Source organism: Rattus norvegicus, chromosome 14 (genome assembly GCF_021556685.1).
Source record: "Rattus norvegicus strain SHRSP/BbbUtx chromosome 14, alternate assembly SHRSP_T2T, whole genome shotgun sequence".
NCBI lineage: Eukaryota > Metazoa > Chordata > Mammalia > Rodentia > Muridae > Rattus > Rattus norvegicus.
Window position 1 is genome coordinate 85,654,828 of NC_141547.1, and position 130,421 is coordinate 85,785,248.

A 130,421-nucleotide genomic window follows, 5' to 3' on the forward strand; every position below is an offset into this window, starting at 1 on the left:
CTCTGTCCTGGACTTGCTTTGTAGATCAGGCTGGCCTCAAACTCAGAGAACTGCCACCTCTGCCTCCGAGTGCTAGAACTAAAAGTGTGCACCATCACACCATGTCTGACTCCTGTCAAGGCTTTTAACCACGGAGCCATCTCTCCAGCCCATAGATCACAGTGATTTCAACACAGAGGTGAAGGAGGCAGCACTCCAGGAAGGGACTATTTGACTGTGTAGAAGGCTACGTGGGCAGGTGTATGCTGTTTCCACTTTCAATGATGGGCTTCTTAGTCCCTGTCTCCAAAGACGCGCCGTCCGCCATGAAAGACTCGAAGGTTCCAGAGGGTTCTAGTCAGTGTTCAGTCACGAACCGCCTAGTCTACCAGGCTGTGTGGTCAGGCCCAGGCCCAGGCCCAAGCCCTGCCTGCCCTGTCGTGGCTCCGCCCCGCCATAGCCCCGCCCCCGTTCGGCCCCTCCCCGGTGGACAGCAGCAGGAAGCGCGCGGGGCTCCTCCGACGCCGCGGTCGCAAAGGTGCGGAGGGGACGCAGGGTGCAGGCCGGGCGCACTGAACTTCCTGCACGGCAGCCAGTCGCCGCCCGGGCCCAGCCCCGGCCCATCCTGGCCATGCAGGCCCGCACTCGCCCCTGCCCGAGCCTCCGGAGCACCGCTCGGGGCTCCGCTGCTCTGGCCTGGGGGGCGGGGCCGGCGGCGCGGCGTCATGCATATGCATGAGCAGCGCGGCGGCGGCTCCATTGTGCCCTCCGAGCGGCGGCGGCGCGATGGCGCGGGCGGCGGCGGCCCGGGGGCGGCGGGCGGCGCCGAGGGCGGGCTGAGCGCATGGAGCGGCGCGGGCCGGGGGCCGCGGCGACGGGCCGGGCCGGGCCGGGCGGAGGTGAGCGGCTAGGAGGCGCGGGGCACCGCAGGCGAGCGCGGGCGGCGGGGCGCGCAGGTGCGGCAGGTGCGGTGGCAGGTGCGGCCGGTCCCGGAGCCCCGGACGGTTTTGGCTTGGCCTGGCTCTACCGCCCACCTTCGGGTACCTGTCCCCTGTGCCGTGCTATCCGGCTTTCTCACCCCGCCGCTGAGCCTTTGTTGGGGTTGGCCCAGGGGTGCAAGTGGCCTTCGGGGGCCTCCTGAGCCGAGGAGGCTGATGGGCCCTCACCCAAGCCTGTCGTTCCAGCTCTGGAGCGGGGCATGCTCACCTTCCGGAGCACCCCTCGGGTTCCCACTTATGTGCTCACCATCTGGGTGATTCGAGGGCGGGGGTTGTGGGGTGGGAGCCGTTACTGGCCCTAGAAGGAGCCGCTCTGCCCCTAGGCTGAGGACGCTGACCTGTCAGTCCCTGGCCGGGTTTTTGACAGGAACACCGTTTTCCAAACTGAAGCTCAGGCACGAAAGTGCCCCACTCTCCCTAAATTTTTTGTTTTCCTTGGTACCCTTAACACCACTCCTAGGTGCCCAGTCCCCCCCCTTCCCGCCCCCCAAAGTATCCCGTTCCTTCAAGGTATCATTTTCCCAGCACCCAGTGCCTTTCTTACTCCGTCACCTTTCCTCCTTGCTTCCCCTATCCTGCCCTCATCCTTCTAGTGTTCCTTCTCTTAGTAGTTAGAGACAGTCTTTGGGTGATGTCTTTAACTCATTTGTGCAGAAAATTTGATAGGGATGCAAATAGCACATGTGACCTGATCTATGTGAGTAGGATGAACACCACCAAGTCCTGGCAAAGCCAGTACCAAGGGCATCCCTTGGCACTTGAGAATGGTAACTAGGGAGGGAAGCTTAACCTTACTCACCAGAACTGACCTCAAGGCCCTTGATGTGCTCCCAGGGTGTGGAAGCAGGCTGAGGTATAATGGGAATAAGCAGGTAAGAGACAGGCCCAGCATGTTTAGGGAGCATCCTGATTACTAGGGTTGATCTCTGAGGGCTGATGCTGAGGACTTAAAAGTGCCACATAGCCTAGAGTGGCCTCCAGATTCCCATTTCAAACGTTGGAGATTGAAGTCAGGTTTGGTTGGGCTATTGGCAGATGCTCATTCCTGGAGTCCTTCATGAACAGTTGTTTGTCTGTACACTGAGGCTAGGAAGGGGGTAGTACTGTTGCCTCACAGGCAGGCAGGACCTCTAGCCTTCTGGGCACCTGACTACCCTTCCTTTGATACTAGGGACTCTGTTTCTGTCTGCCATACTTCAAACCTGTCAAATCCTCATCCTCCCCCTACCATCATGTGATTTTACTGTGTTGCCTTGAACTTGTAGGTTTAAATGATCTTCCTGCCCCCTAGCTCCTGCGAAGCTAAGACTACATACAGGTTTAGGCCACCTCACCCGTTCCTGGAACTGTCATTTCTCTGGAGCCTTTTAGTCCCAGTTTGTTTGTTTGTTTGTTTCTTTTTTTTTTTTCTTTTTTGGAGACAAGGTTTCTCTGTGTAGCCCTGGCTATCCTGGAACTCACCTTGTAGACCAGGCTGTCTTGAACTCACAGAGATCCACCTGCTTCTACCTCTGGAGTACAGAGATTAAAGGTGTATGCCACCACTGCCCAACTGATCCCACTTTCTTAAGTTGAAGCCTAACCCTGGAACTTTGGCGGAATGAACCCTGTTTTGTGAGCTGTTGAGCAGGGCTGGCCTAGCGTAGGAGTGTTGGCTGAGAGTGGTACCCATTACTGGGTCTGTTCTTAGCTGCTCAGACAGGTAGAAATGGATGGAGCCAGGAGATTTGGGGTGAATTTGCTCTGGGACACCTGGAAAGCAAGTTTTCTGGAGCTCTGTGCCTGAGGGAAGACATGACTTGACCCCCAGAAAGCAGCCTCGTACTCCAGGATGGACTCGAGGTCAGAGTCAGAGCAGATCTGTTAGGGAACCTGGTTTCTAGCTGCAGTTGGCACACTGAGAACCAGGCCTCCTCCCCAGCTCTGCCTTGGAAGTGGGAGGTAGGTCTGTACTCCGTAGAATGCCTCCCCGTAATCAGGAGCAGGAGGCCCACCGGATATCAGATCTGGGGGCTTGGGGCCTTCCCAGCAGACCTACATGTTGAGGTGTGAACTTAGGAGTTCAGTTTAGCAGGAAGTCCTCCCAGCAAAGAGAGGCATGCTGAGGGGGAACTGGAAATGTCTGTGGTCTCTGTCCACAGCAGAGAAGCATTGTGGGTGGAATTCCCCAGGCCCATGTGATGTAGAAGGCCCCTGTGGGTGCCTCCCCCCGCCCCCCCTACACCTGCCCTGTTCTCTTCTCCCTAACTCTGCATTTCCTAGATCAGAGGCTCTCAAACTGTGGTCAGGTGTGTTAAACATGCAAGGCTTAGGACCCGGCCTGTCCTGATGACCCTGGGTGGGGCCAGCAGCCTGTCTCACCAGCTGACTGGAACGCTTTGACATTGAGTGTTGCCGCCTTAGGTGACTTGAAATGAAGCAAGAGCTTACTGGCTGCCTCTCAGCCAGCCTGGTTCCCTCCCTGCTTGGGACAGCAGAATGATCCTGGCCAACCAAAAAGCCCACTGGTTTTTCTCGCTGGGAAGGGTGTTTGCTACTGGTGATGTGGTTTTGTAATTATGTAGTTAATTTTGTTTTGAGAAAGGGGCTCACTATGTAACCTAGGCAGGCCTTGAACTCATGACCCTTTTGCCTTTGTTTCCCAGTTGCTGTGATTTCTTGTAGGCACCACCACACTAGGCTAGTCTAAAACTCATCATCTAGTCAAAGCTGCCCTTGAACTCCTGATCCTCATGTCTCTACGTCCCCAGTGATAGAGTTAGAGGTGTGGGCCACATACCCTGGTTTGGCTAAATGTTTTATTGTGAGATAATTGTAGCTATATCTCGTTGTAAGAGACATCACAGAAAGATTCCTTGTATCTCTACTCAGTTTCCTCCGAATGGTAACATTTTGCAAAACTGTAGTAAAAACATCACTCTGGGACCAGCACATTGCTACAGTAAGGAGCAGCCTTTCAGTTGTGGATTTATATTCACACCCATCTTCATTCTGCTGAAGTTACAGACACAGAAAGATCATCCTTCCCACCCTTCATTTAATCCCCGGCCACCGTTAACCTGTTTATAGTTTTCATAATTTTGGCATCTGGGCTGTGGGTATCCTGCACTGATGTAAGTATCCTTTCACTGAAGGACACCTGGGCAGCTTCCAATCCATGGCTGTGACAAACATTCATTTATACGTTGGTCTCTAAACATAAGTTGACGTCTCTGAGCTACACGCCCCAGAGTACAGTTGCTGGGTTGTACTGTGGTAGCTACAAGCTCAGATTTATAAGAAATGGCCAGACTTTTCCAGAGTAGCTGTCCTTTCATTTTACATTCTCATGGAGAATGCATGTGAGGTCTAGTTTCTCCTTGCCAGCGTTTTATGATGTCACTTTTTATCTTAGCTTTTCTTCTTTAATCTGTTTTCCTGACAAGATGCTAAACACTTTTCCTTGGGTTATTTTACCATTTATGTTTTCTTTTAAAGAAGTCTATTCATGTGTTTTGCTGATTTTCTATTTGGATTTTGTTTTAATAATTTAAGCCAGGCAGTTGTGGCATATAACTTCAATCTCAGCACTGCAGAGTCAGATGGATCTTTGTGAATTTGAGCCCAGCTTGGTCTACAGAGCAAGTTCCAGGGCAGCTAGGGCCACACAGAGAAACCCTGTCACAAAAACAATAATACTAATAATCATTTGATAGTATGCTATATATTTTAGGTGCTACCTCTTTTGGAGCAGGTATAAACATTTTTTTCCAGCTTATATCATATCTTATAATCCTTTTAGCAAATCTTTTACAGAAAAGTTTTTAATTTTATTTTATGGATCAAATTTAGATCCTTTTCCAGTTTTGTATTTTACATTTAAACCTAGAGCCTGGTTCACTTTGGTATATGGTGTGAATCGGTTGTCGTCGTTGTTGCAGCAGTGAGAATCAAACCCAGAACATGACATGTGTAAACGCCAAACAGGTGCTCTGCCGTTGAGCTACATCTGTAGATGTTCCCGCCCCATCATATTTTGTGTCTGAAGTGTTTTGTTTATTGATAGAACTCTAGCTGCCCCTGCACCACTTGTTGGAGATGGCCTTTTCCCGCTGAGCATTTGTGTACTGCTTCCCATGCTTCTCTCTTCCATTAAGTCATGCTTGACTTCGGTTACCTATTTCCTGACATGCACATGGTTGTCCCAGACCCACATGTCAGGTCTTGGGAGCAGTTCTTCCCACCAGATCACCCTCCCAAGATCCAGCAGTAACAACATAGATGCCAGCCTCTGCTGCCAAGCTGGCACATTCTGTCTCCAGCTACCTAGGCAAGACTTCTCGTGAGCTAGAATCAAGTCTAGTTGCCTCTGAAGGCTGGGGGACAGATGCCTGTGGATGCAGTTTCTGTGCCCCTGATTAGGTCTCTTCCCTGGTAGCCTGGTGGTGCTGGGTGTGGGAAGGACCCTTGGGAGCCTAAGGCTGCCCAGGCAGGGCCCAGTCACAGTCTCCTTTTCTCTCTTTCTCTCACCTGTTCTGGGGCTTTGTGTATAGACGTGCCCTGCAGAGCCTCCAGGTCTGTACTGAGCCTTGAGTGGTCAGCACAAAGAAATATTTGTTCCAGAGCTGAGTGGGTGCTGGCTTACCCTCGCTCTCCTAGACAGAGGCTTGTGAGTACTGAGTGGCAAGATGGAAATCACCAGATCTGAGCATGTTTCAAAAGACACATGTGGCAATCACACAGCCCCTACCAAGAGAGGGTTTCAGATAGGAGCACCAAGGCCTTCCCAAGCTTCCCCTGAGAAGTGCCCAAGACATGGCTCCTGTGCCATTCTGGTAAGACCAAGCAGAGGTGGGCACGATGTGGTCCAGGGTATATTAGGACCTGAGCAGATGAGGCACTTAGAAGGGCAGTGAGCGGTAGTCTTCCGGTGCCAGCCACTGGTCTTACCTGCTGTAGCCTCCTGTCCACCAGCCACTGCTTTGGTTTTCTAAGAATGAAGCCCAGTTGGTCCCATCTTGTAGGTGTGCTTTAGCATGCTCTCACTTTGTGGATACCCCATACACACCTGTTGTGCTGTGTGTGTTACCACCATGTTAGGAACTCACAAGTGTCACAGATGGGTCTGTGGGAGTCAAGATACCCACTTGACCCTCAGGCTAGGCAAATCCTGAAAGCTAATAGCCTTCCAAAAGCAATTCTAGTTTAATACCTAATTTGATTTGCATCATAGAATGCTGGAAGACAGAGATGAGAAAAGTAGAGGTCCTTGGTAGCTTGGAAAGTTGTGCACACAGACAACTAGTCAGTCATGGCAGGTATATGTATGGCCATATTTGTCTCACACACACATACATACACGCACGCACGCCTGCTCCCCTCAAGTCGCCTGGATCAGCTTGAAGGTCCTGTGGCCTGAAGCCCTTCTGCCACCCTCTTGATAGGAAAGAGCTGCCAGCCAGGGGCTGGGTTGGCGCCTGTGTCCTGTGTCAGCCGAGTCGGTACAGCCGCCCTAAGGCCAAGCTGGTGGATGGACTGCTGTTGTACATCTGCTTCCTGACTTTCCCAGCCTCCGCCTCAAAGAACACTTAGGCTCTGCTCCTTCTCAGGTCTCTGGGCTCTCCGGGGTGGGTGCTACCCCTATTGGCTACCCCTCTGACCTTCTCCAGGGCCTGCTGAGGGTCCCTGGCCTTATATGCTGATAGTGTGGGAAAGGGTATGTGGGAAGTATTTGGTATCAGAAAGCCCTTTTCCATGGTTGGTCCAATGGCTTAAGATGACAGGCCCCTGTTGGAGTTGCTTCGCACTGCATTCTGGGATGATATCTGCTAACACTACTGCCCTGGCTTTGCCCATGCTACCATGGGCATCTAAGTTCCTGCCCTCTCCCTCCTGTCCAGCAGCCGGAGCAGCAACTCCCAGATAAATTCCAGCGCATTGGGCCTGTAGGCTGCTCCATCACCAATGAACCCCATGAACCCCATGAAACCTGCCCTGCCCCCTGCACCACATGGGTGAGTGTGGGCTTCTGTGGCCTGCCTCCAACAAGCCCTGGGCCTTCTGACCCTGCCTTACCAGCTGCTCTCTCTCTAGTGATGGTTCATTTGCATATGAGTCTGTGCCTTGGCAACAAAGTGCCACTCAGCCAGCTGGGTCACTGTCCGTGGTCACTACTGTGTGGGGAGTTGGCAACGCAACACAGAGCCAGGTGAGTGTGTCCCGGGCCGTCCTCCCCCAGTTGAGGACCCAGAGCTTTGGTGTGCCTCTGCCGTCTTAGGGCTCCAAGAACAAGGGACCAAGAGGACTGCTGAATCACAAGGACGGGGCTTCCTGAGGGTCTCAAGTCACTAGGTGCCTTCCTCCTGTACTGTCATGGGATGTCTGCCCCTGGCTCCATAGTCCCTCCAGTCAGCACTGTAGACAACCATCCTCCCACCCCAGGCCCTCCCCCTCTTGCTGGGCATCTCTTGAGATCTAGCACTTCAGAGCTGTGTCTTGAAGACAGTGGTTTGGCTGGTTCTCTTTGGTGACTCCCACTTCCTTGTAGGTTTTGGGGAACCCCATGGGCCCTGCAGGAAGCCCCCCTGGTGGCTCCATGATGCCTGGTGTGGCAGGTGGCAGCTCTGCCTTGACCTCCCCGCAGTGCCTGGGACAGCAGGCGTTTGCCGAAGGCGGTGCTAGCAAGGGCTACGTACAGCAAGGCGTGTATGGCCGAGGGGGCTACCCTGGGGGATCCAGTTTCACTCCTGGGTAAGCAGGGCCCCTCACCTGGCCAGTGACTTGAAGCCATCAGCCTGGCAGTCCTGCAGAAGGGTTGGATGTTGCTTGCTCCTCCCCCACTGTCCAGTAGCTGCAGTGGAGTTCTATTAAGAGTGGAAGAATGGGCTTCTCCTGAGTGCTGTGTGTCGTCCCAGGGCAAGCCTTTGTAGACAGTAAGGCAGTCCTGTTCACCTACAGGTATGCAGGAGGCCCTGGAGGCCTGGGGCTCCCCACACATGCAGCACGGCCCTCAACTGACTTCACACAAGCAGCAGCTGCAGCTGCCATGGCTGCTGCTGCAGCTACGGCCACAGCCACAGCCACAGCTACTGTGGCTGCCCTGCAAGAGAAGCAGAGCCAGGAGCTAAGCCAATATGGAGCGGTAAGGCTCCCTCAAGCTCCTTCCATGTGGTGGCAATAATGGGCAGGCTTGGTGGGTTTGGCTAGGCAGCAGGTTCTGGGGACAAGTGTGGACTGTGCTGGGATTTCATGAGGCCAGTGGAAGGGAGAGGACCGTGGCAGCAGCTGAGAGTGAAATCTGACCATTCCTCTGTTTTTTTCTTCTCAGATGGGGACTGGGCAATCTTTTAACAGCCAGTTTCTGCAGCATGGAGGTCCTCGAGGGCCCAGTGTACCCCCTGGCATGAACCCTTCAGGCATGGGAGGAATGATGGGCCCCTCAGGCCTTTCCTCCATGGCCATGAATCCTACACGGGCAGCAGGCATGACACCCTTGTATGCAGGACAGCGACTGCCTCAGCATGGCTACCCTGGGCCTCCCCAGGGGCAGCCGCTGCCTCGACAGGGGGTCAAGAGAGCCTACTCAGAGGTGAGTGTCTTGTAGGCTCAGGCTGGATCCTAGATGTTATTTCAACTACCTAAACACCCTCCAAGTTATGACACGGGTGGCGTCTGGAGTGAGAGACTGCCTGTGCCTAGCAGGACTACACTTACCGCACTCACATATCTACACGTACATACGTGTGTGCGCACTGCTTCCCTGACACCTCTCTTCCCCTGGGCATCTACTTCTCAGGTGTATCCTGGGCAGCAATATCTGCAAGGAGGCCAGTATGCAGCCAGCACTGCCCAGTATGCTCCTGGTCCCGGGCAGCCCCCTGGCCCTGCCTCCTCCTACGCAGGACACAGACTCCCCCTGCAGCAGGGCATGGCCCAGTCCCTGTCTGCCCCTGGCCCCACAGGACTGCATTACAAGGTAGGACTTGCTCCCATGGGCCAGTGCTGGGGCTGGGCTGAGTGCAACAGCACTCAGGGGGCCTTTAGACAGCTTAGCCAGGGGATCCTAGTCAGTGCAAGAATAGCTCTCAGATGACTGGTCTGCTTCTGTGGCCATACATACATACATACATACATGTCCATAGTGATCGGTGTAGGGAACAGCAGATAGGCTTCCGAGCCATTCTGACGACCTTTGTGAAACTGCATTTCACTCCCTCACTCCTCCCCTGCATCCTGACCTCTGTCTAAAGGACAGGCCTTTGCTGGCAGTGCACCCTATCTGGGCGTGTGGAGGATGAGCGTGCCTCCCTTGGAGCCTGAGTAGGCAGGATGATGAGGCTGAGGAAGGGAGGCAGGAGCATTGTGCACACTTATCTTTCAGCCCTTCCAACTTGGAAGGCCACTCCTGTTTGGAGTGTTAACTCTTTGCATTATGACATCAGCAATGTTTCCTCTGGGTTATGTGGGGGTAGAGAAAGCACAGATCAGCACTTCTCTGCTACAGGGTCTAGGATTGGACCTAGGGATCAGTGCAGGGTAGGCTAGAGCCCTAAGCACACTCAGTTTTCTCTCCCACAGCCCACAGAGCAGTTCAACGGGCAGGGCGCCAGCTTCAACGGGGGCAGCATCAGCTACAGCCAGCCTGGCTTGAGTGGGGTACGGGGCGTGGCAGGGTGGATGGGCTGGGAGGCTCATAGGGTGGGCACATGGACAGAGGGCACCCAGGCAGGAGGACATATAGGCGCCCTGCCTAGTCCTCCAGGGCTGCCTCCTGCCCACCTCACGTGCGTTCTGTTGGTTTGCACGGGGGCTCCGTGAACAAGCCCCTCCCACCTGCTGTTCTGCTTTGACTGTTTGTGCTCAACCTCCACAGCCTTCCCGCTCCATCCCTGCTTACCCCAGCTCCCCACTGCCGGGGAATCCCACACCACCCATGACGCCTAGCAGCAGTGCTCCCTACATGTCCCCAAGCCAGGAGGTCAAGTCTCCTTTCCTGCCTGACCTCAAGCCAGGCCTCAGCTCCTTGCACCCATCACCCTCTGGTGAGTGTTTATTTTTAGGACAACACCCACCTGAGGTTTCAGTAGCTTGAGTAATCAGGACTCAACAGCGTCTTACAGGGAGCTTGGAAAACCAGGGACAGTTGCTAGACCAAGAAAAGCCCAATGCCCCAGCTTCGTAAGAACCAGAAGGGTTAGATGCGATCCTCTCCTGTTTCGCATGGCAGCCCTGTCACAATGTGTCTGTAAACCCAAAATGGACGCTCATCAGCTCAGCCCTACTAGGAACCTTTACTGCAGCGAGACTTCTGTCGGAGAAGCTAGCACCCCACAAGCCTCGGGTGAACAGCAGGGTGGTCCAGTCTGAATGCGCTTTCCAGGTTGGAACCGTGTCCTGTGCCTGTTGACAATGTGATTCAGGCAGGGCTTGATAGCCAAGACAGGACAGGACGTGCAGACTGCGAGCCCGGGTTCTAAGAGGAAACACTAATGGAGCCCCCTTTGTAGGGGTTTCTCATCCTCTACAGTTTCTGGCTGGGGTTGAGTTAGGATTTGTGGCTCTGGCAAGGTACCAGACTCATGGCCTGCATACCTCTGCCCTCAGGAAGCGTCCCCTGTGACGAGCTGCGCCTGACCTTCCCAGTTCGGGATGGGGTGGTCCTGGAGCCCTTCCGCCTGCAGCACAACCTGGCTGTGAGCAACCATGTCTTCCAGCTCCGAGACTCTGTGTATAAAACCCTGATGCTGAGGTCAGTCTCACTACCGTCCTGCCCCTGGGCCGTGGCTGCACAGTGCGGGCTGCCATCGTCTTCTTCCCTCCTAGACCTGACTTAGAGCTGCAGTTCAAGTGCTACCACCACGAGGACCGGCAGATGAACACCAACTGGCCGGCCTCGGTGCAGGTCAGCGTCAATGCCACACCCCTCAGCATCGAGCGTGGAGACAACAAGACCTCGCACAAGCCCCTCTACCTGAAGCATGTGTGCCAGCCGGGTCGCAACACCATCCAGATCACCGTCACCGCCTGCTGCTGCGTGAGTGGCCTGTGACGCTGTGGGCAGGGGTCTGGCAGGGGCCAGCTGACACCCCCGGATTATCATCTCCTATGGGGTTGGGAGCCTGTGGGTGACGGTCTTTATCCGTGAGAAACAAGATATTGCTTTTCTTCCTACTTTACTTAAGAAAAGGGAAAATGTACCCTCTGTTACATTAAAAAGATTAATGCTTCTGTTAATTGTATCAAAGAAACCAAGAAAGCTCATGGAAGATGTTCCGCCTGCACTGGTCTGGGCCTCACCAGGTTCCAGTGGGCAGGATCCCAAGTAGACCTTGAGCTACCAGGAGCCATGCTGGTTGAGGGGGCATGGAGAGAGGGGGGCTCAGAGCCACATCATGCCAGGAGTTCCAGGAACTTGAGGTGATTGTGCTTTGACAGAAAACTAGCAGTGGTTGAGGAATATTAGAGTGCTCTGTGGAGACTGAGATAGTGTGGTGACAAAATAGAAAAGCCTTGCCCGTGTGTCAACACTCAGGAGGGCCTGGCCGCCAGGAAGGTGGCTGGCTTGGCTTTCTTCCACACCACACTCCTCCCTCTGTGCCTGGCACCCCTTGAATGAACTCCTAGACATGTCCTCTGAAGCATGCCCACTCACTCTTCATGTAACATTCCTTATTTTCTTGCAGTCCCACCTCTTCGTGCTGCAGCTGGTGCACCGTCCGTCTGTCCGCTCTGTGCTGCAGGGTCTCCTCAAGAAGCGCCTCTTGCCAGCTGAGCACTGCATCACCAAGAGTGAGTGCTGCTTTCTATTCCTCAGCCTCCTGTGCTGTGCCCAGGCTGAACCCTGCTCTGTGGCCCAGAGGCCATTTCCGCTCAGACTGGTGGTTCTTCCCCAGGGGCACTGGGTACCTCCAGGCTACTCCTAGGAGCCTTTGAGCAGTGACTGGGTCCCTGGTTAGCTCACGGTGCTGGGGACCTTTACTCAAGTGCTTTCCCTGTCAATGTCAGTAAAGCGGAACTTCAGTAGCGGCACCATCCCTGGCACCCCTGGGCCCAATGGAGAGGATGGGGTGGAGCAGACGGCTATCAAGGTGTCCCTGAAGTGCCCCATCACCTTCCGCAGGATCCAGCTCCCAGCTCGTGGTCACGACTGTCGCCACATACAGGTATGTGGTCCCTATAAACATTTGTTGAAATTTGTTGTCCTTAAGATATCTTGAGCTTGTGGAGAAACCAGAAAGGTGCTTCCGTATTTACTGGAATCTAGGTGCAAACTGAGAAAACTGCTTAGTAATATTAAGAAGAAAGAACAGTGGGGGAAGGGCATTTGGAGGGATAACCAGGGAGGGGATAGCATTTGAAATGTAAACGAATAAAATAACACAGGATCCCTGGGAGAGGAATACTTCCAGCATTCACCCAGCTGAGACGCACACTAGTACCGGCAGCTGCAGAGCCTGTAAAAGCTTCAGATAAAGGCACATTTACCTGCGGTTCACAGACAGACTCAGCCTGGTGTGGATCTGCACCTGTAATCCCAGGTCTCAGGGCCTGAGGCACTGGGATCTTAGGTGGAAAGCCAGTCTGGGATACATAATGACAATCTGTCTCAGGTGTCTTTTTCCCCTTGAGATGGGACCTCAGGTATCCCAGGCTGACCTCAGGCTCACCATGTAGCTGGGATGAACCTGAATTCCTTCCTAATCATCTTGCCTCAGGCTCCCACACTCTGAGATGGCAGGCAGACACTCAATTCTCAACCTCATCCTCTTTGTCGGGTGGGACACCAGTATCTCAGCTGGCAGAGATAACCTAAAAGACAGACCCACCATAGGGGCCTGGCCTCCTTGCTCACTCCCCAGCCCCCGAGATGCGTTTTGCTCCTTTGAAACATAATCACAGTTTCCCCTACATATGTGCATCTGTCTGTTTGTCTGTTTGTTTGTTTGTGACATGTAGCTCCAGCTGTCCTGGAATAATCCTTTGTAGACCAGGCTGGCCTCAAACACAGAGGTCTACCTGCCTATGCCTCCCGAACACTGGGATTAAAGGCGTGTAACACCCAGCCTGTCCTGGGTGAAGAGGTTCCTTATGGATAGTGCTTTGGTTCTAGGGCAACACAGTGCTGGGGAAGGTTGCTTGGGGTATCCCAAGCTGGGTCTGTTAAAGGCAATGCTGTGGTAGAAACCCCATACCTTAAATACCAACCTAAAGAAGTCATACTTTTCTGAAGACTGTCTAACAACCCTGTCCACTGAGGTGGTGAGAATGGCCTCTCTCCCTGTCTCTGCAGTGCTTTGACCTGGAGTCATACTTACAGCTTAACTGTGAGCGGGGGACCTGGAGGTGTCCGGTGTGCAAGTAAGTCAGTCTGGTTAGACCTGTGGCTTCCTCAGAGGGTGAAACACAAAATAGCATCAAGAAGGGCTCCCTAAGCCTGAGCAGACCATCTCAGGGCAGAAAGTGCCTACTAGGTGGCCTTGCACAGCACCTCTCACACTGAACTACCATAGTGGTTTATCCAGGGTCACCTCGCATAGGGGCCGGTCACCTGACACATGCCATGAACAGTTGCACACAGGGGCCCTTACAGAGTCACCTCACAGAGGTAATAGAGCTGGAAAAGTGATAGGGTCTACACCCCACTAGGCTCGGCTCCCTAAACAGTGTCCTTTGCTTTCTACAGCAAGACGGCATTGCTGGAGGGCCTGGAGGTGGATCAGTATATGCTAGGCATCCTGATTTATATTCAGAAGTAAGTGTCTTCCTCCTGCTACCCCTCATCTGTGGCCACCAGAGGGCAGTCCTGGAGTAAGTGCAATCTTCGGAGCCTCTTCCAAGGTGAAGCAGCTCCACTCGGCCAGTGCCTGCTGCACATCTGCCAAGTGCCCTGCAGGCTTCTGGGTGCAAGAGTGAGCAGAAGGCCTGGTTGAAACCTCCTGACAGCTGAGTAGGGCAGCAGGTGCTAGGCGTGTGGCAAATGACCAGTACCCATCTGTCCCTGCTTAGCTCAGACTACGAGGAGATCACCATCGACCCCACATGCAGCTGGAAACCAGTGCCTGTGAAGCCTGACCTACACATCAAGGAGGAGCCGGACGGGCCAGTGCTGAAGCGCTGCCGTACTGTGAGCCCTGCCCACGTGCTCATGCCCAGTGTGATGGAGATGATTGCGGCCCTGGGCCCTGGCGCTGCCCCCTTTGCCCCATTGCAGCCCCCTTCGGCCCCTACCCCCAGCGACTACCCCAGCCAGGGTGAGTATGGCACACCCAGGCTAGACCTTAGGTGACCCTGGGCAAATGACTCACTCTCTCCAGATCAGCCTCCTTGCCTGTGACAGTGTCACAGCCACACAGTTACAAGTGCCATGCTGAGGATGCCTCCCTGCATACCCCATCTCTGGCATGGTGGGGAAGTCATGGTGGACCATGCATGACTGTAGGAATTGGGGTAGCAAGGCTTCCACCTTCTCTGGTTGGAGTAAGGCTTTTCACTGAAATACTTGCATTTGGGGTGTCCCTCACACTTGGTTGTGGTGGGTCACTTTCCATCATTTGAGGTCTTCCTCCTACGACTACCCCAGGTTCGGCCCCCTTGCAGTGATGGGAAGACATGTAGAGTTATTTCCTGTGTGGTCGCATCCCTCTGTGTGGTAGCCACCTCTCCACCTCGCACGTCCACCTACCTGAGCTTTCTGACTGACTTTCCTTTTGTAGGTTCCAACTTCCTGGGGCCTGGAACCTTCCCAGAATCTTTCCCATCTGCTACACCCGCCACCCCAAACCTTGCTGAGTTCACCCAGGGGCCACCCCCAATCTCCTACCAGTCTGACATTCCCAGCAGCCTCCTGACTCCAGACAAGTCTGCTCCTTGCCTCCCAGGCCAGGTTGGTGCTGTGTACAGAGGCCCATGGGTGGGAGTCCTCAAGGTGTCCATGAACTATTTTAACAAGTTCTTTCTCCATCCTCAGATGGCACCAGCAGGTCACCTGGACCCAGCCCATAATCCTGGACCACCAGGACTGCACACTCCCAACCTCGGGCCCACCCCAGGCACCCAGCTACACCATCCAAACCCTTCCCCTGCATCCAGGCAGCCCCTGGGCCAACCAAACACAGGGCCCATCAGTGAACTGGCTTTCAATCCTGCCACGGGCATGATGGGGCCTCCCAGCATGACTGGGGCAGGGGAGGCCTCAGAACCAGCTCTGGATGTAAGTAATCAGTCCCGTGGTGGTGGGGAAGCCATTGGTCCCTGGGTCTACACACCTGGCTTCATAGAAGGGATGACAGCGAACCTTCAGGAGGGACTGTCTCGCAAGGGCAGCTGTTCCACACAGGTTGGATACTTGGAATAGCTATAGGGTACCAGGTACCCGTGTGTGGTTAATGAGTGACCTGCCCTTAGAGGCTGCCTTTGGAGCCTGGGTGTGTGAAGCTCACAGCACTGTTCCCACAGCCCAACTTGAACTAGGCACTTACTCAGTTCTTCATCTTGACAACATAGGCAGTTTGTGAGCAGAGGCATGAGTATGTGTGTTCAATGTCCTTGGACCATAATAGAAACTCTCTGAAGTTCCACATGAGGAAGATGAGGAGCTGGCCAGAGCAAAAAGCCCCAGAGGCATGGGATCTTACCACCTGCTGTGGGCCCTGGGAATTACACTGGGGATCCCTTCTCAGGCCTGTGCATCTCCAGTGCCACCTCATGTTGCACTCACTGGCTCCTGGGGACCATGTCTTGAGCTACTCCTGTAGCAACCTTCTATGGGGAGATACAGGCAGCTTCACACAACCAGATGGCTTCACTCAGGCACCCAGCATTTGGCAGGGGAAGGGCGGTTTAGCATTCCCACTGGGCCTGAGGCCAGGACAGCATGGCCACTAAACATAAAGGGTCTGAGACCAAAGCCACTAATGTGTTTGCTTTGTCCTCAGCTGCTCCCAGAACTGACCAATCCTGATGAACTACTCTCCTACCTGGGTCCACCTGACCTCCCCACAAACAGCAGTGATGATCTGCTCTCACTCTTTGAGAACAACTGATCCTGTGTTAACCCCTGGCCCGGCCAAGACACACTCAAAGATACCACCACAGCCTTCCCTCCTCACCCAGCCCCACAGGCTGCCTGCCGGTTCTCCCTGAATCTCCCAATGCACACGCCCCGAGCTGGGGCCTGCCACTGCCAGCCCCTGATGAACTGGAAGCAGCTCTGTGCTCCAAGGGGCCCCAGGCCAGTGGTCCTCACACCCTTCCTCCGTCAAGCTCTGCTACAGAATGGTTCTGTCTCGTGAGGTGCCCTGCAGGCCCCCACAGCCCCATGTGCACAACCCTCTGCCCCAGACTCATGGCCTTGCACTCGTCCTTCCACCCTGCCTGCTCCTACCCAGCCTGCATCTTGTCCAGCACTGATCCTTCTGTTTCTGCTGCTCCTCAGAAGAGCTGGCTGGTCGGCTGGCTCTGTACCCTTGGTCTGCAGCTCCAGTGGCCTGAGCCTGGCAGCCTCAGAACCTTACAGAGCACCAGCCATTGGGGGCTTGGTGCTCCCACCCAGCTGAATCTGGTTCAGGTGTTCCTCCCTCCACCCTGGGCTTCAGGCAGAGGCTGGGGTGGGAGCAATAAAGCACAACAATGTACATAGTGTAGAAATGCTAACAGCTGGGAAGGGAGGACAGCTGTTTAAGTCAGCGCTCCTCTGTGGACTGGCCTGCGCCCTCCATGTGCTGTCTGCCCCCTGCTGAGCACAGACAGCTCAGGGGGAGGTTCAACTTCTCTAGGGGTGGACATTCAGACTCAGCTCTATGTAAATTCTCCTGTGAGCTGCTCCCCCAAGTTTCTCTTTTCTGTGAAAGTGAAGAATTAGTACAGCTGTGTTTTTTAAACCACCTCATCTCCACCCTGCGGCCCACACCCAGGTGGGGGAGGCCATTGCATCTGCTGGCAAAGCGCCTGGGCCTGCAAGCAGGGTGCTGGCCTGTTGTGTCTGTCTGTGCAATCTATTAAAGGACTCCCTCTTGGTGGGCCTGGCTGAGTCCTTCCTTTGTGCTGAGGGGCTGTGGCCTTCCTGACCTTAGCACCCCAAATAAGAATCTAGATGTTTTCATCCAAGCTCAGGCTACCCCTGAGCCGTGGTAAATTTCCTTTGCCCTGGAAATTTCCAAGTTGGCTTCAGCTGCAGAGCTATTTTGTAAATTGTCTCAGGCTTGCCCTGGAGACATTTGCCACCATGTCACCTTCCCTGGGTGTGTCCTAGGGCCAGGAGCCAGCTATCTGTCAAGTGACTGCAGCACTGCCAGGGACCTTAGCAGCAATGGGGTGTGAGCCTGTGCTCACTGCCCCTCTTGGCCTGGGCCCTGCCCAGACAGCATTTCCTGTGCAACAGGAAAGGTGAGAGCCAGAGAGGGGTGAGGGGAATCCTCGGCTGGCAGCTAAAGCCTTCCCTGCCTCCTGGAGGAGGAGGCTGCCGGGGGAAGAGGGAGGAGCGGCCTGCATAGGCTCAGTCGCTGTCTGACATTTGAGAGCGCACCGGTGGCCCTCTCCTTACGCTAAGGAGCCTGTTTCCAGCTTTTCTGTCCTCTTGCTGAGTGGGGGAGGGAACAGAAGTGGAGAAAACAGCAGTGGGCCAGGGCCACAGGAATGTAAGTACACCGCAGCAATACTGGCTGCAGCCAGTGCCGCGGAAGGGGAGGAAGAGCTGGAGGAATTTAGGGCAGGGGGCAGGGTTAGAGCCAGGACACAGTATAGACTCGGTAACAGGTGCTTGCAATGCTGGGAGAGCCTAGAGACCAGCAGCACCTTAGCCGTTTGTCCTGAATTTCTTTTGGACCTGATAACAGCCATCCAGAAAGGAGATGGACAAGTGGCTGAGGAGTAGCTGCCAGAGTCCCTGTGCACCATCATGAATGAGTGTCAGAAACAGTTGTAGAAACTCAGTTTTTATGAAGCTCAAGGCTAAGGCGTCGCACAGGACTTTTACATGTATTCTAACAAAGCAGGGGCATGGACTTGTTTCCTGTGGAGACCCACTGAGGGCTGCTGGCTTCAGGGCTTCCCACCTCATCACACTTCCTTTGTCACTATAACCTTATGTATGTGTCAGGCTAGGCCTGACATACAGAATACATGTTCTCAATGCAACATGCCCCAAGATATAGCATGTCTCAGGTAGTTAGACTGGAACCTGCTGTCTTTGCAGTGGAGGAAATCACATCTGGTTTTAAGGTGGGCTCCCCATGAAGCCCAGGCTACCCTCATCATTCTGCTGTGCCTGGGTGCTAGAATTACATGTGTACCATCACAATTGATGGGTTAAAAAGTGCAGGTAAGTGAAGACAGCAAGAGCAGAGCTCTTATAAAGAGGGAGTGGATAACCTTGTGAGGCAGGATCTCACTCAATCTGGCTGTCCAGGAACTCCAGGATGTAGAACAGGCTAGCCTTGAACTCAGAGCAACCTACCTCTGCCTCCTGAATGCTTGGATTCAAGGCATGCACCCCCAACCAGCCAATAGCTTACTTTTAAAAGGTGGAATTCTTAGGGGTGGAGAGAGAGCTCAGCACTTAAGAGCACTTGGCTGTTTCTCTAGAGGGCTTGTGTTTGATTCCCAAAATTCATAGGGGAGCTCACAACCATTTATAATTCCAGTTCCAGGGACCCATTCAAAGCCCTCCCTCTTTTGGCCTCCTTGGCCACCAGGTATACATGTGGAGTATAGACAAGCAAAACATACAAAGAGGCAGAGGTCATCCTGGCCCACATACAGGACAGTTAGGGAAAGACACAAAGACCCTGTCTCAGTAAGTAGAGCTTTCAAGTCCTTACTAGCTTTATACCTAAAGGTATACCTAAAGAAATATGCCGTGCAAGGCCCTGGGTTCGGTCCCCAGCTCCAGAAAAAAAAAGAAAAAAAAAAAAAAAGAAATATGCCAGGTTCAAAGAGAGCTCAAAGATTAAGGCAGAGAAGGTGGGGGCTGGGGGGTGGTAAGGGAGCTGGAGAGACGGCTAAGGAGTTCAGTGAGCCTACAGCTCTGCATGGGACCCAAGTTTGGTTCCCAGCAACCACATTAAGTAGTTCACTTGGGTTTATTTGTTTCAGTTTTTTCTGAAACAGGTTTCTCTGTGTAGCCCTGGCTGTCCTGGAATTTGCTCTGTAGACCAGGCTGGCCTCAAACTCAAGAGCTCTGCCTCCTGAGTGCTGGAATCTAAAGCACGCACGACCGCCCAGCTATAACCAGGTGTTCACTCCAAGGGCTCCCATGCCACCTTCTGCCTTTTGCAGGCACTGCACACAGGTGCCCGCACACAATGCACATAAACAAATCCTTAAAGTTTCTTGGCCAGCAAATGTAATAAGTCTTTAGGTAAACTGACTAGGAAAACAAGTGGGACGTGAGGAGCAAGGTGTGTAGCTCAGATACCCCAGGCTCTCTCCCCAGCACCACAGACAGGCAGGAGAGAAGGGAGAGGGAAAAGAAGAAGGGAGAAAGAAAATGCTCATGCCAATCACATGGGAATAAGATTCTAGCAATAGGAATAATTGTTAACGAATCAGGTGACAAAGTGGACCAATTGCCACGTAGAAACACAGATGACCAAGCCTATAGGACCTAAACCCTCAGCAGCCCACAGGAAAGCGGTGGACTTAGTCATCAGAAGCCTTCCCTTGCTTCCAGAAAAGTCCAGTGTCAGATGTTGAATTTATGAGAAGAAAGAGGGGCCGCTGGGTCTCCTGAGACTTCAGACCCTTACAGAGGGGTGTAATGGTGCTGGGCTTTTCTACACCCGCCCTTTCTCTGAATGACAAGGAGACCTGGTATATTTATAAGCTTCTGGGCACTGTAGCTCTGCTGACCCTGAGCTATTCTAACCTGACAATGCTGGCCTGGCCTACCTCCCAGCCACCTCTCAGCCACATGGCCTTACCTATCATCTTGGTTTCTTTCTGGCCTTCTTAATTCCTGTCTCGATGGCAGCTCCCCTCCTCTTTCTACCTGAGACCCTTTCTCTCTTAAGGCACAGAAAGATCACCATATCCTCTCAGCTTATGCCCAATTACTGGGTGACCAGCTCTGCATTGACCAATCAGAAGATGGAGAACAATGTCCTACAAACTACTGAGCCAGCAGAGGCTTCATGATATGGCAATACCAAGTCCAGACGGCACCCACATTTCCGGGTACAGAAATCAACATTTAAATGCACAGTGCACAAAAACATTCCCCAACAAGAGGGACCTCTTCAGTGAGCATGGTGGGCTGGATACCTTTCCCACTGCCACCATTCCTCCCAGATGCAGCCCTCTCTGTCCCCAAACTCTCTAGGTCTTCTTGGTTCTAAGAAGTCAAGACATCAGCACCATGTTTGTTAGAACCATTTCACATTCTGTCTTCCCCTGAACCCTGCTGCCAATTTACCTTTTGTCTCAAAGGTTACTGGTCACTTGCCCTGTGGTTTGCTTTTGTTTTAACTGTCATAAAGAACACACAAGGGGCTGGAGAGATGGCTCAGAGGTTAAGAGCACTGGCTGCTCTTCCAGAGGTCCTCAGTTCAATTCCCAGCAGTCATATGGTGGCTCACAACCATCTGTAATGAGATCTGGTGCCCTCTACTGGTGTGTCTGAAGACAGCGACAGTGTACTCATATATAAAAACAAAAAACAAAACAAATAAATCTTTTTTTTTTTTTTTTGGTTCTTTTTTTCGGAGCTGGGGACCGAACCCAGGGCCTTGCGCTTCCTAGGTAAGCGCTCTACCACTGAGCTAAATCCCCAGCCCCAAAACAAATAAATCTTTAAAAAAATAATGAAGAACACACAGAAGTGATATGCTGTTAAGGTTTGATGGGTGCTCTTTGGTGTGCCTGCTGGCCCAGACCGCAGAGGTGCCCGTGACCCCTACATCTGTCCAGCTTTGAACTTTATGTAAGTGAATCTTAGGGTTTCCACCTCTTTGTTAACTGATTTTGTTTTGAGACAGGTTCTCTCTGTGTAACCGTGGCTGTCCTGGAATTCACTCTGTAGACAAAACTGACCTCGAACTCACAGATCCTCTGGCCTCTGCCTCCCAAGTTGCTGGGACTAAAGGCGAGAGGCCTAAGAGAATGAGCCCCCTTCCCCTACCCCTTCCACACCTCACTTCTACCCTGACTGGGCATTCCCCTGCTGAAAGTTTTCATTGCGTATTAGCTCGAACTTTTTGGGGAACAATTTGAACCAGCTTAGGAAGGGAAGAACCCAAAATAGTATATTCCAAGATCAGCCAGGCCTCAGACACAGCTGGGTGGGGGTGGGGAGGCTCACGTCTCCCTGCAAGCTCTCAGCCAGCTGCTTCTGTGCAGCTGTGCCTGCCGTGCCTCAGCCCAGTTCTCAGCCACCCCACACAAAGGGCCTAATAATGGCTGTGCCTTCTGAGGCCAGCGATGACTCCAGTTGGTTCCCATGTGGGCCCACCTACAACTAGGCTGAGGTAGAGAACCGCTTTTCCCAGATTCTAGCCTCCTTTGGCTTCATCTAACCCACAGTCCTGAGGGGAAGCTTCTAGCCCTACAACACATGGGACCGTCTGCAGCCTGGACTCACTCTGTGAAGGGCCTTTACTAGTCCTGATCACAGGCGACCAAGTAAATGTTTTGTTTTGTTTTGTTTTGTTTTTTGTTCTTTTTTTTTCGGAGCTGGGGACCGAACCCAGGACCTTGCGCTTCCTAGGTAAGCGCTCTACCACTGAGCTAAATCCCCAGCCCCGCGACCAAGTAAATGTAAGGTCAGTTTTTTTTTTTTCTTTTCTTTACCTCCCACCCCCTTTTCTTTCTTTAGGCCAGGGTCTCACTATGTAGCCCTGCCTCCCGGGGAACTTGCTATAAAGACCATGCTGGTGGTGAACTCAGAGATTGGTCTCTTTTTGCCTCTTGAATGATGAGATGCCACCATGCCCAGCCCCAAAGGCTTTATTTTAAAAAGGCACCACTTTTACAAAACTAAAAAAAAAAAAAGTACAGGTACCTATATGACCTTGAGACTTGGCAACAGTCACCATTTCACCTTGTGACTGTGTATCTCAGCTCTTTCAGTGTATCTGTATTTTCCTGCTTTACCTGTTACCAACCTAGGAATGTTGGTTGCAGATGTCTTTACATACTTTAGAAAGCATCCTAGAAAATACAAATGTTCTCATGTGGGTCAGACAGATGGCTCATCGAGTAAAAGGGCTCACTCACAATCTTGACAGCCTGACTTTGACCTCAGAATCTGCAGAGAAAGGAGAGAACCAGTTCACAAAGTTGCCCTCTGACCTCTACAAGTGTGCTCCAAATGTGTAGCACTTATGCCTCATACATCATCCCCACAACTCATACACCCAACATGTTCTTTTACATGCAATGCTCTTTTAGAAAAGGTTCTCATGTAGTCACAGAGCTCATTTGCCAGAAGAAATTACCGATAGTTCTCCATCAGCGTTGACTCATGCAATGTAACTTCCCATTCCAGCCCGCCATCCAATCAAGGCTCAGATTTTACATCTAATTGTCAGATACAATCTGACTTTTTGTCTTTTTTTAACGTACAGTAATCTTGTTAAAAATTATTTACTACAGCTTTCCCGCTGCTTCAGCGTGTTTCTGTGTAGGCCACCCCCTGAGTGTCTCACTGAGAATCTTCTCTTTATCACCTCTCTCCTGGTCTGCCTGGAGGAGGCCTAGAGGGTAATCAAACAGCCTTAAGGTAAGTATGGGGGGAGGGTACCCATCCGCGTTGGTGTGTCCTGCTGTCCAGCCTAGGATACTCCTGGATGTGAATATTTGCAAATTCAGAGGAGGAAGTGTTTGCTAGTCTGCTGTACTAGGATTGGTGACTTACCAGACTCAGCAGGGAGTCTGGGGGTGTTGCCCTGATCAAATTAACCTGGTGGCCATGTCTACATGGAATTCTCTTAATGCTGGTGTGGGAGGGCCCACTGTGGGCTGTACCATCTCTGGGCAATAGGTCTTGAGCTATAGAAGAAGGCTATTTGACCATGGGCCAGTAAGCTGTATCCTCCAGTGATTCCTGCCTAAGCTCCTGCCCTGTCTTTCCTCAATCATGGATGTGGTGGTTTGAATACACTTGGCCCAGGGAGTGGTAGGAGGTGTGGCCAGGTTGGAGGAAATGTGTCACTGTGGGGATGGGCTTTAAGATCCTCATCCTAGTGTCAGGAAGCCAGACTTGTCCTAGCAGCCTTGAGGTGAAGATGTAGAACTCTCAGCTTTCCCTACATCATGCCTTCCTGGTTGCCGCCATGTTCCCACCTTGATGATAATGGACTGAACCTCTGAACCTGTAAGCCAGCACCAATTAAATGTTCTCCTGACAGAGTTGTTGGGGATTTAGCTCAGTGGTAGAGCACTTGCCTAGCAAGCACAAGGCCCTGGGTTCAGTCCTCAGCTCCGGGGGGGAAAAGTTGCCTTGGTCATGGTATCTGTTTACAGCAGTAAAACCTAAGACAATGAACCCTTTCCCTCCTTCAAGTTGTTTTTGGTCACAGTGTTTTATCACAGTAACAGAAAGCAAACTAGAAAACCCAGTGTTGAGGACTGGGGCTCAGTGTTCTTGTGCCACTAGCAAGCATACAAGGTTGGGCTTGGACACTGTGGGTATGTCCAAGGCTGGAGGTTGCATTCCCAGTAGGTATATGGTGATGTCAAATTCTGGTTGTGCCCTGGCTGTGAGGCCTCTAGTCCTTGTTCTCTAAGCTTATGTCTCTTGTTCTTCCAATGCATCATGAGTTATTAGCAAGCTTTCCAATAAATCCATTGATCCATTTACCTAGAGTTGGTTCTATTGATTGTAATGGGCAGAGAAACCTCACTTTGAAAATGGACATTTGGGGCTGGAGAGATGGCTCAGCGGTTAAGAGCACTGACTGCTCTTCCAGAGGTCCTGAGTTCAGTTCCCAGCAACCACATGGTGGCTCACAACCATCTGTAATGGGATCTGATGCCCTCTTCTGGTGTGTCTGAAGACAGTGACAGTGTACTCATATTCATAAAATAAATAAATACATATTTTTTTCTTTTTTCTTTTTTTCGGAGCTGGGGACCGAACCCAGGGCAAGCTCTCTACCACTGAGCTAAATCCCCCCCAAATAAATCTTTAAAAAAACAAAAAACAAAGAAAAAAAAAAGAAAGAAAGAAAATGGACATTTGGCTGGGTGTTGTGATCCATGCCTTTGATCACAGCACTTGGGAGACAGAGGCAGGCCAGCCTGGTCTACAGAGCAAGTTCCAGGATGGCCAGTGATACACAGGGAAACCCTATTGGGGTTTGGGGGGAGGTGGAGAAAAGAAAGCGGATATGTGTATTTTAGTATCGGCCATCCCATAATAGTTGGTATGAAATTTGCCTCCTGTTAACCCTTGTACATTAGCCACATAACTTTTAGCCATGGTCAGGACAGCTATGCTTTCTGGAAGAAGTGAGGTTCCAGGTCTACCCCAACATTTCTTCTGGAATCAGTTATGTAGTGTGGGCAGAATCTAGAGGGTGCAGGCCTCAGACACAGGACAGCTACATCAGGGGCGTTCTTGGAGGACAAGATGCCAAAGAACAGCGGTAAGTGCTGTGCTTGGGTGCTGCCCCCTAGGGGGCCTAAGCAACATTGCAAGCTACACAGATGGCACAGCCAGCGGCAACCTGCCCTTGGAACAGCCACATCCAGGTAGACGCTTTGCTGTCCCTGTCCTGAAACAGCGGCTGGAGGCAAAGGACTGAGCTAAGGCTTCTGAAGCAGTGCTGTCCAGGGCTGGAAGCCATTCCAACCGACCCAATGCTTTGTGAAAGCATTAGAGAGAGCCTATGTCCCAATCACTCCAGAAGAGAGAGCATCTCCTTCCCAGTATGTTATATGCCAGACCCCCAATCCTGAGGTTGGGAGTGAGACCAGTTCCACCTGGAACTCATCTGTTGCAGGAACTCCCAGGGAACGAACTATGATGCTATGTTGTTGTCCACTAGAAACTGGCTAAGATCCCTTGGGAAGAGGTGGTAGCGCTTACCAGTAATCCCAGCTCCCAGAAAGCTCAGGATTACCATGACCTGAAGGCCAGCCTGGGCTACATAGGGAGATCTAATCCAGCCACTATATAGCAAGACCCTGCCCTCCTTCACCCCAAAAAGTAGAGGCTAGAGACTGAAAGGTAGCCCTGTCTGGACAACTGTGTACCATTTCATCTGGCAAGCTGCTCGTACATGGGGTCAAGTCCATCCAGTGTGCACGGATGGACATCTGGGCCAGGCTATGAAAGCTAGCTTTCAGTTATTTAAGGCTGACTTCTCTCTGGCTTGCCTTTCTCCCCTCCTCGTGGTAATAGCTGATCTGGAGCAATCAGCGTAGCCCCTGGGAGAATCCCATGACAGTTCTCCCAGGTCCTCTTGCTCTCACAACACATACACCCTAGTGCCTATGCCCTTGGGAAAAGGTTCAAATCCCCTGCTAGAGGCTTTTGTGAGCCTGTGCAGGGTTAGACATGTTGGCCAGTTCCCAGTAGTACTCACTGCTCTGCCTGGCTGGGTGTGGTTCAAGCTCCTCCCTTTCGAAGCTGGGCAAGTACTGAACAACTGAGAATACTCTGACTTCCATAAGCTTTCAAGAGAGAATAATGAGTATTGCTCAAGGCATGGAAAAATCAGAACCCTTATGAATTGGTGGGAGCCTGTTTTGATGTCAGTAGACGGTTTGCCTAGTATACCTGGAGTCCTGGGTTCCAGTCCCAGCACTGTATAAACTGGGTATGGTGGTTCCTACCTGTAATCCTAGCAAACAGATTTATCCATTTGTGTGGGCGGTACGTTTACTTGTCTGTGTTCCCATTTATGTCTTTACATTTAGTTACTCATGTCTTTACATTTAGTTACTTGTGTATATATGTGTGAGTCTGGGCACATTGTATATAGCTTAAAGAAAACTTCTTTGCGAGTTGGATTTTTTTTTAAACTTTTTTTAAAAATTTATTTACTTTATGTATATGAGTACACTGTAGCTGTCCTCAGACACACCAGAAGAGGGCGTCAGATCCCATTACAGATGGTTGTGAGCCACCACGTGGTTGCTGGGAATTGAACTCAGGTCCTCTGGAAGAACAGTCAGTGCTCTTTTTTTTTTTTTTTTAAAGATTTATTTATGGGGTTGGGGATTTAGCTCAGTGGTAGAGCGCTTGCCTAGCAAGCACAAGGCCCTGGGTTCGGTCCCCAGCTCCGGAAAAAAAAAAAAAAGAAAAGAAAAAGAAAGATTTATTCATTTATTATATGTAAGTATGCTGTAGCTGTCTTCAGACACCAGAAGAGGGCATCAGACATCATCATAGATGGTTGTGAGCCACCATGTGGTTGCTGGGATTTGAACTCAGGACCTCTGGAAGAGCAGTCAGTGCTCTTAATCGCTGAGCCATCTCTCCAGCCTGCAAGTTGGATTTTTAAAAAATATTTAGTGTGGGGGTTAGTTGTGTATGTGTGCCTGTGTATGTGTGTGCATGTGTGTGTGTCTGTGTGTGTGTGCGTGTGTGCATGTGGAGGTCAGAGGACAACTTGTGGGAGACTGCCCTCTCCTTCTACCTTGTGGGTCCCAGTGGTTAAACTCGTCATCAGACTTGTCCCCTCTGAAGGTCTCTCTCATGTGCATCTTGCTTTGAGGCAATGACTCTCTAGTGACTTCTGTCAGTCTCCCATTTCTGATTCCCAACCGTTAGAGTGCCGGGATCACAGATGTGACTCACTTCATCTGGCCTTTTACCCGGTTCCAGGGACTCGGACTGCAAGCACTCTTACCTGCTAAGCCATCTTGCTGACTCAATGGGGGGATAGGAGAACACATCAGCAATTATGTGTCTGATAAGAAATTAAACCAGAATACGTGAAGAACTCCTAAAACTCAACTATAACCCAAACAACCAGTTAATTAAAAAATGAAGGCAAGTGCTCTTAGCCAACCCTGTCTCACCCTTATCCACTAGACTGACTCAGCTTTGCCTAGACTGAGCCCCAGGCCTGGGCTCAGACTCCTCCCACAGGCCTGGCTTTTACATAGGTGCTGGGGATCCAAATGCAGGTCCTTAAGTTTGTACTGCAAGCACTTAATGTCTGAGACTGTTTTTCAGAAAAGCAGTTTTACAGGATGCTATATGAATAAAAGCTGCCCTGGTACACAATTTCCCAGTTTGGCAGATCTAGACTCTGTAGTTGAACCGAACGGGCTTTTGGTCTGGTCCATCCAAATAAGGCATGGCCAGACCCACATTCCTGAGGTCCTGTGCCTAAGGTCTTACAGTTTGGAGCCAACTCCCACAGACGCTATGGTGAAGGATCTTCCACAGACAGCACTGACTTTCCCATTCTCGGACTCTGTCTTTTTTTGAGGAAGGGCCTCACTTACAGCCCAGGCTGTGTGGAACTCACAGTCTTCCGGTCTCAGTCTATCTGGGGTGGGATTTACAGGCGTGTGTCACCATGCTGGGAAGCATTTGTTTTGAGAGTACTTCTTAGGCCTCATGATGAAACGAGAAGACCTTGGGGGATTGGGTGGTGAGAAAAGAAAAATTACAGGTAGACTCTGTAAACCAGGATTATGTTTAAATAGGTTCCTCCTGGAGAAAACACAAGATATATTTGGAAAGTAGGACATTTAAAAAGTATTTCATAATCTTTAAAATGAGGGGGCTGCTTGTGCCCGGTCCCCAGAGTTTAAGAAAACGGAGGCGCTCAAATGGACCTATCAGGAAGCGGTTGCCACTGCACAAAGCCGGTGTGGTTCCTGGATCTTGGCCCAGGGATGCCTGTTCGAGTTTCCGCAGCAAAGGCCGCGCCGCAGGACCCCGCCCGACCTTGAAGGGCCGCTCGACCTTGAGGTCCATGTTTGCCTCAGTTACTCCCTCTGTGCAATGGGAAGATACACAGTATCACTGGGTAAGGCCGGAGGCCCGGATGCGTACCTAAGGACAGCCAGATGGCGTGGCCACCCTCCATAACTGTCCTCGGACTCTTCCCACACGGACAGCGAAGCAACCATCCCTTAGGAGCCCGCGGGCGGGAACCTGCCTCTGCGCGCTACGGCGCACGCGCGCCTCGCTCCCCGCCCCACCTGCGTCTGCGCGCGCCCATAGGCCTGTCGCACCGTCACTCCGTCTGGGAAGCAGTTGTGATTGATCCAGGTCCAGGCGCGCGACTTGGTAGTGGGCGGGACCCGAACTGGGTATAAAAGAAGCCGCGGCGAGGCTCGTGCCGCTTTGCAGACGCCGCTGTCTCTTTTCGCCGCTTGCTGCAGACATGGTCAACCCCACCGTGTTCTTCGACATCACGGCTGATGGCGAGCCCTTGGGTCGCGTCTGCTTCGAGGTCGGGTGGGCAGGGATGCTCCAGGGAGGGGTCCTGGGAGCGGTGGAGGGGGAGGCTCCCTCGGTCGCGGGCCGACCCTCCGGAGGAGCGAGCGCGGGCGGCGGCGCCATTTCCTGACGAGGGGCCATTTTGGGAGGCCGGCGAGGCGCGGGGAGGCTGGGCGGGCGGCGGACAAAGCCGGGCGGGGCGCGGCCGTTGGGGGGAGGGGGCTGCCCCCGCCCGCCTCGGCCTACCCGCAGGCGCACGTGGCTGCGTCCTGTGGGGCCCTGCGAGGCCGGGCGCACGTGCTCCGCGCCTCTCCCATCTCGGAGCCGTTGGGCCCCGCCCTGTTAAGCTGCGGCGCTGCAGCCCTGCGGGCCTCTTCCCCACTACCTTCCCCGAGCCGCTGCCTTTTAATCGGGGCTGGGTAGGAACTCTGCCTAAGGTCCAAGGACGAAGGTTCGGTGAAGCCGGTACGTGCTCGTTCGTCCGGTTAAATCCAATGGTTCCTACTAAGAATATAGTTTGGTAGCGGACTGGAGTGTAAATTGAGCATTTGGCCATTTGTTCTGAAGCAGCAACATTTGTTTAGGGAGGCCCCAAAATAACCCCGCGTCCCCCACCCCCGAGCGGAAACGAGAAAGGCCTGGCTTTTGCTGGTGCCCAAGGACCGCCTCCTGTCGCAGTGATGGCGCAGCGGGGGAGGCGCTTTGGAACCCCTCCCTATTACCCTCTGTGAAACAGGCATGTTATGACTGGCCACGCTGCAGTTTTGTATTGACCAAGCTGGATTGGGAGTCCAGTGGTTAACTACTTAATTAGTTCTGGAGGTGTTTAGTGGCTGCTTAAAGATCAGTTAGTAATTGAGTGTCCTAAGCAATTGTGTTTCTTTTACAAAATTAAATATCCTCGTTAACCTGACTATTAGCCCTTAGGCCATAGTGAAATGTTACTTAGTGTCTATCCTGTCTAAATTGTTTCTCTAGAAGCTATCATTGAGTGAGTTTGATGCTCTTAACTCCAAAGCTAGATCGCCCATTGCCCACCGACCACAGTGCTGGGTACATAGTAGATAGGCACCTAAAGAGAGCGCTAGGTTCTAATTAGCCAGCGTGTGTCTGTATTCAGAGCTAACAATTGACAAGGACTCTTGTGGAAACTTGGCCTAAGTTCAGTGCTGGGTAGGAGGTTAGTATCAGGTTAGCCAGAGCTTAATGGGAATGAGACAAGACCTACAGGTCCATCGGTGAGAATATAGGTGGAGCTGCCAAGAAAGGCTTTTAAGTCATACTTGCAATAAAAATGTAGGCTTGGAACGCTGTGAGGAAGGGAGTTTAAAGTGTTCAAATCTTCTATGATTAGGTTAGGAACCACTCACCTGATGCTTAACGCAGTGTTGACAGGTTGAAGGTGGTAGCATTTTCATTGCTAGTGACTAACAGTTTATTTACCTAGTCATGCATTGTATGCAGTGTTTTGAGAATTTTGATTTTGGGTTTCAACATGAAGTTGAGGCGGTTGTATACTTAGGAGAAGCCCAAAGTATTTGGAATTAGCTGTGGTATATTTAAAAAGGTCTTGAGTCATGCTTAAGAAGTATGTCACTATTTATGACTAGTTACTTATTCTTATTTATTGGTTCTCATGTTTCTCAACCCTGTAGGACCTTAAAGCTTATAGGAGTGATTCTTAATAGGAATTGAAAGTTATTTACCAAAGTAGTGCTCTGAGAATGAATTTATGACTTACAAATCCCTAAAGCAAAGGGCATTTAAGCATGAGACTATTCACTTATATATTATTAATATATAATAATATATATTGCTAATTAGCTTTTTTTTTGTTACAGCTGTTTGCAGACAAAGTTCCAAAGACAGCAGGTTGGTTTCATCATTTTCTAGATTTAACAAGTTTCATGGGTAAAGCTATTGTAAAGAGAAAATATGTGAGTGTACTTCTTTTTTTGTTTGTTTTTAACAGAAAACTTTCGTGCTCTGAGCACTGGGGAGAAAGGATTTGGCTATAAGGGTTCCTCCTTTCACAGAATTATTCCAGGATTCATGTGCCAGGTATGAAATTGAAATTTTTAGTTCCTTTAATTAAGCCAGAAGGTTACAATTAAACTTGACTTGAGCTAAGTGTAGCATTTATTTCCAGTTGCCTTTTTTTTTTCTATGTATGAACATAGCAGTACATGTCAGTTCCTCTGAGCCTGGTGGCTGACCCTTACATTGTACAGGCCCCGGCACAGGTTAAGTTTGTTTGTTTGTTTCTTTCTTTCTCTCTTTCTTTCTTTCTTTCTCTCTTTCTCTCTTTCTTTCTTTTTTTTTTTTCCGGGGCTGGGGACCGACCCCAGGACCTTGTGCTTCCTAGGCAAGCACTCTACCACTGAGCCAAATCCCCAACCCCTAAGTTTCTTATTCACTTGCCTCTTCGTCCCATGGGTCCAAATGTGTTTAACATACCAGCTTCCTAAAATCTGTACCTTGGATTGGGTGTGAGCCCTGTGAAACACATAAGGATCCCAAAACTGAGGACGTGAGTCCTAGGGCACCTCTAAAACATTTGAGTGTGGTGACAACATGCTGTCAACCAGCCTTAGCTAAAGCTTTGAGATTTGGAACAAAAGGTGGGTGTAAAAAAATTGCAGAATAATGTTGATATCCTGTGGCATATGTATACACACAACAAAATTAGAAATGGCATACTTGGGGTTGGGGATTTAGCTCAGTGGTAGAGCGCTTGCCTAGGAAGCGCAAGGCCCTGGGTTCAGTCCCCAGCTCCGAAAAAAAGAACCAAAAAAAAAAAGAAAAAAAAGAAATGGCATACTTGCAGACTTTTCAGTTAGATTGTCAGTGACATTACTGTCTGATTTCTACAGGGTGGTGACTTCACACGCCATAATGGCACTGGTGGCAAGTCCATCTACGGAGAGAAATTTGAGGATGAGAACTTCATCCTGAAGCATACAGGTCCTGGCATCTTGTCCATGGCAAATGCTGGACCAAACACAAATGGTTCCCAGTTTTTTATCTGCACTGCCAAGACTGAGTGGTAAGAAAAAATGAATGGATCAGTTGAAAGAGTACAGTCCTGATGAGGAGGGACACTTGATGTTTCTTCAGTGTTCCTTTCATTCCATCCCTTAAGATAGTAGAAGTTGACCAGGAATAAGCATGCTGATTATATCTGTGTTGGGTAACTTTTTATCTTTAGTGCGTGATCTGCTGATATTAGTGATGTTCTTCTACAGGCTGGATGGCAAGCATGTGGTCTTTGGGAAGGTGAAAGAAGGCATGAGCATTGTGGAAGCCATGGAGCGTTTTGGGTCCAGGAATGGCAAGACCAGCAAGAAGATCACCATCTCCGACTGTGGACAACTCTAATTTCTTTGACTTGCGGGCATTTTACCCATCAAACCATTCCTTCTGTAGCTCAGGAGAGCACCCCCACCCCATCTGCTCGCAATACCCTGTAATCTCTGCTCTCACTGAAGTTCTTTGGGTTCCATATTTTCCTCATTCCCCTTCAAGTCTAGCAGGATTGCAAAGTTAAGTTTATGATTATGAATAAAAACTAAATGAGAAGTGTTTGTCCTTGTTTGTATTGGAGTTGATAGAGGTCTCTAAGCAACTGGTTAGGTTCCTTGGCTAGGACTACAGCACAACTCTAAGGTTTTTGTCTTCTCTAACCCAAGAGGTCTTAACTGCCACTGAGTATTTTGGAGAGGGGGTGGAAGGAAGATCAGGAGATCATTGCAGAGAGAGACTGGATAGATGAAATATGTAGGGATTCCTATAAATTTAAGTTTTTGTGGGGACTGCCACAAACCCATCAGGATAAACCAGGTAACCATTTATGAGCCTCAGATTTGATTCTCCCAGAAGTGGCTGAAGGAGCAAAGTAGAATGGGAGACAATTAGTTTATTGTGTGTTGGTAATGCATGCCTTTAATCCTAGCACCGAGGCAGGGGCAAGCAGATCTCTGACATGGAGGCCAGCCTGGTCAACAAAGCAAATTGCAGGATAGCCAGAGCTACACAGAACTTGGTCTCTTCACACCAGAAGAGGGCATCAGATCTCATTACAGATGGATGTGAGACCATGTGGTTGCTGGGAATTGAACCTGAGTTCCTATGAGCCATCTCTCCAGCCCCCAAAACAGCCAGGGATGCTTGTTCTAATACAATCAGAAACAACTTCCTGAAGATGGAAACAGCCTCAAGCCAGATTGGGTAAAGGGCTTATTTTTCACCTCTAGGAAATACAAAGCATCAGGAGTTTCAGCTATGTGAGTTTCATACCTGCTTAACCTAATTGAGACTTAAATATAACCCAGAGCCTCACAAGGTCAATGTTCTACCTCTGAGCTATGGCCCCAGCCCCTCCAGAGGACCCCCAACCACCAGGTTCCACTCACAGAACATTAATTGCCTTAATGTGGGACCCGGCCCCTGAAATTTTTCTCACATAACAAGTCACAATCAAAAGCTGACTCAGTACGAGACTAGACTCAAATGTGAGGTTAAAGTGTTTGGCAGATCACTCACTAGAAGTGACAAACAGGGTCAGGGGCAGGCTCTCACTTTCTAGCTCAGCCTGGCTTGGAACTCACTAGGTGATACGGGCTGGCCTTAAGCTGGCAGCATCTCTGACTCAGCCATTCTCTAAAATGCTGGGATTACCAGTGTAAGCCTGGCTTGGAGAGGTTACCATTCTTTCCGTGGAGCATGCAGTCTGAGGGGTAAAAACTATATAAAAAAAAATCTTCCACCTGATGGTTTTGACATGTTAAAAATGTTGGCCTGAATCAGTAACTTCCTCTTTATAATGGCAAAAACCCTTCCTCCTATCATTGTGACTTAGGATTCCTTCGTCCTTGTGTGTGTATATATGTTTTTTTTTTAAATTGGTTTTATTTTGTAAATATAAGTTTAAAAATTTAAGAGGCTGTGACAGGAAGAGTGCTACCAGCATAGCCTGAGTTGCAGAGGGAGACCCAACCTCAACAAAACAAAGCTGGGCGGATTATGCCTACAGTCTCAACACTCTGGAGGCAGAGGCAAGAGATCACAAATTTGAGGCGAGCCAGGTCTACATAGTAAATTCTAAGCTAGTCAGAACCATCAGGAGACCCTGTCTCAAAACAAATAGCCCAGACCAAATGAGACATTTGCAACATTTAAATGTTGCATAGTTTGTGCCCTAAAATTGTGTTGAAAAAAATTTTTTTTTTAATTTATTTATTATGTATACATCATACAGCTTTCTGCCTGCATGTATGCAACTACAGGCCAGAAGAGGGCACCAGACCTGATTATAGATGGTTGTGAGCCACCATGTGGTTGCTGGGAATTGAACTCAGGACCTCTGGAAGAGCAGTCAGTGTTCTTAACCTCTGAGCCATCTCTCCAGCCCCGAAAAAAAATTTTTTTAAATTATTACTTAAAATTCTGTTTGCAGTATCATACATGACCACCAAACTGCCACTAAGATGTTCACACCTGTTAACTGCAAAAATTTTTTTTTATTAACTTGAGTATTTCTTATTTACATTTCGAATGTTATTCCCTTTCCCGGTTTCCCGGCAAACATCCCCCTAATCCCTCCCCCTCCCCTTCTTTATGGGTGTTCCCTCCCCATCCTCCCCCCATTGCCGCCCTCCCCCCAACAATCACGTTCACTGGGGGTTCAGTCTGTTAACTGCAAATTTTAACCCCAGGGAGGATGCTTCTCTGCGAATTTACTTTAGGTCAAGGTCGAGCTAAAGGTACAGGGCTGCACCACATCGGGTGGGGTCAACCACACAAGGAGCCTTTCCCCAGACCATTTGTGTTGAAATTTAATCCCCATTGTGAAGTACTAAGAGGGCAGAAAAAAAATACCCGGCTCTGGTTTTAAAGGTATGATTCTTTTGGTCTTCCTTTTTTGTAGTCTTCACTGACCTGGAACTTACTCACTTTGAACCCATAGCCTACTTCTCCTCCCAAGTACTGAGTGCTGGTGTCAAAGGGAGGCACAACCACTAAGGGTCCAATCTTAAGAGCTGATGAATGTTGAGTAACAAGTTGGTAAGTGGATGAATAGCTGAGTCCTGGGGGCTGTATACCAAGGAGAGAGAACACCAGTCACCTGTACACAAGCATGTTCCTGATTTGTACCCCTTTGATCTTTTGCCAGCAAGGAGGCTACTGCCACTTGTGACCCTTGACCTTGGACCAGAACCCTGAGCTAATAAGCCTGTGTGTAGTCTTCCATACTTTTACCGTGAGTTTATTGTGCCGTAGGTTTTGTTTCTTCTGGGATTTTTTTTTCCTGTAAGGCCTCCTCTTCTGGTTTTCAAGGATGTGCAGCAAAACACACACACACACACACACACACACACACACACACACACACACACACACAAACCAAACAAACAAAAAAACCCAGCACTTGTTTTGGACCACAGACCTGTGTCCAGCCCAACAGTAGGCCTAGGCACATCTACCGACTCCAGCATTGGAACCCCTGAATGACACACACTGCTTCTGTAAAGACCATCTTTCAGATAGTTGATGCTTTTCAGACATGCGTATCAGAGGATGATTGTGGGAAGGAGAAAGGGTCACAGAAGCATTCATTCCAGGGGCTGGAAGGATGGCTAGGCATTTTCACGGGTGTTCGTAAAGTGAACACAGTGATTTGCTTGGCTTTGTAGCATTTTTGGGTTGAGAGGATAGCATATCACTTTCACAGGTTACCTCAGGCCACTTACAGAGTTTTCTTTTTTTCCCCCAGAGCTGAGGACCGAACCCAGGGCCCTGAGATTGCTAGTCAAATGCTCTACCACTGAGCTAAATCCCCAACCCCCAGATTTTTCTTTTTAAATGTATACTGAATGTACTAGCCTGAGAAGGGCAGAAGAGAACATCAGATCCCTCCCTCATGGAGCTGGAGTTACTCGAAATTGTGAGCCGCCATGTGAGGCCTGGGACCTATCTCCGCTCCTCTATAAAAGCAGCGAGAGCTCTTGACTGCTGAGCCATGTTTCTAGCCCCTGGAATGCTTCTGTGCACCTCTCTCCTCCCCACACCTTTTTGAGGGTGAAAGCCAGTGAGAGAACCAGTCTTTGTAGAGAACAACCCTTGTGCACAGCATACGGCAGAATCTCAATACATGGAATTAAGAGAAAGACACAGGAAGGAAACCATCCCCACCAATGGAGGAAGCCAAGCCTGTTCACAGAGGATCCAGCAGAGGAAGAAAATTCATACACAGTCAGCTACAGACACACGAGGCTCCCTATCCTGGGCGGGTAGGCCACTGTCACGGGTTGGAAGCACCAGCGCAGGCTCTGACAAACATTTCAGTGAGAGTCTCCACAATTCACATCAAGAAAGTTGGAACTGGGGGCTGGGGATTTAGCTCAGTGGTAGAGCGCTTGCCTAGCAAGTGCAAGGCCCAGCTCCTAAAAAAAAAAAAAAAAAGTTGGAACTGGGACACTGACTTTGAGAATGGTCAGAGCTGAGAACATGCTGTGTAGACTGTGAATGCCCTTCTGGGTTCTCCTGAAAATACCCACAACTATGTATCTGTGCTCACAACCCAAGGTGGCCTGAAGATAGAGGGAGAACATGTTGTGACTGAGAAACTGATACCAGTCACTCAAGAGAAATGAGACACTGAGTTGGGTTGGAAGAGCAAATATGTCTATTAGAGTAAAGACAGGATCCCAAGGTGATGTTGCTGAATTCCACACAATGGATGTGGCTAAGGCACTTCGTGAGCTGTATCTATGGCCAGGCTTACCTGGGTAATCTAGTCTCTGTGTGGTTTGCAGTGGGCTGCTTTCCCACTGACCATTCTTAGGAATGCTGGGGTAATGCAGCCCACTGTGCCCAGTTCTGTATAGCACAGTTCACTGGATTCTCCATGAAAGCCAGACATTTTTGGCTCCATACCAAGAATAAAGTCTCAGTCTCTTTGTCTCTAGGAAATATATCTAATAGACAAGCCTCTTCTATGAACTGTTGGCAAAACCTGAGGATAAAACACACACACACACACACACACACACACACACACACACACACACACACACACACACACACACAATCACTAAAGCCCGGAACATTTGTTTCTCCACATGACTAGAATAAGAGCTTTGTAATTCTTCTTCCTACAGCTTCAGGAAAACCAGAAAACTCTGACGGCATGCCCACAGCCATGGCTGACCCCTTGTATAGTCAAGCTCTTTGCACTAACAGACCCTATATTTGAGGTCAGATTGATCTGGATGTATGAGCTTAGCAATATTTTTGAATCTGACTTTTGTCTGTGAAATGAGGCTGCCTGAGACTGGAGGGACAGCTCGGCAGTTAAGAGCACTTGCTTTTCAAAGTACTGGGGTTTGATTCCCGGACCCACAATCATCCAGAACTCCAGTTCTGAGGGATTCTGACCTCCATGGGCAGCAGAGATGTACATGGTGCACAGACATACACACTCATATGCAAAACACTCATACACACAAAATGTAAAAAATAAATCTTAGGAGGCTAGCTGGTTTATTTATGGGATTAAATAGATAAATCCAGCAGGGACTCACTACATAGTTCTCAACTCCTAGAACTCACCCTGTAGACCAGGCTGGCCTCTAATTCAGAGATCAACCTGCCTCTGCCTCCTGAGTGCTAGGATTAAAGTCATGAGCCACCATGCTTGGCTGCTGGTTGGTTTTCAAAGAAAAAGCTGAGGAGCCTTCCCTATCTGTAGAAAAAAATTCAGGGCTGGGATGTAGCTCAGTGGCAAAAAGCTGAGTCCAGTCGCCAGATGAGAAACACTGGAAAACCAAGTCTGAGTCAACAGACGGAGTCTCGTGTGTCTCACCTCAGCCAGGCTGCTCTGCTGTGTGTGACATGGAGCCATCGCCTCCACAATCACCACTGTAGCAGTAGGAACTCATGAAAGGATCAGGTCCCCTGAATGCCATGGGCCTCAGTGGCCAGGGCTGGTTATGCTGGCCTTCCTTCTCCCAATGCTGCCAATGACCAGGGTAGCCATACAGACTGCTTCACCCCTTTTTACATAGAATATATTTAATTCCATCATGTAAACGAGGACCAACTTTGTCAACAGAAAAGTGACAACCTTCAGACAATGTGACATCAAATCAAGCAGAAGATCCATGGAAAACTCATGCCAACCAAACTATTTTTTTCCTTTTTACTAAAAAGGCTTATTTAATATTTATTATAATGAGGACACCAGATCTCATTACAGATGGTTGTGAGCCACCATGTGGTTGCTGGGAATTGAACTCAGGACCTCTGGAAGAGCAGTCGGGTGCTCTTAACCGCTGAGCCACCTCTCCAGCCCTGTCTATTTTCCTTTTTGAGACTGGGCTTCTGTATATCCCTGACCGTCCTGTAACTCACTCTTGAAGACCAGGCTGGCTCAGAGAAATAACTGCCTCTGCCTCCCAAATGCTGGTACAGAGTATAGGTATTTTCCAGGCCAGGGAACCTTCATCTCATTGTCTATATAAAGAAATGTTGTTATATGCAAATGTAGACATTTGAAATTAGAAAGGAATACAAATCAAATGGCCAAAAGCTTTTTTTTTTATAAAGGTAGGTCCTTGACAGGCCTTGAACTCACGTAGTTCAAGTATAACCCAAGTATTGGGATTACAGGCGTGTACTGTACTGTCTATACTGTCTGGCTGAAGAAGTCTGTCTTATTTTTTTCCCTTTTTGAGATAGGATTTCTCTGTGTAGCTTTGGCTGGAATTTGCTAACATCAAATCCACTGCCTCTGCCTTCCATGTGCTGTGATGAAAGGGGTGTACCACCATCACTGCTAAATGATGTTACTTATATTCACAGGACTGCAGGGTGATTCTGTGGGTAAGAGCATTTACTGCTTTTCCAGAGCTGGTTCAGTTCAAGCACTCATATCAGCCAGGAACACACATATACATGTAAATAAGAACATAACTTGAAAAGTTCGTCCATAGTCTACCAGATTCAACGTAGCATATGGTCCAGTAGTCTTCTCAATAGACCGTTAGGGCCTACTAAATGTGACACCCAAACACACCTCCTCTCCTCTAACAGCAAGTAAAGGACAGAGAACAAAACCAGAAATCAAATAAAAGCTGAGCTATGTGAGGTTTCAAGTAAAATGTTACTGTATAATCTAGGTGATAGACTAAAGAATTGGTTATTATAGGCTGGAGAGATGGCTCAGTGGTTAAGAGCACCAACTGCTCTTCCAGAGGTCCTGAGTTCAATTCCCAGCAACCACATGGTGGCTCACAACCATCTGTAATGGGATCTGATGCCCTCTTCTGGTGTGTCTGAAGACAGGGATAGTGTACTCATGTATAATAAATAAATAAATCTTTTTTTAAAAAAAGGGAACTGGCTATTACATGCATTTTTGTTTGAAATACATGTATTGTCTGGAATCTGTCTTAACAGAAGGTTGTTTAAAACACACACACACACACACACACACACACACACACACACACAAGCCACAGGCCTCTCTGGCTCCACTGTTTCTTAAGACACTCATCACTCATCTTGACCTCTCTGGCCTACAGCACTGTCCACTCCCAATCTGGTTCACATCACTCCCTACTGGGCAGTTTCCAAACGCAGTTCACTCTGATAGGTAACTCCAATTACAGTGCTTTAAAAACAACAAGCTCAGCCAGCAGTGATATCACACGCCTTGGATCTCAACATTCAGGAGGGAGAGGCAGGTGGACCTATGCCACTTCTACATTGGGAGTTCCAGGACAGCCAGGAATATATAGAATAGGCCCTGTGACACAAAACAAACCAAAACACACACATCCATGCACATACCAATAACCCTTCCTTCTGTTAAAGCATTCGGTACCTATGTAGTACAGCTAAATTACAGGTCCACAATCTCGTTCAAACCTTAGATGTTACAGGCAGACTGGCCTTTTGTTGTTCTGCTTTTGAGCTGGAGACTGGACTCAGTAAGGACCCTGTACATGCTGCCAGGCAGGAATTCTTCCATCCCCACTTGTCTTGTTTACCTTCAGAAAACAAAACTCTCCTGTAGACGCAGTAGACAAATCACTACAGAAGTTAGTAGTGAGAAATCCCCAGTTTCTGTGTGTGTGCACGTCAGTGTGCAGGTGTCTATGTGTGGGTACATATGTCAGATTTCAGGGCCTGAGGTCGATCTTGGGTGGTGTTCAAGAGAGTCGTCCATGTTGTACTTGGACTTGGGGACTGCCCATTAGGCTAGGCTGGCTGATCTCAGGGGTCTCCAGTCTCAGCCTCCCCATACAGGGCGTGCATACATTCACCATCAAACCCAGATTTTCACTGGGGTTCTGAAGATCTAACTCGGGAACTGCTTGATAAAACTTTATGGGCTAAGAAGCTGTGTAGCCAGACCTGCTTTGTAAACTGATAAACAAAAAATTATGCCAGAGCATTCAAATCATCACACACAAAGGTTAACAGGATAGTACTGTTGCCAACTTTGTTTGAGACATGATTTCTCTGTAGCTCTGGCTGGCCTTGAACTTAGAGATCCACCTGCCTCTGCCTCCAGAGTGCTGGGATTAAAGGTGTTCACCACCACATCCAGCTGGTTGTCAACTGTTCATCTGGGCACGTCAGTAACAGTAGCTAAAACCTTCAGGGTAAAGGATGATGGGAGCTGGAGTGGGCTGGTGCATTCCAAACCACTACCTTTATTTTCATTTTTGAGACAGGACCATACTGTGCAGCGCAGGCCAGTGTGACGTGTGCCTTCATTACCCCGCCCACTGCTGAGATTATACGCATGGACCACCACATCTAGCACTGTCCTGTCTTCTGTTTTTAAAATAGTGTCCTTGTCTGACCTCGAACTCACTGTGTAGACCAGGCTGGCATCAAACACAGAGGTCTGCCTGTGTCTGCCTCTTGAGTGTTGGGATTAAAGGCATTTGCTACCACTCCCAGCCATCAATCTTTTTCTTTCAAATTTTAAACAAAATTTGTTTGCCTGCCATGTGTGTGCAGGTACCCATGGAGGGGTTGGCACTCCTGGAGTACCACAGGTAGTCACAGGCTGCACAATGTGAGTGCTGAGTGTGAAACTTGAATCCTTCAAGAGCAGCAAGAGGTTTTTAAAGTTGTTGTTTTGAGACAAGATCTTTCTGTATAGCCCCTGGTTATCTTCAAACTTGGTATGTAGACCAGGCTAGCCTAGAACTCACTAGAGATTTGCCTGCTGGGATCAAAGAAGTATGCTACCACTCCTGGCCACATATATATATATTCCTCCTTTACTCCCTCCCCCTGGTCATATCTTTGGTACGCGGGTGCTATGCCTGCATGTATGTATGCTCGGTAATTGTGTGCCTGTGCCCAAAGAGGCCAGAAGCAGGTGTCAGTGCTGAGGGGCTAGAGTTAGTGACCACGAGCTTCCATATGGGTGCTGGGAGTTAAGTCTAGGTTCTCTGGGAGGGCAGCCAGAGCTCTTAACTGCAGAGCCATCTCTCCAGCCCCAGCATCGATCTTAACAGAACAAAACAATACCTTCTCGATCTGACAGTTTAAAATAAGAACATGGGTCCAGAGAGATGGCTTTGCTGGGAAGTGCCTGCTATGCTGGCATGAGGATTTGAGTCTGGGGGCCCAGTACTCATGCAGAAAGTGCAGTATGGGGACTGTGTGATGGCTCGGAGGGGAAGCATGCCTTGTAAGTCTAATGCCCTGAGTTTGTTCCAAGAACCCACATGAGGGTAGAGAGCACTCACTGAAGGTTATCCTATAACCTGCACACATGTACTATGGCAGGCATGCACAAATACACTCACATTTTAAAGTACTAAAACAGAAACGCACATTGGTACACATCTGTAGTAACCCATAAAGATGAAACCAGGTAGATTTCCAGAGTTCCTTAGCTAGCCAGTCTATAGGCAAGTTCCAGGTTCATTGGGATCCTGCCTCAAAGGTAAGAGAGAGTGTGACTGGGAAAGCACCTGATGCTGAACTCTGGCCTCTTTGCACACACACTAGAGTGTATCCAGTAACAAATGCATAGAACTCAGTTTCCTCAAAAGTTGAGGATACAAGAAAAATAAATCTATAGGTTTATAGTAACCTATAGTTACCAAACAAGTGAACTTAAGTACTAAGAAAATGTGGGCTAGAAAGATGGCTCAGAGGTTAAGAGCACCAGTAGCTCTTTCAGAGGTCCTGAGTTCAATTCTCAGTACCCGCGTGGCGGCTCACAACTGTCATAACTTGTAGTCTTCTGGGGTCAGATGACCTGTCCTGGTATACAGATAGATGCACATGCAGGTAAACATCCACACACATAACATAAATCTTTGAAAAAAGTACTAAGAAGATGCACAAGGACCAGGAGTTTAAAGAACGCCCTCAGCCCAACAGTGATCTCGGACAGACTGGGCTATACAAGGTCCTATCTCAACCAAAACCAGATGCAAAACCAAGACAGAACTTGTTTAGATCTTTTCTATAAAGATTTACTCATTTATTATGTATACAGTGTTCTGCCTACATGTATGCCTGCAGACCAGAAGAGGGCATGTGATCCCACTACAGATGGCTGTGAGCCACCATGTGGTTGCTGGGAATTGAACTCAGGACCTCTGGAAGAGCAGCCAGTGCTCTTTAATTCTGAGCCATTTCTCCAGCCCAAACTTGTCTAGATCTTAATTCTAACAAATTGTAAAAAACTTGACTGGTATTTGGTAACAATAAAACTGTCAGCTGTCTTTGACACACCCCTTGTTTAGCAGATGTCGAGTAAGTCTATATAATACACAGATGTGAAGACTGTCAGGGGACTTAGAGCAATCCACCGGTGGGGACACAGCTAAAACTGACCACAAAAACTAAATTTGGAGGACCAGAACACATGGCTTTGTCACGCTAGTGCTATTCTCTTTATTTCTGTGCACTTGTCAGAATTCCCATAATAAAATATTTCTTCAAAAATGAACTGTTTTGATACTGTTATGTTATAAAATATCAATTTCTCACAAAGACATTGATGAAAAATAAAATTTTGGCTGTCACATTTACTAGTGAATTAACTTACATCTTGCAGTCACGTAGACATCATCTTTATACAGTTACTGCAGGTTAGTGGGATCAGTGAGTGACCACAAAGTTAGAATTCCAGGACCCAATCAGAAAAGTCTAACTCAGTAGTATCATTTCTAGGTCAGGGGGCACTCTGAAGCCAGAAAGACCCAGGTTTGTGTCCTGACTCCACTGTCGTTTCTGCCAGCTCGACTGTCTTCTCAGCAGATCATTAATTCCTGTGGACAATGGGCGCACATGCCCATAAAGTGGGGTAGTAACACTCCTTGATGAGGACCGGAGAGATGGCTCAGCAGTTAAGAGCACTGACTGCTCTTCCAGAGGTCCTGAGTTCAATTCCCAGCAACCACATGGTGGCTCACAACCATCTGTTAAGAGACCTTGTTCCTTCTTATGGCCTGCAGGCACACATGGAGGCAGAACACTGTATACATTAATAAATACATATTTCTAAAAATTGATTATATCCGAGATTCAAACAAAAACTATACCAATCAAGGTACATTACATCCTAATTTTTGCCTCAAGATAATTCTGAATAACTAATTTGCAACTTAAAATGTCAATGTCTGAACAAACAATGTTTTTTCTTTTGAGACAGAGTCTCTTGTAGTCTAGGTTGTCAAAGAACTTAGAGTGTAGGCAAAGATCAGCACCAACTCTGAAGGTCCTGCCCACTCCTCCCAAATGCTGGGGTCGCAAGCAACACGGCCATGCCCAGGTAAAACAAAGTATTTCTAACACACGGGAGCATAGGGTACTGCCCGATGATGTACAGTCCCTTTCCACAACGTTGGAGATGAAGCGGGGCTTCGAGTCTGCGCCTGCATATTCCTACGACTTCTCAGAGTCCTGTGGACCGTGACTGAGGAGACAAACCATGCAGGAAACAGTCTTAAATCGCAATCTGGGGGTGGGTCTGCGTACTTTAAGCGTTTAATTTACTGACGGAGTGTCAAAAAAAAAAAAAAAGTATTTCTAACACATCATGAAGAAATACTGAGACAAATTCCTTTTGTAAAAAATGTTTATCAATTCTATTTTTGTATAAAACACAAGGGAGAGACCTGGCCAGTCAACACATGACTGACCACAGGGAAAGGAGTTTATCAAACTTCGAGAGTCTAAAAACATACAAATGTGTCTTCTGTCTACAGCAATTGTCTATGCTTTCCCACACACCGACTGGTACCCTCTGCCCAGTCACACACAGTGAGGACAGCAGGTCAGTGACTCACGTCCTAAGCAGTTTTCTGCTGCCCCTTCTTTCCGATCAGAGACTTGTGGATGTGCGGAATCACACCTACAACACAAGGTGTATGAGTTGTTATTTTTAATAACGTTCTTTAAATCTTAATGCCTTAATGCTAAAGTAAAAAGGCAATTAAACCAAGGACAGAACTTATTTAAGACTTTTCCCACTGGGATCCTACTGAACCTACAGGAACAGTAAGCGAGGCTACCTAGAGCCATTGTGTCTGTAAGGTATGTTCAAACAGCTGAGAACTACCAACGCACTCGCACCTTACAGACTCCCAGTACAGAACCAGGTCGCTCCTGCCACGTCTATCGCATTGAGCAATTGCTCAGGACCATGTTATTTCTCTAGCACAGTTCAAAATGTATGGGGAGATATTTTAAACCTTAGGTTTGAAGTATCGCATCATTTAAAGAGTGAGCTAAAATAAAAATAGTGCTACACATGACAAGAGAACAAGTATTTACTCTGATCGCTATGACAAGAAGCATAGAGGGCCCAGAACTGTAACTTAATTAGTGTTTAGCTGTAGCATTTATGAGGACCTAGGTTCACCCCATCACCACCAACAGAACTGTAGTACACTTAACACTTGTGGAGTTAAAATCCATATGGTTTCTAGTTAACCATTCTTTTTTTTTTTTTTTTCCGGAGCTGGGGACTGAACCCAGGGCCTTGCGCTTCCTAGGCAAGCGCTCTACCACTGAGCTAAATCCCCAACCCCCTTGTTAACCATTCAAATACAGAGGACCACTGCCCTGAATATTAGTTAGAAATAATCTAGTTAATAATACGTACCGCCCCCGGCTATGGTAGCCTTGATCAGTGAATCCAACTCTTCGTCACCTCGGATTGCAAGCTGTAAGTGACGTGGGGTGATGCGCTTTACTTTGAGATCTTTAGAAGCATTACCTGCCAACTCCAACACCTACAATTCATCCACAGAACAACACAATTAGGGAAATAGTTCTTTCCAAATGTAGAATGACTCCTCTAGTATCTGTACGTAACTCGGGTTTTCTCTATCACTGTATGTGTCCTTGACACTAAAAATCTCCCACTGACTCCCCTCATACGCATTCCCTGCACAAACACAGAGAAACGTGCAAAAATCTGCTTCTTTAAAAAAGTTTCGTTTTGGTTTTTTAAAAAGTCAGGGCCTGGCTGGAGAGATGGCTCAGTGGTTAATTGCTCTGACTGCCCTTCCAGAGGTCCTGAGTTCAATTCCCAGCAACCACATGGTGGCTCACGACCATCTGTAGTGGGATCCAATGCCCTCTCCTGCTGTGTCTGAAGAGAGTGACAGTGTACTCACATATGTAAAATAAATAAATCTTTAAAAAAAAAAAAAAAAACAGTCAGAGCCATGCTGTGCAACACAGCCCGTCCTTGAACTCAGTGATCTTTCTCTCTCAGCCTCCTGGGTGCTAAGATTAAAGATATGTGCCCACCATTATGCCTGGTACACAAAAATAAAAGGACTAGCCAAGAGTCTAAGTGTGAGCATTTAGAAGTCATATATTCTGATTTATTCTTTTTTTTTTTTTTTTTTTGGAGCTGGGGACTGAACCCAGGGCCTTGCGCTTGCTAGGCAAGCGCTCTACCACTGAGCCAAATCCCCAACCCCATATTCTGATTTATTAATGCAGTCCATTTTTGCTACTACATAGATACTTAGTTAGCTTGTTTTCCTTAATAGTTGGAACTTCTTTAACATTGAGAAAGACAAAACAAACAGAAGTTCCTTTGGAGAAGGAAGGGGCTGTGCATTGCAGGCGGGCTGAGAACTTCTGGTCCTCCAGGTCCCAGCTCCCAAGTTTAGGGACTATCATTGTGTGCTATCACACCAACCTGCATAGAAATCTCTTCAAATGTGAGCCCTACAGAGCTAAAAGCAATAAGCTAGAGGCCTTTTTTTCTGCAGTAGAAATTTTCTTTTCTTTTTTCTTTTGTTTTCCCAGGCTGGCCTTGAATTTGCTATGTAGCCCAGGATGACACAGAACTTCTTCCTAACCATTCCGGTCTCCATCTCCAAGAGCAAGAATTACAGGTGTCCACCAGCACTCCAAGTTCAGGTGGTAGCTGGGGCTGAACATAGGTGGGGCTCCGTGTATGCTAGGTCAGTACTCTCCCAAGCTGTCCCACTCATTTTTCAAGAAACTTCCACGCTCTAGTCAGCCACAACAGTGACCGCTGTTTTGTTTTAGACACAGGGTCACTCTTCGGAGCTGGGCTGGCATTTCTCCTGCTCTAGTCTCTGTAATCTTAGGATTACAGTTTCCTGGTCTAGTGAACACTGAATTTGTCATGTGTCTTTATATGTGTCAGTTCTATTGGCACTGTCACATGTTTTATAGAAACAACAAAAATAACTCTACAGAGAATGCTCATTTAAGCAGAACACAGTATCATACATCTGAATCAAGAACTGGGCGAGCTTCCAAACCCCAGTCCCTTACCTTGGTCTAGCTGCTGTAAGGTGAGCCAACCATACCTGATGCCACCCTACAACAAGTGTCCTCTGAAAGCTCTCCAAAGGCTTTAGTGGAAGCCAAGACTGACAAATGATCCCTCTAACATACACTTTTGGGTTAGCATTTGCCATTTTACCTCTACTAAATAACAAAACTCCATTTTTTTTTTTGTTTTGTTTTTCTTTTTCAGACACGGTTTCTCCATGTAGCCCTAGCTGCCCTAGAAGTCAATCTGTAGACTACTAGGCTGGTCTCCAGCTCAGAGGTCCATCTCTCTCCAAGTGCTGGGATTAAAGGTGTGAGCTACCATCACCAGGTCAAAATTTCAAATTTAAATACCTCGATCACATTGACTTTAAAACAAACAAACAAACAAACAAACAAACAAACAAACAAACAAACAAACAAACAAACAAAAAACAGGGCTGGAGAGATGGCTCAGCGGTTAAGAGCACTGACTGCTCTCCCAGAGGTCCTGAGTTCAAATCCCAGCAACCACATGGTGGCTTGTAACCATCTATAATGGGATCTGATGCCCTCTTCTGGTGTGTCTGAAGACAGCTACAGTGTACTTACATAAAATAAATAAATAAATCTTTAAAAAAAACCCAAAAACCAAACAAACAAAACCCCAACTATTTGTAGAGTACCTGAGTTTTTTATGGACTGGTGGAAAGACATAAAGACAAGCGTAAAACCAAATCCCTTCTGCAATCCAGAAGTCATGGCTTATTCTCAGTGTTGATAGGTGTAAGACATGATACCATGAGGTTGGGTCTAAGAATAAAAGGTGATGATACTTTGAAAGAATAAAACTAAAAACGCAGGCCCTCACACAGCTATCTTGTATCTATCTTTACTGAGCTGTATTTAAAGGAAGTCTAATGCTACTCTAAAAGCTTTAGCCCACCGCAAGTGAAACAACATGTCATCTCAGTCACCTGGGGACTGACTGAGACAGGACTACAACGCTAACGCTGGCCGGGGCAACCTACAAGACTGCCTCAAAGAAACAAAGGATGGTCCCACCTTTGGCAAGGTGGCTCAGTAGTTACAAGCACTGGCTGCTCTTCCAAAGGGTCCTGGTTCAATTTCCAGAACCCACATGTGGATCATTAACTATCCTTAGCTCCAGAACCAAAGTATCTGACAGTATCTTCTGGTTTCTGTAGGCACTGAATGCAAATTGTACTGACATACAAGAGGCTAAAACACAACAAAAAAAACCCTCAAAAGACTTGAGATGTAGATCTGTGTGGATGGTTCTCTAACTCATAAGGTCTTGAGTTCAATCCCAAGTACCACAAAGAAAATGTAACTGAAAACAAGAGCGTAGAAAGGGCTCAAATGGTGTCATAGCACTAGTGAATGAGACTGCAGGGAATGAAAATCTGGGAAAGGGTCAAAGAAAGCGTATCAACTGGCATCAAAATGCTCCCATAAAACCTTTGGTTTGTAACGTTGCAAAGCTCAAACTCCCCATAAGCAGCAAAATGGACTGAAGGCAAGGATAGCTGATGTACCCTGCACCCGCACTGTTCTGCTTTGTCCCCATCACATCTTCCCCAACTAAGAGTCTTCTCTGCCTGCCTGCCTGCCTGCCTGCCTGGCTGTCTCTACTGCCTGACTTACTTGCTTGCTACTCAACTACTGCCCTGGTTTGGAATGTAGCTATCAACACTTCATGCCTTTTTACTCATTTTCCACAGGAGGGAGAAAGAAAGTGGTGGGATAGGACCCACATATATTAAGAAGTCTTGCCAGCCAGTCAGTGGTAGCACATGGCTTTAATCCCAGCAGTCAGGAGGCAAAGGCAGAGGCAAGTGGATCTCTAAGTTGGAGGCCAGCCTGGTCTACAGGTCAGGTTCTAAGACAGCCAGGACTACACAGAGACCTTGTCTTGAAAAAAGAAAAGAAAAGAAAAAGTAACTCAGCTAAGTGAAATGTGAAGCTAATTTGTAACCACGAGAGGACTGCTACCTCTTCTGCCTGTTATATCAGAATGTACTTGATTTTTACAGTCTATCTGTCTATTGTTTTTGGAACTGGGTCTCTCTAGATAGCCCAGGCCTCAAACTCATGATCTGATCTCAGCCACCCGAGTGCTAAGACTACAAGCATGTGCCACCCATGCCTGGCAATATCATTCCAGTTATAACTCTACAATCTAAGAAGCTGTGCTGTACCCAGGATTTTGGGGTATTTTTTGTTTTTTGTTTTCTTGAGAAAGGGTCTCATGTACCCTAGGGTGGCTCTGAACTCACTATGTAGCCCAAATGACTTGAGTTACTGATCTTCCTACCTCACCTTAGAAGTGATGGGATTAGGGGTTGGGGATTTAGCTCAGTGGTAAAGTGCTTGCCTAGCAAGCGCAAGGCCCTGGGTTCGGTCCCCAGCTCCAAAGGAAAAAAAAAAGAAGTGTTGGGATTACACTATCCCCAGTCTACATGGGATTGGGAAATAAACCCAGGGCTTTATGCACGCTAAGCAAGGGGCCTGGAACACGACCACCTGACAAACATATACCTCACAACTTAGTTAGAACAATACTTATTTATCATATTACTTAAAAATATCGTTTGCTGGCCCACATTTAAATGTAAACAAACAAAAAACCCCAAATAAACAAAAACCAACTACACCAAGACTCTTTAAAATGATGAAGATGGTATGGACTTCCAATTAGCCAGAGTCACCTTGTCTCTACCAAACCAAATCAACAAACGGAAACTCTCCAAATTAAGCAGAACACAGAGCAAATTCCAAGCCAGCATACGCTGTCGTCTCAAAAAAACAAAGAGAAAGAAAAGAAGGAGCAGCCAGCATGGAGGTCTATTTCTGCAATCCCAGCACTGGGGAGGACAATCTGAACTTCAAGGTCGTCTTCTGGTATGATGGAGTCTGGTATGATGGACTGCATAATATGAGGCTCAAAATGAATAAAAGTGGCCAGAGGGTGGTGGTGCGCACCTTTAATCCCAGCACTGGGGAGGACAATCTGAACTTCAAGGTCGTCCTCTGGTATGATGGAGTCTGGTATGATGGACTGCATAATATGAGGCTCAAAATGAATAAAAGTGGCCAGAGGGTGGTGGTGCGCACCTTTAATCCCAGCACTGGGGAGATAGAGGCCAGTCCAGTCTACAGAGTAAGTTCTAGAACGGCCAGGGCTACACAGAGACCGTCTCAATAAAGCAAAAGAAACAAAAACAAAAGTACATCAGTCTCTTTAGAAGTGCTCTCTTTCCATGGCAGTCTAAGCCACTGAGTTTAGAGCAACCTTTTGGACCCCCGGACAGGAAGTTCTCCACAAACCTCAGCTGTGAGGTACTCCAGAATTGCAGCACTGTACACAGCAGCAGTGGCGCCCACCCGTCCATGGCTTGTGGTGCGAGTCTTCAAGTGTCTGTGGATGCGGCCCACAGGAAACTGAAAAAGAGATGTCTTGTTGGGAAGTGCTGCAGAGTTTTAACATTACAGAGTTGAATGTAACTAAAGGGTTAGCCATATCACAGGCCAAATTTACTCGGCAATCATCAATTCTAGGGTCTATATATGCTGTAATCGGTCCCATATTAGAATTTTTGGACAACAGAGTTTCACTGTGAAATCACAATTACACCACGCTGTTATCAACTGCATGTTCAACACGGCCTAGTAATCACAACCGTACCCAGTGAATTCTTCCACCTAAAGCCACGTGGCTGAGCCTCCACTGTTCTCTGACCCTAACTATTCTTTCCTCAATTCCAAAAGTTAAGGAAAATCAATCCATGCCTTCACTGTGATGCTTTCCTTCTAAGAAAGCAATTTCTACTTCTAGAGTAATCTAATCCTCCTGACGTCCTTGTACTGCCCAGTTTGTTTAGTTTTGGGTGTCGGCAACACAGCCCAGGGCTTTGCACACGCTGATCAGCTCGGCTACAGAGCTACTCGTAAGCCACTCTCCCGGCCACTTCACTGCCTCATTACTTCAGAAACTCCAATCGCTTCCCTCTGGCAGCGCTCTAGGTACCTCTCTCCTGTCTTTTAAAGGCAAAACTCACTAACAAATCTTGTTTATTCTATGTTTTTATTTTTTTGTCTGTTTTTTATTTCTCATCGGTTGTCCTGGATTTCACTCTACAGACCAGGCTGGTGTCCAACTAGAGATCTGCTTGTCTCTGCCTCTGCTGAAATTAAAGGCGTGTGCCACCACTGTCTGGCTTATGTGTGTTTATTTACTAGTCTAAAATAGGGCTGATCTCAAGGCTGGCTTCGAAGCCTCATCTTTGAGCCATAGCATCTGTAGCACTGGTTTATATTATATAAACTATGCGCTATAATATAATGCCTAGCTACCTGCAATTCAGTTTTCTGTTATCACTTCCCCAGTCCAACTTGGCTTCTGATAAACAGTTTTTGATGTCCATATTTTAGTTATGAAATTTAACAGTCACTTGTAGATGTCATTCTCAAGGGGAAAGAGCACCTCCAGAATTAGTTATAATTTTCTTAAAAGTACAATCAATGCTTTACTCCTGGTTTTGCTTTTTTAGTAAGATATGCTGTTTGCTACATTACAAGACCCCAAACCACCTCTCCTAGGTTTTGGAGACTACAAAGAAATTTATTTTAAATTCATCCACCCATCCATCCATTCATTCATGTGCATGGATACACAACCTGTGAGCTTAGCTCCTGCAGAGGGCGATGGGTCTCCTAAAGCTAGAGTACAGCTATAACTCGCACACAGGTGCTGGAAATCCAGGATCTTCTGGAAGAATAGCCATTTCTCTCCACAGCGGAGTCTCTTCTCTGCCCTACCACAAGGGCTTTAACTCAAGAGTCACGCGAGCTGGCTGGTGACAGAGCACTTTTAATCTCAGTAGTCAGGAGGCAGAGGCAGAGGCAGAGGCAGAGGCAGAGGCAGAGGCAGAGGCAGAGGCAGAGGCAGAGGCAGAGGCAGATCTCTGAGTTCAAGGCCAACCTGGTCTACAATGCAAGTTCCAGCACAGACAGAGTTACAAAGAGGAAAGAAACCCTTCTTGAAACAAAAAACAAAGAAGCAAACAAACAAAGACAGGGTTTTGCTAAGTTCACAGGCTGCCCTGGACCTTGATTGTGTTGCCTGGGACTCCTGAGGCCTGTGCTTTGCTTTGCTTTAGTCACACACACAAGTCTACATCCCTGTTACAGCAGACTGGTGGCCTGTAATGGGGGTCTAGCACTGTGGGGGAGAGAAGGCATTAGAATCCAAGCTTGAGGACAGGCTGGGTCGCGAGGCCCTGTCTATAAACACTGGCCCTCAAAAAATAAATAAATAAAAATAAATAAATAAATAAGGTATTTTGAAAGGGATCGTTAATGTTCTTATATTTCTTACTAATTCCTTTAGATTAAAAAACTCATCCACAATGTACTAATTTTACATAAGCAAACTCAAACTGGTTAATTCTGTGTAGCACCACCTTTAGAAAGCTGGAGGCCTTTCCACTTCTGCGCAGATATTTTAACATGCGTTCAGTGAGCTTCTCAGTAACCAGCATTCTTTTTTTTTTTGGTTCTTTTTTCCGGAGCTGGGGACCGAACCCAGGGCCCTGCGCTTGCTAGGCAATAACCAGCATTCTTAGTGCACACGTGCTACAGTTGCTAGCTGGGTGTGGCGCATCTCTGAAGTTCTAAGTCTTAGAGAAACTTGAAGGAGGGAGCAGGAGCTTCCCTTCAATTCTATGCCTCCATCTCCTGCTGCTGCTACTCCTGTTTTGCAGAGCCAGGGACTAAACCTACGTGAGGGTCTCACGCATGTTGGGTGTGCTTTACAGCTATGTGAGTTCCCTGTCTCCATCTTCTCCTTGGACCTTCTATGCAGTATGTATGGGCTGACCTCCAACTTGCAGAGCTCGTCCTGCCTGTGTCCTGAGTGCTGAGAGTATAGGCCTGAACTAAATGACAGACTTGCTTTCTACTTTTTGAGACAGAGTAGCTAAGCTGCCCAGGCTAGTCTTGAACACACTATGTAGGCCATGTTGGCCTTTAATTTGTGACCCTACTGCCTCAGCCTCTTACCACTCCCTCAGTTACATGATTTAAAAAACAAACAAACAAACAAACAAACAAACAAAAAACCCACAAAGCCAGGCTCATTTAATTTTTTACATTGTATGTATATGGGTATTTTGTCTATATGTATGTCTACATACCACTTGAACGCCTGATACCCTGGAATCAGAGTCACACACAAAGTTGTAGCTGCCATTTGGGTGCCAAGACTTAAACTCATGCCCTCTGGAAGAAACATCAATGCTCTTAACAGCTGAGTTATCTCTCCAGACTCTACATGAATCGTTTATGTTTTGCTCTGTTTTTTTGTTTTTTTGTTTTTTTTTTTGTTTCTTGAGACAAGGTTTAGCCCTTGCTGTTCTCAAATTTGTTCTATAGACCAGGCTGGCTTTGAGCTCAGAGATCTGCCTGCTTCTGCTTCCCGCCCCCCAAGTGTGAGAATTAAAAGCCACCTCAGTCAAGCTCCAGGACGGATCCGTCGATGTGAATGTGTGTTCAGGGAGGATGAAGAGGGCACTGAATCCCCAAGAGCTGCAGCTACAGTCTGCTAAGAGAGAACCACACTGCAGGGTAGCGGCGGGGGTAGTGGTGGTGCCAGGACAGGAGTGGTGTTGGCTGGAGCATGCCTTTAATTCTAATACTCAGGAGGCAGAAGTGGAGGGATCTCTGAGTTTGAAGCTAGCCTGGTTTTTTACTCAAGTTCTAGGACAGCCAAGGCTACACAGAGAAACTGGCTTGAAAACTGCCCCCCACCTGAAAAAAAAAAAAAGAAAAAAGAGAAAGGGGGATGGCCACCTGAGTGTGGGGAACCCTTCTAGTCATCTAGAAGAGCGAGCTATGAGTGCTCTAACTGCTGAGCCATCTCTCTATGCCCCCACTTATTTGTGTCGGTCAGAATCTGCAGAAGTTGAAGCTCCTTCCACCACCGGGGCCCTGGGTACTACGTCATTTGGAGAGAAAGCTTTTACACGCTAGTTCCTCTCAATAGCCCTTCTTTTCCTTCTTGTTTATTTCTTAAACCAAGACAACAATCTCCACTTGACACAGTGTAAGTAAATACACTTGAAATAAATTCTGAGAATTTAAATAGTGCCCTACTGTATCTAATACCTGCTTTTACACTAAGCCCCAGACTACGGACAAGGACTCAGTGGTTCGGAGCACAGAGTGCCCTCGCAGAGGACCTGGGTTTGTGTTCCACCCCAGACACGGCAGCTCACGATACTTCCTGGGGTGCATCTGCACATAGTGTATATACACGGAGGCAAACACTCATACACATAAAATTAAAGCAAAAAAGAAAAAAAAGAACGTAAGTTCCTATCTCTTTTCCCTTCGAGTCACACGGATAATGTCATCCACTTACTGAAATTTTCCCACTGCCATAAGAAACCTGGCTTTGGGGCTGGGGACTTAGCTCAGTGGTAGAGCGCTTACCTAGGAAGCGCAAGGCCCTGGGTTCGGTCCCAGCTCCGAAAAAAAGAACCAAAAAAAAAAAAAAAAAAAAAAAAAAAAAGAAACCTGGCTTTGCTGTGGTGGTGGTGCATACCTGAGGCAGGAGGCTAACATGGGCTCAAAGGGAAGCACTGTGCGCGCGCACACACACACACACACACACACACACACACACACACTCTCACTCTCTTTATGTGTGTGGACACGCTTGACATAACACACACATGATGGTCAGAGGATAACTTGTTGGAGCTGGTTCCCCCTTTCCACTCTGTGTCCTGATAACTGAACGCAGGTCAGATCGTCAGGCTCGATGGCAAGTGCTCTTCCCATGGAGCAATGCTAACTTCCTGTGTGAAGTGCTTCATGGGGCTGGAGGAATGGTTCATGGTTAAGAGGACTTGATGCTCTTGCAGAGGACCTGGGTCCAGTTCCAGGATATCTGACCCCCTCCTCTGGCCATGTATGTACATGCTGCACAGACATGCATGCAGGGCAAAAGTCCACACACATAAAATAAAAATAAGGAAATCTTTATAAAACCTGTCTCAAAAGAAGAAAAAAAAGGAAAGAAAAGATTTTTTAATTTTACATGTTTTGGCTACATTTATATCTGTTCACCAAAGAGAAAGAGGTCAGAAGAGTGTGTCAAATCCCCTGGAAATAGAGCTACAGACAGTTGTGAACTGCCGTGTGGGTGCTGGGAATCAAACCCAGGTCCTCTAGCAAGTGTTCTTAACCACTGAGCCAACTCTCCAGCCCCTTTTAAATATTCCTTCTGTGTAGGGAATAATTTAATTTTTACTCACCTGGAAAATCTTTTTTTTTTTTTTTTTTTTTTTTTTTTTTTTTTTTTTTCGGAGCTGGGGACCGAACCCAGGGCCTTGCGCTTCCTAGGTAAGCGCTCTACCACTGAGCTAAATCCCCAGCCCTGGAAAATCTTGAGTCTGTAGGTTAAAGCTGTAATAATTTACACATAAGAAATTTGAAAATACTTAGGAGTCTAGAGCACACTTCTCAGTGTACAATGTACATTGTACACTCCGTGTACAATGGAAGCCACTTGAGAAATATTCAGAGAACAGTGTAACAACCCAAGATTAGACTTTTTGTAGCCTATCCTGAAAGTCAATGAACCACTGTCAACAGTCTTGAAGGAAGACCAGAGCACACTCACTTCAGGTCATAAGAATGAAGAATATAGTTACCATCTTGAAAGAACAAGTAGGGGTTGGGGATTCGGCTCAGTGGTAGAGCGCTTGCCTAGCAAGAACAAGGCCCTGGGTTCAGTCCTCAGCTCCTCCCCCCCAGCCCCCGCCAAAAAAAAAAGAAAGAACACGTATTTCTAAAAAGATTTAAAGGATTTATGTGTGAGATTTGTCAAATTCATCTGGAGCAGAAATTATAAGTGGTTGCGACCCTTCCGATATGGTGCTGGGAACCCAACCCAGGTGTTCTACAAGAGCAGTACACACTTTTTAAATCTTTGTGTGTGTGTGGGGGGGGGGGGGAGGTTGAGACAGGGTTTCTCTGTGTAGCCCTGGCTCTTCTGGAACTTGTTCTGTGGACCAAGGCTAGCCTTGAATTCACAGAGATCTGCCTGCCTCTGCTTCCCAAGTAGTGTACCACCACTGCCAGGCTACAAGAGCAGCACATATTCTTGGATGCTAATTCAGCATTTGAGGCCAAGAACAGACACTAATAGGGGAAAAAAGCAATCACCAAATTCGGGGTTGGGGATTTAGCTCAGTGGTAGAGCGCTTGCCTAGCAAGCGCAAGGCCCTGGGTTCGGGCTCCAGCTCTGAAAAAAAGAAAGAGGAAAAAAAAAAAAAAAGAAAGAAAAAAAAAATCACCAAATTCATTAAGACATCCTGTTCAGGGCTGGAGAGATGGCTCAGTGGTTAAGAACACGGACTGATCGTCCAGCGGTCCTGAGTTCAAATCCCTGCAACCACATGATGGCTCACAGCCATCTGTAATGGGATCTGATGCCTTCCTCTGGTGTGTCTGAGGACAGCTACAGTGTACTTATATATAATAAATAAAATAAATCTTATCAAAAACAAAAGAAAACAAAACATTCTGTTCACTTCTAAAATACATATTAATGGCTTTTACCAGTTAAATCTTAACTGGTTATTCTCAAACTCAAGGTCTGTCATAATAAACGGCATTTCTTTTTTTTTTTTTTTTTTTTTTGTTCTTTTTTTCGGAGCTGGGGACCGAACCCAGGGCCTTGCGCTTCCTAGGTAAGCGCTCTACCACTGAGCTAAATCCCCAGCCCCAATAAACGGCATTTCTATAATTAATGAACCATCTCTGGGTCACAAATTACAAAGCTAAAGAAAATGATGGGGCTGGAGAGATGGCTCAGAGGTTAAGAGCACTGACTGCTTTTCCAGAGGTCCTGAGTTCAATTCCCAGCAACCACATGGTGGCTCACAACCATCTGTAATGAGGTCTGGTGTACAGGCTTACATGCAGGCAGGATATTCTATACATGATAAATAATCTTTTTTAGAAAAGAAAGGAAGAAAGCAAATGATGACGTGTGACAGGGTGGGTCATGTGTTACCTGGAGCCCAGCTCTCTGTGAGCGAGACACTGCCTTAGCCTTGGCCTTCCCGCTGTCTTTTCCAGCTTTGCCTCCAGCCTGGATGAAAACAATTTGGAGTTGAAAATGTTACCTCAAAGAACTGTCATGAAACAAACTCTAGCTTTACTTTGGGTAAAAATATCTAGTAAAAGATCAAAAACCTAAGATATCTAAGTCATCTCCTAACTCACTGTAAGTACATATATTTTCTTTTATTAACATTAAAACTCAAACATTAAACACTTATTCAAAATTTAGGTATCTATAAATGTAGACATATCTTGCAAATTTCTGACTTGTCATGTAAGTTGGGTCTTTTTTTTTTTTTTGGTTCTTTTTTTCGGAGCTAGGGACCGAACCCAGGGCCTTGCGCTTCCTAGGTAAGCGCTCTACCACTGAGCTAAATCCCCAGCCCCAAGTTGGGTCTTTTTAAGATTTATTTATTTCGGGGCTGGAGAGATGGCTCAGAGGTTAAGAGCACTGACTGCTCTTCCAGAGGTCCTGAGTTCAATTCCCAGCAACCACATAGTGGCTCACAACCATCTGTAATGGGATACAATGCCCTTTTTTGTGTCTGAAGACAGCTACAGTGTACTCATATAAATAAATAAATAAATCTTAAAAAAATTTATTTATTTCATGTATATAAGTAGACAAAGTTTGTCTTCAAAGAGGGCATCAGATCCTATTACAGATGGTTGTGAGGCACTATGTGGTTGCTGGGATTTGAACTCAGGACCTCTGGAAGAGGGGTCAGTGCTGTTAACCACTGAGCCATCTCTCCAGCCTCATAAGTTGGTTTTTTGAAACAGGGTTTCTCTGTGTAGCTCTGGCTGTCCTCAAACTCACTCTGTAGACCAGGCTGGCCTTGAACTCGGAGATATGCCCACCTCTGCCTCCTGAGTGCTGGGATTAAATGTGAGTGTCATCATGACCTGCCTAACATTTAACTTTTTATAAAGTCATCATAACACTTCCCAGAAATTTGAGAATTTGGCTCTCCTGAGAGGAAAGACAAGCATATCATCAAAAAATTAGGTTAACCAAAATCAATACTAAAAAAAGTGAATGATGTGCCTCAGGACCCAGAAACTCCATTTCTAGCGACTATCCCCATATCTAGTTAGTATCCTCTGCTGGGTAGTTGTACAGCTGTGTTCACAATGGTGTTGCTTACAACAGCCCCAGAAACATGATCAGTACATGTAATAAACTGAACGGAAGCCTTGCTTTCTAAATGTTAGCACTCTTTAGGTGGTGAGACAGAAATGAAAGATGTTGATGTTGGTCACTGGAGTATGTCCTTATAGAGTATATTATCCTTGGTAGCTTCCTGGTCAGTCATGAAGTAAACACACTCTTGCTACAATAATGCTTTGCCCAAGAATATGAGGCCAAATGAGAACAGACTGAATCATCTGACACTATAGCCAAAGCCATTCTTTTTCTTAACCTTTCTGTCAAGTACTTGGCCATGGTGATGAGAAAATTAAGTAACAGAGAAATTTGGTACCAGGAGTGGGGTTGTTGCCATGACCAAACTTGATTTGTGGCTCTTAGATTTGTGGAACTGATTAACAGGAAGAACGTGAAAGAGTTTGGAGATGTGGGCTATAGAAGCCCTGGAATAATAAAAGTAGAACTGAACCAACAATTTTGGTAGGGGCTCAAAAGAATAGACCACATTTAGAAATACAAACAAAACAAAGATGATACAGGGATTCAGTTGGGAACAAAGATTTTATTGGAAAACACAGTAAGGTATTACATACCATAAACATACTCAATGTCCTATTCCTATTATAACTGTTTACATTTTATATATGTCCTGAAACTTTATGGGAAGCGGAATTTAAAGGTGTCATATTTGTGATTTTAGGGAGGGAATTTCAGGATTGCATATCACCCAGGCTTTGGGGTATTGCTGTTTTTTGCTACTATGAACAAAGATCAGGACCAAAAAGCTCAACAATTTTTTAAATAAAAATTTTAAAAATATTAATTTTTATCCTTTTATGTGCGTGTTATGCTTGCATGTATGTCTGTGTACCATGTGTATGCCTGGCATCTACAGACATCAGAAGAGAGCCGTGGATTCTTCACTCTGGTTGTGAACTGCCATGTGAGTACTGGGAATTGAACCTGGATCCTGTGAATAGCAGTGCTCTTTTCTTTTTTTTTTTTTTTTTTTTTTTAATTTTTTTTTTTCGGAGCTGGGGACCAAACCCAGGGCCTTGCGCTTGCTAGGCAAGTGCTCTGCCACTGAGCTAAATCCCCAACCCCAGCAGTGCTCTTAACTATCGAGCTCCCTGTCCAATTAAATGGGATTATAAAAACCACCACTGTTGGCTACAAAAAGAAATGAGTTAAATTGTTGGCAAGGAGAATGTGCTTGATTAAGAGACATTAAAGAGGGCTGGAGAGATGGCTCAGCGGTTAAGAGCACTGACTTCTCTTCCAGAGGTCCTGAGTTCAAATCCCAGCAACCACATGGTGGCTCACGACCATCCGATGCCTTCTTCTGGTGTGTCTGAAGACAGCTACAGTGTTCTTATATAGAATAAATAAATCTTTAAAAAAAAAAAAAAAAGAGACATTAAAGATATGCCAACACTCATGTGGGTGGCACAGCCTGTGTTCCTACCATTCTAGAATGTAAGACAGGACTTTTATGAGTAAGGACCAGCCTGGGCTGTACAGTTAAGTTAGGCCCCTGTGATGGTGGTGGTGGGGGAGGCGGGGAGCACAACATGTTAAATGACTACTTGCAATAGACTGATTCTAAAAGGACTATTCTAAAATAGACTGATTTTAAAAAGGACAACCTTTTTAAAATACATCAACAGGGTTGGGGATTTAGCTCAGTGGTAGAGCGCTTGCCTAGGAAGCGCAAGGCCCTGGGTTCGGTCCCCAGCTCCGAAAAAAAAAAAAAAAAGAACCAAAAAAAGAACTAAAATACATCAACAAAAGCAAACCTTACAAAAACAAACAATAAATTGCTACTTAACCTAACATCCCAAACCAAATATGATTCTTTTAACTTTACATTTAAAATAGTTGATGACTGAGAAATAGAAACAGAAAATGGAGAAGGCTCAGCCCATGGAAGTGATTGGCACTAACCTAACCATCTCAGCTCCACCCCTGAGACTCATGGGTGGGAAAACAGAAGAGACTCTGGCAAGCTGTCCTCCAACCTCCATAAGTCCACCCATACACATGCACGATAAATACATACTTACAATAGCGAAACAATACAAGATTTCTTGTCCTAAAAATTGTGTTAGACTGGGCTAAGCTTCTTGGTTAAAAAAAAAAATTTATACAAGAGAAAAGGACACTGAACTATACTGTCACTCCTAAAAAAACCTGAAAACCTTCTTTTGCTATCATTCTAATAGATACACTTTTACTTATCAATTTTAAACATCTTTACCAAGGACAACCAATGCATGATGGATTTTTATTTTTACATTAATGTTTATGTACTTTTAAATGAATATTAAAAACCTATCACTAGGATTTTTGAGGAAGAAAAAACAAGGATCATGAAAACTACTGCTTGAACAAATTAACTTACAAAAATGCTGCTTGTCAGAGCACTTCCCTATAATCACCTCAGAACAACTACACACAACACAACTTTTCTAGTTCAAAGTTTGAGGATTTTACAGTCCAAACTTGGAGACTTTCCATTAGCCAATCTGTTTATAGTTGATCTATTAAATGTCTCATACATCATTATCTTTTTTTTTTTTTCGGAGCTGGGGACCGAACCCAGGGCCTTGCGCTTGCTAGGCAAGCACTCTAACACTGAGCTAAATCCCCAACCGCCATACATCATTATCAACACAAGACACACTATTATTATCTGCAGTATAAGAAACTATAGCCTGGGGTTGACTTTTAACTTTTAAGCAAGAAGCACCCGTTGAAAGTACCTGCCTTATGGTAATGTAGATAAAACTCAAAAGTAATAAAACTGATGTTACAAAGGATTTACTATTAGATTTACTCAGGAAACATAGGCACAGGAAAATTTAGCTAAAAGAGAACTGCCCAATTCCTCCAAAGATAAGTAGTATGCTAACCAGGCCAGTTAAACTAAATAAGTGAAATTTAGGATGCTAGGAGTTAACGGTTCACCAGGATGGACCACTCAGACTCCATTCCCGTGACAAAGGAGACAGAACTGTCTGTGTGAGCAGCAGTTAGGCCCAGATTGCCATACCAAAAGACAAACCCAATGGGCAGCTTGTAATTCTGCAAGGTGGGTAGTAACTTCGAAAAAGAACAGTGGCATACATTAAAAAATACTCCTGGCCGTATTATTAATTGTGTAAATCGATTCACCCAAGTGGCCAGACTTGCAATCTCCTGTCTCTGCTTAAATTGCTTGAAGTGTAACCTGGGACCCGAAAAGAGATATGAGGAGAAGAGTGCCTGTGGAATGCGCACACCGAAAATGTACATAAATTAGTAAGATCTTCAGTCGGAAGCAGGCTCTTGCTTAGGTCTCAGCCCAGCCAGACAAGCGTCATTTAAGAGCTTTTCCTTAACTAATCTCTAAGTGCGTGGAGAGATCCTCATTGGGAAAGCATATTATTTCTATAACAGTAAAAGCATATTTCAAACAGGATACCGACACGAACATACTTCCAAAATGAGAGCGTCATTCCCCTTAACAATCTTGATGAAACACATTGATCTCTGTTGCTTGTAGCACTTTCTCCTTCCCTTGAATTTCAGAAAGGGGCTGAAGTTTTGTTCACTTTCTTTCTTTAGAAGCCGCTTTCAACTAGATCTAAACTACCGAATACAAAGACACTAAGATGAAGCCAGGAAAAGAAACTTCTATTGCAAAGAATAACCGGCAAACCGCGGACGGACCGAGCGGTTCTGGTGGCTAGGATCAGAACTCCTCCGATCCTCAGTAGGGGCATTACGTAACCCCTGAGCCGAAGACAGGGAACTCGCACAGCAGCAGCCCGACCTCCTCGGTGCAGAGCAGAACCCGCCTCCCTGCTTTTGCCTCCCGCGTCCGGTGCGGCCCCCCCAGGCGGAGTCCGGAACAGCGGGCACTCCCGCTCGGCCGCACGAGACCGCCCACTCCCGGCTCCTCAAGTGGAGGCGCCGTCCCGGGCTTCCGCGCGCCCACTCCACGCGCGACCCCGCACTCACCATGGTCTCGGCCGCGCGACGCCCACTGCAGCCCCGCGCCGCCGCCGCTGCTCTCGCAGTCGGACCGCCGCAGCTAGAGCCGGACAATGCCCGGGGCCCGCCTCGCGTCGCCGCAACCAATAGCCGCCCACGTTGTTCGTTTGAACCTCGGCGGCGGGCCAATTGTACGCCTCCTTCTAGCCATAACTCCGCCCTCCTGGTGCCACCTCCCTAACGGCTGTTTGTTTTTTGCACACGGCCCCCGGAGGCGGGGCCTCCGACCCCAACTTTGACACGCTCTCCGCCTCTCTCCTTGCGCGGAGTTCTGATGAACAGAAGAACGAACCAATGAGAGAGGAGGAAAGCCAATGAAAACATTGCGGACCTCACCGAAGGCGGGAGGCTGGGAACAACAGTTCAGTGAACCAATGGACTGGAGCGATTCGGCACAGCTGTGCCTTTCCCGCCCATTTAAGAACTTGCCAGGCCTTCTTTGCTTTGTTTTTCTTCAATTGCTAAGAGTTTAAGGGAAACAAGCTAGCACAGAGTCAAAGGTCTAGAGTGGAATTACCTTCGTGCGGAAGCTACTGTGAAAATTTAGGATTAGGAATATGTGTACATCGTAGTGGACACGTAGTAAAATCGTCTAGCTACTAAAATCGCCGACCGGTTCACACAACCTTTAAAGGCTTTATTATTTTTGTGATCATCATTGAACCGGGAAGATTTGGGAGAATCACGTCCACTTCTCAGTTGAAGAAGCGAACTTAGGCGAACGTAGTCATTTGTATACGACCCATCAGAAGTCTTAGACTTTGTTCTGGTTCCAGCTTTAAACGGTTTATTCTTTTTTTTTTTTTTTTTTTTGTTCTTTTTTTTTTTTTTCCGAGCTGGGGACCGAACCCAGGGCCTTGCGCTTCCTAGGTAAGCGCTCTACCACTGAGCTAAATCCCCAGCTAAACGGTTTATTCTTTTCCCAGTGGGAAGCATAGACTGATTCTAGGAGTTGTGAGCAAAGTCGTTTTCTGCTTTTTTTTTTTTTTTCCTGTTTTGAGACTTTGTTCTTGTGGTAGGACTTCCCCAAGCCAATGTTTTAGAAATTTACCTCCAGATAGACAATATCTGTCTCAAATTTGAATTGTTTCTTTTGACAGGAACTATTGCTCTGAAATCAACTAACCTAGAGGAATTGAGTCTTTATGAAAAAATAATTTGAATTCTAGACGAGGAAGGGATGAGCTTCTAAATGAATTTGGGAAAGCCCAAATGAAGATATACTTTGGGGCACACGTCTTTGATCTTAGCACTTTGGAGGCAGAGACAGATGAATCTCTGCATTACAGGCTAGCCTGGTTTTCAACAAAGCAAGTTCCAGGACAGCCCGGACTACACAGAGAAACCCTTTCTCGAAAACAAACAAACAAACAAACAAACAAAAGAGATGGACAAGTGTGAGTGGAGGAGGGAACAAGGAAATGAATGGAACAATGTGTTCAAGTTTGGAATTAGATCACTAGTCAATAATACTTGGATTTCTACTCCTTTGGGTTCCATACAGTAATCGAATAATACTGGTCTATCAGGGACTGCTTTTACCAGTGTACCAATCTTCATTATAGTTCTAAGACAGAAATCAAATCATTAGCACAGTGTTGAAGGTCCTACATTTTCTGACCCCTGCTTGCTTTGTCTTTTATCACTTCCCCCTAACACCCTAAACTCCACCCTCCCTTTGTGCACTTTTTTGCCTTACAACAATCCTCTGCCCTCCTCCCTTAAGCGTCTTTTAATAGTAAACACAGCCAGGTATCGTGGAACACACCTGTAATAACCTCAAAGGCTAAGGTGAATTTCACAAGTTCAAGGCCAGCCTGGGCTACAAATAAAGACTCTGTCTCCAGGAAAAAAGAAAAAGCTTACTACAGACATTTTTCAGGACATCTTCCATTGACATCCCGGTTTGAGATAAGTGCCCTTCTATTTGCCTATAGAACACATTTTATACTGTAAAGGTTTCCCCAGTGTATAGAATTCCTTCTTAGGTTAATTTTTGCCTCGTGTTCTAGAAATATCAGTTGACAAATTAAAAAAAAAACTTTTTTTTTTTTTGGTTCTTTTTTTCGGAGCTGGGGACCGAACCCAGGGCCTTGCGCTTCCTAGGTAAGCGCTCTACCACTGAGCTAAATCCCCAGCCCCAAAAAATAACTTTTTAAAACACCAAGATAGTGTTACCTATGGAAAGACCTGACTGGACCCAGACTCTTATTGTTTTTTTTTTAAGATTTATTTATTTATTATTTATATGAATACACTGTGACTGTCTTCACACACACCAGAAGAGGTCTCATTGCAGATGGTTGTGAACCACCATGTGGTTGCTAGGAACTGAACTCAGGATCTCTAGGAAGAGCAGTCAGTGCTCTTTTTTTTTTTTTTTTCTTTTTTCTTTTTTTTCCGGAGCTGGGGACTGAACCCAGGGCCTTGCGCTCGATAGGCAAGCGCTAGTCAGTGCTCTTAACGGCTGAGCCATCTCTCCAGCCCCCAGACTCTTATTGTTTAACAAAGCTGAAAACAGAACTACCTATTCTAAAAGGTGTGTGTGTGTGTGTGTGTGTGTGTGTGTGTGTGTGTGTGTGTGTGTGTATCTGTGCACACATGTGCAAGCGTGGAGGTCAGATGAAGGTGTTAGGTATATTCCTAGCTCTTTTTGCACTTCCCTCCCCTGAACAGGATCTCTCACCAAACCTAACTCTACTGATTTTGGCCAGGCTGGCTAGCCAGCAAACTCCCAGGACTCATCTACAAATGTATCCAATTCCAGGGTTACAGGCATGTGTGAACATTGTTATAGTTCTTGGCTTCCTTACTGAAATCCTTGGGCCTAAAGACTTGCCTCCCTGAGCTCTCCAGATGCAAAGGGCTTGCAGTTTCTGTTCTGCGGGCTCCTGACAGCCATTTCTACCCTTTTCAGGCTCTGTTCTCTGCCCTCTCTCCTCTGTCCTTCCTGCCCTGACCACTCTGAGCTGTTTGGTTGCCTCTTCAGCTGACAAGCAGCTGTCAGCCTTGGTCCTTGTTTAGAGTCAAGGCCTCTCCCTGCTGCACTGCTCTGCTCCCCTCCCCTTAAGGTCTTTCAAGCTGTAGCTCAGGCTGGCCAGGAGCTCACTGTATCGCCCTACTTGACCGCAAAGTTATAGAAATCATACAAACTGTGGGAGGAAAATTAGTAAGGTAAACATCAAAACCATCACTTTATTGAAGCGACTGGCAAGGAAATCTTAAGACTCATACACAAATGCAAGAGAATTAGAATAGCCAAAATTATCTTGAGGAAGGGGCCAAAGTAGACTGCAAAGCTATTCTAAAGTAATGAAGACAGAGTGTGTTCTAGCAAAATAACAATGAGGCCAGGTGCAGAGCATGGAAACGAACCCACACATTTAGTGTCGGCTGATAATTTGACAGGAGTAGCAATACAATTCAACAGGGGAGAAAGTGGTCTTCAACAGGCAATACCTGAACCTCTAAATAAATGTACTTTCTCTTTCCTTTCTTCCCAGATCCCCAGCACCCACGTGTGGGCTCAGCCATCTCCAGTTCCTGAGGCTCTGACACCCTCTTCTGGCCTCCACAGACACTGCATGTACACAGTACACATACATACATGCAGGCAAAACATTCATACACATATATATGAAATGTTTATGCTATATTATGAATTTATGAAATATATAATATATACAATACATTATGAGTCTATGAAATATATGTGATATATTTAAATTTATTCGTGAGCTTCAGGTTAACTCAAGGGCAATGGGATAAATTCTGGTATATCTACATTGTGGACCATTAAACAACTTATAAAAAATGAATACACAGTGACTGGGGAGATGGCTTTGCAAGCATGATGTCCTGGGTTTAGATCCTGGTACCCACATAAAAAGTCAGACCTAGAAACACATACATATCTGTAATCTAAACACTGGGAAGCAGAGGCAGAAAGATTCCAGGACATACCTGGTTTGTCAGCCTGACCATTGGGTGAGTTTCAGGCTCAGTGGCAGACCCTTGACTAAAATCTAAAGTAGATATACACACACAAATATAAATGTAACAATAATAAGACCATAGATTTGAGAGAGAGTAAGGGGATGGCAGTACCTGGGAGGGGTTGGAGGGAGGAAGTCAGTTCTACAGGAAAAAAGATAGCAAGAGACTAAGACACCTAATGTCAACCTCTGGCTTCCACTCGTGTGCACACACATGCCCACACATGTGCGCGCGCGCGCACACACACACACACACACACACTCAGCAAATATGCTCAGATTGCTTATACTCTATAGATCTGCAATTAATGGGAAAGGAGACCAGGTTTCAGAATAATATACATAGTTTAATTGTGTGTGTTGAGATGTAAATGCATTTCTTTTTTTTAAGGTTTATTTTATTTATATGAGTACACTGTAGCTGTCCTCAGACACACCAGAAAAGAGCATCAGATCCCATTACAGATGGTTGTGAGCCATCATGTGGTTGCTGGGATTTGAACTCAGGACCTCTGGAAGAACAGTCAGTGCTCTTAACCACTGAGCCATCTCTCCAGCCCGTAAATGGATTTCTTTTCTTTTTTTAATTTATCTAATGTATATTACAGATGGTTGTAAGCCACCATGTGGTTGCTGGGATTTGAACTCAGGACCTCTGGAAGAGCAGTCGGTGCTCTTAACCACTGAGCCATCTCTCCAGCCCTGTAAATGCATTTCTTAAAGTGGCAGTTTTTCTCTATCTCCAACTAGTTCCCAAATAAATGAGACTGAGACTATAAGATTTATCTAATTAGATTTACTACACAATAACTGGGCAGTTAAAAATCAATTGATGACAGGATAGTACATGAATTAAACACTACGGTGCCAACAGCTTCCTTTGCAGGAAAAATCGATGCCAGCCAAACCTGTAAACAACTATATGAGTCTTTGATGGCAGCTCATGTCAGTAGGGACAGAGTTATAAAGAACTGTATAGCCCAGACCTCAGCAGTAGTAAAACGTCTCCGAGAAGAGAGAGAAAAGAACCTGGATGACTTAACGTTATTAAAACAACTTAGAAAAGAACAAAGTTGAAATGGATGCAGTCAGAACTAAATGTCGAAGAAATGGTAAATGACAGGAGCTGGAAGGTGTTTAATGAACGCTGCCGAATTCACTTCAAGCCTCCGAAGAATGAGTAGAGAGAGAGTTTTTTTTTCTTTTCTTTTTTTTTTTTTTTCTTTTGGAGCTGGGTACCGAACCCAGGGCCTTGTGCTTGCTAGGCAAGCGCTCTACCACTGAGCTAAATCCCCAACCCGAGAGAGTTTTTTTAAAAAAGACCGGGTTATCTCGTCGCCTGAGCATGACAGATGTCAGCAGGCCAGCTTCTGAGGGTGGTCTCTGAACCAGCAGGTCAAGGCCTTTGGTTGGTTCAGCCCCATTCAGCCAAGACCGCAAGTCTAATTCTCATAATTATAAAATAATCAATTGCTATTTTATACTGATTCTGTAAAAAAATGTTTTGTAACTATTAAAATAATTTTCTGACAAAAAAAATCATCACTGGAACAAAATATTTGACAAAGGCTGCATAACAGGGTGTCTTATTTTGTTGTTGCTGCTGCTGTTGCTGTGATAAAGAAAATACCATGAAAAAAAAGCAACTTAAGAGCTGGAGCATTGGTTCAGTGGTTAAGAGCACTGACTGCTCTTCCAGAGGTCCTGAGTTCAAATCCCACATGGCAGCTCACAACCATCTGCAATGAGATCAGCCCTTTTCTGTTGTGTCTGAAGACGGTTACAATGTACTTATATGTAGTAAATAGTTTCTTAAAGCAACTTAAGGGGGAAAGGAATTGTTTTGGTTCACAGTATGAGGTTACAGTTTCTCTTAGTTACTTTTCAACTGCTGACAGTGGAGGTGCACACCTTTAATCCCAGCACTCAGAAGGCAGAGGCAGGCAGATCTCTGAGTTCCAGGCCTGACAGGGCTGCACAGAGAAACCCTGTCTCAAACAAAACAAGACAAGACAAAACAAAACAAAGCACAAACATACAGCACCATGACCAAGGCAACTTACAAAAGAAAGCATGGACCTGTGGGCTTGCTTATACTTTCAGTGGGTGGTTCATGACCATCGGTGGAAAGCAGGGAGCACAGCAGTAGTTAGGATGGCTCTAGAAGAATAGCTGAGAGCTCACATCTGATCCAGAAGTAGGAGGCTGAGAGGAGACTGGGACTGGCATTGGCCTTTGAAACCTCAAAGTCCACTCTTGGAAAACTTCCTGTGAGGCCACACCTCATTATCTTTCTAAACTGGGAACCAAACATCCAACCATAAGAGTATAGAGTGGGGGATTTAGCTCAGTGGTAGAGCACTTGCCTAGCAAGCACAAGGCCCTGGGTTCAGTCCCCAGCTCCGAAAAAAATAATAATAATAATAATAATAGCATAGAGGGGCCTTTCTCATTCAAACCATCACAGTCTACTTCCTCCCCCCCCCCAAAAAAAAGCCTGGAGCCACATCATAATGCAAAATGTATTTGATCTAACTTCACAGATTCCCATAATTTTGTTTGTTTTTTACAGTCCCAACACAAAGCAGTCCCAATACACTACCATTCTAAAAGGGAGGAAAGGGCAGAGTAGACAAATACCAAAACGCAGCAGGACAAACTCCACATCCTGTAAGCCCATGTCTGATGGCAATGGGCTTAAAGGGTTGCTCTTGAACCTCCCACTCCTTCAAGCTTTGCTGACTGCAGCACAGTTCTCACTCGTGGGCTGTTCGCACGATCTGTCTGTAGCTCTCCTCTGCAGACATCCCACGGTTCTGGCACCTCTAACATCTTGGGGGTCTCCAACAAAATACACGCCTCGCTTTCACAACCCCATGCAATGGCATCTCCAGGCCTCCTCCATGCAGGGGCACCGCTACTACATGCCCTGCCTCAATGGCTTTCCTTAACTGCAGAGGAAAATTCCATAACGCTACAATTTCACTCCCGATGCCACCGAGGTCTGTTTGCTTGGACAGGAACCTGGCCCCTTCCTTGAGTTACACTTGCCAAACTTTGCCGTGTTGATGTTTTACTTGGTTGCATAGGCTTTTCTTTTACAAGTTGCAGGATTAACTGTACATTTGGGGGGTGGGCATTGATTTTTTTTCATTGCTTAAGAGTAGTCACTGGGCTGGAGAGATGGCTCAGTGGTTAGAGATCCTGAGTTCAATTCCCAGCAACCACACGGTGGCTCACAACCATCTGTAATGAGATCCGATGCCCTCTTCTGGTGTGTCTGAAGACAGCTACAGTGTACTTATATATAATAAATAATTTTTTTAAAAAAAGAGTAGTCACTAATAACCATGTGACACAGCGAATACTGAACTGTATTAACCTCTCCTCTGCCAAAGACATTAATCCAAAACTCTTCAATTTAATCTCAGGCAGATTCTTAGGACAAGGGGAAGAAGTAGCCAAAAATTATCTAGAGATATTTACTAAAATATCTCAAGAATGGTTTCAGTGAGTATTACTGGGTAGGACTTCTGGTGCACCGCCTGACCCAGAATCCCCTCTGTACTCTCTCATACCACTGGTTTCTAGCTTCATCCCATTAGGGTTATTTCAATTTTCAAATATTCATTGAGACTGCCTTTTTGTCCTAATATATATTTTAGAGAAATATTCACAGCCTACTGAGAAGACTATGTATTCTGTACTGTAAACAGATTATTCTGAGATGTCTGTTAAATTATTTCAACTCGGGGTTGGGGATTTAGCTCAGTGGTAGAGCGCTTGCCTAGCAAGCGCCAAGGCCCTGGGTTCGGTTCCCAGCTCCGGAAAAAAAAAAAAGAAAAATATGCAAATTATGTCAACTCTGATATTCCTTTTGTGTAGGCTGACCTATCTGTTGTTGAGGGTGTGGTATTGAAGTCACCCACTGCTGTGTTAGAGTTAATTTGTGACTTTATGCCTAATAGTATTTGTTTTTTTTATTGTTTGCACCATGTTCATATATGTTTAGAACTGTAAGGTCCCCTTGATGGGTTGTTCTCTTTTTTTTTTTCTTTTTCTTTTTTCTTTTTTTCGGAGCTGGGGACTGAACCCAGGGCCTTGCGCTTGCTAGGCAAGCGCTCTACAACTGAGCTAAATCCCCAACCCCGGTTGTTCTCTTTTTTTTTTTTTTTTTTTTTAATAAATCTGAGGATATATATTACCTGTGTATGTGTATACGGAAGCACAGGACACATGTGGAGGTTAAAGATTTATTTATTTATTATATATGAGCACACTGTAGCTGTTCAGACACACCAGAAGAGGGCATCAGATCTCATTACAGATGGTTGTGAGCCACCATGTGGTTGCTGGGATTTGAACTCAGGACCTTTGGAAGAGCAGTCGGTGCTCTTAACCACTGAGCCATCTCTCCAGCCCCCCCCGGTTGTTCTCTTAATCAATATGAAATGACTCCTTTATCTCCTTTGACAAGCTTTGTGTGGATATCTATCTCTGTGGTTGCTGGGATTTGAACTCAGGATCTCTGGAAAAGTAGTTAGTGCTCTTAACCAGTGAGCCATCTCTCCAGTCCCTGTTGATACCTATTTAGTTAGAGGCTGGAGTAGTGACATCTGCTTGGAGGCTTTTATTTGATTGATTATTTTCATATGAACTGGTAGTCTGTGCCTTTTGTTTAGAGAGTAGAAACCATTAATATTCAGAACTGTATTAGAAAGTTGTATATTTTTCCCATTGTGTTGTTGATTTTATAGTGTTTGGTGTTTGCCTAGAACGATTTTCTTCCTACTGTTCTAACATCATTTTCCTTGAAACCTATTGAATGTTTTACTATCCTCTTCAGACCAAAGAACTTTCCCCCAGTATCCTTTATTGAGCTTACTGCTCATAAGTCACTTAGCCTGCTTTTATCCTGGAATCCCTCTTTCTCCATTCCTTTTGATAGATACCTTTTCAGTATCTGAGTTGTCTGGTGCTACTATGTATTCAAATGCTAAATACTGTGTCCCAAGGCCTGGTTGCCCAAATATGAGTGAATTACTATGTATGCCAGCTTTTGTTGCCCTTCAAGTTATCCCTGATTGGTTAATAAAGATGCCTACAGCCTGGGCTTGGCAGAAGAGAAGTGGGTGGAGCAGTGGTTCCTTGGCTGGGAGTCTCAGGTGGGATCACGAAGAGAACAAGAAGAGGAGAAAGACGGAAGTCGCCATGGGATAATATGGACTGTGAACATGTGGCTATGAAGGTTGACCCAATGAAACAAGAGTGTAACATTAATGTCAAACTTTATTTTTAATGATGGTTCTTAAATGCTTTAACCTCCCTTGTAGCCCACCACCCACCAGAGGTAGTGGAGAAGAAAGTGTACAGGGGAAATAGACCTGTTTAGAAAAGTTCTTTGGAGCCACCCCGTCTGTGTTGTCTGTAACTCAGTAGTAGTTCAGTCCACAGGTTAGCGGACAGTGGCAGCTCGATCCACTCACAAACACCTCACAGATACACCAGCAGTCCAGTTTGGTAGAGTTGGGTTAGCAACAGAGGAGACAGGAATTAGCAGAGACAGCCAGGCCTCCGTGTCAGCAGGAGGGACCTGGAGGGATGCCAGGAGATCTCCAGTGTTCCTCTTTAAGAGAAGCAAAGATCTGTGAAGACTCAAGACCCACAAGCATTGCACAGCTAGCTGTGCCAGCAAGTCAAGTTCTGTTTCTGTCTGTGGAGTCCATTTATACCTTCCAAACATCACGTGCCCTCCACGTGCAAGGAATGCATAGGAGCTTAGACTCAAGGATTTCTCTCTTTCCTCTCCTTTTCTCTATCCTTCTTTCTTAGATGAAAGAAAGGAGGTTGAAAAGGATGAATATAAAAATAACACATAGAAACAATAGGATATAAGGGTAGGTTACATATGGTTATTTTTGGTAACATTGATATGGATTATTGTATATTGATACAGGTTTAAGATTTTCATTGGTACAAATATTTGTATATTGATACAAAAATTAAGGTTATTTTTGTTACAACATACTATATATACATGTTTTTAACTCTTGTATAAGGTATTGGACCTTTGGGATGCATTTAAACGTGCAATTTTTTGTTCCAGTCCTTTTGAAGCTGCTATTACTAACTGTTTATGATAAATAAATAAGACAAGTTAATAGTCAATCAAACTCATTGTCATGTCAGATACTAGATTAGGTTATCACGAAAATATACATCCTATCTTTTTTTTTTTTCTTTTTCTTTTTGGAGCTGAGGATCAAACCCAGGGCCTTGCGCTTTCTAGGCAAGCACTCTACCACTGAGCTAAATCCCCAACCCTTATACATCCTATCTTAAGCAGATAGTAAATAGCTAGAAACAAGCCAAGGTTACCTATTTAACTATGCTCCGAATAGATGATCTCCAAATACCTTAGAGACCCTCAGAAAACGGCATTTGAGATGTTCTTTTTTTTTTTTTTTTTCGGAGCTGGGGACCGAACCCAGGGCCTTGCGCTTGCTAGGCAAGCGCTCTACCACTGAGCTAAATCCCCAACCCTGAGGATGTTCTTATTAATTTAACTTTTTTTCAACAATGAGACAGGTCTGTTCCTGGAAGTTCCCACAATCTACTTCAAAGAAGATGAGGAACATTGAAGAACTTCCATATGGGGTTGCTTCAACTATGGCAAGCTAGCCTCTAGGCAAAGAAATCTCCTCACGTCATTCGCAGACAGAATGCTGTGCAGAAAGAAAGAGAAAGAAAGGAAGGAAGAAAGAAAGAAAGAAAGGAAGGAAGGAAGGAAGGAAGGAAGGAAGAAAGGAAGGATGAAAGAAAGGAAGGGAGGGAGGGAGGGAGGGAGGGAGGGAGGGAGGGAGGAAGAAAGAGAAAAACAGACACAGGGAAGTTGATTCCTGAGCTTTGCCAAGACAGGGTAAGCAGTCCTTCAGAATTCCTGCTTCACGGCAAGTCTGTCGGGCATGGTGGTCCAGAAAGCTGAAGATAGATGCTCCAGCCTTATGGGGACAATTCTGAGGAACTGTTCCGGAAGCCACGTTTCTGTCATCTCTAGCCACAGAAGCTACACCCTGTACTCTCTACTTACTCAGGTAAAATTTATCTCGCCGGTCTCTGATGGTGTTGAAGACTAGATAGTAATAGTTTCACAGTTAAACTTGAGTTATAAAGGATCTAAGAACATCTTTTAAGGTTCAAGGAAATGTTTGGTTTTTTTTTTTTTCTTCCAGTTTCCATTTACTGATAGATTTTTTTAAACATTTTTTTCTTTTACTGGATTTTTTTTTTTTTTTTTTTTTTCCGGAGCTGGGGACCGAACCCAGGGCCTTGCGCTTCCTAGGCAAGCACTCTACCACTGAGCTAAATCCCCAACCCCTTTTTTTTTTATTTACACTTTAAATGTTATCCTGTCCCGGTTTTCCCTCCAGAAACCTGCTATCCCCTCCCCCTCCCCCTCCCCCTCCCCCTGCTTCTATGAGGGTGCTCCCTCACCCACCCATCCACTCCCTCCCACCTCCTGGCCCTGACATTCCCCTATACTGGATTAGTGAGCCTTGATAGGACCAAGGGCCTCTCCTCCCATGCAAGGAGATGTTTTAAGGTTGGTAAATTGGGGAGAGCTTTGGGGGCCGCTTATAGGAATTTGTCCGGAATTTGACATTGGGCTAGGACAATGGAATAGGCTTGAGGTAAATACAGCCTGGGAATGTATTTCTTGTATCTTGGTCATCCTGATAAACCCCTAGACACAGTGACCATGGGACTTTGTTTATTGCCTTGTTTGATTACTTTGATTATTGCCTTGTTTGTTTCTCTCTCTCTTTTTTTTTTAAATTTTTTTCAGAGCTTGGGACCGAACCTAGGGCCTTGTGCTTGCTAGGCAAGTGCTCTACCACTGAGCTAAATCCCTAACCCCATTCTCTCTCTCTCTCTCTCTCTCTCTCTCTCTCTCTCTCTCTCTCTCTTTTTAAGATTTTATTTTATTGTATATGAGTACACTGTAGCTGTCTTCAGACACACCAGAAGAGGGCATCAGATCTCATTACAGATGGTTGTGAGCCACCATGTGGTTGCTGGGATTTGAATTCAGACCTCAGGAAGAGCAGTCAGTGATCTTAACCGCTGAGCCATCTCTCCAGCCCACCTTGTTTGTTTTTCAATTGCTTTACTTATGCCTGAGGACTGACCGTATTCTTTGTATGTACCTAGAATGATATAAAAGCAGACTGGAAAAAAATAAACCCACTTCAGCTTCAGAACTGACTGGGGTTAGCTTACAGTGTTGCCTAATTGTCTTTTTTCAATCCTCACTTCCTCCCTGGAAATCTTGTGACTGACTGAGTTGGATTGGTCAGGTGGTACCCAACGTGAGGCTTGCCAATCTTGTTTTCCCAGCAGCTTCTCCACACAGGGATGATGGAAAGCTTGGCCAACTCGATAGCCCCTTGGCTGGCAGTGGCATCCTCCTTGGAGCACTTAACACCAAGACCAACATGACCATTGTAGTCCCCAACAGAGACAAAAGCCTTGAGCTTGGTCTGCTGGCCAGCCCAAGTCTGCTTTTGCACTGGCATGGCTCTGATGGGATTGAAGACTAGATAGCCATTGTTTTACAGTTAAATGAGTTCTAAGGGATCTAAGAACATGTTTTAGGGTGTAAGGAGATGTTTTAAGGTTGGTAAGTGAAAGTTAGAGGATCTAGAAGGAGTTTTAATGAAGGTTGGAGGAAATTGTAAACAGGTGTTTTAAGGTTGGTAACTGCAAGTTATTAAGGTTAGAGGATTTAAAATGCTTTATGTGGTAATGAGAAAATTATTTAAATACAGAACTCTAAACTTATCACAGCAGGTTGGAGAACAGCATGCTTTCTCCTAAGTTGCCAAATGCAAATGATTACATTTATTAATGTAAACCATAGATTTCATAATTGTTCTTGCTATATATAATTTGTTGTTGTTGTTTTTTCTTTTTTTCTTTTTTTCTTTTTTTGGAGCTGGGGACCGAACCCAGGGCCTTGCGCTTGCTAAGCAAGCGCTCTACCACTGAGCTAAATCCCCAACCCATATAATTTGTTTATTGTAAGAGAAAGAGCCTTTTTATTTGGACAAAAGGGGAGAACTGTTAGGGTAGGTCTGGTGTTGCTATGTATTCAAATGCTAAATCCTGTCTCCTAAGATCTGGTTGCCCCAAGACAGAGATTTCCCACATACACCAGCTTTTGTTGTGTAAACTTTGTCCCCCAACTTATCCCTGATTGGTTAATAAAGATGCCTGATTGGTTAAGAAAGATGCCTACAGCCAGGGCTGGGCAGAAGAGAAGTCGGCAGAGCAGTGTTTCCTGGGCTGGGGGTTTTCAGGTAGGGACCATGGAGAGAACGAGGAGAGGAGGAAGCAAGTCTCCATAATGTATTGTAAGCATGTGGCCCTGAGGGCTGCCTGATGAAGTAGGAGCCACACGAATGGAAGAGCCTCACGCGTTTATAAGGCTTTTGGCAGGGGAAGCAGACAAGACAGCTTCCAGGGCTGATACCTGCCCAGCTACAGTGCTGTAAGGTCTGTTGTAAATCTAAAAGGTCTCTTATCTTTTATTTGGAAAATGGCAGGCAAATGAACAACTGCCTAATGATTCTCTGTATTAATATACACAGAATATCAATATCCATGGTACAGAGAGCTCAGCTGTTAAGCACACTTGCCGCTTTCGCAAGGGACCCAGGTTTGATTCCCAGCACCCAGGCGGTGGCTCCTATCAGTAACTCCAGGTCAGGGCATCTGACATCTGGCCTCTGTGGGCATTTGGCATGCATGTGGTACACATACACACATGTGTGTGTATACATATATACAAAGTTTACTTTTTAAAGATGGGTCTCCTGGACTGGAGAGATGGCTCAGCCGTTAAAGGCTAGGCTCACAACCAAATATATAAAAATGGGTCTCCTGGGGTTGGGGATTTAGCTCAGTGGTAGAGCGCTTGCCTAGCAAGCACAAGGTCCTGGGTTTGGTCCCCAGCCCCGAAAAATAGAAAAGAAAAAAAAATGGGTCTCCTGTAACCCAGGCTGGCCTTAAATGTTTTCTGTAATAGTGGAGGATGACCTTAAATTTCTAAGTTCCCTCCTCTGTTCCCCAAGTGCTGAGATGATAGCCACGTGCTTCCATGCCCAGTTTTCTGTGGTATAGGGAACTAAACTCCAGGCATCATGCATGTTAGGTAAGCATGCTATCAACTGAGCTACATATTGTATTTTATGCATGTATGGATGGATGCATGCATGCATGTATGTATGTGTGCGTGTATATATTTACATTGGGGGTTGGGTGCACATGTATGTAAATGTGCTTGTGTGTAGAGGCCAGATGTCAACATTGCATGTTTCTCAGAGGCTATCTACCTTACGATTTGTGATGGTTTCTCTCACTGGGCCATGGTGCTCACTGCTTCAGCTAGATGGTCTCGCTGAGGAAATGCACCTATCCAGTGTTGGGGTCATACACAAAAGCACTACACCTGGGGCTGGGGATTTAGCTCAGTGGTAGAGCGCTTACCTAGGAAGCGCAAGGCCCTGGGTTCGGTCCCCAGCTCCGAAAAAAAGAACCAAAAAAAAAAAGCACTACACCTGGCTCTTCACAGGACGTCAAGAATCAACCTTCCCATGGTCTCCTAGCAAGAACCTTACCATTTGAGCTATTTCCCCAAATCCCAGAATATGATTTTTTTTTTATAGAGAAATAATTCGATTCAGGGGTGGAGGAAGTTCTGCTATATAAAGGAAAGACTCGACCGGGATAGCCAACGGCCCGTGGAGCAACATGCCTAAGTTTTATTGCGACTGCTGTGATACGTATCTTACCCATGATTCTCTTTTTTTTTTTTTAAAGATTTATTTATTTATATATGTGAGTACACTGTCACTGTCTTCAGACACACCAGAAGAGGACATCAGATCTCATTACATACAGATGGTTGTGAGCCACCATGTGGTCGCTGGGATTTGAACTCAGGACCTCTGGTAGAGCAGTCAGTGCTCTTAACCACTGAGCCATCTCTCCAGCCCAAAAGGACACCTTTTTTTTTTTTTGGTTTTTTTTTTTTTTTTTTTTTTTTTTTTTTCCCGGAGCTGGGGACCGAACCCAGGGCCTTGCGCTTCCTAGGCAAGCGCTCTACCACTGAGCTCAATCCCCAACCCCTTACCCATGATTCTCCATCTGTGAGGAAGACACACAGCCGAGCTCCGAAACACAAAGAGAATGTGAAACACTGTTACCAGAAATGGATGGGAAAGCAGGCCCAGAGCCTGACTGACAAAACAACGGCTGCGTTTCAACAGGAAAGATCTCTCCAGCTCCGTTCTCTGCTCCTCTGCCTGTAGGAGCCGCCTCCCCCCAGTCTCCCGGGTCCTCCTCCGCCTGGCATGATGCCTGCACCCCACATGGGAGGCCTTCCCATGATGCCAGTGATGGGCCCTCCTCCTCCTGGGATGATGCCTGTGGGACCAGCTCCTGGGATGAGACCACCCATGGGAGGCCACATACCCACGATGCCCGGGCCTCCAATGATGAAACCTCCCGCCCGCCCTATGATGGTGCCCACACGGCCTGGCATGACCCGGCCAGACGGATAAGAGCAGAAGCACTCTTTATCCTTTTGTATTTCCCCGTTGTTTCACCAGGAGATCTTGGTGCTGAGCCTGTGTGTTTACTGGAAGCATGACAAGGAATTTCCCTTCCTAACAGAGAGAACGCTTCTGGAGGGAGAAGTGATACAAAAAAAAAGTGCGGTTTTCACTTATATTGTGGAATGTGAAAATAAAGTCATCAGCTCTTTTAGTTAAAAAATAAATAAATAGGGTTGGGGATTTAGCTCAGTGGTAGAGCGCTTGCCTAGGAAGCGCAAGGCCCTGGGTTCGGTCCCCAGCTCCGGAAAAATAAATAAATAAATAAATAAATAAATAAATAAATAAATAAATAAATAAATAGTGGTTGGGAATTTAGCTCAGTGGTAGAGCGTTTGCCTAGCAAGCACAAGGCCCTGGGTTCGGTCCCCAGCTCTGAAAAAAAAGAAGCAAAAAAATAAATAAATAAATAAATTAAAAATAAATAAATAAAATAAAGGAAAGACTCAATTCTCAGGGATTTTGTATTGAGAGATATAGACATTTCAGTACTTTTTCTTTTTTTTTTTTTTTTTAAAGATTTATTTATTTATTATATATATAAGTACACTGTAGCTGTCTTCAGATACACCAGAAGAGGGCATCGGATCTCTTTACAGATGGTTGTGAGCCACCATGTGGTTGCTGGGAATTGAACTCATGACCTCTGAAAGAGCAGTCGGGTGCTCTCAACCGCTGAGCCATCTCTCCAGCCCCCTTCAGTACTTTTTCAGTTACCATCTTTTGACTTCTAGAATAGAGCACCTGTCTTTGAAAAAATTTAAAAGTTGTCTCCAGTTTCTTTCAGTTTCACCAAATGTAAACATTCCACCGTGTAGGCCCATATGATTGCATTTAATTTCCAGTGAAAAATGTAAATTCCAGTTGAAAATGGAAGTTGTACTCAAACAGGAGGGCACTTGCAATTCCAACACTTGGCAGGTTGAGGCAGAAAGATCTTGAGTCCAGAGCCAGCAGCATAAGCTACACAAGGACTCCATTGTAGTCCAAACAAATGGAAGAAAAGTTTGATTAAAAGATTTTTTTTTTTGCTAAACATGGTGCCTTGCTCGATCCCAGCACTTGAGAGGCAGAGGCAGGTGAATTTCTGTGAGTTTCAGGCCAGCCTGTTTCACATCACAAGTTCCAGGACAGGCGTATGAGATTCTAACAGAGTAGGCTTGCCAGCTCCTTCCCTTTGTGTTTTATCACATTGTTTTGACTGTTAATATTCTGCTAATTGAAAGATGAGATGAAGTTTAAGTATTTTTTTAAAAGGTTTATTTATTTTATGTATATGAGTACATCGTAGCTGTCTTCAGACACAGCAGAGGGCATTACAGATGGTTGTGAGCCACCATGTGGTTGCTGGGATTTGAACTCAGGACCTCTGGAAGAGCAGTCAGTGCTCTTAACCACTGAGCCATCTCTCCAGCCCCAACCAGTCACTTCTTATTTAGTTAATTGCTTCCATCTTTTGTGAGGATTCAAAGTCTTCCTGTTTTTGAAATCTGAGGTTTCTCATCATCTCTTTCACCAAGTGTTTAGATGGAAGTTGTTCAACTGGGTTGGGGATTTAGCTCAGCGGTAGAGCGCTTGCCTAGCAAGCGCAAGGCCCTGGGTTCGGTCCCCAGCTCCGAAAAAAAAAAAAGAAAGAAAGAAAAAGAAAAAGAAAGAAAAAAAGAAGAAGAAAAGGAAGTTGTTCAACTGACTTTGAATAAGGCAACATTTCATTTACAGAGTAACTCAGGGCTCCAATGATAGCTCAGAGGTTAGGAGGACTGGCAGCTCTTCCAGAGGACCCAGGTTCAATTTCCAGCACCTACATGACAGCTTATAAATGCAATTCCAGTTCTAGGAAGTTATTCCGGCCTCTATGGTCACTGCACACACATGGTGCTCATACATGCATGAGGGCGCAGCTACACATAAATAATAAACAGGTAATTCGATGCTGTGTAGACTAACTTCTGAAGACTCAAGCATCTCTAGATAGAGAGATGGGCAGAAAGAAAAGAAAAACAAATGGCCATTTGCACATTTAAGATTTCATGTCTACTGGGGTTGGGGATTTAGCTCAGTGGTAGAGCGCTTGCCTAGAAAGCGCAAGGCCCTGGGTTCGGTCCCCAGCTTCGAAAAGAAAAAAAGATTCACCTCTACTTTCTCACAATTTGCAGACTAGCTGAATCTTATTGAAATTCGATGGCTCCCCCTCTTGGTAGAAAACTGAACTACACACAGACTTGTATCCAGTTCCAGTTCTGACGCCCTCTACTGACCTCCTTGGGTTCCAGGCACACAGGTGGCACACATACATACATGGAGGCAAAACACTCATGCACATAAAATAAAAATAGATAAATAATAAATGAAAAGACATTCATTTATGAAGTGACTTATAAATGTGCCTTTTCAATTGATTAAATCATGGTCCATGGGTAAAGCTACTTCAAAGTAATTACCAAGGATTTTAAAAAAAATCTTCTGTGTATGAGCCTGCATATATGTCTGTGTAACCTGTGCATGCATGGTCCTGGGAGAGGCCAGTAGAGGCTGGTAGATCTGGAGTTACAGATGCTTGTGAACCCTGTATGGGTGTTGGAAACTGAGCCAAAGTCCTCTTCAAGAGCAGCCAGTGCTTTAAACATTTGAGCCATTTCTCCAGGTCCCCAACTTTTAAAGTAGACATTTTTTTAAAAATGATTTGTTTATTTTATGGGTACACTGTCTTCAGACACACCAGAAGAAGGCATCAGATCCCACCACAGAGAGTTGTGAGCCACCATGTGGTTGCTGGGAATTGAACTCAAGACCTCTGGAAGAGCAGTCAGTGCTCTTAACCACTGAGCCATCTCTCTAGTCCTGAAGTAGACATTTAACATTTATATAGCAGACATATCTTTTGGTATTCCTGGGTATACTGGCTAGTTTTCTGTGTCAGCGAGACACAAGCTGGAATTATCACAGAGAAAGGAGCTTCCCTTGAGGAAATGCCTTCATGAGATCCAGCTGTAACGCATTTTCTCAATTAGTGATGAAGGGGGGAGGACCCAGCCCATTGTGGGTGGTGCCATCCCTGGGCTGGTGGTCCTGGGTTCTATAAGAGAGCATCCCTCCATGGCCTCTGCATCAGCTTCTGCTTCCTGACCTGCTTGAGTTCCAGTCCTGACTTCCTTTGGTGATGAACAGCAATGTGGAAGTGTAAGCTGAATAAACCCTTTCCTCCCCAACTTGCTTCTCAGTCATGATGTTTGTGCAGGAATAGAAACCCTGACTAAGACACTGGCGTCATTGATCTTGAGGCCCTGCTAGTTTATAAACATCCACAAAAATCCTGTGGGAATCCACATAGAAACAAATTATAATTTGCTCGTTTTTTATTAAATCCCTAGTTTTAAAAGCTCGCTCTTGCAATTATTGCTAAACTTTAAAAAAGTATTATCGGGGCTCAGTGGTTAAGAGCACTGACTGCTCTTCCACAGGTCCTGAGTCCAATTCCCAGCAACCACTTGGTGGCTCACAACCATCTGTAATGGGATCCGATGCCCTCTTCTGGTGTGTCTGAAGACAGCTACAGTGTACTTATATATAATAAGTAAATCATTAGAAAAAAAGTATTGGGGCTGGAGAGATGGCTCAGTGGTTAAGAGCTCCGACTGCTCTTCCAGAGGTCCTGAGTTCAATTCCCAGCAACCACATGGTGGCTCACAACCATCTGTAATGGGATCCGAAACCTTCTTCTGGTGTGTCTGAAGACAGCTACAGTGTACTCACTCTACAGTGTACTCACATACGTAAAATAAATAAAAATCTTTAAAAAAAAAGTATTATTGTATAACCAACTCTTCTGTTCCTGCCACACAGTATGTGCCACACAGAACCACCGGAAGAGTGCACACCTAGAACTCTCTAGTTGGACCCTGATTCATCACTGACCGCAAACTGCAGGTCTAACACCATCCAGTCCCCACCGTTCACTCTGGCTGACAGCAAGCATTATCCTGCCTAACTCAGAGGGGGTTTTGGACTGAATCTGAAGAGGGTCAAGCACGGAGAGATTACTGTATATGTTCTTTCCGAGTCAATGGGAGTTCACTCGGTTCAACTGGCACGCAATAACAGACCTTGACATGCTAGGAGGGCAAAGTGCTAATAAGCTAATCCGTGCCCTAAACTACATTACCAGCCAGGCGCGGTGGCACAAGCCTATAATTCCCGAATTTGGGACGAGGATGCAGGAGGACCAGGAGTTCAGTTTCCGGAGTTCAGGAGAACTTTCTTTCTTTCTTTCTTTTTTTTTTTTTCCGGAGCTGGGTACTGAACCCAGGGCCTTGCGCTTGCTAAGCAAGCGCTCTACCACTGAGCTAAATCCCCAACCCCTCTATTTTAGTTTTTAATATTTATTTATTTTTTTTCCTTTTTTTCGGAGCTGGGTACCGAACCCAGGGCCTTGCGCTTGCTAGGCAAGTGCTCTACCGCTGAGCTAAATCCCCAATCCTTTAATATTTATTTTACTTTTGTTTTATGTGTCTGGATGGTTTGTCTGATGCCTGAAGAGGCTAGAAGAGGGTGTCAGATCCCCTAAACTGGGAATTTCTAATAGTTGTGAGCTGTATGGTGCTGGGAATCCAACTTTGGTCTTCTGAGAGAGCAACCAGCGTTCCTTTTTTTTTTTTTTTTTCTTTTTAATCTTTATTAACTTGTTTACATTTCAATTATTATTCCCCTTCCCGGTTTCCGGGCCAACATCCCCCTAGCCTTTTCACCTCCCCTTCTATATGGGCTTCCCCTCCCCATCCTCCCCCCATTACCACCCTCCCCCCAACAATCACGTTCACTGGGGGTTCAGTCTTAGCAGGACCCAGGGCTTCCCCTTCCACTGGTGCTCTTACTAGGCTATTCATTGCTACCTATGAGGTCAGAGTCCAGGGTCAGTCCATGTATAGTCTTTGGGTAGTGGCTTAGTCCCTGGAAGCTCTGGAGCAACCAGCATTCCTAAGCACAGAGCCACCTCTCCAGCCTCAACTTAAACATTTTAAATGAATGACAGGGAAATGTCTGCCTCCCAGGAGTAGAACGTGCTGGGCAAGCATCTAATGCACTCACTCCATCAGAGTCAGAGTAATAAACACATCTTCTGTCAACTCTACAGACACGAGAAATTTCATTGCATCTGTGTCTGAGTGGAATTTAACACAAGAAAGTATTAAATTGGGGGCTGGAGATGGCTCAGTGGTTAAGAGCACTGACTGCTCTTCCAGAGGTCCTGAGTTCAATTCCCAGCAACCACATGGTGGCTCACAACCATCTGTCATGGGATCCGATGCCCTCTTCTGGTGTGTCTGAAAACAACTACAATGTACTCATATATAAAGTAAATAAATCTTAAAAAAGTATTAAATTATTTTTCAACTTAATTTCCGCATAAGAGTTGTGTGTGTTGTGGCACAGTTTCACGATAAAGTGTGGGATGGCTCTCGGGCCTTTGATCCCACCGTGAAGGCTAGGTTTTGTTTTGTGTTTTGAGGCAGGGTCTCTATGTAACTCTGGCTGTCCTGGAACTCACTCTGTAGACAGCAGGCTGGCTTTGAACTCACAGAGATCAGCCTCCCCTTGTCTCCCAAGTGCTGCTGGGATTAAAGGCACACAAAGCTTTTATTTCAAATTACGTGTATGTGTGGATACAAATGAGCATGTGAGAGCAGGTCAGAGGTTATTTGGTCCTGGGAATTGCATTCTCGGCCTCTGCGGTAAGTATTCAACCACTGAGCCATCTCTCTGGCCCACACTTTCTTGATATAAATCAGTGCATTTGCCATGTAATGGTGGCACAAGCCTTAAATCCCAGCATTCAAGATACAGAAGGAGGGTTCGGTCCCCAGCTCCGAAAAAAAGAACCAAAAAAAAAAAAAAAAAAAAAAAGATACAGAAGGAGGGAGATGCCTGAGTTCAAGATCTCCTGGTCTAGGGTGAGTTCCAGGACAGCCAGAGCTGTACAGATAAAAACCTGTCTCAAAAATAAATAAATAAATAAATAAATAAATAAATAAATAAATAAATAAATAACTGCGCGTAAATGCGAACGTTGTGACTTAATAGCACCCTATCAAAACGTGCAAATGGATGTATGCTAAACTCTTCCACAGCAGCCACCACCTTCAACCATTTTTACACGGTTTGGAGAGAAGCAGCACCGTCATTCGTTGAGGTTAGTTTGGTTTTATTTGAGAAAGTCTCACACAGCCTGGCTCTCACACTGTGAGATCTAAATCCTTCCAAGTGCTGGGGTTTCAGGTACGGGGGCCATGCCTTTCTTCCGGTTTCTCTGCAGCCGTCTCTTAAACGGAGCAGATGCCTGAGTTAAGAAAGGTGCTGCTGGTGACATCATCTGCTGTCGTTTTTAGTGCTTCGTAAATGCATTCTACTGGCTAGACTGTACTTCCATTCAAACCGTGGACCACGTCTTCCACATCTAGAATAACATATAACAGCTACCCAATAATTAACCGAATTTATGAATGATCTAATCCAAGAGCAGTTACTGAGATTTTGGCCATGACCACCAGATGGCTCTCATGCCCAAGCCTCAGTGCTTCCTGGGACGCTAGATTGGCTTGGCAACTCTCAGAAGGTTCAGTGTGCCCAGCAACTAAAGATCTTCCTCTGGATAAACCCCAGGGGTTTTGTTTTGTTTTTTTTTTGATAGGGTCTTTCTACATAGTCCTGGCCATGGAAATCACTATGTTGACTAGCTAGGCTGGCCTTGGACTCAGAAAGATCCACCTTCCTTTTGCTTCCCTAATGCTAGGAGGATTCCAGGTGGGCACTAAACCTGGCAACCTGGCAGTTGTGATTTCTGCTTTAAAAACAACAACAACAACAACAACAAAAAACAAACAAACAAAAAAACAACTTTAAGATTTGTATGTGTATGGGTGTTTTGCCTGGGTGTCTATGTGGTACATGTGTGCAATATCCACACAAGCTGAGAGCAGGAATTAAATTCCCTGCAAATCAAATCCAGATAGATCCTCTGCAAGAGCAGTAAATGCTCTTAACCAGGGAGACATCTCTCCAGCCCCTCCTCCCACAGTTTTGATACACGCATGGTCCTGCCCAGGTTTACCTCAAGATTACATTGATCTTCCTGCTTCGGCCTACCAGAGTGCCGGCATTACGGGTGTCCCACCACACCTTTATTGTTTTCTGCGTATTATGTGTTGGGTATACACCATGGTGCATGGAGGAAGAGAGGACGACCCTCAAAGTCCGTTCTCTCTTTCCACCATGTGGCCCTTGGGATCAAACTTCACTCATGGGGTTCAGCATGAAGTATCTCTACCTGCTGCATCATCTCGTCTGTCGCTCATCTTTAAGTTGTCCTCAAACTAACACATCAACACTGCCCGAGGCTTCTTAGTAGCATGGCTTCTTCTTTGGTCCAAACTTGGAAATCCATGCTTCATGGCTTGGGCAATCCAGTGCAAAGTAAAGGGTCTCTGTGTAAAACCACCCCAGGTTTTTTTAGCCAAGGGACTGAAGACAATGCTGGAGGATTTTCTGTTCCACCCTTTCTCAGCATCCTGCCAGCACCATGGTAGGCTGGAAGTTCAGGAAAAGCTATACACTGAGGACTGCTTTGGCAAAGATCCTTAAAATAGCAATCATCCCCTCTTCCTTGTACCTTCAGATCCCAGAAGCCACTGGTTCTTAGCTATCACTACACAATAAAACCCTGGGGAAGCTTAAAAAGGTCCACACACTCATGTCTTGAGGTTCTGGCCCAGTTGACCAGCACATGAGAACCCAGAACTCTCCAAACTATCCTGTCCCCAGCACTAGTAACCAATGCCAGACTGCACAAAGGCATAATCACAGGAAAGTTATGTGTATGCACTTGTGTTGTCTCTGTGTATAGGATTACTTCCTAAAAAAGAGCTAAATAAATTAAACTTTTTTTTTTTTTTTTTTTTGAGACAAGGTAGCTGTGGCTGGCCTAGAATTTGTTATGTAGACCAGGCTGGCATTGAATTACCTGAAACCCATCTGCTCAGATTAAGTCTGTGCCACCACTCCTGGCTAAACTTGTATCTTCTCCAATCCTATCCTTCATTTTCAAAACTGTCACTCACACAGACTGATGCGGTGTTTAGAACTACGAGACTTCTCCAGGAGTGCAGCCAACTAAATTGGATAGAGCTCGTGTTACTGTTCACTTCTTCTCTCAGAAGTCTATGGTGTGCTCCAGAAGCCAAAGGGAATGGTGTCATTGCTGACAGTGGACCGCATGTACCCATCTCCAGTCTCACAGGTACTTGTGGACACAGCCCAGAAAGATCCCTTTGGCTACGAAGGATAAAGCAGTTCCTGACACAAAGAGCTTGAGAATCTCTGGCCAGGACACTGAACACCATCCTGTTTTCTATCATTTGGGCAAGAGAAGATTGGCCTAATTTGCTGCTTAGTCAGTTCAATATGAATGAGGGAACATCTGGGGCAGCAAGCTTTGGTGAGCCCTTCTAATCTGTTCTGACTTATTCAACAGAAACCCAGATGATCTGAAAGTGGCTAGATCTCAGGCCACTTCAAGTGGGGACTTCTTCAAACCCACAGCCATTTGTGAACCACAAAAGATGATAATAATTCCTTCCCCAATCACCATGCAATCCCTTAAATAAGAGGCAAGGCCACAAGACTGTCATTCACTTTTCCGCATACTTTATTTGTTACAAACATACAATTTCTTAAATATAGACTGTAAAACTCCATTTGCAAAAGTCTGCTATTGGAAGGAGTGCACACCAGCAGGAAGGATTCTTAAACTTTTTATTTCTATGAGTTTTTCTGTCAGTTTTGCTAGTTAGTGGTAAATACGGGACCCGCCATTTTACAGACCTGTCTGAAGCTTCTGGCTGTATTCACATTGCTCTTTGAAGCAGCCCTGCTTGTCTCACAATTCATCAGAATCTGAGCTTCAACCTACAGGCAGTGAGATCACCAGCCCGTCTGGACTCTGCTTTGAACGGTTTTCAGGAAGTGTGGTTTCTGGATGGGTACTGCACTTCATGGATTTGTTTGAATTGCCCATGCAGCTGTGTTTGTTAAAGTGCATACTTCTTTTAAAAAATAAGAGGAATAATCTTTACTCTTTAACCAAGGTACTTAAAAAAATGAACTTTTTGGTCTCTCAGCAGATATTTCCCAAATTGATTCTATCGCTACAAATTTTAGTGTTCTATTTACAAACGTTTATAGGGTTCTGGGTGGAGGGGACCTTATAAAATCAAAGGTGCAGCTTCACTTGAAGCAGAAACCAGCTCTACAAACCACACACAGGCACACACACTGGTTTACGGTGCATAACAAGCATGTTGGTATTTACACAGAGACTAAAGACATTCCCAAACCCTCTCTAACTCCAACCTAAGCTAATTGTACATCTAGACCAGGAAGCTGTCTCCTGCTATCAAGATTTGGTTTTAACTTATTCAAATTACTTCTGTAGATTCCCACCTAGAAGGACATTAAGTCCCAGCTTTGGAGTGAAGAACCTAACCTAACAGAGCCACCGGCAGACAGGACAGGCAGTGAGATCCCTACGGTACCAAGTGTGTCATCTGCACTTTATGCACAAGACTGGTAGACATCTGCATGAAGATTCACGAGAGCAACGCCTAACACAACTGTTGTAACTTCAGGGAAAATCCAAATACACCGACAATCTTAATGTCAAATATCAAGGTCACAGAAAAATAAAATGGACTTGCCTGCCACCAAAATATGCAAAACCACAGACTCTTTGTATAAAAGTATGTCGCCATGACCTACAGCCAAGTCTCTAGACTTTTTGCCCAACCTCCTTACTTTCCAGACTCCTGAGGACTTTGGTTCAATGGACAGTGATGTGGGCTTGGAGAAAAGGATTTTTAAAAACCTCTATATTCCTCCCCCACACTGTGCTCAGGGGTATATATTTCTGCTCGTTGTCTTGGGACTTTCCTGGACTTATATTTCTCTAAGCAGACATTTTAAAAGGAAGAAACAAACTTATTAATTATTCTATTTCCAAACACTAAGATTTTACTAACCATCATGATCTTGCAACATAGGACACAAAATATTTTGCCTTTATAAATAAAAACTGTGTTGAAAACGTTAGCCAGTGGAGAGTTCCTGGAGGTGGGGAATGGTCACACTGTGCCTTCTGCACTGAGCAGACCTAGGACTGCTTTCTCTCTAGAACCCAAGACCTATTTACCAGAGGACAAAAGTGAGCCTCTTATCCATGCCAGTGGACAGTAATGTAGTGGGCATAAGATCTGTTCACAGAACCTTATGTTTATAGGTAAAATCTTTCTCCAAAGTGTTTAAATCACAAAAAGGCTTTAACTTCTAACAAAGCCCTGTTCTCTTTATTTGAAGTCCTACTGAAACAACAAACATGGCATTTACTATTGTTTTAAGATGGCTCTACCTGTTCCAACTGCAATGTCTAATTTAATAGGCATCTGCTTTTCAAATAAAGTAAAAGTGGTTACATGATTACATTGGTGGCTATTTCCTGTTTCATTAGGAAATATAAAATACATTCAAAAAGGCCTTAATTTGGGTCAGGAGTACACATAGCAAATGAGAATCACTAGGGTAATAAATCTTTTTGGTGCAATTTTATTATTTTTCCATTTCCCAAATTTAATTTTCAAAATTGATGACTGGATCCCATTTGTTCACATAGAGATTATTAAATACTTCAGTAATGAAACTAGGTTCAAAAATTGAGGACCGAAGAAGGTAACTTTAAGTGGCAAAGTCAGAGATATGCATAAAATTCACCATTTATGAGTCTAGCTAGCTATCTCTTAAAATTTTGGGGGATCAATATTTTTTTTTTTCGGAGCTGGGGATCGAACCCAGGGCCTTGCGCTTGCTAGGCAAGCACTCTACCACTGAGCCAAATCCCCAACCCCTGGGGGACCAATATTTTAAAATAACTTATGCTTTCTAAATTAAAAGCAGGGGAGATGAATTTATACTTTGCCATTTCCACCTTACATCTGAAATTTCCAACAGGACAGGACATGAACTTTTTTCTGTATTTTAAGGTAAATGTAGCTCTTTTTTTTTTCTTTTTTCTTTTCTACAAACTACCTCCCTCTCTTCCCTCCCCCTCCCCACACCCACTTTCAGTCTATCGAAGGGAGTTAAAGGGAGTTCCTCTTTAGGAAGACAGCTAATTAATTTACAGTACTCTAAAACCAACCCTGAAAACAGATAATCTCATTCACTTACTAGAACTTCAGTGCTGTTGTTGACAGAAAAGAAAAGTTACCTTAAGGCTCAAGGGAAAGCAACGTATCAATTGTGAATGCAGCAGTGTTTACTCTCCCATCCATTGGAAACTAGCAAGTGCATTCCATTCAGGAATACAAACTCGAACATTAGCGAAGACCTCTATTCTCCTTACATAGAACAATACTCAGAAGTGGATTATCTAGGGGCCTGAGAAACCATGATCCACATCACACATTACCCATGTATTTCATGTTCAAAAAGTGCTTTATCTTTGAGAACTATGTTGGGGTTAAAATGGAAATCTACAATGCAAAGTCACTTGACACCTTTTCAAGTGAAGTGCGTACAACATGGAAAGGAGCAAACAGATGGAGGCCCTGCCCTCTGAGCAGGCCTTATTATGCACGTGACTTTTAGGGCACACTAAATCAAAATTGTCTTAAGAATTAGTAACAGTGGACTTTTATACCACTCTATTTTAAAACCTGAGATTGGACATCAAAACAGTCAACTTTGTTACTCATCAGAGCAATTCTGATACTTCCTAAAAATAGAAGAAAACTCAATTCAGGGTCAAAAACATTAACTCTCCCTAATCAAAACCATGACATTAGGGTGCTGCAGAATGACCACTCTCAGCAAACAGGTCATCTTAACACAAGCTAAGTCACTTCTTCCCCTTCTCGCTGGTCAAGGCCACACTATTTTCAAATGAATATCTACTGAGAGATCAGTTGTGCATTGGACAAAGTACCATAATTGGGTTAAAAATGAAAATAAAATTTACAGTGAATACTTATGTGCATGACTTACACACTCCAGCCTTTTCTTATTTCCATCCACCTCGAGAGCAAGATGGATGCAAATAGTCGCCCGTGTAGACTGTTCTACACCCCTGTAAAGCCAGTCAAGGTCACATTAACAACGCATCCTCGGCAACTCTAGTGCCTGAAGTGTGCAGCCATTTACAGACCACTCAATATGAGGGCATTATTATAACCAGCCTCTTTTGCCCACAACCCTGCATTTTCAGGTAAGACAGGATAATTGTTTTGTTTTGAGAAAACCGAAGCTTGAATCTTTTAAAAGACCTGCAATTTACTGCAAAGTGATCCAGAGGTAACAAAGGAAGCAGGCTAATGGCTGCCTGCACCAAAAGCCTCTCAATCATTTTGCAGTAAATAATTATGAAAAGTGACATGACAAGAAGCCATGTGTGCTCATGGCTAGTCATTTGTACCACCTACATGCCTCCAACAGATACATAGGGTGTCTGGGTTTTTGGTTTGCTTGTTTGGTTTTTGGTGCCATGCAGATTTTTGTTTTGTTTTGTGCAGCATATGCACTGAAGGACTTGCTGACAAGAACTGCCAGTAGATTTGCTGAAATGATGTATAGGGACAATAGAAACCACAAAGTAGTAGGGTCTCTGCATAGGTTTTTTTTTTCTCCTCTCTTTGATTTTCTTAAAAACATTATTTCTATATACAGTAGCCTGAGAAACATCTCAACAATAATTTGAATTGGAGTTCTAGCTCCAACTTCTCAGGAATGTGACTATTTTCATTAGCTGGGATATCTGCCAAATTTTAAAAAAAAAAAATACGACTCTGAATGGTTCATAGTAGCACTTCAAAAACAGAACAGAAAAGTTGGTTGCTCCCCATAATTTGTATAATGCCATTTTCTGACAGAAATCAACAAAGACCAACACCTTCAAAAAGCAAATATTTATGACAGACTCTCCATGTTTGCAGATTTCTATTGTCCCTAGTCCCTGGGACGAGGATCAGTGAAATGCTACAATTAATCCTCATCCTTCTGCTATCTTCCTACAGCGGGAAGAGAGGCCATGAACCATCCCCTGCAGGAGAAATAAACCTCAGAGATTGGTTAAGACGTAAAAACCCACCACTATGACATTTACCACTTAATCTTACAAAGGCAGGTCAAAATTTTAATATAAATTACTTTTGCCAACACATAGCTTATGCATTCTTTGCTCCTTTTTTTGGAGGATTCTCAAATTGAAATCTAAAGATTTACATATGATATATTACTGTTATATGGTCTAATGACTAAGAAAATTTCTCTGGTAACCAAAGCTGATGCCATATATGGTAGTGTTCTTGGCATATGCTCTATATGCCTCAGACCACTTCCACATTCTTTCTATTCAGCTAATTATAGCTTAGTAGCCACTGGTGAAGGATTGTGAAGACCCTGTCATTTCTACAGAATAGAAAGGCAAGGCTAGTTACTGCAATTCAGCCAAATAAAAAGAAAAAAGGAAAACAAAAAACAAAAACCAACCCCTTGAAAAGGAGAGGTACTGCACCTTTGCAAAATTGAGCTGGCTCACTGCAGCTGAGCAACAGAACCACCGCTGAAGCAAGAAAGCGAGTTGGTCTATACAGGAATATACAGGACTCCAAAATGAAAACGTTACAGCAGTCAACAATAGCTGCAACCTCAATTTTCATTGCTGCCTCAGAGTTTGAAACTATAAACAGTTTCTGCAAACCTAATGCCAGCTTCTCAGCTCCTTTACTAAAAGTAGGAATTTGTTCTCCGCAGCAAAGAAACAAACACTCAAAACACATAGGTAAATACAGCAGGACATTATTGAAAACAGCTGCCTTGTAGTACAAAATACAGTACAAGTATACGGATGTCATTAGAACATCAAAAAATACTATTGCTCCCATACAATTTAGGAAACATTCTTTGCAACGGAGAAAAATTTAAAAGAAAAGCTTTAAAAAAATCTGTTTAAAAATTCTACTGTGGATGATGAGAGTAGAGAAATAGTCTGTAAGGGCACCAATGTTTGTGGCTCTCCCATTTTTAAGTCTAAGATCAACAATATTCTGAATCAGTCTATTTTTTAAAAGCCTAATTTTATATACACAAATATTTCCCTCCCTCTCAGCCACAGACACAAAAATGACCTTTTTGTATATTACTTATTTCCCAATAAATACAAAAAGATTGTATAGATTGAATACCAAAATAAGATAATAAAAAGGATATGCAATAAATTAAAAAGGCAGCTCAAATAAAGGGCAGGCATGCAGTTAAAAAAAAAAATACCAAGATTGTGGAGGTGGGGTTACTTGCCTCCTGGTTCTTGAGAAGGTGTCACACAGATACCTGAAAAACTTTGGAAAGAGCATTAGCTCCCATTCAATTCAAAGTTGCCTAGGTCTATGACATCTCTAGGAATACCTTTTGATGGGGTGGGATTAACTTGATTAGAAAAATCATTTATACTGAAAATCCATTTAAAATATAGAAGAGGCGATCCTTGAAAACCCCAACTTTTATTCTTGAAAGACAGCTGGATAAACTGGCAAATGCCAGTTTGTTGAAATTTCAAGATGGTATAAAAATGCTTCCAGGATAGAGTCAGCATTCGTGTTCACTTCAGTTCCATTCACAGATGGATTCAGCTTCCACCGGGTGCAATGCTTGAATCATTCATCCACCATTTGCCAACTTTGATTGTGAGGTACTGAATATGATGGATCAAGTTCTTAAAAATTTATTTTAAAAGAATAAATGATGCTGGAATTCTGGACCTGAGGATCGATCGTCAGTATTCAGTAAATCCAGAGATGAAACTGAAGGTGAACTGAGACTTCAGTTCTGGTTATTTCCAACTTCTCTGCGAGGATGTGTATCTCATTAAAGCTCAGTTGTGGCCACAGTTCCTTTTTGCAGATAGTCAAGTTTTAAGGTTTAAAATGCAGCCAGCCAGTGGCTGTAACAGCCGAATTAGCCATAATTCACTAGCTCTTACCGTGGAGCCATTGGGATCCAGCTCTCACTCACGCTAAGCCATTTCTTGGTAATGACCTCCATACTTAAGAGATCAAGGGAAGAACTTTAGTGAGCAGCAACCAATCCACTCAAACAGTCCACCTTGTGCTTTATGCCTGACTTCTTGTGCCTACCTCAGCAATCCCCATTGTAAAAATTGCTTTTGTTTTGGAAAAAAATTTTTTTTTGCCAACTTTTAAACTATTTTAGAAATGGATTCTAGTTCAAGCTTTGATATCTGAATTCATTTGCATCCCGGAAAACAATTCTGCAAAGAAAAGACAGGGGCCTTGGTCCAGGTTCCATGCAAAACCATTTTTTAAAATGGATCCAACCTTTGAATTCTCCAATGGCTTCTTGCATTCTTCTCTTGCCCTGTCCATGATTGTGTAAAGTTGCATTCCTTTTCATAAACTTGTACCCTCAGAACCGGGTAACTGCAAAGGCCTCTTTCTTCTCAAAGATTCCATTAAGACCTAGATCCAAAATGCCGATGGAGGTGAAGGGATAGATGCTGCAGTAGTGAGGCCTGGAGGGCTCCTAAGACCAGATTACCCAGCTACAACACAAATTCAACTATCACCAATGGATGAGTCTGGGTAACCCAGATGTGGTTTTGGTCCCAGACGTTCGAAGATCTATCCCCTCCAATGTTTTCCTGATGAATTTACGAACCTCGGTTTTAAACAACAGAAGCTGAGACTCTTGCGCAGGTGAGGAGATGCTGCTGTCCTCTTTGCAGGTTGCTGGCAGTTCCTTGGAACTTAACTGCTTTTCTCTAATTGTCTGTGACTGTTTTCTTATGGTTATTTCTCTTAACTATATTATTTTATTTTTTGTTTTCTTCGTCTGCGGCCTCCCCTGATCCCTCTCCACTAGCTCACTGGGGACGAGTAGGAAAGGGAACTCTCTAGCCAAGGGGATGGTGGTGGGGTGGGGGAGGCCAGTACGGGAAGCTGCCGCTTCAATCCTCATCCACTTCCTCACCCTCGGACTCGTCGCCACCGCCGCTGCCCCCACCGCGTCGCTCGTAAAGCTTATCCCTCTGTCGCTCCTGGATTTCTTTCATTTCATCTGCATACCGACAGAAGGCGCCTCCAAACTTGCCCCAGGCCTTGAAGGGCACGGTGATGGCATTGCGGTAGGATGGCTTCACCTCGCTCACTCGCAGGAACACCCCGTACTTGTTGCAGCCGACGTCGAAGAAGAAGCGCTTGGAGTCCACCGTGATGGAGGTGCCCTCCGGGAGCTCTCCGTACAGGCCGCCCCCAGGGCCGCCGGCGCCGCCTCCCGGGCCACCGGCCAGCTCGTCATCCTCGCCCCCGTAGTCGTCGATGAGCTTGGCGAGCGCGTCGCGGAACTCGATGAGGCCCTGCGCGGGCAGCGCGATGGTCTGGCCGCTCTGCAGGCCGCCGGGCCCGGGTCCCCCGCCGAAGCCTCCACCGCCGCGGTTTACCGTCTGACGGATGCGCAGGAAGCGGCCGCGCTGGTTCTCCTTGAGGTCCAGGTAGTACTTGCGGTTCTCGCGCACCAGGAACTCGCTCTTAAGCGCGCGGCGCGGCCCGCCGCCCTCCTCGGCGCCCGCCGCCAGCTGCTCCGGGCTGCTGGGACCCAGCTGCGCGTAGTGCTCGATGAAGTCGCCCAGCGAGTCGCGGAACTCGGCGGCCACCGCCATCGAGAGCGTGAGGCGGCTCTTGGAGCCGCCCGCGCCCACCTCGGCGATCTTGAGGAAGCGGCCCTTGGCGTTCTGCTTCACGTCCAGGTAGAAGCGCTTGTTCTGGATGTCCAGCCGCTTCGAGGCCAGCTCCTGCGTCTCCTGCTCGCCGCCAGGCCCTCCGCCGCCGCGGGGCGCGGGCTGGAAGCTGCCGGGCCCGCCGCCGCCGCCACCGCGCTCGCTGCCGCTGTCGCCGTCCGCCATCTTCTCGGCCGCCGCCTCGCCGCCGCCCGCTGCGCTCGCGCCCCCGCCCTCCGCCCTGCGGCTCGCGCTCCGGGGCCCCCCAGCCTCGCCCGCCGGCTCCTCACGCGCGCCCGCCGCTCATCGCCGGCCGCCGCCGCCCCCCATCGCCTCCGCGCCCCGCCCCCGCGGCTTCCGTGCAGCACGGCCCGCTTCCGGCGCGCGGCTCTCGTGACGTCACTCCGCCCCTCCCGCCGCCGCCTCCCGACCGGAAGACCCACACACCACGCCGGCGGGACGCAGAGGTGACGTCACTGGCCGCGCCGGGAAAGCGCCTTGCGGCTCCCAGGGTGAATCTGTTTCTGTCTGTTGATTTTGGGGGCCGCTTTCTTGACGCTTTACTGACGCTCCTGGTTTCAGAGGGTTTAGTGTACGATTAGATGACTCTCTTGCTTTGGGGCTGTGGTAAGGCAGAACATTATGCTGAGACGCACATGAATTACTCAAGAGTGGAGGCGCTCACCTCATGGCGCCCGGGAAGCAGAGACAGGAAAGGACCAGGGACATGGGATCTCTCCAGATCACACCCCAGTAACCTGTTTTCTCCAATGAGCTCCTACTTCTCAGTAATGCTACTAGATTAATAATCCTCAGGGATTAATAGATTGATTAGGTCAGAGTCTTAACGATTGGATCCAATAGCCTTCAATAAATAAGCCCGTGTTTCTAAAATAAAACAAAAAACCAGAACACCATCTTACTCTATAAACTCCCTGGATGAAGGTCCCACAGATAACTTTTTGCTTATTTACAATTGGGTGTTTTAAGTGATAGGATCTCATACAGGCTTGAACATGAGTACTAGCATCGGTTTAATATTCGTTAATCAAGTTCCCCTAAAGTTTTAAATTTGTATGTGCATGTGGGTGTGCATGTACGTGTGTGTGTGGAGGTTGGGAATAGACATGAGTGTCTGTTACTCTCCACCTTATTTGGGGAGAACATGGAACTCGTGAGTTGAGCTAGACTGGCTGTCAGTGAGCCCTAGGGATCCTCTCCAGAGCTGAGATTACAGAAGCATACTGCTGCACCCTGCTTTTTTTATTCAGCTGCTAGGGATTCAAGCTGTGTCTTCATGCTTGTGTGATAAGCAGTTAACTGCTCCTCTAGCCTGTGTTCTGATGGGCCAGATTCCTTATTTGTTTCCTCTGAGATTTCATTTGCATCTAAGCCTAGAATCCTCTCTTTTAGTTTTTTAGTAAGGGCTTATCTTTGAGAGATTTTTATGGTTTGATTTTTTAAGTACATGACTATGTTTATATTTAACTCTAGTTTATCTGCAATATACTGTGATGTCTGGCCTGAAGTTAAGAATCTAAGGCATTTCCTTCAAATGACTAACCCATTGTCCCAGCACTACTTATTGGGTAATCCTTGGAGGATAGATGTTAACAGGTGGAGACAGGGGGTAGGCTATTTTGGGCAGAGGAACATATGTCTCCAGATGGTGAGTTGTGCAGTTTGACTGGGGTCTGTGCTGAGTGGGTGGTGAACAATGGAACTGGGCACAGCTGTTCTCTGGTGGCTAGGGGAGATTCTTGATTCGGTGGGCAGGGTCCACCATAAACTGTATAAACAGGAGTCATTCTCTAACCTTGTACTTCAAGAAAGTGACCCAGGGCAAAGGAGGCCATGGTTGGGCTACAGTGGGACCCAGCACCAGCCCTTCATCAAAAGCAGTAACTATGCTGTAAAATAGGCCCAGATTTTCAGACACTCAGTGACTGGACAGTGTTGGTTTGGAAGGAGGGAGACTTTGGGAAGAGGAAAAGAAAGTTGGTAATTGGAGCTGAGGGCTCTGGTGACCGAGAATGATAATAGTGCTGGCAGATAGTGCTGGTCAGGAGTGAGCTCTTCGTGTGGGGATAATAACCCAGCACCAAACGTAGACTTCACAAAACCTCACGGGTTGCAGGGTGTTAGATGCGCCCCCCCTCCGGGTACAGGGAATCAATGAAATGTGGGACTTGATGTGGATAAAGAGAGGGCTGGAGAGATGGCTCAGTGGTTAAGAGCACTGACTGCTCTTCCAGAGGTCCTGAGTTCAATTCCCAGCAAACACATGGTGGCTCACGACCACCTGTAATGAGATCTGATGCCCTCTTCCAGTGTGTCTGAAGACAGCTACAGTATACTCTAAATAAATAAATAAATAACTCTAAATAAATAAATAAATCTTTAAAAAAAATAAAGAGTGGGGCTGGGGATTTAGCTCAGTGGTAGAGCGCTTACCTAGGAAGCGCAAGGCCCTGGGTTCGATCCCCAGCTCCGAAAAACAGAACCAAAAAAAAAAAAAAAAAAATAAAGAGAGGGGGAATAAGTTCTATGGAGGTGTGGTGAGGTGTGGGGGAAGGGGGCACCTCAGCCGGTCTATGCTGAGGCATCCCTTTCCCCTGAGGGACCAGCCATACAACTGTATAGTATAGTATAGTATAGAATAGAGTTTATTCAGGGCATGGGGAGAGGAGTCAAGAGGGTAGTAGAGGCAGAGAAAGGCAGAGAGAGAGAATAGAGGAGTAGAGGCCAGCCACAAGCACGTGGGAAGGGAGAGGGGAATGGGGAGAAAGTGGGAACAAAAAGGCAAGAGCAAGAGAGGAGCAAGAGAGAGAGGAAGGTGCCAGCAGCCCCTTTTATAGTGAGTCAGGCACACCTCACTGTTGCCAGGTAACTGTGGGGTAGAGCTTAGAAGAAATGCTAACAGGACTTTAATGCATTTTTTGGGATATCAGTTGTTTTCTTCAGTTTCTTTCTTCTTGGTGGACTTAAAGCCTTGCCCTCCAGCAAATTAAGGGTATTGTGAGACAGAGCTGTTAACTGCTTGATACCCCTAGGCAAATGTACCAGTGGCTGGTCTAGTGTTGGGATGGATGCCAGAGGTGAGGCCTAGAGACAGAGGCTGGTGAGGCCAACAGACAGGTAGCCTGGACACCACTCTCCTTGTGGGGGGAATGGAGGTCACATAAAGCAAGGGACACTTTATGGGGAGAGAGCAAAGGTAATGCTCTGGATGACCAGAGGTCACATGAACTCCTCCTCCATCAAGTTACACCACAGGACACGCTGCTCAAATCTTCCTCTTCTAAATGCTGTTTCTTTAGCCCTATTTCCCATTGTAACAGGGCGAGGCAAGATGGAAGGCAGATGTCAAAGCACTCAGCAGAAGATGTGGGCAGGAAGCGTGGGTTGAGGAGCCATCATGTGACAGTGCAGGAAAGGAAGGGAATGGACAAAGGGCATAGGCTCTTTCCTAGAGCAGCGGTTCTCAGCCTTCCTAATGCTGTGACCCTTTAATACAGTTCCTCATGTTGTGGAGACCCCCCCACCCAAAATTAGTGTTATTTCATAACTAATTTTGCTATGGATGGCAATATCTGATGTGCAGGGTATCTGATATGCCACCCCTGTATGAGGGTTACTTTGACACTCCACACACAGGAGGGGTTGAGTCCCACAGGTTGAGAACGAATGCTCTAGAGAAATCCGAGAGGCATGAAGGGTAAAGAAGGGAGGAACACGGAGACTTAACCATAATCTCACGTGAAGCCTGGAGCAATCACGGAGGATGGGCACTTGGGAAAGGGACAGGGTAGAAAGTGAGATGCATCCGTTGCCTTCTTGAGAGTTAGGAGAGAAGAGGCAACACCGGGGCCGCTGGTAGAAAAGGCAGAAGTTGAAGCCCTGGGCCACATGCTAACCTGGCTGGCCCTGTGGGGAGGGGAGGGGAATCTGGATAGAATCCTGGAGAGCAACCCTTGACATCCAGGGAGGCTGAGGAGACAGAAGTGGGTGTTTGGATACAATATACTCTGGAGTAGAGGCTGGACTCTGAGAAGCAGATGGGAGTGAACCTTACTAGGCTGAGGTGGAGGGCCAGGAGGAGGGGCCATGGGTTGGTAGTTTTGAAAGGGCCACACTTTGGTGGGAGCTGTGCCAGGAGACAGAGGAAGGGCCCATGAATTATAGGGAGCACGTGCATGGTCTTGGCCTCCTCCTCCTGGCCCCATTTTCCCTCTTAAACTTGAAATCAAATCAAGCAATATTTGCAATGGCCTGGATACGGCTCAGTAGATAAAGTGCCTACTGCATAAGCATGGACCCTGGCCATCGTGAAAACACTATGTGTGATATGTGTTATATGACCCTGGAACCTACATACTTAGGTCAGAGACAGGAGGATCCTAGGGGCTCTTTGGCTTGCCCATTTAGCTGAACTAATGAGTGCTCATGTAACAAGAGACTCAGAAGTAAGGTGGAAAAGTGATGGGGGAAAACGTTCCGGTACCCACGTGTGGCCTCCACATCTGCGGGCACGGGTGAGCACACCTACATCCAACCCATGCACGCACATAAAGCCCACCATGTGACGCACCAGTTGTAAGAGTAGTGGTCTGTGGGGGCTGGGGATTTAGCTCAGTGGTAGAGCGCTTACCTAGGAAGCGCAAGGCCCTGGGTTCGGTCCCCAGCTCCGAAAAAAAGAACCAAAAAAAAAAAAAAAAAGAGTAGTGGTCTGTGGACAGGTCCACCCAAATATTAGCGTGTCACCTCATTTACCTCTAAACTCTACGCTGCTCTCTCTCTCATCTGTCTTGTCCCCATCTATCTGTGCCTGTCCCTTTCCATTTCTCCACGTCTCTGCATTCATCTATTTCTCTGCATCTCTCCGTGTCTCTGTCTTCCTTTCCGTTTAGATTTCCTTCTGAGCTGTTTGGTAAACTAGTACGCCCATTCACACTGCAACATTTCTGCGTCTGCCTAACCAGAACAAGGGCAATCTTAGCTAACTGGAGCACCATGGTCAAACCCAAGAAATTAGCTCAGCCACGCCTGCCGTTAGCCCATCTGCAGACCCAAGAAGACAGTGCCAAGTGTCCAGACTGTACCCTCCGCAGCATGCAGACCCCTACCGGATTCAGGTCACAGAGTCTGCTCCCCTTACTCCGTGGCCAGCTCTGGGCCCCTGTTCTCCACATCAGCAGCATTCTGAACTATGAAAGCTGGTTCACCCTTCTCCGGGTTTAAAGGTGCTTTTTGGCCACACTCTGCAACCGTCTGCTGCTCTGGCCCTTCCAACTTCCCACAGGGCACTCAAGGTTGCCCGTGTGCCAACCAGCCTGTGCCTAAGGCTAGAAGAAGGGGGAAGAGGTGGTTGAAGGCCAGGGTCATTAGGGCAGGGGCTAGCAGGAAGATGTGGGGCCCCACAAAAGGGTTTGTGATTGTATCTAAAGTGGAACCATGTTTAGCTCTAAGGTCCTGTGGTCTGAGCTGCTTGTAAGTCCCTGGTCTTTTTTTGGCTCTTTCCCATTTGTGATAAAAGCAGACCAAGGGGAAGCAGGTAAGCCTCCCAAGAGCTGCCAGGAGAACAGGGCGGTTCATGTCCCAGGTCAGGCCTCCCATGCTGCAGACACACACATGCTAGCTTGATAATTGTGGGCCACATGTACTACTGTTCAGGTCCCCATCAAGATCTTGGATTCATGTGACCAAAAGCAAGTTTGTGGACTGTATTAACAGTCCACAGTTACTACCTCACCCTGACTGTGCCGCAGCTGTGCCGATATTTATTCCGGGCCTCCTTGTCCTCTGTGAGGTGGAAAATTGATTCCCTGCGTGAATGCTGGGTCTTAGGAAGCATAGTTTCTCAGCCTCTGGGCTTAGCAGTCAGCTGTGGCACCTCTTGTCGTATGGCTTCTGTCGCACTTGAAAGGCTGGGGACACCACGTGAGGCACCGCTGCCTCCAGTCCCCAGGATGCACATGCTGGGACCCAGAGCCCTTCTACAACCTGACTTCCCACCGTCTAGTGACTTTCTTCACCCTGTGGGCCACTCCTACTCCTCACCTGCAGATGAAGATGCTCATGTACCTCTCACAAGGCTACCTGAGTGCACTATGGCTCCGTGGGTAGGCCTGGCTCCTCCACGATCACAAACACTCTCTGTTGATGATGCTATTCATTGAAGTTACTCAACTCCTAGAAGGAAGTTTTTTTTTTGTTTGTTTGTTTGTTTTTTTTTTTTTTTTTTTTTTAGCTAATGTTGAATTGTGAGACCATACAAATGAAGTCCAGATACACTTTTCTCCTTCTTGGGACGAATATTTGTTGCAAAAAAAAAAAAAAAAAGCTGAAACTTCAAATGGGATGAAAAAAATCTTAGCATGGGATGGTCAGAGAGAATGGTAGGTGGTAAGGAAGAGACAGGTCTGGGGAGGTCAGGGGAGGGGCACACACACAGCCCTGGTGGGACACTTGCTTCCCTCATGGGCTTCTGCCAACAGCTGACTGTACAGGGCCTCCATGTAGACTCCCAGCTGCCAGCCAGCCTTGGCTGAAGCCAGCTGTTGTGTCCACAAAGCCTCCAGTTAGGATCTTCATCCCAGCTGTTATGGGGAACAGGTTTGCCCTTTCCAGGCACACTATAGGTCACTTGTGGGTTTTCTGCAGAGCCTGCCAACAGCCCATCTGCTCTGGCTTCTCACTCACCCTGAGAGGCCCAATCCTCCCCTTGTCCACTGGCACCCCCCATTTCCTGGGGATTCTGTCTCCCCTGAACCTTCCAGAAGGTCTACTGGCTTAGAATCAGACCCCTGCCTGGTTGCTCCGTCTGCCCTTCTGCTTGATTAGAGCAAGGGTCTCCCACAGGCTGGATGATGTTCAAGTCTGTACTGAGCATGAGGAGAGCCATGTGGCAAGGGAGAGGGTTTCTGGGGTCACCAAAAAGGATGATAGCATGGACAGTACCTATAGTTTTTTTTAAAATGTCTTTAGCTGAAGGAACATAGGGAAGCAGAATATTCAACCCTGTCCCTGGACTGGTAGGATAGCTTAGTGGGTAATGCTTAACATACAAACCTGACAACCAGAGGTTGTTGATACCAAAACCCACGTCAACTTGAAAGGACAGACAAGATTCCACCACAAAGTTGTCCTGTCACCTCCACGTGTGTTATGATACGTGTGCACCCATCTACACATTGTATACAAGCATACACAGTGAGTAAAGGCATTTAAAAATTGCAAATTTTGCTGGATGTTTTTTCTAAATTTTCAAGGTATGACTTTTTTTACTACATAGCTCAAGATGACTTTGAATTTTTGGTCCTCTTACCTTCCAAAGTTCTGGGAGAGAGGTACTCTCTCAACTGATTTTAGTACATAACGAATCGACAGTTTTGTTTTGAAAGAGCTCTCAGTCGCTCAGGCTTCCTGGGGCTCACAATGTAGCTCTGTCCGGCCTTGAGCCTTACCGTGATGCTCCTGCCCTCTGCCCGCTTCGTTTTAGCACTTATGGATTATGGGCGTGGGCCACCACAGCTGGCTCCAGAGTTCTAATTGATCTAGAAGAACTGAGATGTTACATCTGTGAATCAGCAGGCCTCGTTCCCTCCCCTTCTTGCCCTCGACAGTTACCACGTTGGCCTGAGTCGGGCTGCTTTCCTGTAAATGGAACGAGGCTGTGTTTGTGCATCTGTGACTGGCTTACTTCACAGAGCACAATGTCGTCAAGGTTTGCTCCTGTTGATCGCAGATTTGCATTTCTCCCTAAGACCGGTTCACCAAACATGTGCAATGTGTCCCACTGTCTTTTCACTCACGCGGTGTGGACAATACCGCTGTGAGCAGGGAGCCATACCTCCTTGAGATCCTGACTTCCAGGCTAAGGATGTTGTACAGTGATAGAGGATTGGCCTAGCACATACATGGTTCAGTTTCAAGTACAGCAAAAATAAATATAAGCCCAGCTGGGGATGTCTGGATCATACAGTAATTCTGCTTTTAAGTTTTGGACCCATCTCTGTACTGCTTCTACAGAAATAGTTGCATTGTGCTCTTCAAGATGTCCTCCCTCCCTCCCTCCCTCCCTCCCTCCCTCCCTCCCTCCCTTCCATCTTTCCTTCCAGGAAATAAAGTCTCACCCGCAAGACAATACAGGCTACTGTCACTGCTCTCCTTTGCTCACCAGACCTGACAAGACCCTACTGCTGGAGACACCGTACACTTCAGTCACAGGACCTGGAGAAACCAAGCTGGCACTGACCAGGAAACCTCCCACCTGCTGGCTAACTTGTATACCCAGCTCGTGTACTAAGAGAGGGTGCCGCTGTAGGCTGCAGTATGGGCGGGTGCTGGGTGTCGATAATCTTACCCGTCTGTGAAACCTGGGAGACGCGATAATGATTAACACGGCAAGATTTGCCAGTGGATGCAAGGTGGCACGAGTGCTGTAGTGGTAACCAACTGTGCTCTGATCAGATTTAAGGCCCGCTCCACAGGAGGAAGCACATGCCCGATGCTGTAAACCTAGCCGAGAACCCATGGTTAGGAGCGCACAGACCCGAGGGCTGAACTACCCCCATTATTCTGCTAAATGGACACAGTTATCAAACTGCCCTCTAAGTCCTTATCTCTCAGACCCGATTAGATGAGATTCCTTCTGCAGCGGCAGGCGGCTAGTGCAGAAACTCACAACTGATCAAATGCAGACAGTGTCAGAGGAGGGTTCAACCACAAATGAGGCGTCTCTGTCTCCTTCCCTCCCTGCCCTCAAGATTCAGGCTCATCCAAAGAGCTTGAGTCAGAGGCTGAACAGGACTGAAGCAAAGCAGCGTCTTCTGGACATGAAAAGGTCACTACATCCATGAACTCAGCAGCTGTGGGTGCCCACCAGATGAATGCCTGCAACGTTCCAGCAGGAGGGGGGGGGGCTCAGGAGTCCTCGCCCCTAACAAGAGCCACGGACAGTTACTGGCTTCTGGGGGAGGGAGACTCAGTTTTCTTTAAGGCTGTGATCATCTGCTGTGTGGATGGCACCGTACCCAGCAGGACAATATAGACATCAGAAACTGGTCTTGACGAGTTATTTAAAACAAAACAAAACACACGCGCATACACACAAAGTCGTGGTGGATCTGGTCAGGAGTTAGAGAGAAATATGGTGAAATGACGAAAATACATTGTATAAACTCCTCAAAGAATTGATATTTTTAAAAACCTATTAGAGTTAAGAAAAAAATAAATCAAAGAATTAGGGTCTCACTGTGTAGTTGAGGTGTCTAGACCTTGGAACCCTCCCTCCCCCACGTCTCCCAATCGCTGGGATTTCAGGCATGTGCCACCATGCTCACCTCAAGGCGCTCTTAATGATAGCCTGTTCTGATTAATTGCCAATAAACAGTGTACAGGGAGCCACAGAATCCCTGGTCCTCAAATCAACGACCTAGGGAGTATGGGACATTTGTGAAGTCTGAGGTGGGGCCATGTCACTGAGATACTGCTATAGGTCCCTTTAGATTCTTGTGCTGCGGGGTTGGGGATTTAGCTCAGTGGTAGAGCGCTTGCCTAGATTCTTGTGCTGCTCTGAGCTGTGCCTGCCCCCACCTGGACTGCTCAACCCGAACAGGAAACGAAGCACACTTCATCTGTCAAGATAGCGCTGGAACAATTTCAGCTAGGTGAACGGTGACTGGGAGGATAGGCTGACTCTAGGGAACCCTCTAGCCACCTCAGTGGATTGTGTAGGAAGCCAAGAGTCACTGCATAAAAGGCTGCAGTCCGCTGCTGAGCTCAGCCTGGCCACCCTTAGCTATGGAGACCGTCTAGGGCCACACCTTCCCCTTAGCAAAGGTCTGCTGTGTGTCTCCTGTGTTTCTCCTTCTCATCTGTAAGACTCGGGTGTGAGGGTCAACTTTTCAGTCAAACAGCATATATTGTGAAAGGACTTGACTCAGCCCAGGACATACCAAGACCAAGTTCTCAGCACAAAGGGAATGTGTTTGCCCCCGTGAGACAAAGACAGGAGACAGAGGACAAGAGAGAAGGGAAAAGAAACAAGGGATATTAGCCCCAGAGGGACAAAGGACTGCCTCTGGATAGACAAAAGACAGAAGTAGCCCATAGGCAATGGGCAGTTTATAAAGGAAAAGGGGAAAGCCTTGTTAGGACGAGTTGGTTTGTTTTGATTGGGTGTGTCAACTAGGGAAGCCAAAAGGGGAATTTTGATTGCTTCACTTCCATACTTTGACCATGGTGGTCTGGTCAAGAAGAGGAAGTGGCCAAATAATGGAATAGATCTTGCGGGATAGCTTTACTAATACAATTTAGCAGATTAGCAAGGGGAGAAGAGTAAAAGCAAACCTGTCTGCACCACCTCTGCCATGCCCTGTCTGCTAAAACCATCCATATACCCAAGTCATTCCCAATGTCCACCATGCTCAGGTCTGCTAGACGTTCCCAATGTCCACCCTGCTGCCACCCCCTAAGCTGGAACCCTACCACTTGGATTCTTGGCAAGGCCGACCCTGTGGCTAGTCCCACCTGTGTGCATCTCTAATCACCTCCCACTGCCAACTCTGCCCACTGACACCACCCCCTGCCCCCACTCCACCTCCAACCCCACCCTGCTCAATTGCCCACAGCCAGTGCTGGCCTTTAACCTTATAAGGTTCTCTTTCAGCTTTCATTGATTTGCTGTGGGGCCATCTTAAGCTCTCTAGTCCAGCTTTCTGCACACACACACACACACACACACACACACACACACACACGCACACGCACACACACACACCCGCTGTCCCACTCTGCTCCACATGCAGAGTGGAATGCCGACTTTGTTACCTCTGCCTTGGACTACATGTGGCTGAGACCAGTCCACTGAACTCCCTGTGGTCCCTTTCCCCACCGCTGTCCCCACTGTCAGATGTCTAACCACACCAGCTGTTCTGAAATCACCAGCATTTACTCAGGATCAGAAAAGAAGCCCACCTCAAGTCCACCAAAGCCTTGAATATACCTTATTACCAAGTGCTGCTGCTCTGTCTTCAGAGTACAAAAAGGTAAACAGATATTGAGAGAAAGTATCCATCTGATAAATCTCCTGCCTGTTGGTTCAGGCAAACCCTAGGAAGCCTATCCCCTTTGTTCTCCAGTTGAATTGTTTCTTTTTAAAGGATATTTTTATTAAAAACTTACTAAAATATTAAACACAATTTTAAATGAAAACACTGTCATGCCAAGTGCTATTGACCCAGGTGGACCTGTTCCCTGATATTTTTTTCTGGTTATTTTTTTCTGGCTTGCTACTTTTCTATTTCTGTTTTCTATCAATACATCTATTTCGGGGCTGTAATTATATGGTATATCATTAGATATAAGACACTGAAAGCAGCAGTTTCTCCTCCCTGCTTTTATTATTGCATAAATGTGTTTCTGTTGCCTAGGAATTAGCAGTTTATTTTATAAAGGTATTATGTATGTTAGGTATTTGAGTGTATGACACTCATGCTTGCTACCTCCCCTACTTGCACTTTTTTTTTTTTAAGATTTTGTTTATTTTATATATATGATGAGTACACATTAGCTGCCTTCAGACACACCAGAAGAGGGCATCGGGTGATGGTTGTGAGCCAACATATGGTCGCTGGGAATTGAACTCAGGTCCTCTGGAGGAGCAGTCAGTGCTCTTAACCACTGAGCCATCTCTCCAGCCCCCACCACTTGGATTCTTGGCAAGACCAACATGACAGAAGAGTGTATCAGATCCCATTATAAATGATTGTGAGCCACCATGAGGGTACTGGGAATTGAACTCAGGACCTCTGAAAGAGCAGCCAGTGCTCTAAACCACTGAGCCATCTCTCCATCTCCAGGATTACCAGCTTAAACGAGTTGATATTTATGTGTTCTGTGGTTGGTGGTTGGGCCTTTCCAGTTTTTGGTTGGTAAGCAAACTCATCTGTGTAGCTCTTTTTTTAAGATTTATTTTTGGCCCGGTCCTTTCCGCTCGGCCGTTCTCCTGTACAGGAGGCAGCCATGGCGCCCGGCCGGAATGGCATGATCCTGAAGCCCCTCTTCCACAAGGACTGGCAGCAGCGAGTGGACACGTGGTTCAACCAGCCGGCCCGCAAGATCTGCAGACGCAAGGCCCGGCAGGCGAAAGCGCGCCGCATCGCCCCTCGCCCCGCGTCCGGTCCCATCAGGCCCATCGTGAGGTGCCCTACAGTTAGATACCACACCAAGGTCCGGGCTGGCAGGGGCTTCAGCCTGGAGGAGCTCAGGGTGGCTGGTATCCACAAGAAAATGGCACGCACCATCGGCATCTCCGTGGACCCAAGGAGGCGAAACAAATCCACGGAGTCACTGCAGGCCAACGTGCAGCGCCTGAAGGAGTACCGCTCCAAGCTCATACTTTTCCCCAGGAAGCCTTCTGCTCCGAAGAAGGGAGACAGTTCTGCTGAAGAACTTAAATTGGCCACGCAGCTAACAGGACCTGTGATGCCCATCCGGAATGTGTACAAAAAGGAGAAGGCCAGAGCCATCACGGAAGAGGAGAAGAACTTTAAGGCTTTCGCCAGCCTTCGCATGGCCCGAGCCAATGCCCGGCTCTTCGGCATCCGAGCAAAGAGGGCGAAAGAAGCCGCAGAGCAAGACGTTGAGAAGAAGAAGTAATGCGCGGCTGGAGAGTTGTAATAAATTTTCCATAAAGCAAAAAAAAAAAAAAGATTTATTTTTATTTTCATTTATGTCCCTGTGTCTGTCTGTCTGTCTGTCTCTGTGAGTGTGTGTGCATGTGTGCATGAGTGTGTGAGTGAGTGTGTGAGTGTGAGTGAGTGTGTGTGCGAGTGTGTGAGTGTGTGCATGTGTGTGTGCGTGAGTGAGTGTGTGTGTGTGTGTGTGTATGTGTGTGTGTGTGTGTAAAGCCAGAAGAGGGCCCTGGAGGTGTGGTTACAAGTAGTTGTGAGCTACACAACACGAATGCTAAGATGAAACTCAGGTCTCTGATGCCCAAGGTACTGTGACCCAGTAAATTTTCAAGACCACCAATAGGTCACGGGTAGATATTGGCCTCTCCACTACGGTGTCACAGATTAAGCACAACTTTCACACCGTACAGATCTATGGTTATTTCCTTCCCTCCTTCCTCGTTATTTTAAGACAGGGTTTTGCTATGTGGTTAAGACTGGTCTTGAATTTAATTTGTTGTCCAGATTGACCTTAAATTGACAGTGATCCTCCTGCCTCAACTTACAAAATTTCCGGGGCCTTGGAGATGCGCTGCTGCCTTCAGAGGCATCCAGCCTTTTGACATTGTGACATTTTAGGCTGTTTCCATAGCTCCCCTGAGTTCAAATTCCAGCAACCACATGGAGGCTCAACCATCTATAATGGGATGTGATGTCCTCCCTCTTCTGGAGTGTGTGAAGACAGCTACAGTGTACTTATATATAATAAATAAATAAATCTTTAAAAACAAAGTTACTGTTCCATGGGCCTGCACATGCCCTGCTGTAGGAGAGACTTCCTTGACCATCTGGCTTTTCATCCGGACCACCCACACCCACTCCCGGTTGAACTCCAGTTGCCTTCAGTGTGACCCGGAGTCACTGTCCAGCCACACCACAGGAGTCCTGCTGCAGGAAAAGCCCCATCCATCCCCCCTCTCTCCACCTGTCCATCCTGCTTAGCATCTCTTAACAATAAGGAGTGTGGGGGAGGTGGGTGCGGGAGGGGGAGGGGAACACCCGGCCACTATCTAGAGAAAATAAGCCAGTGTTTGATAATAACAAACAAACAATTAAGCAACGACCTCCATGCTGGCTACAGCACTGTTGTGGTTCCGTGGCACCCTGTGTAGCCAGATTTTTTTTGTCTACTTTATTGGTTTCTTATATCTACCACCCTTTTCATCCCCATTGTCTTCCAACCCCCCCAATTCTAGGTAGGAGAGAAGGAAGGTTAGAGGGGAAAAGAGGCGTTGATCTTGTTAGACTACTTCCTGCTGATTAGGGGTGGGGAAGTTCCTTAGGGCAATCTCTGTATCCAATTTCTTCCTCTAAACCACTGGACAGACCCCAGCAACCGGAGCCAGCAGCAGCCTCTCAGGGCGCTGGCGTTTTTATACTCTCTCAAGAGTCCCCAGATTTCCAAACAGACACTGTCTTCAGCTGCAGAATCACGCCCCTGCCAGAGGTACTCCATCTGTGGACCCAGAGAGGACTGGATGGCAACAGAGAAATTGAACAGTTTTAACTGGAGGTGTGGCAAAATTCCATTTGATTTCCCCATTTTATTTAAATTCCTTACAAACATAAGAGGTGCAGGGGTGGGGCACACAGCTTTAATCCCAGCACCTGGGGGGCAGAGGAAGATGCATCTGTAGGAGTTTGAGGCCAGCCTGGTCTATATAGTAGGTTCCAGGAGAGGCAGAGATGTATATTAACAACTTTGTCTCGGGCTGGAGAGATGGCTCAGCGGTTAAGAGCACTGATTGCTCTTCCAGAGGTCCTGAGTTCAATTCCCAGCAACCACATGGTGGTTCACAACCATCTGTAAAGGATCCGATGCCCTCTTCTGGTGTGTCTGAAGAGAGCAACAGTGTACTTATATATAATAAATGAATAAATCTTAAAAAAAAAAGATGCTGTTAAAAAAAAAACAACTTTGTCTCAAAAACAACAACAACAAAAATCAAATGAACTTGTTTAGTCAAGGAACCAAGGTGCACATTTTACACATCAAAGCAGACCTGGCCTCCAGGTTAGGGTCTCCCAGCATTCCTCAGAGTCTCCTCCCTATATAATCCAGACATTTTGGTCTTCTCTTTCCTTCTCTCTGTCTCTGCCTCTCTATCTCTGTCTCTCTCTGTCTCTCTGTTTCTGTCTCTGTGTCTCTGTCTCTCTTTCTCTCTGTCTCTCTGTCTCTCTTTCTGAGATCTCTGTCTCTCTGTCTCTCTCTCTCCCCCTCTGGGCTCTCTCTTTTTCTTCCTCCTCCCTCCCCTTTTCTTTCCCCATGGTGACTCCCCTGGCCTCCTTGTTTCACTGATGGAGAAATAACTTCTCAGAGCTTTTCAAAATGCAGTTGAAGGCATGCAGTTCACACACATGGAACTTAAGTGCAGCCAAATAAGGAGCGCTCCCCTCAGAGGCCTGTGTGTTGGCTAGGGGATCCCCCACCTCTAATCTCAGGCCCAGATCCCCTCTCTCCAGGAACGAGATAGCACTTACCTAGAAGGCCAGTAGTGCAGATAAACTGGACTATGTTATATAGTATATATGATATATATATATATATGTTATATATATGTTTATATAGTTATATAGTAAGTTTATAATTTAGTCATCCTAAATGTGGTTTTGGGGAAACCATGCACTTGGACTCACATACTCTGATGCAGAGGCAAGAGAGCCACAAGAGACCCATCCATCCATTCAAAAATTGCTTTTGGCCTCCCAGAGACTGTGGCATTTGTTTAGGTTATGAATATGTATTGGCCACCTGCTAAGAGTGGCATTCTGAAAAGGTGACTTTTCAGCCTTTCCTGGGGAACGAGGCAGGTTCACCTATCCTGAGAGTTGGAGGACAGGCAGGAAACCCAGCTTTAACTGACAGAGACACCCAGGAGGGATTTCTGGAACAACAGGCTCCCTCCAGAACCCCCTTCAGAGCAGTACCTCAGAAAACAGAGAAACAGAGCAGTCAGGGAGTGTCCCCAGATCCATGGACTCTGTCTGAGGGAGGAGCCAGGCTGCAGGAGCACCTGGGAAAAGAGCAGAAGGCGTCTGTCTCCCAGGGAAGAGCTGGACATTGAGGTGTGGCAGCCTGGAAAAGAGATGGGGTGAGACAGGGCAGCTGCAAACCTGGTTGAAGGGACAGGGTGGTTCCTGTGTCCTCAGCACACCCGAGAGGGTCCTAGGAAGGGACTGGTGCAACTTTCCCACCCATAGCCAGAGCTTTGGGGGTGTGTGGACCCTGCTCAAGGCTTCCTGTAGTCCCAGTTGTCCTGTGCGGCCCTGTGAAGGCCAAGCCCAGGGCTTGTGAATCAAGGGCCTCATGTCGTCCTGAGAGGTCAAAGCAGTCCCTCTCAGAGGCCTCACACCTATGCCTTCCCAGCTAATGTCCCCCCCACCCCCCAGCTTCCCAGGGAAGGGCTGAATCACAGAAAGGAAAGAGGTCCATGACAGATGGGACACCTAGGAACTCGATCATGACTCTCTGTGATACCCTATCCTCACCCAGAGTTCTAGTCAGGGATGGCACAGGAAATAGGTCCACCTGTGCTCTCCTGCCCCCTAATGGTCACCCCATCTTAGCAGCACAGAACTGGACCTTCACAGTCAGAACTTGGCGATTATTCATTCCCAGGGGCCGGAAATCTTTGCTGAGCACCAGCAAATCCCCTTTCCTCCCCAACTTGCTTCTTGGTCATGATGTTTGTGCAGGAATAGAAACCCTGACTAAGACATGCTTTTTGGGTTGTTTCTTTGAGTTTGTTGTTGTTTTGGTTTTTGGATGGTTTTTCTGTAAGCCATCCTGGAACTTGCTCTGTAGACCAGGCTGACCTTGAATTCACAGAGCTCTGCCTGCGTCTGCCTCCAGAGTACTGGGGCTAAAAGTCGTGCACCACCATGCCCAGTCTTATTTTGTTATAAACGTAATAGTTAGGCAGATATATGCCTTTAAGCCCAGCACTGGTTGAGGACAGCCAGAGCTATTACAGAGAAATCCTGTCTTGAAAAAACAAAAAGTAATAAAAATAAAATATTGTATCATTTTGATATTGATTGTACACTGAACTGCTCATGTTGTGAATAAGGTATGATAAATAAAATATGATTAAAGTCTAGTTCATCTGCATCTCTTTGTTCCTAATATGTCTGTCAGAAAGCTTTTCTGTTCCTTCCAGGCTCATTTCTGCTTCCGTTAGGGAGTATTCTTTTTTTTTTTTTTTTTTTTTTCCGGAGCTGGGGACCGAACCCAGGGCCTTGCGCTTCCTAGGCAAGCGCTCTACCACTGAGCTAAATCCCCAACCCCAGGGAGTATTCTTCTAGATCATTGCACCCTGGACATTCAGATCACAAAGACATGCAATGTCTCCACGTCGCTGCTCCCAACTCTCTGTTTGGTGGTTTGAAAAGCACTGCTCAGAGTGGCCTGGTAGTGCATGTGTAAGCCCAGCTCTCAGGACAAGAAAGATCAGAAATGCAGGTCTGTCTTAGGCTACCTGTTACTACTTCAAGGCCAGACTGGATATGACCGAGCCAGCTCAGTCAACAGGTTCTCCAGGGCAGGACCAAGGATTAAAAAGAAAACAGACGGGGCTGGGGATTTGGCTCAGTGGCAGAGCGCTTGCCTAGGAAGCGCAAGGCCCTGGGTTCGGTCCCCAGCTCCGAAAAAAAGAACCAAAAAAAAAAAAAAAAAAAAAACAGACAATTAGACAACATTGTAGCATGACCCCAGCCAGTTCTGAGGCTGCGGAGGGTTTATTTTTTTTTCCTAGTCTGCTTTTATACCATTTTAATTACATGCAGGTAATAAGGTCAGTTCTAGGTTAAGGGAACAAGGGAGACAATAAACAGGAGCAGTCAAGGAACAAGCAAGGCGATAAACAAAGTCCTATGATTACTGTTTCCAGGGGCTTATCAGGATGACCAAGATACCTGAGCCCATTTCCCTGTCCTAGCCCAATGTCAAATCCCTACCTGAGCTAACTCCTGGCCCATTATCAGATTCCTGCCAAGAGGCCCCGAAAGCTCTCCACTTGGATATCAATGAGATCCTGTCTCAAAATAAAAAGTGCAAGCAGGGCTGGGGTTCAGCAATAGAAAGCTGGCCTAATGGGCTGGAGAGATGGCTCAGTGCTTAAGAACACTGACTGCTCTTCCAGCGGTCATGAGTTCAAATCCCAGCAACCACAGGGTGACCATCTGTAATGGGATCTGGTGTGTCTAAGACAGCTACTGTGTCCTCATATGCATTAAATAAATAAATCTTAAAAAAAAATTCTTAGGAAGAAAGGAAGGAAGGAAGGAAGGATAAACTGACCTAACATGTGTAAGACCCTGGGTTCAATCCCCAGTCCTAGAAAATCCTGCTCACCTTGAATCTTCCAGGATGGTCATTTTAATCCCAGAAGTAGATGGCCACTGTAGGAAGGCAGAGGGCAGGGATATTTCCCCCACAGACTACAGAGCAGTTGTCAGAGCAGTGCTAGAGGGTAGGGAAGGCTCTCCAAGACACGGCTGCCTCTGCTTCTTTAAAATTGGGACTTATTTATTTCAGGAGGAGGGGTGTCTTGCCTGTTTGTGTGCCGGTGCACTGCATGCTTAGTGCCCACTGAGGATACGATAGCTAAAGAAACTCCATTTTGTGCTGGGAGCCCATCTTGGTACCAAATAGCCATTTGTCTCCAACTCAAGTTTGTGGAAGGTAAGTTTCGGCAGCCCTAACCCCTTGTCCCTCACCCAGACCTGCACAGGGGTGACCACCTGCTTGTGATGCTACCACTGACTGCAGATTTGCCTTCTGTACCCTGCTTGTGCAGACATTCAAGGACCATCGATCTAATCCTGGGAAGGCAGAACCGCTCCTGTGGTTCTCACCTTGAAATGCCCCACCTGCTCCCTTTCCTGCTTCCCTCTGAGTTGGAGACTGTAGTTAGAGACTAATAAATTCTGCTAATTATAATCTGAATTTAGTCTGGTGGTCTTTTTCCTGGTCATCTCAAACTCCATCACGAGGACAGAAGAAGATATCAAGTCCCTTGGATCTAGACTAGTGGATGTTCGTGAGTCGCTATGTGGGTACGGGAATCAAACCCCAGCTCTCTGCAGGAGGAACCAGTGCTCTTGACCTCCGAGCTTCTCTCCAGCCCCTACACACCACTTCCTAGATGGTGAGCTAGGACTCTAATGGAAGGCAGTTGTTTTGTTTCATTCTGGTGTTTGAGACAGGGTCTCACCAGGTAGGCCAGGCTGGCCTGGAACTCAGAGAGACCCATCTGCCTCTGCCTGCCGAATGCTGGGCTCAAAGTGGTAGAACGCCACACCTGGCTTCCTGATATGTAAGAGTTGTCAGCAGGGCTGGAGAGATGGCTCAGCGGTTAAGAGCACCCAACTGCTCTTCCAGAGGTCATGAGTTCAATTCCCAGCAACCACATGGTGGCTCACAACCATCTGTAAAGAGATCTGATGCCCTCTTCTGGTGTATCTGAAGACAGCTACGGTGTACTTAGATATATAATAAATAAAATAAATCTTTAAAAAAAAAAAGAGTTGTCAGCAATAAAAGGTTTTTGAGCATATGCATCAAAAAACGTCATCAAAAAATCAAATACAAAATGGCTCCCGGGTGTTTCCGGCTGTGTTCCTGTGTTGCAGTGCATGGCTTCACTGCATCCTTGGTTCTGAACACGTGGCAGGCACACTCTATGCTGTGTGTGTCCGCAGACCATGCAATGCCAACAGAGCATATAGCAGAATTTTAGCAGCGCCATTGTATCTGGCAGGAATTCCAGAGTCGGGGCGCCTAGGCTTTGAAATAGCCTTTTGTGAATAGTCCTTGGTTGTTACGTGAGGTTTATAGAGTTGCTCTTCCGGAGGGATTCACAGAGCCTTTGCATCACTTGGTCCTGAGACCTACCTAGCGAATAGGGAGTCTCCTAGGCCTGAGTGAGGCTTAGGTAACTGTTCCTTCAGACACTCCTACCTAGATCAGAGAAGTTTTGGTATTTGGAAATTGACTTGCTAAAAGTGCCTTTTGTGTTTCAATCCAGAGACTCTGCAAAGCAAGTTTGACATTTAACCCTGCTCCTGAGAAGCCTAAATTCATCCTGCAGTGTCTCCCTGTACAGGTCAGCGGACAGCTGCTGGGAGCTAATCCTCTCTTCCTGTCATGCGGGTCCTGGTCAGGCTGGGTGGCAGGGTACCATTACCCACTAAGCCATTTCACTGGTCTGGTTTTTTATTTTATTTTATGGGCACGGGTGTTGTCTCTGTATGCGTGTCTGTGTACCACTTGTGTCTTGGTGCCCACTGAGGTCAGAAGAGAATGTTGGATCTTTTATAATTGGATTTACAGACAGTTGCTGTTGCTTGGAAGCAAACCTTGGTCCTATGGAAGAGCAGTCAGTCACTGTTCTTTACTGCTGAGCCACCTCTCCCAGTCCCCAATATTTGTATTTTTTTTATTGAAGGTCTCATATAATCCAGACTGGCCTCGAACTCACTGTGTCAATGACTTTGAATTCCCAGTCCCCCTGCATTTCTAGTGTGCTGAGGTGCTAGACATGAACCTGTATTCCCAGCGCCATTAGAAGCTTTACCAGATGGGTATCCACACCCCTTAGACGTCACCAGTCTACTCAATCAAAATACATGCAGGAGAAACAGCATTATCCTGAGCTCCAGATGTGGAGACGGTCAAGGGTCAAGGGAAATGACATAATTGCACAATGGAATACTACACAGCTCTGAAAAAGACCAACTACCATTACACACTACAGCTTTGTATCTAAATGATGGACTGGAATACTACACAGCTCTGAAAAAGACCAACTACCATTACACACTACAGCTTTGTATCTAAATGATGGACTGGAATACTACACAGCTCTGAAAAAGACCAACTACCATTACACACTGAAGCTTTGTATCTAAATGATGGACTGGAATACTACACAGCTCTGAAAAAGACCAACTACCATTACACACTGAAGCTTTGTATCTAAATGATGGAATTCCAGAAAGTAATTGTTAAAGTGATAACTAATACCTTTGTGTATTTATGAATCTCCTGTAGAGGATGTCTATATAATGAGCTGCTAAAACTTAGTTGATAAGTCAAGCTCTCTGAGTATGGTTGTTTCTGTTGTTTTTGATTGAGTTTGGTGTCTTGTCTCACAATGTAACCCAAATTGGCCTGGGACTCATTTTTTTAAATTTTATTTTTCTTGGATGTTTTATGTTTTACATTTCAAATCCCCTTTCCCCCGTCTCCCATACCCCCTTTCCCCTCCCCGGCCTGGAACTCTTAAGTAATCCTCCTGCCTTAGCCTTTTGAGTACTGAGATTTATATGCATGTGTCACACACAATGTCTGGAAGGCTACGTGTACTAGTCAGTATTTTCTAGAGGCACAGAATGTATAGACTGAATCTGTCTGTCTGTCTGTCTGTCTGTCTGTCTGTCTGCCTGCCTGCCTGCCTGCCTGCCTGTCTGTCTGTCTTATTAGAATGGCTTACAGGCTGCAGTCTAGCTGGTCCAACAATGGCTGTCTATGACAGAAGGTCCAAAAATCTAATAGTTGCTCAGTCCACGAAGCGGGATGCTTCAGCTGGTCTTCAGTATATGCTTCGAGTCTAAAGAAGAAGGCTCTAATGCCAGTGGAGGAATGGACTTGCCAGCAAGAGCGAAGCAGACCAAGAGAGAGTGTCCTTCTTCCCTGCCAGCAGAAGGCTGCCCGCAGAGAGCTGGCCCAGATAAAAGTTCGATCTTTCCACCCCAAAGATTGAGATTAGAAGTGAGCCTTCCTTCTTCAAATGATTTAATCAAGGAAATACCCCTCACGGGCGTGCACAGCCACTTGGGTTTCAGTTAACTCCAGATTTGGTCAAGCTGACAACCAAGAAGAGCTTTGCTTACTCATTACAGATGTGGTCAGTTACCTCCAGACAAACACTAACTCTGTTTGTCCTCACCCCGCCCATGCTCCTGAGGGCTGGCTTCCCCACCCTTTCCTCATCAGAGTCACCTGGAGCCTGTTTGTTATCCATTCCTTACTCACTGTCAGTGTGAACTCTAGAAAGTGCCTCTGGAGGACCCTAGTTCTTACTGAAGTGTAAGGGCTATTAAGAGGCCTGGCCTCTTAATAAGAGGGCTTGGCGTAGAAAGTAGGTAGGTTATGGGGTTCATGTGTAGGACCCTAGGGACTTTCGCCAGCCTTAGACCCACTGCCTCAGGTCAAGATTAGGCCAAGTACCAGCTTCCTGCCTCGGATCAAGGATAGACCAAGTTCCATTCTCCACCCACAGTTCTCAGGAGGAACAGGGACATTCTTGAAAAACCACAGAATGTACTGACTGGTAGTCACCTGACCCTCTGGGCCCAGATAGAGTTCAAGTGCATGTCATGTGCTTGCTAGCCAATAGATTCAAAGGTCAATATGCTTTAGCCAATAAGTTTAAACTGTAACCTTGTTGATGTAACCTGTACCTCTAAAAAATATAAAATTTGCTTGTTATAGCCATTCTAGACCCTCGCCACAAGGGGCTGATTGAAGGTTGACCCCGAAGTGACAGAAAAAAATAAACCTCTTGCTTTCGAATTGAGCTCCGTTCTCGAGTCTCACTTGGTGGGGGCTGGGGGTGGGGTGGGGGATGTCTCCCTGTAGTTAAGGCTCACTTTGGGCCTTATACCCTCCTGCTGTGACTGGCTGACCCCAGAAGGAATGATGCTCCATGTCTATGTGAATGCAAACACGAGAAGCTCCTGACCACTCCCAGCAGTAGGCTTTGTTTTATGTAGAACTGAGCCTTGTCTTAATTAGAGTTGCTGTGATAAAAACCACAGCCAACCGACTGAAAGCAGCTTCAGAAGGAAAGGGTTTATTTCAGCTCACAACTCTCAGGGCACACTCCATCACCAAGGAAAGTCAGGGCAGGAACTCAAGACAGGAACCTGGAGGCAGGAACTGAAGCAGAGAACATGGAGAGGTGCTGCTTACTGGCTTGCTCCCCATGGCTTGCTCAGCCTGCTTTTTTTCTATAACTGCTCAGGGTGGTACCACCCACAATGGGCGGGCTCTTTCTTATCAGTCACAAGTCGAGAAAATGCTCCCAAGGGCTTGGCTTATGGTCAACCTGAAAGGAACATTTTCTCAATTGATCTTCCCTCTTTTCAGATGACCCTGGATTGTGTCGAGTGGACAAAACTAAACAGTGAAAGGTAGAAGTTTTAGGGTTGCCCCCCTAGACAAAAGTTTAGAGCAAAAGAGACTGGTCGGACCCTGGAACTACAATTACGCCAGCCGGTTTGGCAACTATCTCCCAGGAACTGACCATAAAGTTTGATTAAAATCTTAAAGAACAATCTTGAAAAACAGGAAGCTTCTCCCAGGAACTGGCGGACCATAAAGTTAAACAATCTTGAGAAACAGGAAGCTCCTCCTTGTGATTTTTCCCTGGTATTCTCGACATTTTCCAATGACGCCCTCCCTACCCCCTTGGGTTGTGGCTTCTTCCTTTAAATTCCCCTTCTCTTAGCTACGGGTGGTCGAACTCTACTGCCCCTGCGTGGGATACGAGTCTCGACCCCAGTGCACTGGTTCCTATCAATAAACCTCGTGTAAATTACAACAGGGAAGGTCTTACGTGAGTTCTTAGGGGGTCAAGTCATCCCGAGACTTGAGTGAGGGTCTCCCTGCTCTGGGGGTCTTTCACCAAAACACCTCTGTCTCTGTATGTATTCATATATATTGATTCAGTGATGTGGGCTCAAATCCCTCCCTCCCACCCTCCCTTCCTCCTTCCTCTCTCTCTCTCTCTCTCCCTCTTTCCCTCCCTTCCTCCCCTTCCTCCCTCTTTCTTTCCACTTTAATTCATGCAAGGCATTGAACCCAAGGCTTCGTGCACAGGAAACACATGTGATACTATAGGGCCACACCCCCAACTTACAAACAGTTCTCTCTTCCTGTAACATAAAATATTGTACAGAATGGAAACTTCAGAAGGCAAAAATGAATATAAAGAAAGAAACATATTAGCTGGAGAGATGTCTCAGTGATTAAGAGCACTTCCTGCTCTTGCAGAGGACCCAGGTTCCCAGCCCCCACATCGGGTAGTTAACAACTGCCTGTAAGTACAAGAGAGCTGACACACTCTGGCCTCTGGGCATCTGCACTCACATGGTACACATACACTTGTGCATGTGCATATCCCCCACACAAATAAATAATGTATAATAAATAAGTCTTTTAAAGAAAGGAACTAAAGTGCTGGAGAGATGGCTCAGGGGTTAAGAGCACCGACTGCTCTTCCAGAGGTCCTGAGTTCAAATCCCAGCAACCACATGGTGGCTCACAACCATCAGCAATGGGATCTGATGCCCTCTTCTGGTGTGTCTGAAGACAGTGACAGTGTACCTATATAATAAATAAATAAGTAAATCTTTAAAAAAAGAAAGAAAGAAAGAAAGGAAAAGAAAGAAAGGAACTAAAGACCTGGCATCATACACATAAAAATCATTGCTAACAGCTGGAGGTGTTTTCTTTCTTTTATCTCTCAAACACACATCTGTATCTATACACGTACAAAGCTATAATTAGGGGCCTGGGATCTAGCTGAATATCAGAGCCCTTACTTAGCAGGCTCAGTGCCTTGGATTCAATCCCCCAGCACCACAGAAACAGAAGACTGTAACCAGACATTAGCATTTCAGAATCGTTTGCTTCATTTTCCTTGCTCGAATACATTTCCATGTCACTAAATATTACTGCAACAGGGTTGTATAGGGTCTCATTGTGCAACACGGGCTGTCCTGCCTGGAATCACGTCATTCTTCTACCTCAGCCTCCCGGTGCTGGAATTACAGATGTGATCAGCTCTGTCCAGCTCTGTTTCACAGTCTTAATACCTTACACTCCTTTTTATGATTAGCCACGGTGTTGAACTGATTTTCAAATATTTTTATAGTCAAAGTCTTAAATTTAAGACCATCCGAGACCGGGGATGTAGCTCAGCTGGTAGAGTATCTGCCCAGCACACACAGCCCAGTCCAATACCCAGGACCACGTAATGGAACACAGTAGTCTGTTCCTATCATGCCAACACTCGGAGATAGACACCAAACAACACAAATGCTCTCCGTGCCAGCATCTGTTTGGTTTGATAAAAATGTATGTCGATTGGCCTATAGACAGCAGGAAGTGATCTCTCACATTCTGGATGCTGAGAAGCCCAAGGCTCTGAATGCTCGTGATGGCCGCCCGTCTCTGATGGAGTAGTCACAGATACTTGCAGACATCTCCCTGTCTGCATATGGGCCTGGCGTCAGCCTAGCAAGTGTCACCTAAAACAGTCATTAATTACATGATGCCTTAGCAACTAGACAGCCATCATCAGTGGCTCCTGCCTCACCTGTGGTGTTCATAACCATGGAGGTCATGCATGGCGAGGCTACTTTTTTGTGTTTGGTTTTGTTGTTGTTTTGGTTTGGTTTTGGTTTTATCCAAAACAGAGTTTCTTTGTGTAGCCTTGGCTGTCCTGGAACTCACTCTGTAGACCAGGCTGGCCTCGAACTCACAGAGATCTGCCTGCTTTTGCCTCCTGAGTGCTGAGATTAAAGGTGTGCATCATCACTGCCTACCAGTAATGCAGTGTTTGATCTCGTGACTTCATGCTCCTAAGTGATTTTTGCTCTTTTAGACAGGGCCTCATATAGCCCAAGCTGGTCTTAAACTTGGTATGTAGCTGACATCAGCCTTCAACTCTTTTTTTTTTTTTTTTGGTTCTTTTTTTTGGATCTGGAGACCGAACCCAGGGCCTTGCGCTTCCTAGGCAAGCGCTTTACCACCGAGCTAAATCCCCAACCCCATCAGCTTTCAACTCTTGATCTCTCTGCGTCTACTTCCAAGTCCCAGAGTAGCAGACCAGTGCTACCTTGCTTGGCTCCCAGGGTAAATGGATGCTTTGAATACAGTATCCCTCCTGTTGATCTGGACAGAAATAATGTTCCAAAGGGGGTTCCTACTTTTTTATAGTCCCAAGACTGGCATCTGTGCAGCTCCCAGAATTCCCAGGTGTGGTGCTAGAACAGCAGTCCTTGCGCAGACAGCTGGACTACGTTCCCATTTTCAGGCGTGAAGGACTTCTCATTGACCTACACTACTCCATGAAGCCTTGTGGAACATAGCATCACCACCACAGCCCTACCTTAGCTGCCCTGGGGCGTGGCAGGGCCTAACCAGCTCACACTCAGATCTGTTGCTAAGAGATTGTGCCTGGGGTGTCTGAGCACACTGGGTTCTATTGCCATCTTATAGGCTAATGTTGTATTAACGTTAAGAAGCCATTGGCTTTAGTAAAATCTTCATAGCTCAGGAGTATTATGAGCTGTGGTACTTTTGTAGCATACAGGAGGCTCTGATTCACTCCGTAGCACTGAAAAATAAGGAAATAAGGTAAGGGGTGGAGGCTCACACCTTCAATTCTCACCTTGGGGGCAGGGAGGGGGAGGGCAGGCAGAGGCAAGAGTTCAAGACCAGCCTGGCCTACACAGAAAGTTCCAGGCCACCCTGGGCTCCATAGTGAGATAGTCTCAAAATAACAACAAAAATGTAAAAAGAACTGTATTGCCTGGTGTTTTTTTCCCCCCATCTGTAAATGTTGATTGAGCCTCTGAGAAACCACATGACCCTATTCAGAAAGATTCCTTATCTGACACCGTAGTCTCTTTCCCAGATTGTGGCCTGACCCTTGATTGTGGCCACACCCATTGTGCCCTCCTGGCAGACAGATGTACAATTCAAACCACAGATACACCAAGTTTCTAACTTATCTTTTGTAGAGTCACAGTTTGTTTTGGGTTTCTTTTTTTTTTTTTGGTTCTTTTTTTTTCGGAGCTGGGGACCGAACCCAGGGCTTTGCGCTTCCTAGGTAAGCGCTCTACCACTGAGCTAAATCCCCAGCCCTTGTTTTGGGTTTCTTATTGGGTTCTGTTCTGTTGTTTTGTTTGAGATAGGGTGTCTCTGTGTAGCCCTGGCTGTCCTAAAACTCACTCTGTAGGCTAAGCTGGTCTCAAATGCAAAGATCTGCTGCCTTTGCTGGGATTAAAGGCACGTGCTACCTCTGTTTTGTTTTTTGAGACAGGGTACCAGCTGTTTTATCAAGAGATATTCTGGGAAGCCCAAGAATTTGTATATCAGATCCAAATGCCTAGAACTTGATCGTTATCTGGTTACTCCCCTATTGTTTGTTCCTGGTTTTAAGAAAGCCTTATTCACTCACCTAAATAAATGCCTGGTTTCTAGTCAGCTCAATGGTTTCTTTGGGCTATTGGGAGAGTAGAGCTCCTCATTTCTGTGGGGCTTCCCCACTTGGCTGCCTCACTCTCCTCTCTGGCAAGTAGTGGAGTGCCCCTTGCTGTCACAGCTTGGTACACAGTCTTGTTTGCCTCACTTGGATGGCCTCCGTCTATGTGACACTGGTTGTGGGTGTGTGGCTTTCCTTGCTGAGGCCCTTAGTCATCACCCTGGCCTGAGAGTTCAGCTGTCGCTGGCTCTCTCTCTTTGGATTTCCTTAGCTTCAGGGTCCTGGTGATCTCTGGTGAAAGGAATTCTGATGAGACACACAGGGTGGGGGGTGGAAGATAAGCAGGCATGACCACAGAGAAGTGAGCCCACTCTGGAGGCTGGGAGTAGGCAATGACTTAAGGGGACTATTGCTGCATCTGCATTTCAGGCAGGCTCTACCCTTCTCAAGTCTCTGTAACAAACACCTTTTCTGAGGGACCTTGTCCTGTCCAAGTAGCCGGCAAGCCTGCTCAGCTTGACCCTTGCAGGACGACACAGCGGTTGCCTGTCTTTGTTCTTTTTCAGAAAAGTTTCCTGCAGATAATGAGGTTTAGGGTCCTGGAAGTGACCTAGGTAGTGATCAGCTCAAAGCAGTTCAGTCTGTTGGGGCCAGAGCCATGACTCAGGTCTCATTCTTCTGGCTAGTAATTAGAGTCCTGCGATTTCAGTCATTGATTTTGCAAGCTGCTGATTATGAGGGAGGTGGCCAGCTCCCCAGTCCTCTGGTCACCAGTATGTAATTAGTCACCTAGCACTGGGAGAGATTTTTGCCTGCGGTCTTGTACAGTAAGGCCTGCCTGTAAAGTCAGTGAGGAAAGAAGAGGCTGGGGCAGGACGGTCACTGGAGCCCATGAAACTGGTCTAACAACACCAGGAGACCCAGTCTAATGAAATAGAGGGGAAGGGCTGGAGAGATGGCTCAGCGGTTAAGAGCACTGACTGCTCTTCCAGAGGTCCTGAGTTCAAATCCTAGCAACCACATGGTGGCTCACGACCTTCTGTAATGGGATTGATGCCCTCTTCGAAGAGATCAACAGTAACATATTACAATATGTAACATAAATGAATCTTAAAAAACAAAAAAAAAGAAATGGAGGGGGAAAAAGTGGGGACAGGAGAAAAGAATGGACGGGTGGATAAAAGAACAAAGGGTTTATAGCATTTGCCTACAATCCCAGCTCATGGGATATGGAGGCAGAAAGATCAGGAGCTTAAGATCATTCTCGGCCATATAGTAAGATCAATGCCAGTCTAGGCTACATAAGACCCTGTCTCAAAAACACAAAGGAAGGGGTTGGGAATTTAGCTCAGTGGTAGAGCGCTTGCCTAGCAAGCGCAAGTCCCTGGGTTCGGTCCCCAGCTCCGGAAAAAAAAAAAAGAAAAAAAAATACAAAGGAAGCCAGGCTGTGGTGGCACACGCCTTTAACCCCACACTCAGGAGTCAGAGACAGGCAGATCTGAGTTTGAGGTTAACCTGGTCTACAGAGCGAATTCTAGGACAGCCAAGGCTACACAGAGAAATCCTGTTTCGAAAACAAAAACAAACACACAGGGGTTGGGGATTTAGCTCACTGGTAGAGCGCTTGCCTAGGAAGCGCAAGGCCCTGGGTTTGGTCCCCAGCTCCGAAAAAAAGAACAAAAAAAAAAAAAAAAAAAAAAAAAAAAAAACCCTAGCATCCTGTTGTGAGCCCTCGGTTCCAGGACTTGGGAGGCAGAGGCAGGTGGATCTTGGTGAGTCTCAGGTCAGCCTGGTCTACAGAGTGAGTAGAGTGAGTTTGAGGACAGACGGGTACACAGTGAGACACTGTCTCAAAAAAGAAAGGAAAGAAAGAAAGGAAGGAAGGAAGGGAGAGAGAGAGAGAGAGAGAGAGAGAGAGAGAGAGAGAGAGAGAGAGAGAGAGCAAGCAAGCAAGCATTTAGGGAATACTCCCAAGGGTGTGATTACCACACCCAGCCCAGTCAGCATGTCATACGGTCTACCAGACTATCTAATCTGGAAGCTCTTGTCCAGAAATCCTTGTTAGGCAGAGGAAAGTGTCAATTCTTTTCTTTTTCTTTTTCTTTTTTTTTCTTTTTTTTCCCCAGGGCTGGGGACCGAACTCAGGACTTTGCACTTCCTAGGCAAGCGCTCAAATCCCCAACCCCTGTCAATTCTTTTCTTTTGTGTGATCGATTTGTTTGTGTGTGTGTGTGTGTGTGTGTGTGTGTGTGTGGTGTGGTTTATTGGTTTGTTTTTGTTTCTTTGAGTCTTACTGTGTAATTCTGGCTGCCCTGGAATCCACTATGTCAACCAGGCTACCCTGGAACTACAGAGATTTCTTTCTCCCAAGTACTGGGATTATAGATGTGACTACTGTACCTGGCTTCTTTTCTCTTCTTCTTTCTTCTTCTTTCTTCTTCTTCTTCTTCTTCTTCTTCTTCTTCTTCTTCTTCTTCTTCTTCTTCTTCTTCTTCTTCTTCTTCTCCTTCTCCTTCTCCTTCTCCTTCTCCTTCTTCTTCTTCTTCTTCCTCTTCTTCTTCCTCTCCTCTTCCTCTCCTCCTCCTCTTCCTCCTCCTCCCCTCTCCTCTTCCTCTTTTCCTCCTCCTCCTCCCCTCTCCTCCCCTCTCCTCCTCCTCCTCCTCCTTTTGATTTATTTAATTTTCTGCCAGATGCAGCCTTCTTTTTGTTTTGTTGAGATAGGACTCCTGCCTTTTCTTTTGTACTAAGTAGCATTTCAAAAAAACTGTGACAAGGGGTTGGGGATTTAGCTCAGTGGTAGAGCACTTGCCTAGCAAGTGCAAGGTCCTGGGTTCGGTCCCCAGCTCCGAAAAAAAGAAAAAAGAAAAAGAAAAAAAAACTGTGACAAAATGTACACATGCAAATTTTCCCAGTTTGATGTTTTTCATTTATTTATTTGTTGTTGTTGTTGTTGGGGTTTTTTGTTTTTTTAAGACAGGGTCTCATGCTGCCCAGGCTGGCCTTAGCCTTGTGGTCTTCCTCTTGCCTTCCCCTCCTGGGCCATACCCATATCTGACTTATTTATTTGTGTGATTTTTTGTTTGTTTTTATTTATGATGAGGTCTCACTATGGGTCCATGGTTGACCTGGACCTCAGAGATCTGCCTACCTCTGGGCCCTGAATGCTGGATCCAAGGCATGTGCACTATGCTGGGCTCCTTCACATATGAGATAAGACCTCACGATGCTGCCCAGGACTTACAGCATGCCCCGGCCCAGTCAAGGCTTCCCTCTGTAAGGCAGCTGTGTTCAGACTCACTGTGTAGGCTGGTCGGAACTGAAGATCCTCTAACCTCTGTGCCACACTACCCAGCCTGTGGCTGTTTCTGAGACAGGGCTCCTTCCGTAGCTCAGGTTAGCCTTAAACCTTTTGCCCCTCAGATCGCAGGCACGTGCCACCAGGCCTTGCCTGTTCATTTCTCTTACAGTCTCGAGCACTTGAGATCACAAGTATGAGACAGGGCAGCTGGCTAACCCTAGACCAGCTGAGTTAGTACTGATATCAACCCACCTGAGATCATGTTACATGATAAAGGAGTAGGAAGGCAAAGGATGTGTGCTTCTTATATGTGTATATATGTGCCCAATCATATTCAGACAATAGGACAGAAAGCACATGACACCTAAAATTCTCACCGCTCAGCTGCTATGTGGCTAGAAGCAAGCAGCTAGTATCATGATATTCCTTAGTTCTCCAGAAACGTTCTGAAGTATCATGTATAGAGATACTGAATCCTTTGTATCTCACAATTTTTTTTAAAAGATTGGTTTATTTATTATATATACAGCTTTTCGCCTGCATGTATGCCTGCAGGCCAGAAGAGGGCACCAGATCTCATTATAGATGGTTATGAGCCACCATGTGGTTGCTGGGAATTGAGACCCTTGGAAGAGCAGCCAGTGCTCTTAACCTCTTAGTCACCTCTCCAGCCCCCATCTCGCAAATCTTAAGTGCTCTTATTTTGTGTATTTTCTTTTCTATATAACGTAGTTTTATTTAATGTGCATCGGTCTTTTGCCTCTATGTGTGTCTGTGTGAGGGGGAGTCAGAACTGAGTTTCCAAAGAAACCAGAAATTTCCACTTCATCAGTGTTTGCCCACACTATGTGTGCACAACCACGAGTGTGCCTGTGTCTGAAAGGGGCCAGAAGACGGTGTTGGATATCCTAGAATTAGAATTACAGATGGTTAGGAGCATCATTAGGGGTCTGGGAACTGAAGCTGGGTCCTCTACAGAAGTAGTAAGTACACCTAACCACTGGGCCATCTGTCCCAAACTTCTGTCTGTCTATTTCTAATTACATTATCTCCGGCATTTTGTTATATCAGCACAAATAGACAAACAAAGAAGATCTTCCTGGAGCCTGAAGGGAGAAATTAATAAAACTACCAAATGGCAACCGGGTAGTGATTGCTCAAAGAAAAAAAAAATTTTTTTTTGAGCTGGGGACCGAACCCAGGGCCTTGCGCTTGCTAGGCAAGCGCTCTACCACTGAGCCAAATCCCCAACCCCTCAAAGCAAAATTTTAACTATCATACAATTCGACAATCTCACGTCTAAGGATGTGTACAGCATCAAAAGCAAGATCTTAAAGAGATATTTGCAGTGGTGGGGTTCACACTGAGCGTTCTGTGTGTGGAGGGCACACGCACTGCCACTGAGCTGTGCCCCCATAGAAGAGCCAGTTGAACAACTGAAGGGGCTCTGTCAGGCTCTAGCATGGCAAACCCAGGCCCGAGTGTGGCGAATGTTGCAGCGGACGATCAGATGACAGGTCGTTGGGAACTACTGCCGGCGCCGTGCAAAGACCCTGCCTCAAACTTTATGGAGTCCAGGTGAGCAAGCTTCGTCCTTTTGAATCTTCCTGAAAGTATAAATGCTGTTATTAAATATTCAAAATAAATCGGGGCCATATGAGCACATGGGCATGTTAAAATCATATTAGGAAACCAGACCCATGGGAACTTATCAACCATACAGGTTCAAAAGAGTGAAGTCAGTGCAACAATTCTCTCTGCATGAATCACTTCATACTTCCCAGCTTCAGTAAGGCCCCTTTGACCTCCTTCAACTTTGCTCTGCCCTGAAGCTCGTGTAGCCATTCTGTAGCCTACACATACATACATATATGTAGATGCCGTGGGATATATAATGTGGAATCTGAAAGTTAACAGCAGTGGCTAAGATTAGAACAAAAAGAACCTGTGTTTGCCTTGGCCAGCTGTCAAAGGAAATCAAGACTACTTGCAAATTTTAGCCTACGAAACCAATTTAGCCTGTGAGTTTATCGTTGTCCAATAAGTGATGTTGTGGAAAGAGACAGACCTATTGATGTCCCCGACGATGCAGCACACCTTCATGATGGTCATCCGTGTGCTAGAGAGGCAGAGAACACAGTAGCTTCGCGGTGTGCGAAGCTGAAAGCTTCTACAGTTCTGGTCCAACCCTGGAGGCCTGAAATCTCCCTGGGAAGTCACTGGTTTGAGGTCCATGTGGAAAAGCTGAAGAGGTTTCCAATGTCCTCTGGTGATGGCAAGAATGACAGATATAGTCACATTCTTAGGCTGCTTCTTCCTCCTCCTTTTTCTCTTTCTGTGTCCCCTGCCCTTTGGATGGTGCCACCCACATTCAGGGTGGATCCCTCATCACCTGCTACATATTAATCCTCTCTGGAAATGCCTCCTCAGATACCCAGAAGTGCATGCTACCGTTCCTAGATATCTCTTTTATTTTTTAAATTGATTTATTAAATATAAGTACACTGTGGCTGTCCTCAGACACACCAGAAGAGGGCATCGGATCCCATTACAGATGGTTGTGAGCCACCATGTGGTTGCTGGGATTTGAACTCAGGACCTCTGGAAGAGCATCAGTGCTCTTAATCTCTGAGCCTGTAAGACTCGAAGTGAGTCCTAACTACCAGGAGACTTCCCCAAGTGAGACACAAGAACAGAGTTTGATGCAAACGCAAGAGGTTTATTTTCCAGTGCATCTGGGTCAACCCTCAGTCAGCCCCTCATGGCGAGTAACTATAAGGAGACCCCAAATGGCTATAACAAACGGTTTTTATACTTTTTAGGGGTACAGGCTACATCAACAAGGTTACAGCTCAAACTTATTGTCTAAGCATATTAACCTTTAAATCTATTGGCTAGCAAGCATCAGTCAGTACATTCTGAGAATTTTCTACTCAAGAATGTTCCTGGGGGCTGGAGACATGGCTCAGTGGTTAAGAGCCCTGACTGCTCTTCCAGAGGTCCTGAGTTCAAATCCCAGCAACCACATGGTGGCTCACAACCATCTACAATGGGATCTGGTGCCCTCTTCTGGTGTGTCTGAAGACAGCGACAGTGTACTCATATAAATAAAAATAAATAAATCCTTTAAAAAAATGTTCCTGTGGGTGGAGAATGGAACCTGGCCTAGCTTCAACCCCAGGTGGGAAGCTGGAACTTGGTCTAGCCTTGCCCCGAGACAGGTGTGTGTAAGGCTGGAGAAAGTCCTAGGGTCCTTCAAGCCATCTCTCCAGCCCTCTTAGATATCTCTTAATCCAGTCAATTTGACAACCAAGACCATACACCGTTTGGTGGTCTTCACTGTCTGTCCCAGACTTCCAAGCATCCAGTAACTCTCTGGAGCTCACCCGCTTACTCTGTACGTACTCCTGTCTCACCATGCATGCTGGGTATCATCTGCTTTAAGAGTAATGAACGGGACATTCATATCCCAGGGCTGCCGGTGGCCCTGCAATATCACTTCTATCCCCAACTTTACCTGTAGCGTCCTACCCTCAGTGTGTCTGCCTGTGCTTAGCTTGGGGTAATAGAGGTAGAGTAATGTCAGCTCTGCTTTGGGGGAAGAACAGGCCGGATCTCAGTGGGGGAAGAGCTGCAAGGTTGTGAGTTTTCTGTCCTGTTTTGGTCACTTGGAAAGTGTACGGCTTTTTTTTTTTTTTTTTTTTTTTTTTTTTTTTTTTTTTTGGTGGCACATTTTCATTCCTGATAAGTAGGACAGAGTAACATGTGGTCCACGGGAAATGGAGTTACGGAACGAGTAATCCCTCAGCACGGCGACGGGGACCTTGCAATTTCTGCTGTCTCCATCTGCAGGATTATTCTTAGTGAGGATTTAAACTGAACAGATGGTTCTGCTTGTCTAAAGTTGCTTCTGGAATATTCTGACCTTTTCTTTCCCTCAAGACAAAATGAGAACAAGGACACACCGTGGCGGCATTGGGTGTCTGCCAGGTTGCTGTGTGTGAGTCTCAGCTTCCTCTCTCCCCCAGCCCTAACGGGGTACCTGCCCTATGGGAGTGGGTACCTGTGGACATCCCTAACAGGAGCTGAGATTGAGATGGTCCACAGAAGTCTTCTTTATTCCTGCCTCCCACACCACAGATGAGGTCAACCCCACCTGTACACTCAACACAGGAAGGTTAAATTCCACATGTCCGACCTGAGAAATTACCGCCCACCAATGGACAATAGGCAAGCCAAGTGCCATCTGCTGACGCAGACTGGGTGAAGGCAGAGGATGTGGCTGAAGAGCCTGGGTGGTCGATGCTGCTCCTGAGAGTCCTAGGGGCTTAGTGCAGACAGGAGTTGACTGGCCCTACCCAGTGGAATGCTGGGAGTTTCCTGAGAACTCTGCACTTGCCGTGGGGCTTGGCTGAGGAGCTACCCATGGGCCCCTGAGTTCCTGAAGAGCTTAGCCTACGTTGTGCACGACCACCCAGGAGTTCATGCTGTTCGTAACATTCAGTATGGGAATTAGTCACTTAGTCACTTCTATTGCGTGAAGAGAAAGTGGCTGGCTTACAGTTTCAGAGGTTCAGTCCACTCCTGTCATAGCGGAGATCTCGGCAGTAGGCAGGCAGACTCGGTGCTGGAGAAGTTGAGAGTTCTAACAACCAAATCCGAAGGCAGCAGGAAAAAAAACGGAGACACTGTGACTGGCTTGGGTCTTTGAAACCCAACCCCCACCCACACCCCACTTCCTGCCAGTGACACTTCCTCCAACAAGACCACACCTATTCAACGGGGCTGTACCTCCTAATCTCAGCCAAGTAGGCCACTCCCCGCTGACTGAGCATTTAGACACAATAGCTATGGGACTGTTCTTATTCAGACGACCACGGTAGCTTGGGGACTTTAGGAGGGACAGACCGAGGCTCCCTGTTCCAGTCCACTCTTCAGGTGTCCCCGGGGCTGAATGTCACCAGCAGCTATAAGCTTTTGGAAGTCACTGAAGCAGCTTAGGGAAGTGACAGAGCTCGTTCCTGTGTGGGCAAAGCTTTGTTCCCCTGGGAGCCTAGGAGAGGATTTTGGGTGGGACACGGCGTCCCTCCTGCCTCCTGCAGAATAGACAGCCCGTGAGGCCATGGAACCTGTTGTCAGATCACGACGTTACCTCTCTGTTCCCACACCATGGAACGGTAGACAAGGGGGTTCTCAGCTGGGCCTGCCAGTCTCTACTTGGATAAAGAATACCCCAGTGACCCCTAGATAATGGAAAACGGTACTGCGTGTGAGTCCACCTCTCCTCCTGGCTCACACGCAAGAGGGAAACACTTGGGGTAGGATTTTATCTGGACTCAGAATACTGGCTTTAGGTTGAAGAGTTGACTTCCGAGTGAGTCAAACACAGACATGATAGACTTGCCCCAACTTTCAGCAGAACCGTCTCAGTCTAACTCAGAGAATAACCATAAAAGTAGACCCTTTCGACTATAAAGAAACTGGGCTTGATGGCTTAACATGCCCTCCTCGTCATAGTAAGTTAGTTCTAGGTCAGCCAGGTCTGTATAATAAGATGGGAAAACAGAAAGAAAGGGAAGAAAGAAAGAAAGAAAGAAAGAAAGAAAGAAAGAAAGAAAGAAAGAAAGAAAGAGGAAGAGAAAGGAAAAAGAAACAAACAGAGAAATGGTTGTGTGTATAGTTGTCATGAGCAAGAAGGTAGATACATGGGGTTGGGGATTTAGCTCAGTGGTAGAGCGCTTGCCTAGGAAGCGCAAGGCCCTGGGTTCGGTCCCCAGCTCCGAAAAAAAGAACCAAAAAAAAAAAAAAAAAGAAAAAAAAGAAGAAGGTAGATACATGAAGTTTGTATAACAAGTTATATTTTTTTTGCTAAGGGTCATCACACAATGTTCACGATCTGAATTCCTGACTATGGCCCTAAGCCTGGCTCCCCAAGGCTGCTCACCTGTGCGACACATCTTAGTAGAAGGTCAGGTCCATTCTCTCCCTAACAGAAGTCTCTGATTTGAGGGTCAGGATCCTGGAGGAGACTCTCCAACTGCAGGGCAAATCAATGTGATCTCTCTTCTTCGTATGTGCAGAGATTAATAAGAGGAAGTAAGAAAATGAACATAAGGGTCAAGAACCACCCGGAGGGCAGATGGGACAGAGCATGACACTTGGTACAACAAAGGTTACCTAGGC

The 130,421-nt window shown here is 46.5% G+C and overlaps 4 protein-coding genes, 1 long non-coding RNA gene, 1 other non-coding gene and 3 pseudogenes across 31 annotated transcripts; 5 read left to right on the forward strand and 4 right to left on the reverse strand.

Moving 5' to 3' along the window:
- The first annotated feature begins 443 nt into the window (after positions 1-443).
- On the forward strand, positions 444-16,975 carry Zmiz2 (zinc finger, MIZ-type containing 2). Of its 24 annotated transcripts, none has more exons than XM_087582618.1 (20): positions 444-517; positions 6,401-6,565; positions 6,857-6,970; positions 7,050-7,164; positions 7,504-7,706; positions 7,914-8,097; positions 8,284-8,544; positions 8,752-8,931; positions 9,534-9,611; positions 9,829-9,997; positions 10,560-10,704; positions 10,779-10,989; positions 11,639-11,744; positions 11,961-12,118; positions 13,246-13,313; positions 13,639-13,707; positions 13,962-14,206; positions 14,669-14,838; positions 14,923-15,165; positions 15,890-16,975. In XM_087582618.1, exons 3-20 carry the CDS (start codon positions 6,921-6,923, stop codon positions 15,995-15,997), a joined length of 2,763 nt encoding a protein of 920 aa, XP_087438744.1. In that variant the 5' UTR covers positions 444-517; positions 6,401-6,565; positions 6,857-6,920; the 3' UTR covers positions 15,998-16,975.
- An 11,223-nt stretch (positions 16,976-28,198) lies between these two features.
- On the forward strand, positions 28,199-31,880 carry Ppia (peptidylprolyl isomerase A). The gene is made up of 5 exons (NM_017101.1): positions 28,199-28,309; positions 30,138-30,168; positions 30,269-30,357; positions 31,170-31,342; positions 31,542-31,880. Exons 1-5 carry the CDS (start codon positions 28,241-28,243, stop codon positions 31,672-31,674), a joined length of 495 nt encoding a protein of 164 aa, NP_058797.1. The 5' UTR covers positions 28,199-28,240; the 3' UTR covers positions 31,675-31,880.
- A 2,098-nt stretch (positions 31,881-33,978) lies between these two features.
- Positions 33,979-34,118, reverse strand: LOC120096792 (small Cajal body-specific RNA 16). The gene has a single exon (XR_015637766.1).
- Positions 34,119-42,214: 8,096 nt separating this feature from the next.
- On the reverse strand, positions 42,215-61,488 carry H2az2 (H2A.Z variant histone 2). Its single transcript, NM_001106019.2, is given in 5 exon segments — positions 42,215-43,693; positions 44,447-44,576; positions 49,438-49,551; positions 56,195-56,272; positions 61,397-61,488. Coding segments are annotated over 5 exon segments (387 nt in total). The 5' UTR covers positions 61,400-61,488; the 3' UTR covers positions 42,215-43,631.
- Positions 61,489-66,252: 4,764 nt separating this feature from the next.
- LOC134481693 (protein MIX23-like) lies at positions 66,253-66,625 on the forward strand (annotated as a pseudogene).
- Positions 66,626-76,205: 9,580 nt separating this feature from the next.
- LOC134481871 (U1 small nuclear ribonucleoprotein C-like) lies at positions 76,206-77,075 on the forward strand (annotated as a pseudogene).
- Positions 77,076-91,653: 14,578 nt separating this feature from the next.
- Positions 91,654-94,137, reverse strand: Purb (purine rich element binding protein B). The gene has a single exon (NM_001017503.2). It carries the CDS (start codon positions 94,108-94,110, stop codon positions 93,157-93,159), a length of 954 nt encoding a protein of 317 aa, NP_001017503.2. The 5' UTR covers positions 94,111-94,137; the 3' UTR covers positions 91,654-93,156.
- On the forward strand, positions 93,559-106,639 carry LOC100360491 (60S ribosomal protein L13-like; annotated as a pseudogene). Of its 2 annotated transcripts, none has more exons than XR_015637544.1 (2): positions 93,559-93,954; positions 105,943-106,639. The product of XR_015637544.1 is annotated as a 60S ribosomal protein L13-like, transcript variant X1 (transcript). The 2 variants fall into 2 exon arrangements; XR_015637545.1 differs by lacking the exon at positions 93,559-93,954 and adding an exon at positions 102,837-104,975.
- A 17,213-nt stretch (positions 106,640-123,852) lies between these two features.
- Positions 123,853-129,006, reverse strand: LOC103693157 (uncharacterized). Its single transcript, XR_015637548.1, has 3 exons — positions 128,800-129,006; positions 126,307-126,504; positions 123,853-125,845 (listed from the first exon to the last, which is right to left on the reverse strand). It is a non-coding gene; the product is annotated as an uncharacterized LOC103693157 (long non-coding RNA).
- Between the last annotated feature and the right edge of the window lie 1,415 nt (positions 129,007-130,421).

Coding starts and splice junctions, on each gene's coding strand:
- Purb (NM_001017503.2), bottom strand. CDS start 94,110: ATGGCGGACGGCGACAGCGGCAGCGAGCGCGGTGGCGGCGGCGGCGGG.
- Ppia (NM_017101.1), top strand. CDS start 28,241: ATGGTCAACCCCACCGTGTTCTTCGACATCACGGCTGATGGCGAGCCC. Junction 28,310..30,137: donor TGGGTCGCGTCTGCTTCGAG/GTCGGGTGGGCA, acceptor TTTTTGTTACAG/CTGTTTGCAGACAAAGTTCC. Junction 30,169..30,268: donor CAAAGTTCCAAAGACAGCAG/GTTGGTTTCATC, acceptor TGTTTTTAACAG/AAAACTTTCGTGCTCTGAGC.
- Zmiz2 (XM_087582618.1), top strand. CDS start 6,921: ATGAACCCCATGAACCCCATGAAACCTGCCCTGCCCCCTGCACCACAT. Junction 8,932..9,533: donor CCACAGGACTGCATTACAAG/GTAGGACTTGCT, acceptor TCTCTCCCACAG/CCCACAGAGCAGTTCAACGG. Junction 14,207..14,668: donor CAGCGACTACCCCAGCCAGG/GTGAGTATGGCA, acceptor TTCCTTTTGTAG/GTTCCAACTTCCTGGGGCCT.